At 36.2% G+C, this 144179-nt stretch overlaps 1 protein-coding gene, 1 long non-coding RNA gene and 1 pseudogene across 3 annotated transcripts; all 3 read right to left on the reverse strand.

The window, feature by feature from the left end:
* Nucleotides 1-2405: 2405 nt before the first annotated feature.
* LOC140524337 (bromodomain testis-specific protein-like) lies at nucleotides 2406-42174 on the reverse strand (annotated as a pseudogene).
* Nucleotides 42175-51373: 9199 nt separating this feature from the next.
* On the reverse strand, nucleotides 51374-109568 carry LOC140522472 (uncharacterized). The gene is made up of 23 exons (XM_072637905.1): nucleotides 109339-109568; nucleotides 108653-108767; nucleotides 108271-108501; nucleotides 106685-106791; nucleotides 102752-102889; nucleotides 101690-101820; nucleotides 93859-93987; nucleotides 93775-93803; nucleotides 93609-93690; nucleotides 93460-93504; nucleotides 91292-91341; nucleotides 90458-90596; nucleotides 88311-88524; nucleotides 86590-86770; nucleotides 84833-84976; nucleotides 82296-82517; nucleotides 79087-79236; nucleotides 71996-72145; nucleotides 67545-68351; nucleotides 64882-65031; nucleotides 60626-61423; nucleotides 57958-58107; nucleotides 51374-51490 (listed from the first exon to the last, which is right to left on the reverse strand). The coding sequence occupies exons 1-23, from the start codon at nucleotides 109566-109568 to the stop codon at nucleotides 51374-51376; spliced, it is 4509 nt and encodes a 1502-aa protein (XP_072494006.1).
* A 29026-nt stretch (nucleotides 109569-138594) lies between these two features.
* LOC140524338 (uncharacterized) lies at nucleotides 138595-140153 on the reverse strand. Of its 2 annotated transcripts, none has more exons than XR_011973670.1 (2): nucleotides 140106-140153; nucleotides 138595-138786 (listed from the first exon to the last, which is right to left on the reverse strand). It is a non-coding gene; the product is annotated as an uncharacterized lncRNA (long non-coding RNA). The 2 variants fall into 2 exon arrangements; XR_011973671.1 differs by having other exon boundaries at nucleotides 138595-138789.
* Nucleotides 140154-144179: the final 4026 nt, after the last annotated feature.

The raw sequence follows: 144179 nt of genomic DNA on the forward strand, positions 1-144179 counted from the left end.
CCTCAAAAATTCTGTTTTTGACCACATTGGCTTAAATTTCACTTACTTTATCACGTATGATGGGTACTAGGTTGAAAATATGTTTCGAAGAACATCGCTATTATCCACTTCCATACTTTTTGGTTGGCATAATGATGAATAGCACACATAACTACATACAAATATGAGAAAGCAACCAAGAATGGAGAAATCTATTTGATGGTAATAAAGTGAACACTTTAGGAAAATTTCACTACAATGTTATTCTACGCTTAACTTTGCCTTCATTGTAATAATTTCCAATAATAATAATAGTGACAATACAATAATTATGTCCTGAATATGTATTTTGTCATTGAGGGCTCTGGGAAATTGAAAATGTGTTTAAAAAAATCAGACTAGAAAAACTCAAAATGCTTTAGTCCAAATGTCACCTTGCAACAATTTTAATTTTAGCTTAACTTTCAACTCATGGCAAAGTCCACAAATAAATCTTTAGTTTTCTTCTTCTTCTTCTTCTTCTTCTTCTTCTTCTTCTTCTTCTTCTTCTTCTTCTTCTTCTTCTACTACTACTACTACTACTACTAGTACTACTGCTAATACTCGTACTCCTGCTACTAGAATTACTGCTACCACGACTCTTACAACTACTCCTACTACTTTTACTACTACAATAATAAAATTACTTCTACTGCTAACATGCTGAGAAAAGGAATCCTTTCAAAAATACCAAAGTATAAGTAATCCCTGTCTTCTAGGAACATTTTTCTAGTTGAGTTACAAAGACTTAGAAAAAAGAAATGATAGTTTGATAACAGATGTGAACACCATAATGAATATACAGTTAAATCCTAAATTATGTGATATCTGATAACATGTGGAATTCAGGAGATAAAGAAAGCAAGAGAGGTGAAAAGTCCAAAAAGGAGCATGGCAATACATTCGGTCAAAAGTCTCTTGAAGTTGAAGAGTAGAGTAGGAGTAGTTGTTGTAGTAGTAGTAGAGGTAGTAGTGGTAGTAGTAGTAGCAGCAGCAGCAGCAGCAGTAGTACTAGTAGTAGTGGTAGCATCAGTAGTAGCATTAGTATTAGTAGTAGTAGTTTTCAGAAAATTTATAATGTTGGTGAAAAAAGAGAAACATCATACTGAACATACTTTTCATTAACCAGGTACAAATTACCGATTGCGTAATTTGATTTTAGTTTTCTTTATTTCCTTCTGTATTTTTTTCTGATTTTCATTATCCATTCGATAAAATTGCTGTGAAACTGCGGTCTGCAATTGATATTTGAGGGAAAGACGAAATTTTGTTGCAGGTATCTGACTTTAGACTGATAGAAATATGTCCAAATAATTTCTGTTAAAGATTTCATAAATCAATATTAGCTTCCAGAATCTGCAATTTTGGACACTGTGCAAGAATAAGTGCCAAAGCAATAAAAAAATGGAGATAAATGAAAAAATTCTAGGGAAGCACAATTAAAAAATAAGATTAATAACACAAAAAACTTAATGCTACATGCATAAACATAATCCTTTTGAACAGAATTTACTGTCCTCAATTTTCCAGAAAAGTGGTGGTTCATGTTAGGAATTTCACTAAAAATATGATACAATCTTTAGTGTTTCAAAAATTAGTTCAGAGCAGTCTGAGTTGCAACTACTCAGACCATTCAGCATGTTTACATTCTTGTAAAACATATAATGGTAATATGCTCTAGTATCTCAAAAGAGATGTCTGATTTGAATTGTGATATTATTCCTAGCATGACATTGTAGAATTTTTCTTAAGTTTTAGCATTTCAAATAATTTATTCCAGTGCAGTATTAAAATGGAACATTAGGAATATTGTTAGAACAATAAATTTATCAGTATTTCTGCATTAATGATTTCCCCTATCAATATTTATTGTCAAAATTTCATGCAGTACATAATTTCTTTCAGCAAAGTGAGCCATCTAGCCTAAAAGATGATTTTAAAATTTTATTTGTATAATTTTATTTTCATTTTATTTTTATATTTAAGATTATTTTCATTTGTTTATTTAATTACCTGTATTTTATTACACTAATTTATTACATTCATATTAAATAAGAGACTATTGTGTCATTATTTTCTTATCATATGTCATATTATTGATTCTCATGCTCCTTTCTTACATAGCAGAATTTTTACAATAAAGTTAAAAATGTCTGCCTGCCGAAAATTTAAATTCCTTAATTAATTTGATCAAAATTAGTTTAACTTCCATTTCTGAAAGTTAAATGCTTCTCAAATACATTATTTAAAGACCTACCTCTGCTCAGCTTTCTCATTTTCATATTTACATATTTGCTCTTTAAATTGGTTACATTCACTGATTTAACCATTTTTTTCTCTCTTCTATCACAAGAACTTCCTTTTTAGTATCAGCATAAACTCTATTGAAGAGATCAAGAAACTGTACCTGGGCAAGACTCAATAGCTTTTCTTGAAGGATGACTGTCTTTTGGGTGTCTTCAAGCTGTAGCTGAAGTGACATAGTTTCACACTGAATTTGGGCACGTATTTCTTGGATAGAGTCGTTTTTGACAGTATGTATTTTTGCGTATTTTTCCCAAATTATTTACTTATTTTTAATCTTCAACATGCATTTCCACAAGATTGTGAGTTTTAAATTTTCTCCCTATCTCTCCCCTCTCCCACCCCAAAACAGCGTACATTCTCATGACCCCTTCTCCCAGTCTCCCCTCCCTCTGTCACACCCCTTCTTTCCCATATCTCTATATTCTCTCTTTTCCAGTAGGGCAAGATACATTTCTATACCCCATATAAATTTCTACACCCCATTACCTGTATTTCTTATTCCCAGTTATGTGAAAAAACAATTCACAAGAGTCATTTCTGAAACTCCTCAAAACTGATTGCTTGTAATTACTTCCTCCTCCCATTTACCCTCCCTTCTCTCATCTCCCAAACCCTACTTATCCCTTTCCCCCATACTTTCCTGTAGTGTAAGATAAATTTTCATGCCAAACTGAGTTTGCATGTTCTTCGCTCTTTAAATCATACATGATGAGAGCAAGCTTCATTTTTTCCCTCTCACCTCTGCCTTACCATAAGTTTGTTTACATATCATCTCTTCCTATTTAAGTCAATCTCTGCCCTCTCTCCCTCTCTCTCCCCCTCTCTCCATATATACGTATATACTTACATATATATATATATATATATATATATATATATATATATATATATATATATATATATATATATATACATATATGTGTGTGTGTGTGTGTGTATAACCCCTTCAACTACCAAATACTGAGAAAAGTTTCAAAAGTTACAAATATTATCATTCCATGTAGGAATGTAAATATTTCAGGTTAGTATATAGCTTATGATTTCTCTTCACTGTTTACCTTTTTATGCTTCTCTTGTTTCTTGTGCTTGAAAGTCTGATTTTCCATTCAGCTCTGGTCTTTTCGTCAAGAATGCTTGAAAGTCCTCGATTTCATTGAATGACCCTTTTTTTTCTCTTAAAGTATTATATTTAGTTTCGCATCCTAGGTGATCTTTCGGTTTAGTCCTATTTCCTTTGACATCTGCAATATCATATTGCAAGCACCTTGATCCCGTAATGTAGAAGCTTCCAGATCCCGTGTTGTCCTCATTGTGTTGCTGCAATACTCAAATTGATTCTTTCTGGATGCTTGAAATATTTTCTCTTTGACCTGGGATCTCTGGAATTTGCCTACAATATTCCTAGGTGGTTTTTTTTTCAAATCACTTTCAGGAAGTGATTGGTGGATTCGTTCAGTATTTATTTTGCCCACTGGTTCCACAATATCAGGGCAAGTTTCCTTGATAATTTCATGAAAGGTGATGTCTAGGCTCTATTTTTGATCATGGCTTTCAGGTAGTTCCTTAATTTTTAAGTTGTCTCTCCTGGACCTGTTTTCCAGGTCAGTTGATTTTCCAGTGAGATATTTCACATTATCTTCTTTACTTTTCATTGTTTTGGTGGTGTTTTGTAATTTTTTGGTTTCTCATAAAGTCATTAGCTTCCATCTGCTCCTTTCTGATTTTTCAAAGACTATTTTCTTCAGTGAGATTTGGAACCTCCTTTTCCATTTCACTAATTGTGCTCTTTAAAGCATTCTTCTCCTCATTGGCTTTTTGGGCTGCTTTAGCCATTTGAGGTAGTCTATTTTTAAAGGTGCTAAATTTTTCAGTATTTTTTTGGTTGTCTTTTTGCAAGCTGTTGACTCGTTTTTCATGATATTCTTGCATTACTCTCATAACACTTCCCAATTTTCGTCACCTATCTTAGCTGATTTTGAAAATCATTTTTGACCTCTTATATGGCCTGAGACCACTGCATATGTATTTTAGAGGTTTAGGATGTAGAAGACTTGACTTCCCTTGATGTTATGCATTATTCTTCCTCATCCAAAGAATGGAAGAAATACCCGTTCACAAAGAAAATAGTCTTTTATACTGATGTTTTTTCCCTTGTTTGAACTTTTCCCCAGCCAGTTTCTTGACTTTTGAATCCTTAATCAAGAGAAGGGTATACTCTAGGTACATGTAAGTTCTCAGTGCCTGCGAGGTGGCAAAAACAAGGGGGAGGGATTGATTCCTCTCCTGGCCTCTGATCAGGTCTTGAGCAGTATTCCCTCTACAGAGACTCCACCAACTCCACCACACCAGCTACCACTCCTTCTCACCCCAAGGTCCCCACTCAGGATTGAGATCCACATCAGTTTCTCAATTCACCCAGGGGTTTAGGCCAGGGCTCCAACAATGGAAGATGCAGCTGCCTGGGTCCTGCATTAGACTGTTGCATTCCCTTCTCACCCAAATGAAAGAGCTTTCTCACTGACCTTTGAAGCTGTCTTTGGCATTTGTGAGTTGAGGAATATGGGACATGCAGCTGCTGCTGGTGCTTTCTTGAGGCCTGCTCCAGTCTTGTCCCTGTCACTGTGCCACCTATTCTGTGGTTCACTCTGCACAGCATGACAGACCTTTTCTGTGTACTTGCAGGCTGCTCTGGGCTGGAAATCTCTTTCAATCTGACATTTTGTGGCTTGTGCTGCTCTAGAATTTGTTTAGATTTAATTTTTACACGTATCTAATGGGCTGTGGGAGGAGAGTGCTAGAGGTGCGTGCTTCTACTCCATCATCTTGACCATGCCCCTTTGACAACACATTTGATCGGTTCATTCTTTTCCTGTTCTATTGTGTTTTCAAATTCCTTTGCCTTCTGTTTTTCATGGTGCAATTCTCTCTGTATGATTTCTCAAATGGATGTCTTTTTTCTGAGGGAATCATGTACATGGTACACCACTTTTTCTAACCTACTGGTGATGTTCACCTTTAGAGAGCTCTTAAGAAAGGAAACCACGGTTTTCTCTTAGGCTAGAAAAGTCATGACTTAGTTTGTGTTGTAAACGAAGCTATTCTTCACGTTGTCCCTGAAAGGAATTTTCAAGAGCTCTCTCTGATGTCCCATTTGGCTCATGAGCATGAACAGCAAAAATCAGAAGGGAACAGTATGATGCAATTTCTTTCTCTAGACTGCTGTCCTTCCCTTTGCATTGTTTAATTTAGAGTTCAGCACTGCATTCCCAGTTGTCAGAACTTTTATTTTTTCCACCCTAGTGGAATATGAATTTTATTAATGCTTCTTTAATCAGTTGTAATTCCTTTTGAAGTTCATCATTCTTTACTTTTAAAACTTCAGTGTCTTCTATATATTGATTTTATTTTTCCTGATCCTTAATCATTTCTGTGTCTACATCCACTTTGAACGTGGCAAATTCATCCTGTATGATTCCATTTTTATCCAAAAGATATTTTTCTTTTTCATTCCTAACAGGAACCTAAACATAATAAACAGAAAATATGTTACTCAAGATCAATTCATGTATTGTGAGTTTTGCTTAGAAATTCAAAATCAACCCCAGGAGGCCAAGAAGGATAGTGTTTTCAGTAAACTGAGGATGTTTCATCTATTTCACATTTCTGTCAGACTCAATTTTCCTAAAGAGCAGGTCTTAAAAGTGCTTCATCAGTCAGAAAATATGGACTGTAATTTTAAGCCCACAAAGCTGTCTGCTTTCGGTATATTTGATTTCTTTTGCTCTATCCATTCTATCCCACACGGATTAGTCACGGTGTTACAATAAAAGTAACAAAACCTAATTATTTATGTGGGCCTTCTAAGGTTTTTCAAAAGTACTTTCAAAACATCATGTCACCTACAACTTGGATGACCCTTATGAGACACATATTTGTAGTCATCCTCCCCATTTTGCTGATGAGAATTTATGAATGAAATATCCCACACCAGAGACAACGTTTTGTAGGCTTGCTTTCCATGAGGAACCTGATGATAGTCACAGTCACTATAAAGTGACATGCCTTTAGCAACCCTTTATTACTGTGATAAGCTGATGGAGATTTCACATTTTCAAACGTTTTATTAAGCTATCGTCCCTGTTTTCGTCAACTGTTAATATCTCTGGAACATTACCAGTCTATGAGAGTCTTGTACAAGTTCACATACTTGAAGGTGGGAAGGAAAGATTGGGATGGAAAGCAAGGCAAATGGACCTGGCAGTACAAATCACACGTTGCTGTTGCATGCAACAAATACTCCATAAAGAGAACAGTTCTGGTCTTTCAAGGAACAGGTGTGCCACCTACACAGAGAGATGGAAAAGGGACACTAACCTGAATGGGAATCGCTGCTATTAGAAGATGTCGAGTTGCTGCTGCTGCTACCCCAGGGTGAGGAGCTGCTGCCACCGCCGTCGCTGCTGCTGCTGTTCTGGCTCAACCTTGTGCCCGCCCCCCGCGTGGCCTTGGACACTTGTGTTTTCACAGTGTGACATTTCCTGGGTCTCTTTCTCAGACACACCATAACGTATTTTTCTACTTCTCTCAGGACTGATGCTTTTGGTGTTTCAAAATCAATTTCTATCTTGTCAGGATTAGAATTCAGTAAAGATGATTCTCCTGACACTATTATGTGGACGACTCACACAAGTTTATCTCTGCGGCGTTTGTTGATAGCCAAGCTTAACTGCCTTTTCTCATCATAGTTCCTAGGCTTAGCATTATCTTCCTCCCCAGATTTATTGCCAACATTTGTTCCTTGAATTGTTTGGCAGGCAATTTTTCAGCTCTTTCTGTAGTTATTTGCTTATTTTTTTCCCTCTGACTTTCATCTTTCTTGATACATTTCTTTGTTTCTTTCTGCTTCTGTCTTTTAGATCTTTCATTCTTTTTCTTCAACTTATGGTAAGGTACTTTAGACAGAACTTGCACGTGTTGATGAATACATTTAAGTTGCTCCTGAAGTTTTGCACTCGCTCATCAGGAGACTCTCCAAAAGAGTTGTCTTCAAAGGAAGCACCACTGCTACTTTCTCTACAGAATGCTTTGGTGACATCCGTTTCTATATAGCACATAGACATTCTTGCAATGGGTTCATCTGTGATCTTGGAAACTGAATCTCAAAAACATCTGAAGTGTTGTTGCCATCACTACCACCTCAAGATCTGGTAGGTTATACTTGGAGCAATTCATAAACATTAACTGAACATCTGCAGCAAATTCACGTGCATCCTTACATTTCTGGTTATACCTTTTTCTTTAGTTGTGCCAAGGTCCATTGGATTTTTGACAACATCATTGTACTTATGGAGTTCTAGAGCAACAGGCTTATGGAAAGGTCAAGTATATGCTACCTTGTCCTTTGAAAACATTTCTTCAAGAATTTCATTACGGTATTTTAATTACTCAGTTAATTTAACATGTTCCCAACTCTATATTTTTGCTGAGAATCTGGTATGATATTCTTCCCTACTTTTTCTATTACAAGTGGTATTTTAGCAGATTTGTGCTCAACCAGGCTTGATGAAGATTCGCTACTTGATGTATCTATCCACGTTATACAGGTTGTAGTATCTGCTTTCCTTTTCACACCCCTTTTAACTTATGTTACAGTTGTGTGTTATAGCGTGGTGGAGCGGCTTTAGCAATGTGCAATGCAGAAAGTAATGTCTCAGGACATACTGGAGATGGAATCACTTGCTGTTTAGCTACCTTTTCTGATGCCCTAGGGAATGGTTTTTCTTTCATAGTGGAAACTCCTAAAGATTGTTGAGTACCTTTTCATTTTCTTTTCCTTTCCACCTGCCACTAGTTGTTCTGAAGGCATTTGAGACAGTTTTTGCAGAAACAGTTTCTCTAAGACTTGTGTCATTAGAACAATGTCATCACCTGGCTTGCAAAACAATTGCAAAACAATATTTTCAAGTCTTCTATACATTCTGAGGCTTCCGCATATTATTTATGTTCCAAGAGCTTTAGGAGGCTGTAATAATCTGGGAGAGTGAGCTTGGCCGCATCCACAGTCTGCTGGAAGGGTAAAGAGAAACTGTGCTGCCATAGAGCCTTCAGGACAACCTTCTGCAATTACTGCAGTTGGTTTGTGAGGAGGCCAGTCTTTCTGGCATTTATGTACTCTGGTGGAAGGGGGTTGGCAATAGCCATCTGTTGGCTTGACAGAGACATTCTGAACAGCTTTTTCCTGATGGAGTGTTGTCTTCCATATATTTGTATCGCCACTCACCCATCGGTGTTACTGCTCACTCGAAATGGTGACCAGCCTGAGTCATTTTGGAAGTAGTAGCTTCTATTTCTTTGTTCATTCATGGAGGTTTATTCAGAATTCCATCTTGCAAAGAACTGACACTCAGACCCTGCCTTTGTCTTTGAGTGTCATTTTGCTCTTCTTCAACCTGGGGAGAACAATATTGTAAAGTTTTTCATCACTTTTTTCTTCAGAATTCTGCAGAGACATTTTAACTTTAACTGGAATATAGAATGTGAAAAAGGATGGAAAAGAGATAAAAATTCTAAGAAAAGGAGGCTACTGAAAACGAAAGGGAATAAGGATATCATTTCAAAATTGTAAGGGACCCTCAACAACTATTCAGTCCAATTCATATCCATTGCTAGGTGTGTAACAGAAGTGCAGTTTACTCTTTTAGAACTATAGATTGTGAAAGCAGAAAGGGATACTAGCGATGAGTCAGCACATCATGGAATAAATGAGGAATCAGAGGCCTGAAACAGGAAGCCATTTGTTGAAAATCATCTGGATGGCAATGGACTGAGCTAGGACTCAAAATCTGGTAAAAGTCACACTCAGACGCAGATTTTGAACAAATTTGTGTATGTACACATGCATATTTTTCTGTGTACATATATATACATATATATATATATATATATATATACAGGAACAGATATACATATATATATATACATATATATATATATATATATATACAGGAACAGATATACATATATACACATATGCTTATATATATGCATGTGTGTATAGATATATACAGATATATACATATATACATATATAATGTAGGTACTTGGCAATTGTACTTCCAGCAGAGGTACTAACTTAGCAAATTTATACGGAATATTATTGGTGTTGGGAACCCAGTAATGGATCAACACCACCTGCGCGAATCTCCAACTATAGTGATCTCTCCTTTATATAAATACTTACAGGTATAGCATTTATTTAATACTTCTTTAAGTTCTACCTTGTATAATAAATGAAATTCCTCTATTTTGTATTGGCTTCCCAGTGAGATTGAAAATTCTTCAAGGCAACAGGCCATGTCTTACACCAAGTCTTTGTAACCTGTTCAGAACCTATCATAGTACTATTCACATAATTAACAGTCACTGGTTGATGAAATAAGTTTTGTTCAAGAAAGTAACTATCATTTCACTGAAGTCTTACATAGTGAACACTTTCATCATCAGGAAAATTAGACAAGAAATGGTGCCACTTTCCCCTGAATGTGAATTAAATGACCAATTTCATGTTGTCAGAGATGGACTCTAAATTGTTGCTTCCTTGCTATACCTTCGAGAGCTCAGTCCATGCCTACTTTCTCGACTGCAGCCTGAAACCAAAAGCATTTGAAGGTGAATATTTTCACCTATGTGTTCCAAAAGGAATGTGAGGGAAATGAAGACGACCTGTGATAGGGGAGTTAGTACAGAAACAAAAATATTTCATTCCAGTACTGATCTCTGAAACCAAGAAAAATTTCTCAAGCATACAAATGCAAAATAGAAGAATTTTTTTAAGAAGTAAATTGGATCTCACAATAATTTCTTAGTTAATACAGATATACTTATATCAACCAGGTTGAGAGAACTCTTCTGCAATATTAGGAGGTGCTTATCAAAATGTGGCAGGCAGTAATAATTTCTATATAATTCACAGCTGTTTTATCTTTCTTTAGCACAGAAACTAATATTTAATAACTGTCTAATATGTGCCAAGTATAAAGGCCATAAAGTTAGGAGATTTACAATTATTATCTCCTTTAATTCTCACAAACTTCCTGGGAGGTAGGTGCAATCATATTCCCCATTTTATGGTTGTGGAAACTGAAAAAGATTAAGTGACTTGCCTAGGATTGCACGGATAGCACCTGAGACCATATATGAGGGCAGATCTTTGTAAGTCTAGGTCCAAATTTCTATACAAAATTCCCCCAATGTATCTCTGCAAACTCTCACCATCCAAAGTTCTATTTTTGACTGCTTTGGCATAGATTTTGCTTAGTTTTCCACGTATGATGGGTACTAGGTTGAAACTGTGTTTTGAAGGTTATCAGAAATATCTATTTCTATACTTTTGGGCTGGTATCATGATAAATAGCCTACTACATAATGACACGTAACTGTGGGAAAGCAACTGATTATGGAGAAAGGTATTTGATAGTAATAAAGGGAGCAGGTTGTGAGAATTTGACTGCCATGCTATTCTATGATTAACTTCACATTCATCGTAACAATTTCTAATACTAAAAATGTTGAGAATGAAATAATTTTATACTGAATTTCTATTTTGCCACTGGGTCTCTGGGAAATTGAAAATGCATAAAAAATAAGACTAGAAAAACAAAAAATGCCAACTATTGCCTTAGAACAAATTTAATGTTACGTAAACTTTCAATTCATGGTAAAATCAACAAATAAACATTTACTTTCCTTGTTCTTCCTCTTCTACTACTCGTGCTACTACTGCTAGAACAACTACTACAACTTCTTGTACTACTACAGTAATAACACTTACTTATACTGCCAACACTTTGGGAAAAGGAAGCTCTATTGAGTAAATGAAGAATAAATAATTCTTGTCCTCAAGGAACCACAATCTAGTTGGAAAAGAAAGACTTAGAATCAGGACATGATAATTTGTTAACAGATGTGAACACCATAAGGCAATCAGTATAAAGTTAACCACTAAATTATGGTTTGTCCAAATCTAAGTGGAATTCAGGAGATTAGGAATTCAATAGGTATGAAAAGTTCAAAAAGCGTTATGGCAAAAGAATCATACTTTTGTAATTCAAAGTCACCTTGAAGTGAAGAGTAGATAGGTTTTGGATAGGTATACTAAGTAGGGAAGTGTTACTGAGTGAGAAGAAGAGGGTGATGAAGGTATGGAGCTGGAAATCAGCATGGTGAGGTCAGTTTGATTAAGGTACAAGATAATAATGAGATTCTCCACCTAATTACTTTCATTCTCAATGGCATTTTGCATGTGTAATTTATATATTTACAAATTTTGACGAAATGACATTTTGCTTTTATTCAAGGAGTAGTTCGAAGAGAAGGAGAGAAATAATTTCTACTTCACAGTGCTGTTTGGGGGAATAAATCAGGAAATAAATGTAAAGGTCCTTCTAAATATGAAGTATGATAGAAATGATTTACTTATTATTGGCAGTTGGAAAAATACCTGATTCTTTGTGTAAGGCTAGATAAACAAAATTGTCAAATACATAAACAGTGAATGCTATGAAATGATTAAATATTGGGTGGGGCCAGGATGGAGGAGTAGGAAGATCCATATACTTTAGCACTTCCCCCACAGCCCACAAAATAACGGTAAAAAGGTCTCTCCACAAAGTGTAGAGCAACAGAAGCCCCAGAGCAACAGAGCGAAAGAGGTTTCCAGTCAAAGGCAACCTGCAGGCTTACAGGAAAGGTCTATCTTACAGGAAAGGTCTCTCTCATAGGACCCTGAGCAGAGCAGAGCTCAACCCTGGCCATGTGGCACTGGGAGGAAGAGGACCTGAACAGACCTCTGGGAAGAGCTCCTAACAGGGAGGATCCCACTTACTTCAACCCACAAGCAACACAGAAATCACCCAAAGTCAATGGGGGAGCGATTTCCCAGCTGGGGAGAGATAAAGGGATTTCTTCAGCAATAGCCCAAAGTGATGGCAGAGGCCAGGAGCAGACACGGGAAGCCACAGAGGGTGGGAAGTAACCTGGGTCCATTGTTCAAGAAGCTCAACTGAAAGCCTCTGGCAGTAGGGAGCAGCTGATCTAAACGTCATTCCTGAGTGATAGTAAATGGCTGTGAAAGTGCCCCAAAAAGGGAACAAATGTAAGACCATCAAAGGTTACATTCTTGGTGACCAGCTGTCTCCTCCCATCCTTTCAGACAAGAAAGAACAAGACTTACTGTCACAGGAAGTTAAGACCTCTGCCTCCAGGGCCTCCAAACTGAACTTAAAGTAGACTCAGGCAATGGAAAAACTCGAAAAGCAAGGTAGCACCTGGTTCAAAGACAATCACAAAAATGCTGAGGAAAATAAAACCTTTGTAAAGAGACTGACTCGATTGGAAAAAGAGGTCCAAAAAGCCAGGGAGGAGAAGGAGGCAATAAAAAGTTGAATTAGGCAAAAGAAGGAGAAGGTTCAAAAGCTCAGTGAGCAAAACAGTTCTCTGAAACAGAGAACTGAGTTCAGGGAAACGAATGAGTGTAAGATAAACCGAGCAGTTAGAAAACAAACAAAAAAGAGTTTGAAAAAATACAAGATAATTTGAAACACCTCAATGGAAACACAAATGACCTGGAAAATAGATCCTGGGAAGACGATATAAAAATTATGGGACAACTTGAAAGCCATGATCAAAAAAGGAGCCTAGACATTATCTTCCATGAAATTATTGAGGAAAACAGTGCTGATATTCTAGAACGAGAGGCCAAAATAAACATTGAAAGAATCCACTTACCACCTCCAGAAAAACACCCGAGAAGAGAAACTCCTAGGAATATCGTGGCCAAATTTCAGAGTTCCAAGGTCAAGTAGGAAATTCAGCAATCAGCTAGAAAGAAAGAATTCGAGTGTTGTGGAAATACAATCAGGATAACACAGGATGTGTTAGCTTCATCATTAAGGGATGGAAGGGCTAGGGAAAGCATATTCAAGAAGTCAAAGGAAATGCGATTAAAACCAGGAATGAGCTACCCAGCAAAACTGAGTACAATACTTCAGGAGAACAAATGGTCATTCAGTGATATAGAGGACTTTGCAGCATTCATGTTGAAAAGACTTGACTTGTATAGAAAATTTGACTTTCAGACACAAAAATCAGGAGAAGCTTGAAAAGATAAACAGGAAAGAAAAGTCATAGAAAACTTTCTAAAGCTGAACTGTATATCTTCCTACTTTGAAAGAAAATATTTATAACTCTTGAGACTATTCTCAGTGTTTGGGTAGGTGGAAGGATTGTATACACATGCACACACACACACACACACACATTGACAAAGAGTACAGGCTGTGTTGAATCAGAAGAGAGGATATCTACAAAAAATATATATAAAAAACCTAAAGTGTGAGGGAGTAAAATACTGGGAGGAGAAAGGGAGAAATGCAATGGGACAGGCTATAACTCATAAAGAGATAAAGAAAAATCTTGTTCAATGGAGGAGAAAAGGGAGAAGAGGACAGGGGGTAAGTGATGCTACTCTCTCTACATTCATCTAAAGGAGGAAATTAAATGCTCACTCAATTTGGTATAAAAGTCTCTATTATACTAGAGGAATGTAGGGGAGGAGACAACAAAGGGGTGAGGGGAATGATAGAAGTGAGGGCAAATGGAAGAAGGGAATAACTAGATATAAACACTTTTGGGAAGGAGGAAGGTTAAATGAAGGAATAAATCATAACGGGGAATAGAACAGGATACAGGGAAATATACTTAGTATCAGAAAACATGATCATTACAGAAGTCTTCTTCAAAACGACCTGTATTTAGTCTGTATTACATTATTTGCCTTCTCAAGGGGAGGAGTAGGGAGGAAGGGAGGGAGAGAAAGAGTGAGGGAGGGAAGGAAGGTTGAATTCAAAGCAGTAGAAAGGAATGCTGATAATTATTATTGCATATAACCCATAAACAAGTAACACAGGTAGTGAGGTACAGAAATTTATCTTGCCCTAAAAAATAAGACAGAAGATGGGGAAAAGGGAAGGGTGTGGTGTGATGGAAGGGAGAGCTCATCGAGTGAAGGGGTAATCAGAATGCAGGGAATTAGTTCGTGTGGGGACGGGAGAGATAGGGAGAATAATTGGACATGTTACAAAGTGATGTTAAAGCACTTAACATTAAAACAATTGACAGAATTAATTACTGAGACTACATCAGAGACATCGTTAGATTGGGGAAATGAATTTTGTTCTAAACCTCCTAGAGTCAGGTAACCTGGGGTAAAATTGGCATTGATGGAAAGGTTAAGGTTTGATTGGTAAATTTGTTTTTATGATTATTATTTAAGTGGAAACTAAAACAGGTATAGAACGGCATGGAAGTCACTTAAGACTTCTCTCAAAAGATGTGCCTTAGCCAATGTGAAATTATAGTCATAACTGAAACCGTGGTCATTGCAACTTGCTATTGGAAGATGCTATGAGACTACTAAGTGACTGTTCTTCTGAATCTAACTCCATATATGGATAGCAAAATAGTAATCTGAGCCTCCAATCCATGATGCCATTAAACCTGTATAGGAATTGAAAAAGGTGATCTCATGGGAAGGGTGGGAGAGCGGCTGTACAGCCTGGGCTGAGGTAGGATTCTCCTGACTCAATTTCCCCACTGATATCTATCAGACTCGAAGCCTCAGTGAATGCAAGTTGACAATCTATTCCTGCCTGAAACTGACAGGAATTTGGGGAGATTTGTTTTTCGCTGCAATGTCCTAACACTTAGTGGCAATTTCCTCAAGTCAAAAGGGTGGTAAGCCTAATACGAGATCAATTAAATTATAGCTTGTTGGTAGGGGAACATCCAAGGTCAAGTCTAAAATTAAGCTATTAGGCTTAGGAGTTTAGAACAACAACAGTAAGCTAAGGTCGTCTACTTCTTAGTAGGAATGTGGAGACAATTAGAACAAGGGCTTTCATAAGCATACATAGTTATCATTACTATCTCAGTTGAATACCGCTAAAAAAAATTACATTGTGGTCTACATTGTGAACACTTTAAAAGAGACATCACCCGACCAAAGGTGGGAATTGTTTTATGTGATATGAAATATGTTACAAATGAAAAATAAAAAAAAATATTAAATATCAATTTAATTTAATATATTAAAATTCAAGTGTACAGGTGATGGAGTTTTTATGTCTGGCTTTATGTGAGTGTAAATGACAGGCATAGTGTTCAGAAAATTTATAATATTGATGAAATAAAGGAAATAGCACCCTCAACACACTTTCCATTAACCAGTGAGAAATTACAGATTTTATGCATACATACATTACTTTTCCTTTGATCTAATTTCTTCTGTAGTTTTTTCTTATTTTCAAAATCAGTTCGATAAAATGATGCAACTTGTGAAACTACTGTCATGGACTGATATCACAAAGAATCAGCAAGTTCTTCTTGAAGCTTTCTTACTGTAACCTGAGTGAAATATTTCCAAATTATTTCTGTTCATGATTCCATGACATGATATTAGCTCATAAAAAAACGAATACACTTTTAAAATGAACAGAAATTAATATTTTCTCATTCAACTTAACTTCATTTATATATTCATAATTACCATAGATTTAGAGCTAGAGATATCTTAAGGACTATTTAATACAAGCACCTCATTTTGCCAACATGAAAACTGAAGGCCAAAAAAGTTAATTGAATTACTCACGGTCCTAAAGGCAGTCATTGAGAGAGAAAAGGATTGGAACTTGGCTCCTGAGACTACAAAGCTCAATTAACTATACAACTTCACCTCCACTCAGCATGGATCAAATGCTGTCTTCTTCTTGCTCAGTGTACTCCCCATTAAGCAATGCATTCAACCTGATTTCCCCATTACCTCTTTCAGAGAAAAATTAAAAGACCTCCAAAGTTACCTAGGGACTAAACCCTTTTATCTGAAATTGACATGGAAGGGGATGTAATGGAGTGGGTATAATCAATAGTTTTTATATTTGATAGAAACATTAGGGGTTTCCCCTTCCCTTTTTCAGAAACGTGAACTACTTTCTTTCTCTGCTCCTGCCTTTACAATGAAGAAGACATGCATAAGAAAGGGATGAATTTTCGTTCCTCTCGGAGTTTCACCTGGAGAATGAACATAGGCGCTGATATCCTTATCAGGCTTAGTAAAAGGACTTGACAAGTATGTTTTAGTTTGCTCGCAGCCAAAACCGCAACATATATCGTTGTTAACTACCTTTCACATGTTCAACTCTCTTTGCCAAGCCTTCAAAGCAATTCTCTTATCCATTAGAATAGGAATTACACGTCTGGCTGTAGCCAATGGGCAGAGAAAATGGAAACAATAAAAATAGGGTAGTTTTCCACTTATGTATACACAGTATATTGCAAGGTCAGTGTTTCTACATACATAAGTATATTCATTCATATGCACATATCCATATGTCCAAATATGCACAGAAATACACAGTCACAAATGCATAGAGAGATATGCTACAAAATATCATCTTCACTTCACCATACAGCAAAGTATATGAATGCACCAATGAGTAAGAGAAAATGAAACCAAAAAATAAAAGGAACCAAATCTTTTTTATCTCTTATTAGATAATATTAAGTGCCTTGTAACACTAAATTTAAATAACGTCTAGTAAATTTTTGAAGGAAGGAGAAAGCAGAAAGATGGCAATAAAAACTTGTGAAAATAAAACTGACCTAATTAACTGAATTCATACAAGTAAACTGAATTGTAGTATGGAAGGACTGGATTCAAATTCATGACCATATATACTAAAAATAAAATTTAAAAATTTTTTTATGACGTGTTTCCCCATTGAATTGATGATGAATCAGAGAGAATGAGAACTGCTTGTAGATTGTAAGGGGCAATGCATATTCAACAAATAAAAGGCAATGATTCCAGAAACTGCAATTTTGGACACTGAGCAAGGATAGTTATTAAAACAATAAAAAATACTGAGATAAAAAAAAAATTAGTAGGGACGCCCAAACAATTAAAAAGTAAGATTAGTGAGGACACCTCAGGGGCTGAATCTGCAATTGCAACAGTGAGGCCTCAGACCCCTTGGCCCACAGGCACCAAAGGTCAGTGACGGGGTTCAATCAGCAGGCCAGGAAGGGAGACGGCTTTCCCATAGCTCTGACAGCAGGCAGTGGCCACAGATCTTGCACAGCAGCCCCTATGGAAGCTCCCTTGTTGGAGCGTAAAAACCCCTGGGGCCATTGAAGAGCTGAGTCTTGCCTCTGCCCTGGGTGGAGGCCCTGGGCTAGCTGCTCTTTGCCTCACACTGAATGATGGCCCTGCCATCCAGCCTATCTGAAAATCAGCCCCAAGTGCTGACTTGGGAACTCGAGGCCAAGTGCCAGTGGAGAGGTATCTGCTAAGATTCTTGGCATAGAAATCCCTCTCTGCATCCAGACCAGGACACGCTTGATTGTGCCACTTTGGAGGAAGTGAAATCTCACAGATTCCCGGAGAATACCCTACTCTTGACAAAGGACCCAAAAGTCAAGTAACTGGTTGGGAAAATGCCCAAAAAAGGGAAAAAAAATAAGACTGTAGCAGGTTACTTTCTTGGTGAGCAGATATCTCCTCTCATACATTTGGATGAGGAAAAGCAATGCTTACCGTCAGATAAAGACGTAAAAGTCAAGGCTTCTGTATCCCAAACAACCAAAATAAATTTTCAATGGGCTCAGGACATGGAAAAGCTCAAAAAGGAATATGAAAATCAAGTTAAAGAGGTGGAGGAAAACCTGGGAAGAGAGATGAGAGAGATGCAAGAAAAGCATGAAAAGCAGGCCAACACCTTGCTAAAGGAGACCCAAAAAAATGCTGAACAAAATAACACCTTCAAAAATAGCCTAAGTTAATTGGCAAAAGAGTTTCAAAACGTCAATGAGGTGAAGAACGCTTTAAAAAGCAGAATTACCTAAATGGAAAAGGAGGTCCAAAAGCTCACTGAAGAAAATAGTTCTTTAAAAATTAGAATGGAACAGATGGAGGCTAATGACTTTATAAGAAAACAAGGAATCACAAAACAAAACCAAAAGAATGAAAATATGGAAGATAATGTGAAATATCTCATGGGAAAAACAACTGACTTGGAAAAGAGATCCAGGGGAGACAATTTAAAAATTTTGGGATTACCTGAAAGCCATGATCATAAAAAGAGCCTAGACATCATCTCTCATGAAATTTTCAAGGAAAACTGCCCTGAGATTCCAGAACCAGAGGGCAAAATAAATATTGAAAGAATCCACGGATCACCACCTGAAAGAGATCCAAAAAGAGAAACTCCTAGGAACATTGTGGCCAAATTTCAGAGTTCCCAGGTCAAGGAGAAAATATTTCAAGCAGCTGGAAAGAAACAATTCAAGTACTGGGGAAATACAATCAGGATTACAGAAGATCTAGCAGCTTCTACATTAAGGGATCGAAGGTCATGGAATGTGATTATCCAGAAGTCAAAGAATCCAGGACTAAAACCAAGAATCACCTACCCAGCAAAACTGAGTATATTAGTTCAGGGGAAAAAATGGTCTTTCAATGAAATCGAGGACTTTCAAGTACACTTGATGAAAAGACCAGAGCTGAAAAAAAAATTTGACTTTCAAACACAAGAACGAAGAGAAGCATGATAAGGTAAACAGCAAAGAGAAGTCATATGGGAGTTACTAAAGTTGAAATGTTTACATTCCTACATGGAAAGACAATATTTATAGCTCTGCAAACTTTTCAGTATCTGAGTAGTTGGTAAGATTACACACCCACAGACACACACACACACACACACACACAGCACAGAGTAAATTGAAGAGGATGGGATCATATCTTTAAAAAAAATGGAATTAAGCGGTGAGAGAGAAATACATTGGGAGGAGAAAGGGAGAAATGGAATGGGGAAAATTATCTCTCATACAAGAGGCAAGCAAAAGACTTTTCAGTGGAGGGAAAAAGAGGGGAGGTGAGAGAAAAACATGAAGCTTACTCTCATCAATCCGACTAAAGGAAGGAATATAATGCACACTCATTTTGGTATGAAAACTGATCTTCAACACAGGAAAGAGGGGGACAAGGAGATAAGCAGGGTGGGGGGGATGATGGAAGGGAGAGCATTGGGAGGAGGGAGCAATTTGAAGTCAACACTCTTGGGGAGGGACAGCATCCAAAGAGAGAATAGAAGCAATGGCGGGCAGGATAGGATGGAGGGAAATATAGTTAGTGTTACACAACACGACCATTATGGAAGTCATTTGCAAACTTACACAGACATGGCCTATATTGAATTGCTTGTTTCCCAAAGGGAATGGGTGAGGAGGGAGGGATGAAGAGAAGTTGGAAGTCAAAGTTTAGGAACAACTCTCAAGTATTGTTCTTACTACTAGGAAATAAGAAATACTACTAATGGGGTATAGCAAGTTATTTGGCCCTACAGTTCAAAAGAGAAGATCGGGACAAGGGAAGGGAGGGATGTTAGAAGAGAGGGCAGATCGGTAATAGGGGCAATTAGAGTGCTTGGTGTTTTGGGGTGGGGCAGGGGAGAAATGAGGAGAAAATTTGGAACCCAAAATTTTGTGAAAATGAATGTTAAAAGCTAAATAAATAAATTTTTTTTAAAAATCCCCCCAAAAGTAAATATGTACTGGTTGACTTTGCAGCTGCAAAAAACAAAAAATAATAAGCTTAGTAACAGAAAATATTAATGCTTAGTGCATAATTATATTCGTTTTAATAGAAATACTGTCCTAAATTTTAAAGGAAAGTAGAGACTAGTCATTGGAATTCCACTAAAAATATGATTCGTTCTTCAAAGTTTCTAAAATTAGTTCAAAGGAGTATGAATAAAAACTCGTCAGACTGATGAACATTTTAAAATTCTTATGAAAAGGGTAATGCTAATACTCACCAGTATCTCAAGGGAGATATGTGATTTTAATTGCTACATTATTCCTAGCAAAATTTTGTAGGATTCTTCAGAAGTTTTAGCATTTCCAATAATTTATTCCATTTCGTTAGGAAAATGGAATATTTGGAAAGGAATTAGAATAATCAATTTATCAATATCTATGCACAAGAGATTACGCTATCTATACTAATGAAAAGAAAATTTCATTGACTATACAATTTCTTTAAGCAAAGTGAGTCATCTTATCTAAAAGATGATATTGACACTTTATTTTTTAATATTATTTTTATGCTTACATATTTTTATTTTTTTTATTTCTACATAAATATTTTCTTTATGAAAATTTATTTTTATTTCATAAAAATTTTAATTTTATATATTAAGTATTTACTTTTATTAACTTTATTACCTGTATTTTACTGTATTACATTTCATTACTATTATTAAATTCACACTTACTTGTGCATTCTTATGGTATTATTTTATCATTCTATTGTTTCTCGTTCTTCTTTCTTACATTTCAAAATTTTGACAATAATAGTTAATAATATTGGGTGCCTGCTGAAAATTCAAATGCTTAAATTATCTTCATCAAAACAATTTTGACTTTGATTTCAAAAAGTTAAATGTTTACCCAAGCTGAATATTTAAAACCCTACCTCGCTTTCAGCTTTCGCATTTTCATATGTACACATTTGCTCTCTTAAGTACATACATTCACTGGTCAACACTTTATTTCTCTATTCTACCGTAAGAACTTGATTTTCAGCGTCAGCACAAACTTTATTCAAGAGATCAATGAACAGTACCTGGGAATCACTCAAGAAATTTTCTTTAGTCATGGTTTTCTTTTGGGTGTCTTCAAGCTGTTGCTGAAACAACATATTTTCACTCTGGATTTCTGCTAATCTTTCTTGGATAGATTCCCATTTGATAACGTATTTGTTCAGTTTCCCCTTTTTCAGTTGATTTGTGTGTTGAAGTGCCTTTTCTTCTGTTGGGCAAGGTTTAATTCTCTCTGTATGCTTTTCAAATGAGTATCTTTTCCCTGAGGCAATCGTGCACCAGACAGCTCATGCTGTAAACTACTGGTTTTTCTTTCAGCTTTAGACAGCTCATGAGGAAGGACACCATTGTTCTCTCTTAAGCTAGGCGTGTCATGATAGCTTGTATTGTAAACAAAGCCACTCATCTCATTCTCCCTGAAAGGAATGTTCGTGGGCTAGTTTGATGGCTGACTTTGCTCATGATCGAGAACAGCAGAAATCACATGGGAACTACATGATGCAATTACCCTCTCTAGTCTGTCTCTGCTTTGCATTGTCCAATTTAAAGTTCAGCACTGCATTTTCAGTCGTCAGATCATGTACTTTTCCACTGCACTGGAATGTAATTTTTCTTAAGACTTCTTCATTCAGTTGTAATTCTTTTGAAGCTCCACAATCTTTTATTTTCAAACTTTTATATCTTCCATACAATGACATTCTTTTTCTTCATCCTTAATTATTACTGTGTCTAGTTCGAGTTTGAGGTTGGCAACTTCGTCGTGTAGGATTAGATTTTTATGCAACAGACATTTTTTTCTTTCTCATTGCCATTAGGAATCTAAATATAACAAACAGAAAAAATTATTACTCAAAAAAAATTATGTATTCTGATTTTCTTTAGTAATTCAAAATAAATGCTAAGATATCAAGAAGCAGAGTTTCCTCAGAAAAAATTAAATTAAGGGAGTTTCACCTATTTCACATTTCTGTCAGACTCAGTTTTCATAAAGAACAGGTCTTAAAAGTGCTTCATCAATCAGAAGATATGAAGTGAACGTCTAGTCCCACGAAGCTGCCTTTCAGCATATTTTATTTCCTTTGCTGTATCCATTCTATTCCAAACTGCTTAGTCAAAGCGCTACAATAAAAATAAAAATATTTAATATTTACACATTGCCTTTTTTATATATTAAATTATTTTTTTGTTTTCTGTGTTCTACAGTCACTTCCATATAGGTTAGATGTTTTCCCTTTCCTCCTCCTCCATCACCTCTCTCTACACACTCTCTCCCTGATTCTGTGTACAATCTTATATAGGTTCTACACGTACATTCCTATTAAACACATTTTCCTGTTTGTCACGTTGCAGAGAACAATTAAAATGAATGGGAGAAACCATAAAACAAAACGTAATCCAAAGGAAAATGGTCTGCTTCATTCTGTGATCCAGTTCAGTATTTCTGTCTCAGGATGTGCAAGGCGTTTTGCCTCTAAAGGCCATTCAGAATTTTTTAGGTACTTGCATGGCAATGAATTACTAAGTGTACCAGAAAAATTCGTGGCACACTGTGGTTTTTTCTGTGTACAGAGTTTTCCTGGTTCTGCTCGTATCACTAATCATCACTTCTAATAAATCCTTTCAGGCCTGTGTGAAGTCTTCATGCCACATTGCCTTTTAAGGTATTTTAGAAAGTTCTTCCAATATATTATCACGGCTAAAATTTGCAACACACTTATGAAGGAAATATTTATATTATTCTCCCCATTTTACACATCAGGATTTACGGTAGGACACATTACTGAATAACCTGCCCATTGTCACACTCAGTACGTAGTAGTAGCAGTGTTTCAAACCACATCTCTTCAAACTCCAAATCAAAGATGCTGTTGGAATAGCTAATTCCTCTTAGGAGCTGAAGACAAGCATTTGTCCTACGTTTAGAATCATTGTCTTGTTACAATTATATTATCTCCAGAACAATGAAGTGATAAGTCATAAATTTCTTAGTAGAAGTCCTCAGAAAATTCTCTTTGCTGATAGCTGTAACGTTTTCACAGCAACACTGATTTAAAACTTTTAGAAGTTGTTAAGTCAAAACCTCTCATTTTCGGGATGGAAAAAGTGAGATCTGCAGTGCGGTCTCCTCGTGATGGTAACCTACCCTTCACCATCATATTTTAAAAGAATGATGAAAGCATTACTGAGGCCAAAGTGTAAAAAGTGCATATTGCACTCCTATCATAGTAAAACTGGTCCAGGATCATTGTTCCCCATTCAGGACTGGTGGAAAGAGTTATATCAAAAAGCTTATTAGCTCCATTCTGTGACATCCTTTCTGGGAGTCTAGCAGGAGGGTATGAGGAGGTTTCAGCTGAGTTAAAACCAGCACTCCAAGGCACCGTTAAGCAAGGATTACTGGGGGCCACCAACACAAATGATTTCCTTCAAACAACTTTTGAAGAAAATATGAAAATGCAAAATTGTAAATTTAGAATTTGATGAATATGTATTACTATCATGGTGAGCAATATTGAATTAGAACGAATGTAGGAATTCAGGTCACAGATAAAGCCAGAGGTCAGGAATCTAAGAAAAGTTTTTCTGCGGCAAATATTTTTTTACTTCTCTTTCATGGAACATGAATGAGACAACAAAGTGAAATACAGCAAATTAATAATATGTGTGTGTGTATATACATATATATGTATATATATATGTATATATATTATATTATTATATTACATATTATATATTATTATATATTATTGCTCTATTTATATGTATTTGGTCTCTCTCTCTCTACATATATAAATAGTAACCCTTAATCTCTCTCGTGAAAAGTACAAAGAGATGAATCACTTAATCAAGGAATAAAAATGGTTTGTTTTGGAGGTGTCACTTTCTACCTCTTTGCATTCCTTTCTCCCACTAATTTAGGGGTTAATGACACTGATGATCTCCTCCTTTTCTCTGACCAGAAAAGGCAAAGGCATTACTGAAATCCAGGAATTTTTTGAGTTGAAGTAGAGTTGGGTCTCAGGAATGGCCATTGAAGGAAAAAGGAAAAAGGAACAACCAAACTTAACAAACAGCGTGTGCGGATTTTGATAACCAGCCATGTCCCGACTTGTGTGCTGTAGACAGATGGACGGGACTGAGGATGACAAATATGTCCCAAAATGAAGAAGCACGATCCTGATTTTTAAAATACGGACTTAGGTTGGAAAGTGATCAAAGTGAATACCTCAGAAATCTCAGTGATTTGGGAAGAAGCTACTTCTTTTTCTTTCTGCTTCCAAGAGGATTATTCACAATTCCACCTTGTTCAACTCTGGCTTTCAGCTCCAGAAAAAAGTCTCTTTGAGATGAGCTCTTCTTCGTCCTGGGGACAACAATTTCAGAAAATTTTTAATCATCCTTTTTCCTTCCAAAGTCAGCAACAACATTTGACCTTCAACTGGAATATAGAATGTGAAAAAGCAAGGAAAATAGCTTTATAGATTCAAAGAAATGCAGGCTACCGAAAATGAAAAGCCAAAATATTATAGCACTTCAAAGATGGAAAGCAACCTCAGTCAGTAACCAAGGCAAGCCTTATCAATTCTTAGGGACCTAACTCTTACAAGCCTCAACCTGAAGTCTTCACAGGTGGGGGTGGCCACCACGTCTCAAGTGAGCGCATTCTGTTTCAAGATGTTTCTGTTGGTTAACAATTTTTTCCTGACATTCACCCTAAAAATGTACATTTTGGAAACTCTGATCCATTGCTCCGAGCTCTGATCCTCAGTCTGAAGCACAGAATGCTTCATCTTTCTTCAAAATGACTGTCCTTCAAAATCCTGAAGACATAAGAATCAATATCTTTAGTTCCTTTAACAGATCTTCACAAGTCATGGACCCCCAGGGTCTTCCTGTTAGGCATCGTTCTTACTATTTATCATAATTCTGTGAGAGTCACAAATGAATTAATCAGGATAAGTAAATCTATTCACTTCAGAGTACACAGGGATTTTCACCTTGTCTGTTTTGAAAGCTATGCTTCTCTGAATAGGATGCAAAATTACACTAGCTTTTGGGTTCTCAGATAACAGTACTAACTCAGCTTCAGTTTAGAACTGACTAAGATTAACATCTTCTCAGACAAAATGCTGTCCAATTCTATTTCTTCCAATTTATGCATATGAAACTATTTTGTATTTAATTATATAATTTTGTATTCATTCTTACTGAATTTCATGTGATTAACAGGTTCCATCCAGTGCTCTGACTTATGAAGACTTTGCCTTTCCCCCATGTAGAAAGACTTGAATAATTTTACGTAAATCAATAAGAAAATAAGTAAAAGATAAAGATCCTAGAGAACAACGAACTATTCTGAAATAGTGAGGGATGTATACTAAAGTGTAATGTAAGAAAGAGCAAAACGGAATGATCTTGAAATTTCATTCGCCAAGAATTTTCAGGTAAGGAAATACTCTCTGCAAAAAGAGAGGATTTCTCTGGAACTTACATTCTTATGGAAGGTGAGGAGAGATCAGTGGTGTCAAATAGATTCCCCCAGGACTGAGTTTTGTGGAGAAATTCGGGCCAATTTCAGACCTCTGGCTCACAGTCAGGTAAGATGAACTCTGTGTCAACATTTGAAACCAGATCTTTCTGGACTTGAGGCTTATTGTATTCATTACATCATGCTGATTCTGTATTGGGAGAAATACTTCACAAAGTATCAATTCCATTGTACTTTTCCATGGCCTTTTAGACTGTAATTTTACATTCAAACGCTACTATACAGGAATTTTTTTTTGTTTTATATTTATGTGTGCATATTTACAAATGATTGAACATAACTCATTTATTTAAGACATTGTTTATTTTATGTCTTGTTTAGGATGAGGTAGCTTGGTAAACTGCGTTGCCTGTTGTATTTCCCATTTACACGGAAAAACAATTTTATAACATTTGTTTTCAAAACTTTGTGTTCCAAGTTCTCTCCCTTCCTCCCTCCCCACCCACCTTTATTGAGAATTCAAGCAATTCAATATATGTTAGACATTTGAAGTCATACTAAATAGTTCCAAAATAATCATATTGTGAAAGAGTAGCTATATTTCCCTCCATCCAATCACACTTGCCATTTATTCTCGTCTCTCATTTCACCCTGTTCCTCCTTCAAAGTGTTTGCTTTGGATTACCCCCTCCCCCAAACTTCTTCCCTTCTGTCAATCCCCCCCTCTTATGCCCTTCCCCTTACTTTCCTGTACGGTAAGATAGATGTCCATACCCAAGAGAGTGTGGATGTTATTCCTTCCTTAAGCTAATTCTGATGATGGTAAGGTTGACTCTCTCACTCTCACCTCCCTCCTCTTCCCTTCCATCGTAAAAGCGTTCTCTTACCACTTTTGTGTGAGATAAATTACTCCATTCCACCTGTCCCTTTCTCCTCCTCCCGGTACATTCCTCTCTCAACTTTTATATTACATTTCAATACCATCCTTTGATATTCAGCTCACCCAGTGCCCGCCAGCTATCATAATGAGACAAGTCTCATGAGTTACAAATATTTTTCCATGTAGGAATGTTAACAGTTTCATTTTAATAAGTTATTTATGATATCTCTTTCCTACTTTCCTTTCCATGCTTTTCTTAAGTCTTGTATTTGCAAGATTCTTATTCTGTGGAGCTCTGTTTTACTCAAATATGTATTAAATTCCTCTGCATCATTGAATATAATTTTCCCCCACTCAATTTTGATAGGTAAGTAAGTCTCAGTTTTAATCCTTGCTACTTTGACCTCTAGAATATATTCCAACTTCTCTGACTTTTGTTAATACCCAGGCGCCCAATTCTTATGTTATCGGGATTGTTGTTCCACAATATTTGGATGATTTCTTTCTGGCTGCTTCCAATATTTTATCCTTGACCTGGGAACTCTGGAAGTTGGCTATGACATTCTGGGAGTTTTCCTTTTCATATCTCTTCCAGGAGATGATAGGTGCCTGCTTTCAATTTCTATTTTATCCTCTGTTTCTAGAATATCTAGAATATCAGTTCTCCTTTAGAACTTCTAGAAATATGGATGTAGAGACTCATTTTATATTATGTCTTTAAAGTAGTCGAAGAATTTTTCAATTATCCCTCCTGCATCTATTTTTCCAGGTCAGATGCCTTTTCAGTTAGATATTTCAGATTATATTCTGTTTTATATTCTTTTGGTTTTGCTTAGTAATTTCTTGATTTCTGATACACTCGTTAGCTTCGATTTGCTCCATTCTAATTTTAAGGAATCACTTATTCAACGAACTCTTGAATTTCCTTTCAAATTTGGATGATTCTGCTTTTTAAGGCATTCTTCTCCTCATTGATTTTTTCCACCTCTTTTGCCATTTCGTCTAGTCCATTTCTTTTTAACACGTTATTTCCTTCAAGATGCTTTTGGTCTCGTTTAAGAAATTTTTGACTCCTATTTTGCGTATGATTCTTTTTGCCTTACTTTCCTTTCTCTTCCCAGTTTCCCTCTATTTCTCTTATGTGATTTTCAAAATCCTTTCTGAGCTCTTCTATGACCTGAGACCAATTTATACTTGTGTGATATAAAAATCGTATCCCTTTCTTATGATTAAAGAGACTATAATACTCACCTCCCTATTTCCAGGAAACCCATAAGTATTCTTAACAAAAAGAGATGGAAATAGTGACTTTTAAATTCCATTTTCCCTGATTCAAATGATTTGCTACTGTTCTCAGTTCAAGGTCCAGAATTCTGAGAAAGCATTGAAGTTTCTGTTGAGTTCCACTTTTTTACATCATCATTCTTTTTTCCTTAACTGATGTCTAATATTTTCAAATAGCATTTCTGCAGTCACTTGCTTCATTTCCTCTTGTTTCAGAATAAACCTAGGTAAAAATTGCCTTTTTTCAATGACAGTTCAGTGGAAGGAAGTAATAAATGCCATTTGAATATACTCATCTGGATGTCTAAAGGAAAAAGAACGTTCATTTCAGGGGAACTAAATCCATGTAGGGAACTCATTGTCAAGAAACTCCCTCTATTGATGCAGAGTGGTCCGTGCTCTGCCCTTTGAAGTTTACCTTTTTGAATTACCTGTGGCACTGAGAATTTATTGGTCTGCACAGGCCCACAAAGTCAGGACATGTCAGAAATTGATGGGGTGCTTGACTGGATGTGATTGGACTCCAATTCCAAAATCACATTTCTCTTCAAAGATAACATTTGTTCTTAGCCTCAAAACACTATTTCAGGCAGTTCCTCCCCAGTCCAAGGACACGGCCTGCCCCAGCAACAACTATTTTCTCATTTACTGATACCATAGCAAGCTCCAACTATAGAATTCATGAGTTTAAACAGCTGTATGCTGGCTGACCTGGTTGTGTACTTCATCATGACATTTACTACTCACTGACCAATCATATGTGTCTTAGACTTGCATATAAGTACACTCCCTTTCATTTATCTTCTCCAGCAAGATATTCATGAGAGCAGGACGGTATTCCTTAGTCAGTCCTGCGGTCAGTGGTCAGTCCTGACCACTAGCTGACTTAGTGATGTTTCAGGCCTAAAATCATACCTCCATGGAGTGGCCCTTATTCGTTTCCAGACGAATGCTGGGTAAAATACCTCCACAGTAGCAAAACTACATGTTCCTTTAAGAGCCTATTTGGCCCATGTTTTACTATAGAAAATGCTCTAGAAACATTACCTGTACACAGATGAGGTTGCAGGTGCCCTAAGGACCCTTGCCTGCTGAAAAATGTAAATCTTTACTTTGAGTTCAAAAATGCTTGAGTCCTTGCATTCATTCGAAGGGAACTGCCGCTTGTACTATGATCTTGGGAACGGTCTCACTGTCCCCCCTTCTAGCCTTCATCAAAATCAGTGAGGAACACATTTTTTATCCAGGCTACTCGAGGCCATTATACTTCTATCAAAAATGGGTCATATTCTTATTTGTGTACAACTTCTTTTTTGTATTCAATGAAAAGAAATTCCATACATTCTATTTAGCTAGAACAACAGATTTTTTTCATTATTCCTGAGTTTTGACACATTGGGATGACTGGAGAAAAGTGTAGAGGGGGACGTATATAAAATTCTACCCATTTTCCCATTATTATTGATTATTCAGAGTTGATTTTTTTTACTTCATTTTGAAAAATAAAACACAAATAATTCTGCTACAATTTTCAAATTTTACTAAAAATGCATCTCTTCCTGATATCCCTAGAGTACAAATGAAAAAGTAAGGCTCAAAAATAATACTGCTTTAATGACGTAGTCCTTTTGCCCTTCTAACCTGAAATCCTCTGTCACCTTTCTTCAACAGTAAGAAAAATGCTTCCAAGGCTTTATTTAAAATCTCGAGTCTCATACCTGAGGCAACGGAGTTCTCTGTTCCATTCTGCTTTTTGGTGCTTGAACCCAGATATCCTTTGCCCTGTTTCTGGTAATTCCATGAATCTTGGTTTATAAACTCTTAACTTTTCTGGTGAGTAGTGGGCAATTCCTTTTTCACGTTGTATTGATCAGTCCTATCCAAGAACAGCATCCTCAAGTTTCACAAGTTTAATAAGATGTATACAGACAAAAACACAAAATGAAAGTACGAGTATTTTAAAATCTGCAAGACAGTAGCAGTATTCCCAGAACTGAAATACTCTTGCAATGGCAAAATAATATTCACGCATAAATCCGGAGAATATATCAAAATATTACTTTGTCAAAAAAATCACATTGCATATCAGAATAACCTATTTGTCTATGAGCATTGAAGAAAATGAAAAAAGATCCCTGAGGGATAAATTACTTAACAGAAAAAAACATGAAAGCTCAGAATTCTTCACAGTATGAGAAAAATATGTGTGGAAAGAAAATATTCTGATGTGTACTCTGGATGGGACAAATAAGATTAATATAATAGATGATATACCTAATATCTATATATTTCAAATATACTGAATGATTTTATAAGTATCATAAATGCGTTTTATTTTACAAAGTTGTGTGGAAACACGGCTTCTCCTTTAGAGATGTATAATACCAAAAACCATGCAAGATTCATATGGTAATATCAATCTTCATTTATTCATTGGCCAGACTTCTAGTACCTTGAAACAAATATAGCTGAAACAGCAAAGCGAAAAATTCTTCAGAGTATTAAGCAAAAGAGCTGCCCCTTTGCTCTTCAGAGAGGCATGGAGCCAAATTGTTACCTAACCCAGAGGTAGTAACGTGTGTTATGTCAAGTTACAGACTCAACAGATTTGAATATTTGGTTTCCCTTGGTAACTTTCAATTCTTCATGTATTTCAGTGTTTAGCAAAACTGAGGCAACAAGAAAAACTCGGTTGCTAGATGGAGCCACACTGATTGTAGCAGGAAGTGAAGCTGACGGTAAGAGAAATGATAAGCTGAAACATTCAAAACAAAAGAAGAAGCTGTGCACAGAGAAGTCAAAGGACATGTTAATACTCACACAATTGGTATGTGTATAAGGCAGAATCTGAACCTAGCCATTTCTGGTATGGTGTCCAGTACACTGTACTATATGTCATGTTGACAGAAGAATTACAAAAATTAGGCAGAACACTGACAAGATTGTTGACATTTTGGGCCATTTTATGGAAGATTTCAGTAATTTAACCATTGTTTTCATGAAAGAGATCACTGCCTGACATCTTGATACTTGAAGTCAAGTCAATCTCTTCAATGGTTCTCCTTTCACCAACCAAGCAAATAAAATTAATGCACCTTACCCTACCATGAAATATTAATAACACACATTATATAATACAACAGTTAGAGGCTTACAAGATACATCCTCCAAAAAAAAAATGCTGTGAAGTATGATATTTTCTTGATTAAGAAATTGAAGCTTCAAGGTTAAATGACTTGGCAACAGACAAAATCTAGGCCCTCGGGTAATTTATAATCCCCTAAGTTTCCATATTTAATTCTCACTGCTAAATAATGTCCAGAAAAACTCGATTTTTCGCTGTCACTTTTCTGCCTTTTTACTCAGTTTCCATAGTTCAAAGGTTCATTTCACCTCCGTATACTCCCAGGATCTATAGCTACTGAATTCATACCTATCCTTTAAAACTCAACTCACATGCTACCTTCACACAGAGGTTATTTTTTCTTGAAAGTTAGTGTTCTTTCCCCCACTGAAACTCGCAGAGCATTATGACTGTGCTTCTCATGCATATGTGTATATACACAAATATACATTTGTATGAATATATATATATAAATACATATATAGGACATGTGTACACATATATCTACTTATGTACACATGCACTTATATTTATATGAATATACATATCGGTATTCGAGTTACTTAGGTAGGGTATAGCCTCTATTAGATTGCATATTCAGTGAGATAACTTATACAAACTTTGTCTATTTAGCACAAAATAGGTACTTAATACTTCTTTTTGAACTGACACAAGTAGAAGATGGCTGAAAAATTTATGACCCTGCAATCAACACAATCCCTTTTGCCTTGGCCAAGGCCTTTCAGTGATTGGCTTGCCTCTATTTTGCTGTGAATGAATGGGATAGGATTGCAGTAGTATCTTCTTGTATACACGCACATCCTTGATTTCTGTTTAGTAGTTATTATGTTTCGAAATTTTAAACTGTACTTACCTTTGCAATCGACACTAAGCTGGTCAATCAATAACAAAATATTCTTACACTTTAAGGGAGATAAATCTTCATCCTTTATCTTTGTCTCAGAGGACTAAGTGAGGTCATCCCAGTCATTTGCACAGCACTTTGTCCTGTAAAATAGGTAACAGTAGGGGAAAATTCAAAAAAAATCAGAAAACTTTAAAAAGATAACAGTGGCTAACATTTCTCTCACACATGAAGGTTTTCATAACAGTTTATATACATTATCTTGTGGCATCCTCACAGCCATTTTGTGAGACAAGCATTACTCAAACTCATTTCTCAGTTGTTAGGTGGCTTGTCCAGCACCACAGAGTTAGCTAGGATTCCAAGGACGGATTTTAATGTGAGTAGAAGATAAGGTAGTTCAAAGTTTAATCTAAATTCTTGATGATGAACCTTTTAACTTTCAATGTGCATTACAAATCTAAAATGCAAATAACAGTTTATAGAGTTTATGTATTCTCATTTCAGATATTATAACATGACCTTTATACTAGGCTCGAAAAGTGAAAATAAAGGACAATGACGTATGAAGGTGATATAAACACCAAACTATCCAATATATGTTTAATTTCTGGGTTTTTAAAATTTCTCCTATCTTCATTGAATTTGGCATCCTTTCAGGTTATTTTTATGTAGTGTCTCCCCTCATTTTCCCCGTCTAAATATTAGAGTTATTTACAGTCACACCTCAAATCCATTTATCTGACTGTGGCCCTAAAACTCTACTCAAACTGCTTACCCCAAGGTTGCCAATGGTATCTTCACTGCTAAATCCGATTGCACTTTTTGAAGTCTTTCTCTTTCATCATCTGACCTAGCACCACAGCCTTGGTAATGAGGTTGACACAGGCACTGACTGACCTAACTCAGTGTTTGGGAGGGTCCGAAGAATATTATGGGAGAGAAACGGTATTATACTCTTGTACGCCTCTGAAACCTGGACACTATAGCAGGTCCATGCCGGGGAACGGAATCTCTTCTATTTGAATGGTATTAGGATGATTCTGAAGATTATCTAGAAGGCCAAAGATCCAGACTGAGGTCTTTTCTAGATATTGAACTTTCAGGCCTTCAAACTCTCCAACTCTGATGGGCTGGTTATATGGTTGGAATGAAAAACTTACGCTTGCAAAAAAGACTCTTTTATGAAGAACTCACCAAGGGCAAGCATTCACACGGTGGTTAGAAGAAGCAATGCAAGGACATTCTCATGGTCTCTCTTAAGAACTCTGGAATTCATTATGTGACATCGGAGACACTGGCACAGGACTGCTCATCATGGGGTGCCCACATCACAAAAGTTGTTGTGCTCTGTGAACAAATCTGAATTGAGATAGCTCAAAGGAAACACAGGATACCCAAATTTGTTCACAAATACTCACAAGGACCATTTATGCCTAAAGTGAGGTAGACCATTGCCTATCGGAACCGGTATCATCAGCCACAGTCAGACACACTGAATCTGGACTCAAGCACAAGGACATACATACTGGAAGCATTTTCAGGTTGAGGAAGGATACACTGGAATTGTTATTGGCAACTGGAAGATGGGTTTAATTTCCAGGAGAGAGGGATAGCTTATGCTACTGGATGTGATCAAAGTTGGTCCGTATGTGTACATTCTTGTGGGGATCAATCAAATCCTGGCAATAAGGTGATGATTGTTTTTGTTGAGAAACGAATAAAAAAGTCTCTAGGTAGCTCAGACCAGATGGGGAAAGACACTCGGGTTCAATCTGTATCAGTTTTAGGGAACCTGGGCTAGAGTCTAGACCAATGAATTCAGGGATCCCTGGGATAATTGAACATTTACATATAATCATTTTCATTTCTATTTAACATTTGTTCAGTATTTCCCTTTCTGAAAATTTCAGGGAAAAAAATGGCTGTTAGGTCAAAGTTTGGTAAACCTTGGGATGGATTACATTATCATATATGTAGTAGTAGGTACTCTGTAACATGAATTGATAGGGTTTTTATTTAGTATGCCTTTAAAAGAAACCAATAAATCAATTTATTGGGAAATGATTATCAGGGAGATGAGCAAAATCCAGGAAAGCTTCCCGGACTTTACACCTGTGGAAGTTTCTGAAGGAAGACAGAGATTTCAACGGATGGCCTGAATGGATACAGAGCAGGACAAAATACAGAGTAACTGAGAGAGCAGTTTGGCTTAAAAATGAGAGTGAAGACGAGCAGGATGAATTAAGACTGGTCAGAGTCCTACTGTCAAGGGTCCTAGAAGGCAGAGCTCCTTCATCTCCTGAACATTTGCTGGAAGGTGTGTTTTTCTGCTGGGCATTGGAAATATTTTTTTAACTTTGTGCATTATCCTATGCACACCACTTTTGAATATCCTTAGACTACATATCAAGATAGCAACATGCCAAGAAAAGGAGGCAAAAGGTGCAAAGAAGGGTGAGAGCAAAAAGCATGATCTATTCTTGAATAAATGAATTTAGGGAGGGAAAACATATGTCTGGGTAAAAGTCAGTAATAAGAACTCCCAGAATAGACTGAGGCCTTCATACCCTCCCTCATACTTTATGAAAGTAAGGGAATTCTTTGTTTCTTTTTCTTCCTGATTCCAATGAACTCATTTCCTACTATCTATATTTCTGACTTCCTATTGCCTACATTTTTCTTCAGTCACTGTTTGCTGTCATCAGCCTATGGAATCTCTTGTCCAAAGTTACAAGAGTGTGAACATTAACAGCCTTTCGAAAGCAGATACATAAGATTGTTTTTTAAAGATGAAGGTTATTACTCATTTTCTTCAGTTTGTGTTTTATCTGATGGACACAGTGAATAAAGAACCAGAGGTTTCGGGATCAGGGGATGAGAGAGACCAGGGAGTAAGCATCAGAGTGAAGACTTGAATTCAGGTCCTCTGCTTCTACAGCCAAGGAAACGTTTCTCCAATGGACCACACTTCATTCCTGTCTACTTAGTTAACATTGAAAAAAAAATTGGTTTACTCATTTGTATTAACGAATATAATCTCTACACTTGACACCGAGTTCCCAATGGTGTCATGGGTTTGTGAGTTAAGGATTTGTTCAGAATCAACATCGAAAAGTTCAAGAGCAATCTGATAAGCTCAAGTATTATTTCCTTAGTGTCTCTGCCTCAGCTTACCTGTATAATTTGTTTGACAATAATTGTCTCATTTTTAAATCTTCAGAAGAAAGCTGGGTATGTTTCTCTCTCTCTCTCCCTCAGTACCGTCTTGATATGAGTTTGTCATTCCTGAGAGTTTGGATTCCAGATCTCTTATTGGTTGCTCCATGTGGTTCCTGAGATAAGCATTCTTATTTTCTAGTTTATAATTATAAATATTTATAATTTATTTTCTCTTCATTGTTCTAACTTGTCTGTCTCTGTTGAGTCTAAAGCAAACGGAAAACAAAGAATGAAATTAAGGAGAAACTGCCCAGTTGTATCGTGGAAATTAACAGATGTCTACTTCTTAGCTTTCATTTTAATTTCAGTCAGGGATTCAGAGACCGATTCTGAATTTCTAAAAATAGATTCGAACTTTGAAAGTACTGATCATAAAGTTCATCTGAATTGAATTTTAGCTAAAAGCAACAACAGCCCTATTTCTACAGGAAGTTAGTCATTAGTTTGCACTTTGGTACTTACTCTGGTGCTAGTATTAGGATCATTACAAAAAACATGTATAATTCCAAAAGTTGTCTTCAACTCCAGAATCTCTCAGAATGTTTAATGTGGGCGTAGAACCGGGAAAAATATCCTAAAATTTCATTTACATTGAAATATTTCACAATCAGAGTGGTGGTAAATGAAGTTACCTGTAGGAATGTATGGAGTTTCTTTGGTTTTTCATCAATTTCCAGCCATGCTCGTTCATCAAGATCATGTTTCTATTCTGTGCCATTTAGCTGCATTTTAGCATAGGAATTTCCACATGATGTCTAATAGTAACGACGTCTTCTTCCAGGTGTTTGCTGTCTGCTTCCAACTGGTCACATTTCTTTTGCAAGATTGTCATGAAAAAAACCTCGTCTTGAAGATTTTGATTTATTGATCCCAAGTGTTTTAAAAATGAAAATGCTGCTTCCAATTGTTGTGTAAGGTATTTAATCTGTATAAAATAACATTATCAAATTACACCAGTTCAATTTAGGTCTTTCAAACTAAAGACTAATTTTGAACTGATAACATTAAATTATTTGGAATTCAGTTGTAATTAAATGCATCATTCTCTACGTATTATAGCTACAAATTGTATTTCTTGAAATGATTATTTAGGTAAAGTGACAAATCAAAAACAAAATTAAGACTGAAATGACAAACCAAGAATTTCTTTGATTCATTCTGATACTCTGTGCAATCCATATTTTGCACTTGATCCCATATTGTCTTCTGTGATCTCTCATTTTCTCATGCATCTTTTTTTCAGCCCTTAATACAGTGAGCAGATATCAAAGAAATTCATATTCGAAGGAGATTAATAAATTCTTCCTCAGGTATGCCAGGTCTAAGGCAGCAAGACATCTCAAAAGGAATTTGGAAAGACATGAAATTTCCTTTCTCATTCTAATGAGAACACTGATTCTATGTTCAGAAACTTCAGTGAGAAAGTAATTACATTTATAGCCATTTGAAGGCCACATGGTAGGATTTTGGGTTACAGAGCCAGGGAAAACCAGAGAGGTCTTTCTCAACACTCAGGTGACAGTACCCAGGGACAGCACATCGTTTCTCAGAGCTTCTGTTGTCAAATGGCCCTCTTCCTGCTCCCCATGTGCTTTAAGAGAATAAACCAACAAGCTAAACAGGACTCGATCATTATTCCTTCAGACCCAGGGGTTAGAGGACAGACTGAAATAAGTGATCAATAAAAAAATATGCCACCACTGCCTTCCAGAGGACCAATCCTCAATAAATGTTAAGAAGTTAATTCTTTATGGTAAATATTGATGAGAACTGCAAGACAGAAGATATCATCTATCAACATTGATGAGAGTTAAGATATGTTTCCAAGGAGTCACTTGACATAGAAAAAAAGAGTATTACTATTAGTTAGCATTTAAATACCACTTTAAGCATTATCAGTGGGAACACATTTGAACACTTGTTTTTCAAAACCTCTCTAGGAGTTTCCCCCAACTCCTGCTGGGAGTTGGGAAAATGTCTCAATATTACCAAACACTAGAATCCTTACAAATTAAGAAATCGTTCAAGATGATTTAGTCAACTTATTGTTCCTCAAGTTCGGGAAAATCCTTGCTTCCCTAAAACAGAAGACTTGAGGCTTATTGTATTCATTACATCATGCTGATTCTGTATTGGGAGAAATACTTCACAAAGTACCAATTCCATTGTACTTTTCCATGGCCTTTTAGACTGTAATTTTACATTCAAATGATACTAGACGGGAATTTTTTTGTTTGTTTTATATTTATGTGTACTTATTTACAAATGATTGAACATAACTTATTTATTTAAGACATTATTTATTTTATGTCTTGTTTAGGATGAAGTAGCTTGGTAAACTGCATTGCCTGTTGTATTTCCCATTTCCATGTAAAAACAATTTTATAACATTTGTTTTCAAAACTTTGAGTTCCAAGTTCTCTCCCTTCCTCCCTCCCCACCCACCTTTATTGAGAATTCAAGCAATTCAATATATGTTATACATTTGAAGTCATACTAAATACTTCCAAAATAATCATATTGTGAAAGAATAACTATATTTGCCTCCATCCAATCACACTTCCCATTTATTCTCGTCTCTCATTTCACCCTGTTCCTCCTTCAAAGTGTTTGCTTTGGATTACCCCCTCCCCCAAACTTCTTCCCTTCTGTCAATCCCCCCCTCTTATGCCCTTCCCCTTACTTTCCTGTACGGTAAGATAGATGTCCATACCCAAGAGAGTGTGGATGTTATTCCTTCCTTAAGCTAATTCTGATGATGGTAAGGTTGACTCTCTCACTCTCACCTCCCTCCTCTTCCCGTCCACTGTAAAAGCGTTCTCTTACCACTTTTGTGTGAGATAAATTGCTCCCTTCCACCTGTCCCTTGTTCCTTTCTCCTCCTCCCGGTACATTCCTCTTTCAACTTTTATATTACTTTTCAATACCATCCTTTGATATTCAACTCACCCAGTGCCCGCCAACTATCATAATGAGAAAAGTCTCATGAGTTACAAATTTTTTTCCATATAGTAATGTTAACAGTTTCATTTTAATAAGTTATTTATGATATCTCTTTCCTACTTTCCTTTCCATGCTTTTCTTAAGTCTTGTATTTGTAAGATTCTTTTTCTGTTGAGCTCTGTTTTACTCAAATATGTATTAAATTCCTCTGCATCATTGAATATAATTTTCCCCCACTCAGTTTTGATAGGTAAGTAAGTCTCAGTTTTAATCCTTGCTACTTTGACCTCTAGAATATATTCCAAGTTCTCTGACTTTTATATTGCCCAAGCGCCCAATTCTTGTGGTACTGGGATTGTTGTTCCACAATATTTGGATGATTTCTTTCTGGCTGCTTTTTATCCTTGACCTGGGACCTCTGGAACTTGGCTATGGCATTCTGGGAGGTTTCCTTTTCGTATCTCTTCCGGGAGATGATAGGTGCCTGCTTTCAATTTCTATGTTATCCTCTGTTTCTAGAATATCTAGAATATCAGTTCTCCTTTAGAACTTTTAGAAATATGATGTAGAGACTCTTGTTATATCATGTCTTTGAAGTAGTCGAAGATTTTTTCAATTATTCCTCCTGCATCTATTTTCCAGGTCAGATGTTTTTCGGTTAGATATTTCAGATTATTTTGTGTTTTATATTCTTTTGGTTTTGCTTCGTCATTTCTTCATTTCTGATACACTCTTTATCTTCTGTTTGCTCCATTCTAATTTTAAGGACTCACTTACTCAACGAACTTTCGAGTTTCCTTTAAAATTTGGGTGATTCTGCTTTTTAAGGCATTCTTCTCCTCATTGATTTTTTCCACCTCTTTTGCCCTTTGGTCTAGTCCACTTTTTTAACACGTTATTTCCTTCAAGATATTTTTGGTCTCGTTTATGAACTTGTTGACTCCTATTTTGCCTATGATTTTTTTTGCCTTACTCTCTTTTCTCTTCCAAATTTCCCTCTATTTCTCTTATGTGATTTTCAAAATCCTTTCTGAGCTCTTCTATGACCTGGGACCAATTTAGATTTATGTGATATAAAAATCATAGCCCTTTCTTAAGATTAAAAAGACTATAATACTCACCTCCCTATTCCAGGCAACCCATACATATTCTTAACAAAAAGAGATGGAAATCGTGTCTTTTAAATTTCATTTTCCCTGATTCAAATGATTTGCTACTGTTCTCAGTTCAAGGTCCAGAATTCTGAGAAAGCATTGAAGTTTCTGTTGAGCTCCACTTTTTTACATCATCATTCTTTTTTCCTTAACTGATGTCTAATATTTTCAAATAGCATTTCTGCAGTCACTTGCTTCACTTCCTCTTGTTTCAGAGTAAACCTAGGTGAAAATTGCCTTTTTTCAATGACAGTTCAGTGGAAGGAAGTAATAAATGCCATTTGAATATACTCATCTGGATGTCTAAAAGAAAAAGAATGTTCATTTCAGCTGAACTAAATCCATGTAGGGAACTCATTGTCAAGAAACTCCCTCTATTGATGCAGAGTGGTCCGTGCTCTACCCTTTGAAGCTTACCTTTTCGTATTACCTGTGGCACTGAGAATTTGTTGGCCTGCACAGGCCCACAAAGTCAGGACATGTTAGAAATTGATGGGGTGCTTGGGTGCATGTGATTGGACTCCTATTCTAAAATCACATTTCTCTTCAAAGATAACATTTGTTGTTAGCCTCAAAACCCTATCTCAGGCAGTTTCTCCCCAGTCCAAGAACACAGCCTGCCCCAGCAACCACTATTTTCTCATTTACTGATACAGTAGCAAGTTCCAACTAGAGAATTCATGAGTTTAAACAGCTGTATGCTGGCTGACCTGTTTGTGTACTTGATCATAATGACATTCACTACTCACTGACCAATCATATGTATCTTAGACTTCGATATAAGTACACTCCCTTTCATTTATCTCCTCCAACAAGATATTCATGAGATCAGGACGGTATTCCTTAGTCAGTCCTGTGGCCAGTGGTCAGTCCTGACCACTAGTTGACTTAGTGAGGTTTCAGGCCTAAAATTGTACCTCCATGGAGTGGCCCTTATTCGTTTCCAGACGAATGTTGGGTAAAATACTTCCCCAGTAGCAAAACTACATGTTCCTTTAAGAACTAACCATTCCATAATCCCACCTTGAATCATCTAGTTAGCCTATTTGACACATGTTTTACTATAGAAAATCCTCTAGAAACATTACCTGTACACAGATAAGGTTGCAGGTGCCCTAAGGACCCTTGTCCGCTGAAAAATGTAAATCTTTACTTTGAGTTCAGAAATGCTTGAGTCTTTGCATTCATTCGAAGTGAACTGCCCCTTGTACTATGATCTTGGCAAGGGTCTCACTGCCCCCCTTCTAGCCTTCATCAAAATCAGTGAGGAACCCATTTTTTATCCAGGCTACTTTAGGGCATTATAGTTCTATGAAAAATGGGTCATATTCTTATTTGTGTACAACTTCTTTTTTGTATTCAATGAAAAGGAATTCCATAAATTCTATATAGCTAGAACAACAGACTTTTTTCATTATTCCTGAGTTTTGATGCATTGGGATGACTCTGGAGAAATGTGTAGAAGGGCATGTACATAAAATTCTATCCATTTTCCCATCACTATTGATTATTCAGAGTTGACTTTTTTACTTCATTTTGAAAAATAAAACACAAATAATTGTGCTACCATTTTCAAATTTCACTCAAAATACATCTCTTCCTTACATCCCTAGAGTGCAAATGAATAAGTAAGGCTCAACAATAATACTGTTTTAATGACGTAGTCCTTTTGCCTTTCTAATCTCAAATCCCCTGTCACATTTCTTCAACAGTAAGAAAAATGCTTCCAAGGCTTTCTTTAAAATCGCGAGTTTCATACCTAAGGCCATGGAGTTCTCTGTTCCATTCTGCTTTTTGGTGTACGAACTCACATATCCTTTGTCCTGTTTCTGGCCATTCTTCCTGTAGTCCACGAATCTTGCTTTGTAAACTCTTAACTTTTCTGGTGAGTAGTGGGCAATGCCTTTTTTCACGTTGTAGTGATCAGTCCTATCCAGGAACAGCATCCTCAGGTTTCACAAGTTTAATAAGATGTATACAGACAAAAACACAAAATAAAAATATGAGTATTTTAAAATCTGCAAGACAGTAGCAGTATTCCCAGAACTGAAATGCTCTTGCAATGGCAAAATAATATGAAAGCATAAATCCGGAGAATATAACAAAATATTACTTGGTCAAAAACTTCACATTGTGTATCAGAATAACCTATTTTTCTGTGAGCATTGAAGAAAATGATAAAAGATCACTAAGGGATAAATTACTTAATAGAAAAAAATATATGAAAACTCAGAATTCTTCACATTATGAGAAAAATATATGTGGAAAGTAAATATTCTGATGTGGACTCTGGATGGGACAAATAAGATTAATATAATGGATGCTATACCTAATATCTATATATTTCAAATATACTGAATGATTTTATAAGTATCATAAATGCGTTTTATTTTACAAAGTTCTGTGGAAACACGGCTTCTCCTTTAGAGATTTATAATAGCAAAAACCGTTCAAGATTCACATGGTAATATCAATCTTCGTTTATTCATTGGCCAGACTTCTAGTAACTTGAAACAAATATAGCTGAAACAGCAGAGGAAAGTGAAAAATTCTTTATAGTATTAAGCAAAATAGCTGCCCCTTTACTCTTCAGAGAGGTATGGAGCCAAATTGTTACCTAACCCAGAGGTAGTAACGTGTGTTATGTCAAGTTACAGATTCAACAGATTTGAATATTGGGTTTCCCTTGGTAACTTTCAATTCTTCGTATATTTCAGTGTTTAGCAAAACTGAGGCAACAAGACAAAACTCGCTTGCTAGATGGAGCCACACTGATTGTAGCAGGAAGTGAAGCTGACGGTAAGAGAAATGATAAGCTGAAAGATTCAAAACAAAGGAAGAAGCTGTGGCACAGAGAAGTCAAAAGGCATGTTAATACTCACACAATTGGTATGTGTATAAGGCAGAATCTGAACCTAGCCATTTCTGGTATGGTGTCCAGTACACTGTACTATATGTCATGTTGACAGAAGAATTACAAAAATTAGGCAGAACACTGACAAGATTGTTGACATTTTGGGCCGTTTTATGGAAGATTTTAGTAATTTAACCATTCTTTTCATGAAAGAGATCACTGCCTGATCTCTTGATACTTGAAGTCAAGTCAATCTCTTCAATGGTTCTCCTTTCACCAACCAAGCAAATAAAATTAATGCACCTTATCCTACCATGAAGTATTAATAATACACATTATATAATATAGCACTTAGAGGCTTACAAGATACATTCCACCCCCCAAAAAATCCTGTGAACTATGGTATTTTCTTGATTAAGAAACTGAAGCTCCAAGTTTAAGTGACTTGGCAACAGAAAAAATCTCGGCCCTCGGCAAATTTGTAATCCCCTAAGTTTCCATATTTAATTCTCACTGCTAAATACTGTCCAGAAAAACTCGATTTTTCGCTGTCACTTTTCTGCCTTTTTACTCAGTTTCCATAGTTCAAAGGTTCATTTCACCTCCCTATACTCCCATGATCTATAGCTATCCTTTAAAACTCAACTCACATGCTACCTTCACACACAGGTTATTTTTTCTTGAAAGTTAGTGTTCTTTCCCCCACTGAAGCTCACAGAGCATTATGACGGTGCATTTCATACATATGCGTATATATACAAATATGCATTTGTATGACTATTTATATATATAAATACATATATATGTATTTATATACGTGTATATACATGTGTACACATATATCTACTTAGGTACACATGCACTTATATTTATATGAATATACATATCAGTATTCGAGTTACCTAGGTAGGGTATATCCCCTATTAGATTGCACACTCAGTGAGATAACTTATACAAACTTTGTGTATTCAGCACAAAATAGGTACTTAGTAATTGTTTTTGAACTGACACAAGTAGAAGATGGCTGAAAAATTTATGACCCTGCAATCAACACAATCCCTTTCCCCTTGGCCAAGGCCTGTCAGTGATTGGCTTTCCTCTATTTTGTTGTGAATGAATGGCATAAGGTTGCAATGGTCTCTTCTTGTATACACGCACGTCCTCGATTTCTGTTTAACAGTTATTATGTTTGGAAATTTTAAACTGTACTTACCTTTGCAATCACTACTGAGCTGTTCAACCAATAACAAAATATTCTTACAGTTTAAGGGAGATAAATCGTCATCCTCTTTATTTGTCTCAGAGGACTAAGTGACGTCCTCCCAATCATTTGCACACCACTTTGTCCTGTAAAATAAGTAACAGTAGGGGAAAATTCAAAAAAAAAATCAGAAATCTTTAAAATAATAACGGTGGCTAACATTTCTCTCACACATGAGGGTTTTCACAACACTTTATATACATCATCTTGTGGCATCCTCACAACCATTTTGTGAGACAAACATTACTCAAACTCATTTCACAGATGTTAGGTGGCTTGTCCAGCACCACAGAGTTAGCTAGGATTCCAAGGACGGATTTTAATGTGAGTAGAATATAAGGTAGTTCAAAGTTTACTCTAAATTCTTCATGATTAACCTTTTAACTTTCGATATGCATTAAAAATCTAAAATGCAAATAACAATTTATAGAGTTTATGTATTCTCATTTCAGATATTATAACATGACCTTTATACTAGGCTCAAAAAGTGCAAATTAAGGACAATGATGTATGAAAGGTGATATAAACACCACACTATCCAATATATGTTTAATTTCTGGGTTTTTAAAATTTCTCCTATCTTCATTGAATTTGGCATCCCTTCAGGATATTTTTATGTAGTGTCTCCCCTCCTTTTCCCTGTCTAAATATTAGAGTTATTTACAGTCACTCCTCAAACCCATTTATCTGACTGTGACCCTAAAACTCTACTCAAACTGCTTACTCCAAGGTTGCCAATGGTATCTTCACTGCTAAATCTGATCACACTTTTTGAAGTCTTTTTCTTTCATCACCTTACCTAGCATCACAGCCTTGGTAATGAGGCTGACACAGGCACTGACTGACCTAACTCAGTGTTTAGGAGGGTCCAAAGAATATTATGGAAGAGAAACTGTATTATACTGTTGTATGCCTGTGAAACCTGGACACTATAGCAGGTCCATGGCGGGAAACGGAATCTCTTCCATTTGAATGGTATTAGGAAGATTCTGAAGATTATCTAGAAGGACAAGGTACCAGACTGAGGTCTTTTCTAGATATTGAATGTTCAGGCCTTCAAACTCTCCAACTCTGATGGGCTGGTCACATGGTTTGAATGAAAAACTTACGCTTGCAAAAAAGACTCTTTTTTGAAGGACTCACAAAGGACAAGCATTCACACGGTGGTTAGAAGAAGCAATGCAAGGACACTCTCATGGTCTCTCTTAAGAACTTTGAAATTCATTATGTGACATCGGAGACACTGGCACAGGACTGCTCATCATGGGGTGACCACATCATAAAAGGTGTTGTGCTCTGTGAACAAATCTGAATTGAGATAGCTCAAAGGAAACACAGGATACCCAAATTTGTTCACAACTACTCACAAGGACCATTTCTGCCTAAAGTGAGGTAGACCATTGCTAGTCGGAACTGGTATCATCAGCCACAGTCAGACACACTGAATCTGGACTCAAGCACAATGATGTCATTTTGGTCTGCTTTGAGAACAGAGGACATACATACTGGAAGCATTTTCAGGTTGAGGAAGGATACACTGGAATTGTTATTGGCAACTGGAAGACGGGTTTAATTTCCAGGAGAGAGGGATAGCTTATGCTACTGGATGTGATCAAAGTTGGTCCCTATATGTACATTCTTGTGGGGATCAATCAAATCCTGGCAATAAGGTGCTGATTGTTTTTGCTGAGAAGTGAATAAAAAAGTCTCTAGGTAACTCAGACCAGATGGAGAAAGGTTCTCGGGTTCAATCTGTATCAGTTTTAGGGAATCTGGGCTAGAGTCTAGACCAATGAATTCAGGGATCCCTGGGATAATTGAACACTTACATATAATCATTGTCATTTCTATTTAATATTGGTCCACTCTTTCCCTTTATGAATAGTTCAGAAAAAAATGGCTGTTACGTCAAAGTTTGGCAAACTTTGGGATGGATTACATTATCATGCATGTAGTAGTAGGTACTCTGTTACATTAATTGATAGAGTTTTTATTTAGTATGCCTTTAAAAGAAACAAATAAATCAATTTATTGGGAAATGATTATCAGGGAGATGAGCAAAATCCAGGAAAGCTTCCTGGAATTTACACCTGTGAAAGTGTCTGAAGGAAGAGAGAGATTTCAACAGATAGCCCGAATGGATACAGAGCAGGACAAAATACAGAGTAAGTGGTAGAGCAGTTTGGCTGAAAAATGAGAGTGAAGACGAGCAGGATGAATTAAGACTGGTCAGAGTCCTACTGTCAAGGGTCCTAGAAGGCAGCGCTCCTTCATCTCCTGAACATTTCCTGGAAGGTGTGTTTTTCTGCTGGGTATTGGAAATATTTTTTTTGACTTTGTACATTACCCTATGCCCACCACATTTGAATATCCTTAGACTACATATCAAGATAGCAACACGCCAAGAAAAGGAGGCAAAAGGTGCAAAGAAGGGTGAGAGCAAAAAGCATAACCTATTCTTGAATAAATGAATTTAGGGAGGGAAAACATATGTCTGGGTAAAACTCAGTAATAAGAACTCCCAGTATAGACTGAGGCCTTCATACCCTCCCTCAAACTTTATGAAAGTAAGAGAGTTCTTTGTTTCTTTTTCTTCCTGATTCCAATGAACTCATTTCCTACTATCTGTATTTCTGACTTCCTATTGCCTACATTTTTCTTCAGTCACTGTTTGCTGTCAAGAGTCTGAACATTAACAGCCTTTCGAAAGCAGATACATAAGATTGTTTTTTAAAGATGAAGGTTATTACTCATTTTCTTCAGTTTGTGTTTTGTCTGATAGACACAGCGAATAAATAACCAGAGGTTTCAGGATCAGGGAATGAGAGAGACCAGGGACTAAGCATCACAGGCAAAATTTGAATTCAGGTCCTCTGCTTCTACAGCCAAGCCAACGTTTCTCCAATGGACCACACTTCATTCCTGTCTACCTAGTTAACTTTGAAAAAAAATGGTTTACTCATTTCTATTAATGAATATAATGTCTACTCTTGATACCGAGTTCCCAATGGAGTCATGGATTTGTGACTTAAGGATTTGTTAAAAATCATCATCGAAAAGCTCAAGAGCAATCTGATAAGTTCAAGTATTATTTCTCTGCCTCGGCTTACCTGTATAATTTGTTTGACAATAATTGTCTCATTTTTAAATCTTCAAAAGAAAGCTGGGCATATTTCTGTCTCTCTCTCCCTCAGTACCGTCTTGAAATGAGTTTGTCATTCTTGAGAGTTGGGATTCCAGTTCTCTTATTGGTTGCTCCATTTGGTTCCTTAGATCAGCATTCTTATTTTCTAATTTGTAATTATAAATATTTCTAATTTATTTTCTCTTCATTGTTCTAACTTGTCTGTCTCTGCTGAGTCTAAACCAAACGGAAAACAAAGAATGAAATTAATGAGAAACTGCCCAGTTTTATCGTGGAAATTAACAGATGTCTTCTTCTTAGCTTTCACTTTAATTTCAGTCAGAGATCCAGAGACCGATTCTGAATTTCTAAAAATACATTCGAACTTTGAAAGTATTGATCATAAAGTTCATCTGAATTAAATTTTAACTAAAAGCAACAACAGCCCTATTTCTACAGGAAGTCAGTCATTAGTTTGCACTCTGGTACTTACTCTGGTGCTAGTATTAGGATCATTACAAAAAACATGTATAATTCCAAAAGTTGTCTTCAACTCCAGAATCTCCGGGAATGCTTACTTTGGGTGTAGAACCGGGAAAAATATCCTAAAATTTCATTTACATTGAAATATTTTACAATCATAGTCGTGGTAAATGAAGTTACCTGGAGGAATGTATGGAGTTCCTTTGGTTTTTCATCAGTTTCCAGCCATGCTCGTTCATCAAGATCATGTTTTTATTCTGTGCCATTTAGCTGCATTTTAGCTTAAGAATTTCCAGATGATGTCTAATAGCAACAACTTCTTCTTCCAGGTGTTTGCTGTCTGCTTCCAACTGGTCACATTTCTTCTGCAAGGTTTTCGTGAAAAAAAACCTCTTCTTGAAGATTTTGATTAATTGATGCCAAGTGTTTATAAAATGAAAATGCTGCTTCCAATTGCTGTGTAAGGTATTTAATCTGTATAAAAGAACATTATCAAGTTACACCAATTCAATTTAGGTCTTTCAAACTAAAGACTAATTTTAAACTGATAACATTAAATTATTTTTAATTCAGTTGTAATTAAATGCATCATTCTCTACATATTACAGCTACAAATTGTATTTCCTGAAATGATTATTCAGGTAAAGTGACAAATCAAAAACAAAATTAAGACTGAAATGATAAACCAAGAATTTCTTTGATTAGCTCTGATACTCTGTGTAATCCACATTTCATATTTCATCCCATATTTTCTTCTGTGATCTCTAATTTTCTCATGCATCTTTTTTCCAGCTCTTAATACAGTGCGCAGATATCAATAAAATTCATACTCGAAGGAGATCAATAAATTCTTCACTTATGCCAGGCCTAAGGCATCAAGACATCTCAAAAGGAATTTGGAAAGACATGCAATTTCCTTTCTCATTCTAATGAGAACACTGATTCTATGTTCAGAAACTTCACTGAGAAAGCAAATACATTTATAGCCATTTGAAGGCGACATGGTAGGATTTTGGGTTACAGAGCCAGAGAAAAGCAGAGAGGTCTTTCTCAAAACTCAGGTGACAGTACCCAGGGACATCACATTGTTTCTCAGAGAGTCTGTTGTGAAATGGCCGTCTTCCTGCTCCCCAAGTGCTTTAAGGGAATAAACCAACACGCTAAACAGGACTCGGTCGTTATTCCTTCAGACCCAGGGGTTAGAGGACAGAATGAAATAAGTGATCAATAAAACATATGCTACCACTGCCTTCCAGAGGACCAATCCTCAATAAATGTTCAGAAGTTAATTCTTTATGATAAATATTGATGAGAACTGCAAGACAAGAGATATCATCTACGAACATTAATGAGAGTTAAGATAAAATGTTTCTAAGGAGTCACTTGACATAGAAAAAAAGAGTATTACTATTAGTTAGCATTTAAATAGCACTTTAAGCATTATCAGTGGGATCACATTTGAACACTTGTTTTTCAAAACCTTGCTAGGAATTTCCCCCAACTCCTGCTGGGAGTTGGGGAAATGGCTCAATATTACCAAATACTAGAATCCTTACAAATTAAGAAATAGTTCAAGATGAATTACTCAACTTATTATTCCTCAAGTTCGAGAAAATCTTTGCTTCCCTAAAACAGAAGAGCAATGTATAGGCCATACTGCAAGGAAGTCGGTTTCACCCACGTCCTGGTGGAATGATATGAAAATCTTCTAAGTATTCCACTCCTTTCTCCTCTTAAAACAACTCAAGTCCTGTTTTCACTTTTAAATCTTTTAACTCAATTACCTTGTATTATGAAGGTTCTTAATCAGCGGTAATCACCGTGCAATCAAATTGCTTTCGTTGTTGTTTTTTTTGTGGGGGGAGGGTGTTTTTGCCATTTTAAAAGCTCTTAAAGAGCGAGTGCTTTTCAAATTGTTTCTGCTTAGTAGTCATCTTTTTGGGGGAGATATGATTTGGATCTTTAGAAATCCAGAAGAAGTGTCAGAAGAAGTTCAGAAGTTCTAAGAGATCCTGCAATCAGTGCCCCTAAAAGACTTTCTATCATGTGTTTCTTCAAATAGCTTATCTCCCTCTGGTAGCACTCTGATTGCTGGAAAGTTTTTCTTGAGGTCCAATCTAAATTTGTGTCTTTGCACACTTCCATTGATGAGTAGAACAAGTCTAATATTTCTCTCACCTGAGAAAGCTTTTTAATCCTTGAGAAGTACCATTAACACAATATATTTAAATACATTCTATTTGATATAAGTTCCAAGACGGCAGAAGAGGAAAACCTTCTAGCATATAAATCTAGAAAGAAAGTTAGTAGAGCCCAGAATTTTCAGGGAGATTATCAAGTCCCAAGCTTGTTTACTGAGTTGCTAAGAACAGCAAGAGGAGACTAGGCCTGAAATAGTAATTGTTGTCTTCCTAGCATGGGGAAGATGTAAATCTCAAGGACATTGGTGTTCAATGGCCTGGTGCATATTGTAACTATTTCAAAAGGTATATCAAGGGAAGTCATTTGACACAATTCAATATTCAGAATTACCTGATTTTTTAAAGCATTAATTTCTCTATCCATTTCAGAATGAGTTCACTTCACTCCCACCCTGGTCAACAACATCTCCATTTTCATATTCTTTTAATGCCGTCATGGCTGTTTGCAACGCGTTGAAACATCTGTGACAATGAACAGAATAATTAAGTCAATGTCTTCATAGCTTACATATTATACATTTCAAAAGGGTAATTTTTGAACCACTACCTTAAATTATCCTCAATCATAGAGAAGAAAATAAATATAAAAAGAGTTCTTGTCATTACTCAACACATCTGACGATATTTTGGGAAATAAAACCAGAGAAACAGTAGCCTCACCAATGATTTCATCTCTCTTTCAAAAGATATATATTCGTCATCAGCTCTACATTAATGTCACTTCATTTTAGAACACTGCCCACATGATTTCTCGTTATGCTGTCATATTTGTAGAACGAAGGATGCCTTCCAAATAATATAATACAACAATTAAAGGATAAGGAAATTCATTTTGAATAAAAAAAGTTTTACAGTGCTGTGTTGTTTCTTCGTTATTTTCATTGTCGATCCATGTAAATTGGCTGGGCAAGTGTTTAAAGGTCCTAGGCTACAAAACACAAATGATCTCATTTAATGCTATTGGAATACCAAGTTGTTTTAGTGGATGGAATTACAGGTAGTCTCTAACTTGAAAAATCAGATGGATCTCAAACGCTCCTTTGCAAACTGACTTTGTGGAACAGGGGAGGCATTTCTCCCTCCCACTCAGAGGTAGTACTCTTAAAAGCAGTTCAATAAAAGCCCCGCAAAAACTAATTCTATCATAACACTGCTAAATTAAAGTCCTGGAAAATGCAGGACCATTTGGAGATTCTCCTCTCCCACTAATACGGCAACCTCTCTCCTGTGGTAAGAAGATCTGATACCTCAGCGGTGATAACTTCTTGCCACATTCAATTAGAAGTCATCCACTGGAATTCAGTTACAATGCAATTTGAAAGCATTAAATGCTTACCTTTCAAAAGTGTGACAGAATACAGAATTTAGACAGACTATGGTCGATGCTCTCATCCAAGTGGGATATGAAATAAATGTGCAGATAATGACAATATACAACCACGTGTAAGAGCTTTAGGGGAGTGTAATCGAAATTTCAATGTCAACTCTGATGGGGAAGGTCATTCATTACCAAAAACAGAGATCAGAGTAGGCCTCAGTGAGGAACTGCATTTGGGTGAGGATGAGTGTAGATACCATGGGTAAATATCACAGGCACAGGACAGATTTGGGAAAGCCCAAGGCATGTTTTGAAGCACAGAGAATAGTCCAGTTGAACAGGAGTGTAAAGTATAGAAGACAGAATAATATAATTGAAGAGAGAAAAGGCACGCTGCTGGCACATCGTGAAGAGCCTTATATCCCAGGTCAAGAAATGCTGTGGGGTCTAGCTCAAAAGTCATATACTTAACTTAGTTTGGCTGATCCCACAAAATTAGAAGATGCCTTTTACTCCTTCAGTCTCTGACTGCATTTCATTTCGACCATTCTAAAGCACTTAATACATTCTCATTTGCACAGCTTATTTGGGTCCCTACATTACCTCTTTGAATAGCCTACAATCACTCACTGTCAAAGCAGGGACTGCACATTAGTAATGGACCCCTGTCACTCCAGGACCAGCACAGTATTTTATATAGAATGGATGTTTGATAATACTTTTTGACTGAATGACAATTGAACAAATTAGATAAATAATGAAGGAAATAAATTAGGACAGAAAACATAGAAATTTACCTTAGAGAAGCATTTGTGTCCAGAAATAGTATACAGAACAAGCGACTGTCAAATGCTGTATAGTATCATTCCACCAAACATACTTTAAGGTACAGGTGCTATGCAGCATTTTACTATAGCTTCAGAGATGCAGGACACAAGGTATATTTGTCAGCGGTAGGTTAGTGAAGAAAATGAAAATAAAAAAAAAAAACCCCTTTGTTCACTTAGAATCATCCATGGTGGAATTCTTTAAGTGTTAATATACAAAATGAATTTGTACTCAGTATTTAACAAAAGAGTGAAATCCTTGCTTACTTAATGTTTCCTTTGAAAGGCCTGCCAAAAGGGGTCTTACCGATTTAAATCTTCCTCTAATTCATCATTTCTCTTCATTTGTCGTTCTAGAGAATCTTCCAGACATTGCTTCCACTCATTGAGTCTCGTGAATTTTTCCCTTTCAATACGAAGCTTTAAAAAAATTTTACAATGAAAAATATCACAATTGAACTGGCATTTCTCAAAGGGATTCTCTTCATTAACTCTAGCTGCAACTGTAAATATCAATTTAAGCATAGATTGTTAAACCAAAACAAATATGGAAAGATTTGAAAATGATTGATCTTCCTTGACATGACATACCTTTCCTGTGATTTCACTACAAACTATTTCTTTTCTTTTGAAATTTAAATCAATGAAAGTTCTGATTTGATTCAATATAGGTATTACTTTTACTGACAATATTCATAAATTTAGAAATGATTGAAATGAATAGGAATGAATAGAAAGTGGGCCAAGTTTCCCAACACACCACACCTTGGAGGAACATTGGCCTTTCCTATTTCTCTAGAGCCCATGATAATTATCCGTTCAGCTCCACTTCCCCTTTGCGTTGGCACACCTGACCCATGTTCCACACATTCCTATGTTGAAATGACAATGCATGTCTTTGTAAGTAAGGGTGTAAAACAGTTCTGCTAATCTCTTTGTACTGAAATAAGAGAGATGCAACGTGAGTAAATTGACGTTTTCTTTTTCTCCTTGAGTGGTTATCTGTTGTTCCCGATTATGAGCCAGGTGCTCTTTACTCTCTTGCAAAGAAAGACAGAAGCCTGCTCATTGTGGTGAATACTGCATGATTGTATTGTAGACTCACTCCTATTTCTCCTCTTTGCTTCCACATTTCTCCAATGAATTTTTACCACAGCTGCAATTTCTTCACTTCCTATTTCCATTTCATTCATCTATTTATCTGTAACTCTTCCCTTATTTATTTTCTATTTATCTGTGACTTAATTGGTATAGGAAATGCCCAGTCATAACGTTTATAACGTATCAGTACAAAGAGGTCCTGCCCTCAACCGACGTCTCAGAATCTGCAACTCTCAGAGTTTTACTGAATAACTTAGGGCACCAAAATTATGCAAAACTGGCCCAGGATCATGAAGCCATTTGTGTCAACATTGGGATTTCAACCTATGCATACGTCTGAGGCAAGATCTCTATTCCTAAAACATAGTGCCTTTCTTCATTGCCATAAAATCAGTTATTCCCTCCTTACTAGTCTACTACAACTGCATTCTCAAGAGGTAGAAGTCATACTGGTATCCAAAAACTTTTCTTCTTAGTCTCTGACTTCACTGAAACATAGATCCTCTTTCTCTTCTGTGATTGGTAATTTATTTTCCCTATAAATTATCCTTTCACCCTGTTTCTCTTTCCTCTTCTATCTCATGGAGACCCCTTTGGTCCTGGATCATGACTTCAAGCCGAGGATCAAAGAGTGAGGGAGGTGAGCATTTAATCCCACCTTCTCATTTTACAAAGGAGGAAGCAATCACACTGGTGTTAAATCAGTTGCATACAGTTTAATTAAAAACAAAAGGGCTACAGAGTCTTTCTGTTCTAATTTTGCCCGCACACCAATCTTTCCTACAAAATGCTAAGCCAAGTACTATCAAACATCGTTGAGATCATGTTACTGCCATGTACAGGAACTTCTATGGGCTATCAGATTGAGGCTTAAATTCTCCGTCTTCTTTTCTCTTATATCTCACTTCATCACATTTTTCCAACTTTTAATTCTAATTGCTTTACGGCTCCCCTCCTCACACTCCTATGCTTTTCGTATTTTCCTATCGCTCCCTATCCTACTAATCCATCACTTTCTTAGCCTATTGGACTCCATTGCTCTCCTGTACTGCTGATCCCTTCCCAAATCTCGAAGGCAACTCAAAGTTCTCACTTTTCTTCAATGCTTTCCTTACTATTTTGCTTCAATGAACCTTGCCTTCACTACATTCTTTGAGATTTTTGTCTGCAGCATTGAGTGAGTATGCTATTCGGGTTAATGCCTACATTGAGAATCACCTCTCATTTTAGTTCTTTATTATTTCAGTGTCTACTGGTGATATATTGTATAGGGACCTAGCAGGAATTCACTAAATATTTTCAGGATAATCAACTGCACTATACTCATTTAGAACTATAAGCAGAGCAAAAATGGACAAGTCATGAGTTAGTACAGATTTTTTTATAAATGAAGAATCCAAGGTTTGAGAGAGAAAAACATTCATAAAAACAAGTTGTATGCCAAGAGGCTGAGCCAGGACGCAAAATTTTTAAAGTTCACCCTCCTATATATGCTATCAATAATTCATATACATATGAACAGATGTATAGATGTGTGTACGCATATATAAAATTCAGATATTCTGCAATTTTTCTTCCACTAGAGTTGCTACCTCAGCAAATTTGCTCTGGGAACTTCTTGTACTGAGAACAGGACTGGATAATACCATCTGCTCTAACCTCCACCTATAGTGATCTCTCCTTTTCATAAATGCTTACATGTTTACCATGCACTTAGTAGTTGTTTATATGCTACATTGTATTAAACATGAAATTCCTCTATTTGGCATTGGAATGCTAGAGAGACTGAAAATTCTTCAAGGAGAGAGTGCATGTCTTACACATAGCTTTTGCTACCTGCTCAGAACCTCTCATAGTGGAATTCACATATGGATTTTCACTAGTTGATGAGGTAAATTTTGAACAAGGAAGAAATTGTAATTTGACTAATTTTTACAGAGCGAAAACTTGGATGATCTGGGAAATTAGATTAGAAATGGGTGCTAGTTTGCACTGAATACCAATTACATGAGGTAATTCGTACTGACAAAGAGGGACTCTGACTTTTTTCTTCCTTACTTTACCTTCAAGGTCTCAGTCCACACCTAGTTTCTGGACTGCAGCCTGAAACTAAAAGGTTTGGAAGGGTAATATTTCAATCGATGTGTTCCACAAACAATGTGAGCGAAATGAAGACAATGAGGGATAGGGGAGTTAATTGGGAAAAAAAAAGTTGTTTCACTCTCGTACTGCGTTCTGAAACCTAGAAAAATGTCTCAAGGGTCAAATGCCAGAGTAAAGAAGTTTTTCTAAGAATGAGATTGGACCTTGTAATAATGTCATAGCTAAGGGAAGTATACGGAAATTAACGAGTTCAAAATAAGGCTTTTGAAAAATTAGGAGGTAGATATGAAAATTGGGGAGGCAGTGGTTATTTGTATGAAAATGACAATGGTCTTTTGTTTTCAGTGTAGAGAAACTAGCATTTAGTCGGTGTCTAACGTGTGCAAGGAACAAAGGCCATAAAGTTGAGTGATTTGCAATTATCATCTCATTTGATTCTCACAACAACCCTGGGAGGTAGGTGCTATTATCAACCCCATTTCATGTTTGAGAATACTGAAAAGATTAAGTGACTTGCCTAAGATCACACCAAGAGCATCTGAGGCTATATCTGTAATCAGATCTTTCTCAGCCCAGGCTCAAGATTTTATCCATAATTGCTGCCAATCCCCTTCAAGTTGAGAAACATCTCATCATACAAAATTCTCTTTTTGATCACTTTGGCTTAGATTTCCCTTGCTTTACCACTTATGATGGGTACTAATTTGAAAATATGTTTGAGGAATGTCAGAAATATCCACTTCTATACTTTTTGGCAGGCATAATGATGAATAGCACACACAACTAGATATAAATATGGGAAAGCAAATGAAAAAGGAGAAAGGCACTTGACCTAATAATGGAAACCCGTTAGGGGAATTTGATTGTGTTGGTATTCTATGCGTAACCTCCCCTTCATTTTAATAATTTCTAATAATAATAACAACAATATTTTTTTTTTACTGAATTTATATGTGGCCATTGGAGGCTCTGGGAAACCGAAAATATATAAAAAACCAGAATAGACAAACTCAAGGTGCTTTCGTCCAAATATCACCTTGAGCCAATTTTCATTTTAACTCCATTTTCAACCTAGGCAAAGCCAAGAAATGAATATAGAGTTTTGTCCTTCTTGTTTTTCCACTAGTAATACTACTATTATTACCAGTACCACTACTACTTCTACTAGAAGTACTACTACCAAATCTATTACAACTACTACTACTACTTTTGCTACTACAATAATAACAATTACTCTACTGCCAACATCCTGGGAAAAGGAATTTCTATGGAAAATAAGGAAGCATGAATACTCCCTGTCCTCAAGGAACTCCATTATAATTGGGTAAAAAACAATGAGATAAAGCAATTGATAGTTTGATAAGAAATGCGATCACCATAGGACAATCTATCTGTAATTAAATACCAGATTTTGTGGTATCAGATGAAAAGTGGATTTGAGGAGATTCAGGAATCAACAGGGGTGAAAAGCCCAAAAAGCATTATGAGAAAAGAATCATACTTTTGTAATTCAAAAACATCTTGAATGTGAAGAGTAGAAAGGTTTTGAATAGGTAGCACAGATGAGGAAGTGTAACTAAACAAGAAGAGTAACTAAACAAGATGGAGGTATGGAGGTGGAAATCCACAGGGTGAGATCAGATTGATTAAGTTAGGGAATATTAATGAAAGCATCCATCTAATTACTTCAACTCCAATTTATCCTTTCCATGTACAATTTCTATATGTACAAAATGTGAAGAAATAACATTTTCTTGTTATTCAAGGAGGAGTTTGAACAGAAAGAAACAAAGAATTTGTACTTGACAGTGCTGTTTGGGGGATTAAATGAGAAAATGAAGGTCAAGGTGTTTCTAAAAATCAAGTATGATAGGAATGATTGAGCTATTATTGGTCCTGGGACAAACACCTCACTCTTTGCATAAGGACAGATAAACCAAATGGTCAACCACAGAAAGAGTGAATATAAGTATTAAAATTTACGTGTACAGATTGTGGAAGTTGGAGGAGTAATTCTAAGTCAACGGAAATTACAGACACAGTGTTCAGAAAATTGACAAAACTGGTAAAATGAGAAAGCAGCAATTCCCCAAACCACTTGGTAGTAGCTAAGAAAGAGAAGGGTAGAGAAGTGGAATGGGCTAGGTACTCAAGAGATAGCAGGCAATGAATATAGCAGTCTCTGGGTTGATAAACTCAAGGACCCCTACCTTCTGGGATAAGAACTCACTGTTCGAGAAAATTGCGGGGAAAACTGGATAACAATGTGGTGGAAACTAAGCATAGACCAATTCATGACACCATGCACAAGAATGAATGGGTACATGATCTAGGGATAAAGATTGATATCATGGACAAAGTGAAGGAGGAAGGAATAGTGTATTTATCAGATTTATGGAGAAGGGAAGAGTTTTTGACTAAAGAAAAGACAGTAAGCATTATGAAGGGAAAGGTGAATAATTGTGATTGCACTAAACTGAAAAGTTTTTGCACAACTAGACCCAATGCAATCAGGATTCAGAGGGATGTAGTACATTGGGAAAGAATTTTGACAGTTAATGTTGGGGACAAAGGCCTCATTTCTAGAGTATATAGAGAACTGAGTCAAATGTACCAGAATACAAGTCATTCCCCAATTAATAAATGGTAAAAGGATATGAACAAACAATTTTCAGAGGAAGAAATTAAAGATACCTATAATCATAGAAGAAATGCTCTCAACCACTTTTGATTAGAGATGCAAATCAAAACAACTCTGAGGTACCACAACACACCTATTAGATTGGCAAACATGACAGAACAGGAAAATAATAAATGTTGGCGAGGATGTGGGAGAGTTGGAACACTAATTCATTGTTTGTGGAGCTGTGAGTTCATCCACCCATTCTGGACAGCGCTTTGGAACTGTGCCGAAAGGGCTACAAAAATGTGCATACCCCTTCACCCAGCAATATACAGCAATATGACTGTATCCCCAAGAGATAATAAAAATGAGAAAGGACCCCACATGTACAAAAATATTTACAGCATCACTCTTTGTAGTGGCCAAAAACTGGAAATCAAGGGGATGCCCATCAATTGAGGAATGGCTGAAGACATTATGGTATCTGAATGTAATGGAATACTATTGCGCTATAAGAAATGATGAGCAAGATGACTTCAGAGAAGCCTGAAAATATTTTTACATGGTTTGATGCTGAGCAAGAGGAGCAGCACCAGGAGAACTTTGTGCACAGCAACCACCAAAGTGTGCAAGAGCTTTTTCTGGTAGACTTCGATATTCAAAAAAAAAAAAAAATTCCCAATGATGCCCTAAGGCAAAATGCTTTCCACATGCAGGGAAAGAACTATGGAATTCAATCGCAGAATTTAACAGATCATTTCTGTGTGTGTGTGAGTGTGTGTGTGTGTGTGTTATATTTTGGTTTGTTATATGATTTCTCCCATCTATTTAATTCCTCTACACAGCATGACTACAGTGAAAATGTACTCAGTAGGAATGTATATGTAGATTCTATATAGAATTGTATGGCTCTTGGGGAGGGAAAAAAATCTAAGTTTTGTCGTAGTGATTGGAGAATATTAAAACTAAATATATTGCTTAAAAATGTGAAATGTCACACTGAATATACTTTCCACTCATTTGTTTCCAGAACAAATTACTGATCTTTTTGCATACGTACTTGACTTTTGGTTTCATCTACTTCCTTCTGTAGTTTTTCCTTATCTTCATAATCAATTTCCTTAAATGATGTGACTTGTTGTGAAACTCCTGTCAGGGACTGATAATTGCAGGAAACAGGTGGCTCTCGCTGAAGATTTCTTACTCTAGCCTGATAGAAATATGTCCAAATTACTAATATTACAGATTTCATAAAGCAACATTAGCTCGTATAAAATAAATATAATTTTAAAATTCAAATCAAAAGTCTATATAATTTTGCATACAACTTAATTTCTTCAGTATGTTCATAATTATCAAAGATTGAAAGACAGAAATCTCTTAGGGATTAAGGAAACAACCTCATTTTGCAGGTGAGAAAAACTAAACTCCAAAGAGGTTAAATGAGTAACCAAGGTCCTAAAGGTAGACGTTTAGAAAGAAAAAGATTAAAACTTGGCTCCTGAGACAGCAAAGTTGTTTAGATCATATCACTCAACTTCCATTTAGCATGGAGCAAATGAGATCTTTCTACTCCCTCAGAATACTCCTCAGAAATCAGTACAGTCAGCCTGCTTTCCCCATTACGTCTTAATTGACAAGAATGACACCACCTCCAAAGCTATCTAGGCACTAAAACATTTTACGTGAAATTCCCACGCAAAGTAAAGGAAAGAGGAGGGAAGAACGTACACTTTCTTATGCTTGGTAGAAAATGTAAAGGTTTCCCATTCCATTTTTCGGAAAAGTTGACTACCTTATTTCTGTGTGCCAGTCCGTAGAAGAAAGACATCTACAAGAAAAGGTTTTGCTTTCTTTCCTCTCATGGTTTACGCTGGAGAATGAACATAGGCACTGATATGCTTGTCAGGCTTGGTAAAAGCACTTAACATGCCCAAAGTCAAAATGTCAACAACAAATATGGGAGCTAGGTATTATTCACATCTTCAACAGTCTTGCTAAGCCTTCAAGGAAGTTGCTTTCTCTGTTCAGATAAGAGTTACACTCCTGGTTTCAGTCAATGGAGAAGAAACAGGAAACTATGGAAAATATGCTAGTTCTACACGCTATGTGTACATAGCATGTTAGAAGTACAGAGTTTTGGACATACAGACGTATTCATCCGTTCACATATATGTATATGGAGATATCCACACAGAAAAACATAACTGTATGTGTATAGAATGATATACTGCAACAATTCTTCTCCTCTTTCACTACAGAGCAAGGGGAATTATTACATAAATTATGAAAACCAAATGAAGCCAAAAATCAAAAGAAGCCAAATGTTTTTTTCTAATTAGACAAGATGAAGTACTTTGTAAAAGTCAATTTTAGTAGAGTCACGCCAAATTTTTTGAAGAAAACATAAGGCTAAGAGAAGACAATGTAAAGTTCAGAAAGTAAAATTGGCTCAATTCACTGAATTTCTACAAGTAAACTGTACTCTATTATGGAATGACTAGATAAAATTTTAAATTTTTTAGATGAAATCATTACCCAGGACAATACGTGGTAGAATCGACCCTCACTGCATATATGAAAAATCACAGATAATGTGATCTGCTATTAGACTGTATAAATTATTCATATTAAGGAACTAAAAGGAGTGATTCCAGAACCGGCAACTTTGGAAACTGAGCAAGACTTGTTAGTCCAACCACAAAAAAAAAAATAAAAAAAGAGATGAAAAAATAGTGGAGTACAATTAAAAAATAAGATTAGTAACTGAAAAATTAAAGCTTAATGAAGAATCATAATGTTTCTGAATAGAAGCACTGTCCTAAATTTCAAAGAAAAGTAGTGGCTCGACTACGGAATTTCACTACAAATAGAATCCAATCGTTAATGTTTCAAAAATTAGTTCAAAAGTGTCTAAATTGAAACTAGTTAGACAGATGAGTATGTTTAAATTTTAATGAAACTCGTAAAGGGCATATTGCACAGTTATCTCAAAAGAGATTTTATACTTCAACTGTAATATTGTTCCTAGCATTATGTTGGAAGACTTTTCTTAAATTGCAGCATTTGAAAAAATTTGTGATATTTCAGTATTCAAATGGAATAATAGAAAAATTAATGAAATAAAAATTTATCTTTATTTGGATACTAGAGATTTCCTATACAAATATTTATTAAGCCAAATGTCATGGACTGCATGATTTCTTGAAGCAAAATGTGTCGTTACCTAAAAGAAGAATTTGTAAATTATTTTTATACTTTTAGCTTTTATATTATTATTTTTATGTTTAAAATTGCTTTCGATTGTTTGCTTTATTACTTATATTGTATTACAGTACATGTTATTTTCATTTTTATATTCATTTGATCTTAAAAATTATTATATTACTTGTTCTATTTATCATATCATGGATTCTCACTCTCAATTCTTATATATCAGAATTTGTACAATGAAAGATAATAGCATCACCAGCCTGTCGAATATTCAAATTCCTAAGATATCTTGATAAAAATTAAATTGAATTTCATTTCAAAACGACTAAAACTTATCCAAGCAAAATACTTCAAAAGCGAACCCTCTTGCGGCCTTCTCATTTTCATATTTCCACGTTTGCTCTCTGAAGTGGTTCCATTCACACATTAACTAATACTTTATTGCTCTCTTCTACTATAAGAGCTTGTTTATCAATATCAGCATAAACTTTATTGAAGAGATCAATAAATTGCACCTGGGCATCACTCATTTGCTTTTCTTGAATTATGATTTTCTTCTGTGTGTCTTCAAGCTCTTGCTGCAGCACCATATTTTCACTCTGGATTTTGCCTAATCTTTCTTGGAGAGATTCATTTTCCAAACTATATCTCTTGACTTTTTCCTTTAACACTTGATTTGGTTCTTCAAGTTCCTCTGCCTTCTGTTCAGCATGCTTCAGTTCTCTCTGTGTGTTTTCTAAAATGTATGTCTTCTCTCTGAGGGATTCATGGACATGGTCTAGCTCATTTTCTAAACTCTTGGCTCTACTTGCAGTCTTAGAGAGTTTTTCAGAAAGGACACCGTTATCCTCTCTTAGACTACACAAGTCATGGTTTAGTTTGTCCTTTAAATGAAGCCACTCATCTCTTTTACCCTCAAAGGAATCCTCAAGGGCTAATTTTGATAACTCATATTTGCCAACGATTTTAATCAACCTGGACGCGTATGATGCCCCATCGTCCTCTAGTTTCTCAATGTTTTGTTCTGCATTCTGCAGTTTAGAGTTCAGCATGGCATTCTGAGCTTTCAGAACGATTATTCGTCGACGGCACTGAAATCCGATTTTTCTTAACGCTTCTTTATTTAATTGTAATTTCTGTTGAAGCTCTTCAATCTTTTCTTTCAACGCTTCAGTTTCTTCTGTGTGGTGCTTTCTGGTGCGCTTATCCTTACTTTTTACTGTGTGTAATTCCATTTGGTGCATGGCAACTTCATACTGTATGATTTCCTTTTTTTTCTGCAGGTATTTTTCCTTTTCGTTCCTAAGAGGAACCTAAAGATAAGAAAAAGAAAAAAATGTTATTCAAAATAAAATTATAAATTCTGATATTTCCATAAAAATTCAAAATAAACGCCAAAGGTCCAAGAAGCATAGTGTCTTCAGAGGAAAAGTTAACTGAGGGAGTTTCACCTATTTCCCATTCTGTTAATTTGCGCAAAGAACAGGACTTAAAACTGCATCATAAATCGAAGATTTGGAACGCGTTTTTGGACCGACAAAGCTGTCTTTCTTTCAGTATATTTGATTTCCTTTTCTCCATACATTTTATCTCACACTGCTGATTCTATTTCAGACATTTCAAGGTCTCTGGAAAGTACTTTCAATACATGATCTCACCTACAATTTGCACAACCTTTATGAGGGAAATACTTATATTTATTTGTATTGCTAAGTGTGGAAAAGAAGTGCAGTTCACGAATTTGAAACTATAGATTATTAGAGCAAAAGGGGACACTACTGATGAGTTAGTACATCATTTTATAATTCAAGAACCAGAAGCCTAACGACAGAAAACCATTTGCTGAAAGTCGTGTGGATGGCAATGGACTGAAGCAGAACACAAAATCTTGGAAAAGTCCCCCTTAGATTGACAGTTTTACCAGATTTCAGACATATAATTATATGAACACACACATGTGTGTGTAATTCCATATGTGTACATGTATAATTTTGTGTGTACATATACACATCCACACAGGAACAGATATATCAATATAAATAAATATATAAATGTACATACATACGTATAAATATATATACATATATATATATACATATATATGTATAATACGTAGGTATTCAGCAATTGTTCTTCCACTAGGGCTGCTAACTCAACCAATTTGCATCGAGTAATGTTCTCATTAATAAAAACATGAATGGATTAATACCATCTGCTCTAATTTCCACCTGTACTGATATCTTCTTTCATAAATACTTACAGGAATATCGTTCACTTAGTAGTTGTTTAAATTCTACTTTTTGCTACAAATGAACTTTCTCTCTTTTGTATTGACTTCCCAGAGAGAGTGAAAATTCTTCAAGAAGACAGTGCGTGTCTCACACACAGTCTTCGTATACTTCTCAGGGTCTATCACAGTGTTGTTCACATAATTATTATTCACTAATTGATGAAATAACATTTGAACAAGGGAGAAACTGTAATTTCACTGAAATCTTCCATAGTGAAAACTTGCGCGATCAGGGAAATTAGACAAGACATAGTGCCAGTTTGGCCAGAATGCCAATTAATTGACCTACCTCTTCCTACCAAAGATGGATTCTAAATTACTGCTTCCTTGCTGTAACTTCCAGGAGTCAGTTCACACCTAGTTTCTTGACTGCATCCTGATGCAAAAAGCTTTTGACGGTTAATATTTTAATCCAGGTCTTCCAGAAAGAAGGTGAGGGAAAGGAAGACAAGGAGTGATAGGGGAGCTACTTGGGAAACAAAACTTATTTCATTCCAGTGCTGATTTCTGACACCTTGAAAAATTTCTCAAGAATACAAATTCAAAAGAAAAGTAATTTTCAGAAGAATGAGACTGGAACTCATAATAGTTTCTTAACTAAGCCAAGTCTACTGAAATTAGCCAGGTTAAGAAAAGTCTTTTGCAATATTTGGAGATGCTTATCAAAATTTGGGATGTAGTATTATTTGTATAAAATGGACAATGATCTTTATGTCCTTGGAGCAGGGAAACTAATATTTCTTAAGTATCTAATACGTGCCAAGAACAAAGGCCATAACCTTAAGAGATTTACAATCATTATCTCATTTGATTCTTCCAACAACACTGAGAAGTATGTGCTATTATAATCCCCATTTTGTGGCTAAGGAAAGGGAGAAGAATTAAGTGACTTGCCTAGGATCACACAGATAGAATCTGTGGACACATTTGAAGTCAAATCTTTCTAACCCCAGACGCAAATTTCTATCCCTAATTCCCCCAACATACGTCTAAGTGGAGAAATATCCCATCATCAAAAGTTCTTTTTTTGCCTGCTTTGGAAGAGATACGTACTTACTATGCAATTTATGATGACGACTAGGGTGAAATTTGTTTTGAAGAGTATCCGAAATACCTCTTACTATAGATTGTGCCTTCTACAATGATGAATCCATACCTAAATACTTGGAAATGTGGGAAAGCAACTGACAATGGAGAAAGGTATTTGCTAGCATTAAAGGGAACAGGTTAGAAGAATTTGACTGTCATGCTATTGTACGCTTAACTGTACCTTCATTTAAAAAATTTCTGAGAATAATACGAGCAACTGAAAAATAATTTTGTTTTCAATTTCTACTTTGCTCTTTGTGGTCTGGAGAATTCAAAATTTATAAAAATCAGACTAGAACATCTTCAAGTATTTTAGTCCAACCATTTTCAACTGCTGGCAAAATCAACAAATAAACATTTAGTTTCCTTGTTCCTGTTTTCCTACTACTAGGACTACTACTACAAGTACTCCTATCACTAGAACTAATAGTACTGGAACTACAACTAGTACTACTTGTACTACAACAATCATAACAATTGCCTCTACTGACAGTGTGCTTTGAAAGCAAAGTTCTACCGAGAAAGAATGAAGTATCCATTGTTCTGTCCTCAAGAAACTTTATTACAGTTGGGCAAAAAACAGTTAGAAAAGGGAAGTGATAGTTTGTCAACAGATGTGAAAACCATAAAGCAATAAATGCTCACTTACATACCCAATTCGGTATTAGGTAATTAGGTGGTATCAGATGAAAAGCGGATTTCAGGAGATTCAGAAATCCTTAGGGGTGAAAAGTCCCAATGGCATTATGGCAAAAATATCGTGCGTTTGGAATGCACAAGCCTGTTGGAGATGAAGAGTAGATAGGTTTTTGATGGGGAGTGCAGATGAGAACGTGTAACTGAGCAAGAAGTGAAGAAGGTATGGAGCTAGATATGCACATGGTGAGATCTGATTGCTGAAGTTAGAAGATATTAATGAAATCATCCATCTCATTACTTTAATTCTCAATTGTATTTTGCAGGTACAATTTACATATTTAGGAATTGTGAAGAAACAACCTTTTCCTGTTATTCAAGGAGAAGTTTCAATGGAAGTATACAAATAATTTTTACTTCACAGCATTGTTTGGGGATTAAATGAGAAAATGATGGTAAAGGTCTTTCTAAACATAAAGAATCATAGAAATGATTTAGGCATTATGGGTCCTTGGAAAAACACTCATTCTTTGTGTAAGGACAGATAAACCAAATTGTCAACGACATCATGAGTGAATATTAGTATTGAAATTCATGTGCACAAATTGTGGCGGTTGTAGGTCTAACTTTAATTCAACTTAAATGACAGACAGAGCGTTCAGAAAATTTATACTGTTGACGAGCAAAAGGGAAATGTCACACTGCACACAATTTCCATTCATCAGGAACAAATTATTGATCTTTTTGCATACATACTTTACTTTTGGTTTCGTCTACTTGCTTCAGTAGTTTTTCCTTCTCTTCATAATTCCTTCGATAAAATGATGTAACTTGTTGTGAAACTATTCTCATGGATTGATAGTTGCCGGAAACAGGAACTTCTCGCTGAAGATGTCTTTCTCTGGCCTGATAGATATGTGTTCAAATTATTTCTATTGCTGATTTCAGAAAGCAATATTAGCTCATATAAAATAAATATAGTTTCAAAATTCAAATCAAAAGTCATTATAGTTCTGCATGCAATTTAATTTCATCAGCATATTCATAATTTTCATAGATTTGAGATATAAATATCTTAGATGGTATTTAACAAAATTCCCGCATGTGGCACATGAGAAAAACGAAACTCCAAAGAGGTTAGTTGAGTTACCCAAGGTCCTAACGTTAGTCGTTTCTAGGGAAAAAGATTGACACTTGGCTCCTGACACAAGAAAGCTCTTTTGATTATTCTACTCAACCTTCATTTAGCATGGATCAAATGCGCACTTTCCACTTGCTCAGTATAATCCTGAGATATCAGAACATTCAGCCTGGTGTCCCCATTGACTCCTTTTTGAGAATAATTACAGCCCCTCAAAAGCTATCTAGGGACTGAAATATTATAGGTGAAATTCACATGGAAAATACTGGAATGAGGGGGGAGGAATGTATACTTTTTTGTACTTGATAGACACATTAATCGTTTCCCATTCCTTTTTTCAGAGAAATTAACTGCCTCATTTCTATGCACCAACATTTAGAAAGAGGAGGACATCTACAAGAAACGTTTGAATTTTCCTTCCTCTCATTGTTTAACTGGGGAGAAGGAACGTAGGTACCGGTACGCATGTCAGGCTTGGTAAAAGCGTTTGATATGAATGATTTGTTTTGCTCAAAGCCAAAATGAAAACAACAAATATGGTCACTAGGCACTGTTCACATCTTCAAGAGTCTTTGCTAAGCCTTCAAAGAATTCCTGTTCCTGTTCAGATAGGAATTACACTCCTGGTTTCAGTCAATCGACAAAAAAAAGGAAACTATGAAAGAATATGCTAGTTCTCCCACTAATCTATACACAGCACGTTGCAAGTTCAGCGATTTGTACATACAGACGTATTCATCCATTCTCATATGTGTATGTGTACATATACACGCAAGATGCAAAGTCATGTGTGTATAGACTGATACACTGCAAAAATTCATCTCTAATTTCATCATAGTGCAACGCAAATTATTGCATAAGTTATGAATACCAAATGAAGCAAAAATCAAAAGAGATCAAAATTTTTTCTCTAATTAGGCACGATGAAGGAATTTGTGAAACTAACTGTAACTAAAGTCTGGGAAGTTATTTTGAAGAAAACATAAGGCTAAAAGGAGACAATGTAAAGTTGAGACAGTAAAATGGGCACAATGTACTGAATTCCCATAAGGTTACTAAATTCTGCTTTGGAAGGATAAGATAAAATTTTCAACTTTTTTAGATGAATTATTTCCCAGTACAATATATGGTATAATGGACACTCATTGTATATATGAAAAATCACAGAAAATGAGAGCTGGTATTAGACTGTGTAAAGTTATTCTTATTCAACAACTAAACGGCCGTGATTCCAGAACTTGCAATTTTGCACATCGAGCAAGAATTATTCGTAAAACAATAAAAAAATACTGACATTAAAATATTACTAGTGAAGCACAATTAAGAAATAAGATTATTAACCCAAAAAGTTAACGTTTAATGCAGAAAAATGATCTTTTGGAATAGAATTGCTGTCCTCACTTGGAAAGAAAAATAGTGTCTAGACTAAGGAATTTCACTACAAATATAATCCAGTTGTTAATGCATCAAAAGGTAGTTGAGAGGAGTCTGAATTGAAACTAATCATATTGTGGAATATGTTTAAATGCTAATGAGATGTCTAATGGGAATATTCCACAGAATCAAACAAGAAATTTTACCTTTCAACTGTTATATAATTCCTAGCATTTTTGTGTAAGATCTCACTTCAACTTCAGCATTTGAAATAATTTATTCCATTTAAGAGTTCAAATGGGATATTAGGAAAATTATTAAAATGGAAAAAATTATCTGCATTTATGAGGCAGCGATTTCCCCTACAAATATTTATGAAACCAAAATGTCATGGACTCTGAGTCTTCTTAAGGTAAAAAGCATTTTTTTATTTTTATTTTTATTTCGTTTTTATGTTATTATTTTTATGTATCACATTATTTTCATTTCTTAATTTCATTGCTTACTTTTTATTACAGTATGTTTAATTATTATTGCATTCATATTATCTTAAAAATCATGACATTACTTGTTCTATTTATCATATTATGGATTCTCATTCTCAATTCTTACATATCAGCATTTCCCCAATGAAAGTTGATAACCTCACCAGCCTGTTGAGAATTCAAATTCCTAAATTATCTTGATTAAAATTACTTTGACTTTCATTTCAAAAAGCTATATCGTTATCCAAGTATGACATTTAATGACCGAACCCTCTTTCAGCCTTCTCAATTTCATATTTACACATTTGTTCTCCTAAGTGGTTACATTCACTGACTAACACTTTCTTGCTGTCTTCTACTAGAAGAACTTGTTTTTCACTATCAGTATAAAGTTTGTTGAAGAGATCAATAAACTGTACCTGAGCATCACTCAGTTGCTTTTCTTTCATCGTGACTTTCTTCTGTGTGTCTTCAAGCGCTTGCTGAAGCACCATATTTTCACTCTGGATTTGACGTAACCTTTCTTGGAGAGATTCATTTTCCAAACTACATCTGTTGAGTTTTTCCTTTAACACTCGATTTGTTTCTTCAAGTTCCTTTGCCTTCTCTTCAGCATGGTTCAGTTCTCTCTGTGTGTTTTCTACAATATATGTCTTTTCTCTGAGGGATTCATGAACATGGTCTAGCTCATTTTCTAAACTCTTGGCTCCACTTTCAGCCTGAGAGAGTTCTTCAGAAAGGAAAGCATGGTTCTCTCTTAAACTAGACAAGTCACTGTTTAACTTGTCCTGTACATGAAGCCACTCATCTCTTGCTTCCTGAAAGGAATGTTCAAGGGCTAGTTTGGACGCCTCACTTTGCTTATAATCGTCAATAACAGACATCAGACGAGACCTATATGATTCAATTTCGCTCTCTAGTCTCTCTGTGTTTTCTTTTGCATTCTCCAATTGAGAGTTCAGCGCTGCATTCTCAGCTTTCAGAACCTTTACTTGGCCACTGTATTGAAATCGGATTTTTCTTAATGCTTCTCTATTCCACTGTAATTCCTGTTGAAGCTCCTCATTCTTCTCTTTCAAAGCTTCAGTTTCTTCTCTGTGGTGCTTTCTGGTTTGCTGATTCTTAATTTTTACTGTTTTTAATTCCACTTTGTGCATGGCAACTTCATACTGTATGATGTCCTTTTTCTCCTGCAAATATTTTTCCTTTACATTCCTAACAGGAACCTAAACATAAGGAAAAGAAAAGAAAATGTTATTCAAAATAAAATGACTTATTCGGATATTTCCTTAAAAATTCAAAGGAAACGCCAAGGGGCCAAGAAGCATAGTGTATTTAAAGAAAAAGTTAACTGAGGGACTTTCACCTCTTTCCCATTTCTATCAATTTGCTGAAAGAATACGGCTGAAAACTGCTTCATCAACCAGAAGATTTGGACACCATTTTTGAACTCACAAAGCTGTCTGTCTTTCAGTAGATTTGGTTTCCTTTTCTCCATACATTCTGTCTCACACTGATGATTCTATCTGAGACATGTCAAGGTTTTTGGAAAGGACTTTCAGTACATCATCTCACCTAAAATTTGCACCACCCTTGTGAGGGAAATATTTATATTCCTTCATATTGCTAATTGTGTAACAGAAGTGCACTTCACGCACGTAAAACTATAGATTGTTCGAGCAATAATGGACACTACTGATGAGTTAGTACTTCATTTTACAAATCAAGAACCAGAAGCCTAAAGACAGAAAATCATTTGTCGAAAGCCAACTGGATGGCAATGACTGAAGCAGAACACAAAATCTTGGAAAAGTCACCCTTAGATGCAGAGTTTTAGCAAACTTCAGACACATATTTGTAAAAACACACACATATATGTGCATGTATCAACGTATGTGTACATGTATATTTTTGTGTGTGCATATACACATGCACACAGGAACAAATATATCAATATAAATAAATATATAAATATAAATGTACATGTTAATATAGATAGATACATATATAGATATATAGATAGATAGATAGATAGATAGATAGATGATAGATAGATAGATAGATAGATAGATAGATGATAGATAGATAGATAGATAGATGATAGATAGATAGATAGATAGATAGATAGATAGATAGATAGATAGATAGATAGACAGACAGACAGATAGACAGATAGATAGATACATATAGATATACAATAGGTAGGTTTTCAGCAATTGTTCTTCCAGTAGGGCTGCTAACTCAACCAAATTGCATCAAGTAATGTTTGCATTAGGAAAAACATGAATGGATTACTACCATCTGCTCTAACGTGCAACTTTAGTGATATCTCCCTTTTGTAAATGCTTACTGGAAAATCGCTCACTTCGTAGTTGTTTAAATTCTACCGTTTGTTATAAATGAAGTTTCTCTATTTTGTGTTAACTTCCACAGAGAGTGAAAATTCTTCAAGGAGACAGTGCACGTCTGACACACAGTCTTTTATCCTGCTCAGGATCTATCACAGTGTTGTTCACATAGACAGTATTCACTAGTTGATGAAATAACGTTTGAACAAGGAAGAAACTGTAATTTCACTAAATTCTTACATACTGAAAACTTACACGATCAGGGAAATTACACAAGAAATGGTGCCAGTTTGGCCAGAATGCCAATAAAATGACCTACTTCTTGCTGCCAACGATGGACTCTAAGTTACTGCTTGCTTGGTATACCTTCCAGGAGTCAGTTCACACCTCGTTTCTTGACTGCAACCTGAAGCCAAAAGCTTATGAAGGTTCATATTTTAATCCAAGTCTTTCAGAAAGAAGTTGAGAGAAATGAAGACAAGAAGTGATAGGGGCGTTACTTGGGAAACAGAACTTATTTCATTCCAGTGCTCATTTCTGACACCTTGAAAAATTTCTCAAGCATGGACATTGAAAAGAAAAGTCATTTTCAGAAGAATGAGATTGGAATTCATAATAGTTTCTTAACTAAGCTGAGTACACTGAAATTGGCCAGGTTAAGAAAACTCTTTTGCAATATTAGGAGATGATTATCCAAATGTGGGAGGCAGTATTATTTATATATAGTGGACGTTGGTCTTTATGCTTTTGGAGCAGGGAAACTAGCATTTCCTAAGTGTCCAATATGTGCCAACAATAAAGGCCATAAACATAAGAGATTTACAATAATGATCTCATTTGATTCTCACAACAACCCTGAGAAGTATGTACTAGTATTATCCCCATTTTGTGGCTGAGGAAACTGAGAAAAACTAAGTGACTTGCCTAGGATCACACAGACAGAATCTCCGGACACATTTGAAGTCAGATTTTTCTAACCCCAGACCCAAATTTCTATCGCTAATTCCCCCAACATACGTCTAAGTGGAGAAATATCTCATCATCCAAAGTTCTTTTTTAACCTGCTTTGGCAGAGTTACTTACTTACTTTTCAAGTTATGGTGACTACCAGGGTGAAATTGCGGTTGGAAGAATCTCAGAAATCTCCCTTACTATACTTTGTGCCTTCCACCATGATGAATAGCATGCAGAAATACATGGAAATGTGGGAAAGCAACTGACAATGGAGAAGGCTATTTGATAGTATTAAAGGGAAGGGGCTAGAAGAATTTAACTGTCATGCTATTGTACGCTTAACTGCACTTTCATTTTAATAATTTCGAAGAATGATCACAGAAACTACAATACTTTCGTATTGAATTTCTACTTTTGGCGTCTGGGAAATTGAAACTTTATATAAAATCAGACTACAGAAACTCAAAGTACTCTAGCCCAACCATTACCTTAGAACAAATTTAATTTTAGGTAAACTTGCAACTCCTGGCAAAATCAACAGAAAACATTGAGTTTCCTTGTTCCTGTTTTTCTACTGCTAGTGCTACCACTACAAGTACTACTATCACTAGAACTACTAGTACTAGAACTACTACTAGTACTACTTGTACTGAAAAAATAATAACAATTACTTCTCATGACAGCATGCTTTGAAAACAACGTTCTATCAAAAATAACGTAGTCTAAATGATCACTGTCCTCAAGGAAATCTATGATAGTTGGGCAAACAAGAGGTAGAACACGGAAGTAATAGTTTGTTAACAGATGTGAACAGCATAAAGCAATAAATACCCAATGAGGTCATATCAAATGAAAAGTGGATTTCAGGAGATTCAGAAATCCATATGGGTGATAAGTCCCAATGGCCTTATGGCAAACGAATCATGCTTTTGGAAGGCACAAGCATGCTGGAGGTAAAGAATCGATAGGTTTTTGACGGGTAGTGCAGATGAGGACGTGTAACTGTGTGTAAGCCAGAAGAAGAGTGTGAAGAAGGTATGGAGCCAGAAATCTACATGGTGAGATCAGATCGATGAAGTTAGAGGATATTAATGAAATCATCCATCTCATTACTTGAATTCTCAATTGCATTTTGCAGGTACAACTTACATATTTACAAATTGTGAAGAGACAACCTTTTCCTGTTGTTCAAGGAGAAGTTTCAATGTAAGTAAACAAGTAATTTCTACTTCACAGTATTGCTTCGGGATTAAAAGAGAAAATAATGGTAAAGGTCTTTCTAAACAGAAGGAATCATAGAAATGATTTAGGCATTATGGGTCCTTGGGAAAACACCTCACTCTTTCTGTAAAGACAGATAAACCAAATTGTCAAGGACATCATGAGTGAATATTTGTATTGAAATTCGTGTGCACACATTGTGGAGTTTGTAGGTCTAATTTAATTCGACTTAATTGACAGACAGAGCGTTCAGAAAATTTATACTGTTGACGAGAAAAAGCGAAATGTCACACTGCACACAATTTCCATTCATCAGGAACAAATTATTGATCTTTTTGCATACATACTTTATTTTTGGTTTCATCTACTTGCTTCGGTAGTTTTTCCTTCTCTTCATAATTCCTTCGATAAAATGATGTAACTTGTTGCGAAACTATTCTCATGGCTTGGTAGTTGCCAGAAACAGGAACTTCTCGCTGAAGATTTCTTTCTCTGGCCTGAGAGATATATGTCCAAATTATTTCTATTGCTGATTTCAGAAAGCAGAATTAGCTCATATGAAATAAATATCATGTCAAAATTCACATCAAAAGTCATTATAGTTCTGCATGCAATTTAATTTCATCAACATATTCATAATTTTCATAGATTTGCGGTATTAATATCTTAGATGTTATTTAACAAAATTCAATCATGTTGCACATGAGAAAAACGAAACTCCAAAGAGGTTAGTTGAGTTACCCAAGCTCCTAACGTTAGTCGTTTCTAGGGACAAAGATTGACACTTGGCTCCTGACACGAGAAAGCTCTTTTGATTATTCTACTCAACCTTCATTTAGCATGGGTCAAATGAAATCTTTCTACTTGCTCAAACATTCAGCCTGATTTCCCATTGCCTGTTTTTTGAGCATAATTGTATCACCTCAAAAGTTATCTAGGGACTAAAATATTATAGGTGAGACTCACATGGAAGGGAATGGAATGAGCGGGGAGGAATGGATACTTTTTTGTACTTGATAGCCACATTAATGGTTTCCCATTCCGTTTTTCAGAAAAGTTAACTGCCTCATTTCTATGCACCAACCTTTAGAATGAAGAGGACATCTACAAGAAACGTTTGAATTTTCCTTCCTCTCATTGTTTAACTCGGGGGAAGGAACGTAGGTACTGGTACGCATGTCAGGCTTGGTAAAAGCGCTTCACATGAATGATGTGCTTTGCTCAAAGCCACAATGAGAAGAACACATATGGTCACTAGCTGCTGTTCCCATCTTCAAGAGTCTTTGCTAAGCCTTCAAAGAATTCCTTTTCCTGTTCTGATAGGAATTACACGCCTGGTTTCAGTCCATCGGCAAAAAAAAAGGAAACTGCGGAAAACATGCTAGCTCTCCCGCTTATGCATATATAGCACATTACAAAATCAGAGTTTTGTACCTGCAGACGTATTCATTCATTCACATATGTGTATAAGCAAATATACACACAGAGATACAAAGTCGTGTGTTTATGGACTGTTATACTGCAGAAATTCATCTCTGCTTTCATCGTAGTGCCAGGCAAGTTATTGCATAAATTATGAATACCAAATGAAGCCCCAAATCAAAAGAAATCAAAATGTTTTCTCCTATTAGACAAGTTGAAATACTTTGTGAAACTAAATTTAACTAAAGTCTGGTAAGTTGTTTTGAAGAAAACGTAAGGCTAAAAGAAGACAATGTAAAGTTGAGAAAGTAAAATGGGCGCAATTCACTGAATTCTTACATGTTAACTAAATTCTACCATTGAATGACAAGATAAAATTTTCATATTTTTTAGATGAAATTATTACCCAGTACAATATATGGTACAATGGACGCTCATTGTATATATGACAAATCACAGAAAATGAGAGCTGCTATTAGACTGTGTAAAGCTGTTCTTACTCAACAACTAAAAGGCAGTGATACCAGAACTTGCAATTTTGCACACCGAGCAAGAATTATTAGTAAAACAATAAAAAGTACTGAGATTAAAAAAAAATTGGTAGTGAAGCACAATAAAAAATAATATTAGTAACCCCAAAATTAACTTCTTTTTGAATAGAATTACCGTCCTAAATTGAAAAGAAAAGGAGTGTCTAGACTCTGGATTTTCACTACAACTATCATTCTCTCGTTAGCGTTGCAAAGAGTAGTTCAGAGGAATCTGAATTGAAACTCGTCAGAATGTTGAGCATGTTTAAATGTTAATGAGATGTCTAATGGGAATATTCCAGAGTATCTCAAAAGAAATGTTATCTTTCAACTGTTATATTATTCCTAGAATTTTTTGGTAAGACTTCTCTTAAACTTCAGCGTTGGAATTAATTTATTCCATTTCAATATTCAAATAGAATATTAGGAAAATTAATAATATAAAAAATTATTTGTGTTTATACACTAGCGATTTCCCTTACAAATATTTATGAAACCAAAATGTCATGGCCTCTAGAATTTCTTCAATCAAAATGAGTCATCTTATCTACAAAAGCATTTTCTAATTTTAGTTTTATTTGGTTTTTAAATTATTATTTTATATGTCACATTATTTTCATTTAAGTTAATTACTTATATTTTATTACAGGATATTTACTTATTATTGCAATCATATTATCTTCAAAATCATGATATTACTTCTTCTATTTATCATATTATGGATTCTCATTCTCAATTCTTACATATCAGCATTTCCACAATGAAAGTTGATAACCTCACCAGCCTGTTGAAAATTCAAATTCCTAAATTATTTTGATTACAATTACTTTGACTTTCATTTCAAAAAGCTTTATCTTTGTCCAAGTATGACATTTAATGACCCAATCCTCTTTCAGCCTTCTCAATTTCATATTTACACATTTCTTCTCCAAAGTGGTTACATTCACTGACTAACACTTTCTTGCTCTCCTCTACTAGAAGAACTTGTTTTTCACTATCAGCATAAAGTTTTTTGAAGAGATCAATAAACTGTACCTGGGCATCACGCAGTTGCTTTTCTTGAATCGTGACTTTCTTCTGTGTGTCTTCAAGCGCTTGCTGAAGCACCATATTTTCACTCTGGATTTGCCCTAATCTTTCTTGGAGAGATTCATTTTCCAAACTACATCTGTTGAGTTTTTCCTTCAACACTCGATTTGTTTCTTCAAGTTCCTTTGCCTTCTCTTCAGCATGGTTCAGTTCTCTCTGTGTGTTTTCTACAATATATGTCTTTTCTCTGAGGGATTCATGGACATGGCCTAGCTCATTTTCTAAACTCTTGGCTCCACTTTCAGCCTGAGAGAGTTCTTCAGAAAGGAAAGCATGGTTCTCTCTTAAACTAGACAAGTCACTGTTTAACTTGTCCTGTACATGAAGCCACTCATCTCTTGCTTCCTGAAAGGAATGTTCAAGGGCTAGTTTGGACGCCTCACTTTGCTCATAATCGTCAATAACAGACATCAGACGAGACCTGTATGATTCAATTTCGCTCTCTAGTCTCTCTGTGTTTTCTTTTGCATTCTCCAATTGAGAGTTCAGCGCTGCATTCTCAGCTTTCAGAACCTTTACTTGGCCACTGTATTGAAATCGGATTTTTCTTAATGCTTCTCTATTCCATTTTAATTCCTGTTGAAGCTCCTCATTCTTCTCTTTCAAAGCTTCAGTTTCTTCTCTGTGGTGCTTTCTGGTTCGCTGATCCTTAATTTTTACTGTTTTTAATTCCACTTTGTGCATGGCAACTTCATACTGGATGATTTCCTTTTTCTCCTGCAAGTATTTTTCCTTTACATTCCTAACAGGAACCTAAACATAAGAAAAAGAAAAGAAAGTGTTATTCAAAATAAAATGACTTATTCTGATATTTCCTTCAAAATTCAAAGGAAACGCCAAGGGGCCAAGAAGCATAGTGTATTTAGAGAAAAAGTTCACTGAGGGACTTTCACCTCTTTCCAATTTCTATCAATTTGCTGAAAGAATACGACTGAAACTGCTTCATCAACCAGAAGATTTGGGCACCATTTTTGAACTCACAAAGCTGTCTGTCTTTCAGTAGATTTGGTTTCCTTTTCTCCATACATTCTGTCTCACACTGATGATTCTATCTGAGACATGTCAAGGTTTTTGGAAAGGACTTTCAGTACATTATCTCACCTAAAATTTGCACCACCCTTGTGAGGGAAATATTTATATTCCTTCATATTGCTAATTGTGTAACAGAAGTGCACTTCACGCACGTAAAACTATAGACTGTTCGAGCAATAATGGACACTACTGATGAGTTAGTACTTCATTTTACAAATCAAGAACCAGAAGCCTAAAGACAGAAAATCATTTGTCGAAAGCCATCTGGATGGCAATGGACTGAAGCAGAACACAAAATCTTGGAAAAGTCATCCTTAGATGCAGAGTTTTAACAAACTTCAGACACATATTTGTAAAAACACACACATATATGTGCATGTATCAACGTATGTGTACGTGTATATTTTTGTGTGTGCATATACACATGCACACAGGAACAAATATATCAATATAAATAAATATATAAATATAAATGTACATGTTAATATAGATAGATACATATATAGATATATAGATAGATAGATAGATAGATAGATAGATAGATAGATGATAGATAGATAGATAGATAGATAGATGATAGATAGATAGATAGATAGATGATAGATAGATAGATAGATAGATAGATAGATAGATAGATAGATAGATAGACAGACAGACAGATAGACAGATAGATAGATACATATAGATATACAATAGGTAGGTTTTCAGCAATTGTTCTTCCAGTAGGGCTGCTAACTCAACCAAATTGCATCAAGTAATGTTTGCATTAGGAAAAACATGAATGGATTACTACCATCTGCTCTAACGTGCAACTTTAGTGATATCTCCCTTTTGTAAATGCTTACTGGAAAATCGCTCACTTCGTAGTTGTTTAAATTCTACCGTTTGTTATAAATGAAGTTTCTCTATTTTGTGTTAACTTCCACAGAGAGTGAAAATTCTTCAAGGAGACAGTGCACGTCTGACACACAGTCTTTTATCCTGCTCAGGATCTATCACAGTGTTGTTCACATAGACAGTATTCACTAGTTGATGAAATAACGTTTGAACAAGGAAGAAACTGTAATTTCACTAAATTCTTACATACTGAAAACTTACACGATCAGGGAAATTACACAAGAAATGGTGCCAGTTTGGCCAGAATGCCAATAAAATGACCTACTTCTTGCTGCCAACGATGGACTCTAAGTTACTGCTTGCTTGGTATACCTTCCAGGAGTCAGTTCACACCTCGTTTCTTGACTGCAACCTGAAGCCAAAAGCTTATGAAGGTTCATATTTTAATCCAAGTCTTTCAGAAAGAAGTTGAGAGAAATGAAGACAAGAAGTGATAGCGGCGTTACTTGGGAAACAGAACTTATTTCATTCCAGTGCTCATTTCTGACACCTTGAAAAATTTCTCAAGCATGGACATTGAAAAGAAAAGTCATTTTCAGAAGAATGAGATTGGAATTCATAATAGTTTCTTAACTAAGCTGAGTACACTGAAATTGGCCAGGTTAAGAAAACTCTTTTGCAATATTAGGAGATGATTATCCAAATGTGGGAGGCAGTATTATTTATATATAGTGGACGTTGGTCTTTATGCTTTTGGAGCAGGGAAACTAGCATTTCCTAAGTGTCCAATATGTGCCAACAATAAAGGCCATAAACATAAGAGATTTACAATAATGATCTCATTTGATTCTCACAACAACCCTGAGAAGTATGTACTAGTATTATCCCCATTTTGTGGCTGAGGAAACTGAGAAAAACTAAGTGACTTGCCTAGGATCACACAGACAGAATCTCCGGACACATTTGAAGTCAGATTTTTCTAACCCCAGACCCAAATTTCTATCGCTAATTCCCCCAACATACGTCTAAGTGGAGAAATATCTCATCATCCAAAGTTCTTTTTTAACCTGCTTTGGCAGAGTTACTTACTTACTTTTCAAGTTATGGTGACTACCAGGGTGAAATTGCGGTTGGAAGAATCTCAGAAATCTCCCTTACTATACTTTGTGCCTTCCACCATGATGAATAGCATGCAGAAATACATGGAAATGTGGGAAAGCAACTGACAATGGAGAAGGCTATTTGATAGTATTAAAGGGAAGGGGCTAGAAGAATTTAACTGTCATGCTATTGTACGCTTAACTGCACTTTCATTTTAATAATTTCGAAGAATGATCACAGAAACTACAATACTTTCGTATTGAATTTCTACTTTTGGCGTCTGGGAAATTGAAACTTTATATAAAATCAGACTACAGAAACTCAAAGTACTCTAGCCCAACCATTACCTTAGAACAAATTTAATTTTAGGTAAACTTGCAACTCCTGGCAAAATCAACAGAAAACATTGAGTTTCCTTGTTCCTGTTTTTCTACTGCTAGTGCTACCACTACAAGTACTACTATCACTAGAACTACTAGTACTAGAACTACTACTAGTACTACTTGTACTGAAAAAATAATAACAATTACTTCTCATGACAGCATGCTTTGAAAACAACGTTCTATCAAAAATAACGTAGTCTAAATGATCACTGTCCTCAAGGAAATCTATGATAGTTGGGCAAACAAGAGGTAGAACACGGAAGTAATAGTTTGTTAACAGATGTGAACAGCATAAAGCAATAAATACCCAATGAGGTCATATCAAATGAAAAGTGGATTTCAGGAGATTCAGAAATCCATATGGGTGAAAAGTCCCAATGGCCTTATGGCAAACGAATCATGCTTTTGGAAGGCACAAGCATGCTGGAGGTAAAGAATCGATAGGTTTTTGACGGGTAGTGCAGATGAGGACGTGTAACTGTGTGTAAGCCAGAAGAAGAGTGTGAAGAAGGTATGGAGCCAGAAATCTACATGGTGAGATCAGATCGATGAAGTTAGAGGATATTAATGAAATCATCCATCTCATTACTTGAATTCTCAATTGCATTTTGCAGGTACAATTTACATATTTACAAATTGTGAAGAGACAACCTTTTCCTGTTGTTCAAGGAGAAGTTTCAATGTAAGTAAACAAGTAATTTCTACTTCACAGTATTGCTTCGGGATTAAAAGAGAAAATAATGGTAAAGGTCTTTCTAAACAGAAGGAATCATAGAAATGATTTAGGCATTATGGGTCCTTGGGAAAACACCTCACTCTTTCTGTAAAGACAGATAAACCAAATTGTCAAGGACATCATGAGTGAATATTTGTATTGAAATTCGTGTGCACACATTGTGGAGTTTGTAGGTCTAATTTAATTCGACTTAATTGACAGACAGAGCGTTCAGAAAATTTATACTGTTGACGAGAAAAAGCGAAATGTCACACTGCACACAATTTCCATTCATCAGGAACAAATTATTGATCTTTTTGCATACATACTTTATTTTTGGTTTCATCTACTTGCTTCGGTAGTTTTTCCTTCTCTTCATAATTCCTTCGATAAAATGATGTAACTTGTTGCGAAACTATTCTCATGGCTTGGTAGTTGCCAGAAACAGGAACTTCTCGCTGAAGATTTCTTTCTCTGGCCTGAGAGATATATGTCCAAATTATTTCTATTGCTGATTTCAGAAAGCAGAATTAGCTCATATGAAATAAATATCATGTCAAAATTCACATCAAAAGTCATTATAGTTCTGCATGCAATTTAATTTCATCAACATATTCATAATTTTCATAGATTTGCGGTATTAATATCTTAGATGTTATTTAACAAAATTCAATCATGTTGCACATGAGAAAAACGAAACTCCAAAGAGGTTAGTTGAGTTACCCAAGCTCCTAACGTTAGTCGTTTCTAGGGACAAAGATTGACACTTGGCTCCTGACACGAGAAAGCTCTTTTGATTATTCTACTCAACCTTCATTTAGCATGGGTCAAATGAAATCTTTCTACTTGCTCAAACATTCAGCCTGATTTCCCATTGCCTGTTTTTTGAGCATAATTGTATCACCTCAAAAGTTATCTAGGGACTAAAATATTATAGGTGAGACTCACATGGAAGGGAATGGAATGAGCGGGGAGGAATGGATACTTTTTTGTACTTGATAGCCACATTAATGGTTTCCCATTCCGTTTTTCAGAAAAGTTAACTGCCTCATTTCTATGCACCAACCTTTAGAATGAAGAGGACATCTACAAGAAACGTTTGAATTTTCCTTCCTCTCATTGTTTAACTCGGGGGAAGGAACGTAGGTACTGGTACGCATGTCAGGCTTGGTAAAAGCGCTTCACATGAATGATGTGCTTTGCTCAAAGCCACAATGAGAAGAACACATATGGTCACTAGCTGCTGTTCCCATCTTCAAGAGTCTTTGCTAAGCCTTCAAAGAATTCCTTTTCCTGTTCTGATAGGAATTACACGCCTGGTTTCAGTCCATCGGCAAAAAAAAAGGAAACTGCGGAAAACATGCTAGCTCTCCCGCTTATGCATATATAGCACATTACAAAATCAGAGTTTTGTACCTGCAGACGTATTCATTCATTCACATATGTGTATAAGCAAATATACACACAGAGATACAAAGTCGTGTGTTTATGGACTGTTATACTGCAGAAATTCATCTCTGCTTTCATCGTAGTGCCAGGCAAGTTATTGCATAAATTATGAATACCAAATGAAGCCCCAAATCAAAAGAAATCAAAATGTTTTCTCCTATTAGACAAGTTGAAATACTTTGTGAAACTAAATTTAACTAAAGTCTGGTAAGTTGTTTTGAAGAAAACGTAAGGCTAAAAGAAGACAATGTAAAGTTGAGAAAGTAAAATGGGCGCAATTCACTGAATTCTTACATGTTAACTAAATTCTACCATTGAATGACAAGATAAAATTTTCATATTTTTTAGATGAAATTATTACCCAGTACAATATATGGTACAATGGACGCTCATTGTATATATGACAAATCACAGAAAATGAGAGCTGCTATTAGACTGTGTAAAGCTGTTCTTACTCAACAACTAAAAGGCAGTGATACCAGAACTTGCAATTTTGCACACCGAGCAAGAATTATTAGTAAAACAATAAAAAGTACAGAGATTAAAAAAAAATTGGTAGTGAAGCACAGTAAAAAATAATATTAGTAACCCCAAAATTAACCTCTTTTTGAATAGAATTACCGTCCTAAATTGAAAAGAAAAGGAGTGTCTAGACTCTGGATTTTCACTACAACTATCATCCTGTCGTTAGCGTTGCAAAGAGTAGTTCAGAGGAATCTGAATTGAAACTCGTCAGAATGTTGAGCATGTTTAAATGTTAATGAGATGTCTAATGGGAATATTCCAGAGTATCTCAAAAGAAATGTTATCTTTCAACTGTTACATTATTCCTAGCATTTTTTGGTAAGACTTCTCTTAAACTTCAGCGTTGGAATTAATTTATTCCATTTCAATATTCAAATAGAATATTAGGAAAATTAATAATATAAAAAATTATTTGTGTTTATACACTAGCGATTTCCCCTACAAATATTTATGAAACCAAAATGTCATGGCCTCTAGAATTTCTTCAATCAAAATGAGTCATCTTATCTACAAAAGCGTTTTCTAATTTTAGTTTTATATAGTTTTTAAATTATTATTTTATATGTCACATTATTTTCATTTAAGTTAATTACTTATATTTTATTACAGGATATTTACTTATTATTGCAATCATATTATCTTCAAAATCACGATATTACTTGTTCTATTTATCATATTATGGATTCTCATTCTCAATTCTTACATATCAGCATTTTCCCAGTGAAAGTTGATAACCTCACCAGCCTGTTGAGAATTCAAATTCCTAAATTATCTTGATTAAAATTACTTTGACTTTCATTTCAAAAAGCTTTATCTTTGTCCAAGACATTTAATGACCGAACCCTCTTTCAGCCTTCTCAATTTCATATCTATACATTTGTTCTCCTAAGTGGTTACATTCACTGACTAACACTTTCTTGCTGTCTTCTACTAGAAGAAGTTGTTTTTCACTATCAGCATAAATTTTGTTGAAGAGATCAATAAACTGTACCTGGGCATCACGCAGTTGCTTTTCTTTCATCGTGACTTTCTTCTGTGTGTCTTCAAGCGCTTGCTGAAGCACCATATTTTCACTCTGGATTTGCCCTAATCTTTCTTGGAGAGATTCATTTTCCAAACTACATCTGCTTAGTTTTTCCTTTAACACTCGATTTGTTTCTTCAAGTTCCTTTGCCTTCTCTTCAGCATGGTTCAGTTCTCTCTGTGTGTTTTCTACAATATATGTCTTTTCTCTGAGGGATTCATAGACATGGCCTAGCTCATTTTCTAAACTCCTGGCTCCACTTTCAGCCTGAGAGAGTTCTTCAGAAAGCAAAGCATGGTTCTCTCTTAAACTAGACAAGTCACTGTATAACTTGTCCTGTACATGAAGCCACTCATCTCTTGCTTCCTGAAAGGAATGTTCAAGGGCTAGCTTGGACGCCTCACTTTGCTCATAATCGTCAATAACAGACATCAGACGAGACCTGTATGATTCAATTTCGCCCTCTAGTCTCTCTGTGTTTTGTTTTGCAGTGTCCAATTTAGAATTCAGCACTGCATTCTCAGCTGTCACAACATTTACTTCTTCACTGTACTGTACTCTGATTGCTGTTAGTATTTCTGCATTCAACTGTAATTTCTGATGAAGATAATCATTCTTTTCCTTTAAAATTTCTATATGGTTTTCTTTGTCTCGATTCTTAATTTTTAGTGTATCTACTTCGAGTTTGAGCATGGCATTTTCATCCTCTAAGATTTGATTTTTGTCGAACAGATATTTTTCTTTCTCATGGCTGTCAGGAATCTAAACATAATAAACAGAAAAAAAGTGCTACTCAAAATAAAGTTATGGATGCTGATTATTCCCTAGCAATTCCAAATAAACGCCAAGGTACCAAGAAGCATACTTTAGTAAAACAAAATTAAAATGAGGGAGTTTGCCCTATTTCACATTTCTCTCAGAGTCAGTTTTCACAAAGAACACATTTTAAAAGTGCTTCATTAATCAAAAGGCATGGAGTGTACTTTTAGGCCTAGAAAGCTTATATTTTATTTCCTTTGCTCTGTCCATTCTATTCCACGCTGATAAGTCATATTGTTAATAGAATTAAAATACTTAATATTTTCAAACTGCCTCTTCTATGTTGAGTTATTTTACTCATTTTCAGTGTTGTGCAATCTCTTCTGTATATCTTAGATTCTTTTCCCTTTCCCCCACCTCCTTTCTTCTTCTCTCTCCACTTACTGCCTTACACGGTGTACGATCTTATAGAGCATCAATATCTTGTCTTATATCTTATCTAGTATCTTGTATCTATACATACATTCCTATTAAGTGCATTTTTACCTTAGTTATACTCCCTAGAAGAATTAAAATGAACGGGGGAAACCATAAAACAAAATGTAACAGAAAAGACAATGCTGTGCTACATTCTGCGATCAAATTTCATAGTTGTTTCTCAGCATGTGGAAGGCATTTTGCTTCAAGAAGCCAAAGGGAATTTTTTAAGTCCTTGCAATGCAACGAGGTACTACATCTACAAGAATATTTCCTCACACACTCTGGTTGTTCCTGCATACAATATTTTCCTGGTGCTGCTCCTGTCACTCATCATCAGTTCACATAAGTCCTTCCAGGCCTCTCTAAAGTCTTCGTGACACATTGCCTTTGGTGGTATTCAGCAAAGTACTTCCCATACATTGTCTCACCTAAGCCTTGCCACACCCTGATGCGGGAAATATTGATATTCTTCTCCCCGTTTTACAGATTAGAACTTAGGTTAGGATACATTATTGAACAACCTGTCCATTATCACACTCAGTAAGTATCAGCAGCAATATCTCAATCCAGGTCTCTTCAGACTCCAAATCTAGCACACTTTTTTCAATAGCTTATTTCCTTTCAGCAGTTGATATTAAGAATTTGTCCTAAATGGAGACTCCTTGCCCTGGTACAATGAACTTCACTCCAGAACAATGAACTCATAAGTCTTATGTTTCTTAGTAGAAGTCTTACGAATAATCGATTTTCTCATGGATGTGTCGCATTTTCATAGCATCATTGATTTAAAACTTTTAGAAGTTATCAAGTTGAAATCTCTCATTTTAGGGAAGGGAAAAGTCAGGCCTAGAATGTGGTCCCCTACTGATGGTAACCTAGTCTTAACCATGACATGTTAAAGAAATGATGAAAGAATTATTGGGGCCAAATAATAAAATATGAGTATTGCACTCCCATCACAACCAAACTCCTCCAGGAGCGTTGGATCCCGTTCAGGACCAGAGAACAGAGTTTTGTCCAATAGCTTAGAAGCTGCATTCTATGATATCTTTTCTAAAAAGCCAGAAGGAGAGCATGAATTGGTCACAGGTGAGTTCAATGAAGCACTCCAGTGTGCAAGCACCAAAGGACTACTAAGGGCCAACAACCCAAATGGTTTACTTCAAACAACTGTTGAAAAACAGAAGAAAATGAAAATTTCTAATTTTGGCATTTGAGAAACTTGTGTTTCTATCATGCTGAGCAATGATGAATGTGAGCGAATGGAGGAATTCATGGCCCGGATAGAGCCTTATGTCAGAAACCTAAGTGAAATTTATTTCTGTGGCAAATACTTTTATTCCTTTTCTTTAATGAAAGATGAGGGAGACAAGAAGGTGAAATAGAGCAATCTATTAACATATATTTCAGAACCCTCACTCTCTTCCCTGAAAAGTACAAGCAGATGATATCGCTTAATCAAGGAAGAAAAATGGTTTGTGTTTGAGGTGTCACCTTCTACCTAGTTGCATTCCTTTCTCTCTCTAAGCTAGGAGTTAGTGACACTGATGTGCTGCCCCTTTCCTATGTCCAGAAAGGAAGAGGCACTGTTGTGCACCAGGAACTTTTTTCAGTAGACGTAAAGTTGGGTCTCGGGAGAGATCATTCAATTAAAAGAAAAAGAAACGGTCAAGCAAGACAAACAGTATTGTGCTGATTTTGGTCACTAGCTGTGTCCTGAACTATCTGTTGCAGACAGATGGACGGGACTGAGGATAACAAAGATGTCCCAAAATGAAGAACCGAAATCTGAACTTTCAAAATATGTAGTTAGATTTGAAAATGACCAAAGTAAATACCTCAGAAGTCTGAGTGATTTTGGAAGCAGTTGTTTTGTTTTCTTTCCGCTTCGAAAGAGGATTGTTCAGAATCCCACTTTGCAAAGCTATAACATTTAGCTCCGGAAAAAGTGGTCCTTGAGTTTCCTTTAGCTCTTCTTCGTCCTGCGGACAAGAAGTTCATAAAATTTTCATCACCATTTTCCTTCAACAGTCAGCAACAACATTTTACCTTTAAATGGAATACAGAATCGGACAAAGCACGGAAACTAACTTTAAAAACTCAAAGAAAAACAGGCTACTGAAAAGGAAAAGCAACAAGAAGGAAAGCATTTCAAAGTTGGAAAGGAACCTCAATCACTCCTCAGGGCGATCCACACCCAGGGTTAAGTCCTTAACTCTTACAAGCCTCAGCTTGAAGTCTTCACAGGTGAGGATAGATACCATATCTCAAGTGAACTCATTCGATTTGTGGATGGTTCTCTTTGTTGGCAAGTTTTTTCTCATTAATCTTAAAAATGTACATTTGTGCAACTCTTATCCATGGCTCTTAGCTCTTATCCTTACACTGAAGCAGAGCAAGCTTCGTCCTTCTTCCACATGACTCTCCTTCAAAAACTTGAACATAAAAGGATCAATAGCTCTATTTTCTTGAACAGATCCTCAAAAGTCATGGTCCCCAAGGGCCTTCCTCATCCTGTTTGCCATTCTGCTTATTAGCGAGCATAATTCTGAGGAAGCCACAAATGAGTTAAACAACATAAGCCTATCTACTTATTCACTTCAGAGTAGAGAGTGCTTTTCACCTTCTCTATTTTGGTAGCTATACTTTTCTGAATAAGATGCAAAATTACGCTAGCTTTTGGGTTCTCAAATAACATCAATAAATCAACTTTAGTTTAGAACTGGCCACGATTCTTATATCTTTTCAGGCAAAATGCTATCTAAACCTATTTCCCCCAACTCATACGTATGAACCTAATTTTGTAACTAATTGTATAATTTGACAGTAATCCTCACTAAATATCATGTTATGAATAGGCTCAGTCCAGTACTCTGACTTACTGAGAATTTGCATTTCCTCCATGTAGAAAGTCTGCAATAATTTTAAGTAAATCAACACGTAAATAAGTAAAACATAAAGACCCTAGAGACCAATAAACTCTTCTGAAAGCCTGAAGGATGTGTGCTAAAGTGCAGTGAAAGGAAGAGAAAAAGAGAACGAACTTGCACTTGCATTGCCCAAAGTATTTTCAGATAAGGAGACTCTCTCTAAAAATGGAGAGGAATCCTCTGGAACTTATGTTGCTATCAAAGTTGAGGATAGAGCAGTGGTGTCAAACAGATCCTCCAGTACTGAGTTCTATGGACAGGTCTGGGGGACTTTGAAACCTTTGGCTCAGGGGTAGGTGAGATGAACTCCGTGGCAACATTTGAACCCAGGTTTCTCTGGATATCAGGTTAGTTCTATTCACTACGCCATAGTGATCCTCTACTGTGAGATATACTTTAAAAAGTACTAATTTCACTTTACTCTTTCATGGCTCTTTAGACTGCAATTTTACATTCTAATGCTACTGCATGGGATATATATTTTTTTATATTCATGAGTACATATCTACAAATGATTAGACCCAACTTACTTACACTAGACATAAAAATCCTAGTCCTTTCTCAAGATTAAAAAGAGTATGATGTTCACTTCCCCACTCCCAGGGAACCCACAAGTTTTCTTACCAAGAACAGATGGAAATAGTGACTTTAAAATTCCAATTTACCTGTTTCGAATGATTTGTTTCTGTTCTCAATTCCAGGTCCAGAGTTCTGAGAGGGTATTGAAATTCCTGTCTTAGCTCCACTTTTTCACCACATCGTTCTTTTTTTCTGAACTGGTGACTCATTTTTAGAACTAGCTTTTCTTCAGCGTCTTGCTCAATTTCTTCTTGCTTCCCGGGAACCCTAGAAGAAAATTGTCCTTTTTCAATGACAATGCAGTAGAAATAAGGAAGAAATACCATTGAATATACTCATCTGGATTTCTAAAGGAAAAGAAGATTAATTTATTGGGAACTCGATCTATGTAGAGAACTCCCTGTCAAGGAACTCCCTCTGTTCATGCAGAGTGGTCCGTGCTCTACACTTTTGAGTTGACCTGTTTCTGTTCCCTATTACACTGAGAATAAACGTAACTTGCACAGGCTCACAAAGTCAGGATGTGTCAGAAACTGATGGAGTTCTTGGGTGCCTGTGCTTGGACACAATTCTAAAATCACGTTTCTCTTTCAAAATCGCATTTCTCCCTAGCCTCAAAACATTATCTCAGGCAGTTTCTCCCCAGTGCAAGAAAACAGCCTGTCACAGCAACAACTATTATCTCCTTACCTGATACAATAGCCAGTTACAACCATAGAATTCAGAAGTTTGAACAGCTGTGTGCTGGCTGAACAGTCTGTGAACATGACCAGAACGACATTGACTACTCATTGACCCATCATATGTTTCCTCGATTTAGATATAGGAACACTCCCTTACATTTTTCTTGTCCAACAAGATATTCGTGAGACCAATCTGGCATCCGTTAGTCTGTCCTGACCACTAGTGGACTTAGGGATGTTTCAGTCCTAAAACCGCATCTCTATGCAGTTGCCACTTCTCCTTATGCTATTTCCCTGTGAACTCTGCGTATAATACCTGCCAGGTAGATACCAAAATTACATGTTCCTTTAACAAATAACCTCTGCTTAACCATTGCCTAGTCTCACCTTGAGTCATCTGCTTAGCATATTTGGCACATGTTTTCCTATAGACTATCGTATATAAACTTTACCTGTACCCAGCTAGGGTTGCAGTTTCCCTAAGAACCCTTGCTGCTGAAAAGTGTCAGAAAGCTTTACCTTGATGTCAAAAATGTTTGAGTTTGTGAATTCATTCCAGGTGACCTGCCCGTGGTACTCTGGTCTTTGCGTGGCACTTATTGCCCCTCTGCCAGTTGTCATCAAAATCAGAGGGGAACCCATTTTTTTTATCCAGGCTGCTCCAGGGCATTTTAATTCTATCAAAACTGTATCATATATTCACTTGGATGCTTTTGTTTCTTGTATTCAATGAAGAGAAATTCCATAAATTGTATGGAGCTGGAACAAAAGATTATTTCCAAATTCCCGAGTTCTGATACATTTCAAATTCGCCGGTGAAAAGTGTAGAGGGGGATGCATATGAAATTACATCCATTTTTCCATTACTATTGATTAGTGAAGTGATTTTTTACTTCATGTTGAAAAAAATGAAACACAGCTACTTGTGTTACAGTTTTCAAAATTCACTACAAATGCATCTCTACCTGATATCCACAGAGTAAAAATGAGTAAGTAGGGTTCATTCATAATACTGTTTGAATGAGGTGGTATTTTGGCCTTCCTAACCTCAAATCCTCTATCACATTTCTTCAACGGTAAGAAAAAAGCTTCCAAGGATTTGTTTAAAATCATGAGTTCCATACCTCGTGCTACGGAGTTCTCTTTTCCATTCTGCTTTTTGTTGCTCTAAGTCAGACACCATTTGCCTTGTTTCTGATAATTCTTCCCGCAGTCCACAAATCTTGTTTTCTAAACTCTTCACTTTCCTGATGAGTAATGGACAATGTCCTTTTTTACGTACCACTGATCGATCATATCTAAGTATTGCATCTTCATTTTTCACAAGTTTAATAAAATCTGTACAGAGAAAAACGCAAGTCAATAAAAACATGAGTATTTTAAAATCCGCTGAACCGTAGCAGTATACTTAGAATTCAAATACTCTGGCAATGACAAAATCATATCCACGTATAAATCCTCACATATTGCAAAATAATGCGTTGTCAAAAATTTACATTGAAGATGACAATAACTTATTTCTATGTGTGCACTGTAGGCAATGAAACACAATCTCTAAGTGACAAATTAATTGATATAAAAAAATCTGAAAGCTCAGAATTCTTCACAATGAAAGAAAAATATTTGTGAAAAGGAAGTATTTTGAGGTGTATTCTGGGTGGGACAAATAAGATTCATCCAAGGGATTATATACTTAATATCTACATACTGAAAATATAGTGAATTATTTTAGAAATATAAACATGTTTTGCTTTACATAATTGTATGGAAACACTGTTTCCTCTTTAGAGATTTATAATATCAACAAGTATGTAATATTCACACATTGAAATATCCATCCTCATTTATTCATTGGCGAAACCTCTGGTAACTTGAAACACCAGAGGAAGGTCAAAAATGGTTCTGAGCACTAAAGAAAATAGCTGCCCCTTTATTCTTGAGAGACATATGGAGTCAAATTGAGACCTAATCCAGAGTTAGAAATGTTCGTTATGTCGTTACAGTTTCAACGAACTTGATTATTGGGTTTTCCTTGGGAACTTCCAATTCTTCATATATTCATTCACTGTTGAACTGAAGTGAGGCAACAAGAGAGAACCCAATTGCTGGATGTAGACATACTGGAGTAGAAGCGAAGCTGACACTGAGGGAACTGGTTAGCTCACCGATTCAAAGAAAAGAAGGTACTGAGGCACCGAGAAGTTAAAAGACTTGTTAAGATTCGCACAACTGGAACGTGTTAAAGGCAGAATCTGAACCTAGCTATTCACGGCATCGTGTCCAGTGCACTATCCTATATGCCATGCTGAGAGAAGAATTATAAAAACTAGGCAGAATATTTACAAGATGTTTGATATTTGGGGCCATTTTATGAAAGATTATCATATTTTGACTATTCTTTTCATGAAAGAGTTCACTCCTTGAGATCTTTATACTCGTAGTCAGTTCAGTCTCTTCAATGGTTCTCCTATTACCAACCAATATTACTAACACAGATTATATAATATAGCACTTAGAGGCTTACAAAATACACCTCCTCCAACAACAATCCTGTGAAGTATGACATTTTATACGTTATGAAACTGAAGTTCCACGTTTAAGTGTGTGCACTACAGACAAAATCAAGGCCCTGTGCAAATGTGTAATATCCTAACTTTCCATATTTAATTCTTACAGGTATATATTGTCCAGAAAAACTGGATTTTTCAGTGTCACTTTTTTACCTTTCTACTCAGAGTTTCCATGGTTGAAAATGTTCATTTCATCTCATTATTTTCCCATGATCTCTACCTACTGAATTCATACTCATTCTTTAAAAGTCAACTCAAATGCTACCTTCACACACAGGTTATTTATTTTGTAATGTTGATAGTCTTTCCCCCACTGAACCTCAAACAGCAATATGACTGTGCTTCTCAAACATACATATATATATATATGCATATATATGCACACATATATAGTACATATATACGTATATGTACATATACATATATATATGAATATACATATTAATTTTTGAGTTATCTATGTAGGCTATATTCCGTACTAGATTGCACATTGAATGAGGAAACTTATCTAAACTTTGAATATTTAGCACACAATAGGTACTTAGTGATTCTTTGGTGAAGGCCTGCCAGAGATTAAGCTGACCTCTACTTTGCTATGAGAAAATGGGTTAGGACTTCAGTGGTATCTTCTTGCATACACACACATCTTTGGTTTCTGTTGAACATTGTTATTTTCTTAGGAAATTGTAAAACGTTCGTACCATCACAACCAACACTAAGTTGTTCCATCACTAACAAAACATTCTTATAGTTTAAGGCAGGTAAATCATCACCCTCTGTAGCTGTGTCAGAAGACTGAGTGAGGTCATCACAATTGTTTGCATCCATCTGTACTGTGTCCTGTAAAATACATGACAGCAGGGGAAAATTAAAAAAACAAATATTTAAAGAACAACAATGGCTAAAATTTCTGTCGCACTTTCAGATTTTCACAAAACTTCGTGGCATTCTCACAACCATTTTGTGAGACAAGCAATATTCATAATCATTTTACAAATGTAAGGTGGCTTGTCCAGTATCATAGACTTAGCTAGGAATCCAAGGATGGATTCACAATTAGGTCTTATTGACCCTACCTAGTATGCCACCTAACCCAATTAGAAGCTACATTATTTAGGAATCTTGTGAAAATTATCATATATATATGATATCATGTATGATATCATATAACGTATATAAAATAACGATATATAAGCATATATTATTATATCATATGTATAATATATATAATCACGTCTTCCTGATTATAAACATTCTTCTTTAATATATAGGGAGAAATGAAGTAAATTCCAGCTTTATCATCAAATTTCTAGCATTCACAATGGACATATTTGACTAGGAGACAATTTCTAAAATTATTCATTTTCAGATTAACTATTCCTATTCGTTGTCACTGAAACATGCATTATTTTCTAAAGTTATTGCAAAAAGCATTGAAAAGTAAACCAAGTTATGAAAGTCTTGCAAGCAAACTAGCATGAAAGGCACTTTGCATAATACAAAATATCAGAAATTGGAATATTATTATTACATACCTGTTCCAGGTCACTTTTATCAAAACTTTCTTGACTTTCCTCTGATGATCCTTTAAATTCCAATTATTGGGTTAAATGGGCATTAATGTTTAAGTAACAGGTGATTTTATTCAGAAGCATTTTTCTCATAGAAATGAAACCTCCCCCTCTTATCAGCAGTGGCAATCAGGACAGCTATAAGTTATCCATTGTATTCTCTTTTCAAGAAAGGAATGAATATAAGAAAATTCGATTTCACTAATCATGCATTCATCAAATTATTCTGTAATCTCAATCAACTGCTGCATTTTAAGTAGCTTGTGAGATGTTTATTTTATACCAAATCACAGGAAGCTGTGAGGATTGATTTATGTATTCATTCCAGATGAAATTGTAAAATTTGAAAATTAAAGGTAAACTAATGAACAATGGTCATGTGTGATCATTTTGGTAGTTAGGCCAGGAGTAATCAATCCATTGGGTTACTTGTTTTTCTCAATGATGAAAGAGCAGGAGAGAGGCTTGCTAGCCTTCACGGAATGTGGGGAATATATTATCTGATATCTGCCCTCCTTTTCACTGTCCAAGTAGTAGAGTTATTTATATTCATTTGTCAAACCCTTTTGTCTGCCCTGGATCTAACCTTCTACAGAAACTGCTGATTCCAAGATTAGCAATGGTCTCTAAAGGCTAAATCTGATAGCCTTTATCCTCGTTCTTACTCTTTCTTGACCTTACATGGTCGTGATCACATACTGTTCAAGTTCTATGCTTCATGGATAACCTCCTCTGATGCTATTTGTTAGCAACTCTCATGATTTCTTGAGATAGGGTCAGAACACGTCATAGCAGACTATATTCACATTTTGACAATCTTACTAGACTGACGGAACAGGGTATTATTGTCATTATACTTTGCCTCCCTTTCAGAAAAGCATTTGACAAATTCCTACAAGTCATCTTTCTGGACAGAATAACAAACGCAAGTACAAGAACAGGATAGAGAATTACATAGAAATGGTTGTCAGAATTTCTTGGGAGTTTTTTGGATGATGTGCTTTCTCTGAATCAATAAAATAGCCGTGAGAGACAAAGCAATTTTAGATTTCATCAAAATAGAAATCACGTTCAGAGGAAGGGAGATATAAATCCAGCTGACCCCTGCCTTCGTCAGACCACACCTAAATACTGTTCTGTGTTTTGGGCACCATCTTTTGGGACTGGCTCCTGGATCTCTCAGCCTGTATGTCCTCCTGGAGCTTCAAATTCAACATGAACAAGTCTGAACTCATCATTTTCTTTTCTCTCCATTCCAGCTCTTAAATCTACAGTCTTTAATACTTTTTATCTTTGGTAAACGCATGCCATCTTCTCAGGAATATGGGCCCGTATCTTTGATACTCCTCTCATCCATATATGTATGTGTGTGTATGAAGAAACATACACATGCAAAAGCTGCTAAGTCCCTGTTGATTCTACCTCCATCACATCTGTCATCCTCTCCCTTTTCATCAGTATCAAAGAACCCCCATTTCACGAACTCCTCAACTTTTACCTGGATTTTTGCCATAGCTTACTAAGCAGTCTTCATATTTCTGAATTCTACCTTCTCTGCTTCCTTCTACACAAAGTCATCAAGTAATCTCTTTAAGACCCTGAACTGGCCATTCTCTTGCTCTCAATCCTTCTGTGGTACCTTATTGCTGCAGTTCTCGGGGCTATGAAACCTTTCTTCCACAACCAATACCCTTTCTCCTGATCTCTCACCCCTCAATTTTCCTGGAGCAGTGTAATTCTTCTCCCTTACCTTCCATACTGCTGACATTTTAACACAGTTTGTACGTTGTACCCCTTCAGAGAAAGTAAATTTCTTGAGGCAAAAAAACTGTTTGTTTTTATCTTTCCATCGTCCAATAAAGCAGCAAGAATGTGATATTCACATGATAAATAATCGTTCCTTAATAAATACTAACTTGAATTGCGATAATACATACATAACTCAATTTATGTGGCTTTGGGAAATGTAGAAAGGAGGCAGCAAGTACAAAAATGCCACTTGAAATACGGTACTCATAACACAATAGCAAAAACCTGAAAACTGCAGGGCACATCTCCTATTAGGTGTGATTTTTTGAAAATAAAAATCATTTAATCTCCTACTTGTAAAAAAGGGGAAAATGAGACAATACCGTCAATATCATCTGAGTCATCTAAGTTCCTTTCTTCCACTAAATCTGTAAGATAAGTAGGGAGAAAGGGAAGGAGAAAAGGATATGAATATTTACGTTTTTAAAAATATACTTTCTTTCTTCCTAAATTATAGAATTAGGACACTTACATGACTTTCGTTTTTCCTGAACTCCATTTCCCAGGTTATCATTCGTGTAATAAACATGCTTTTCTGTAGTGGGTTGAATGGACTATGAAACCAATAAGAAGAAGATAGTTATATTGAAAGCTTTGAATAAATATCAGATGTAAATTAACAGTATCATTTTTATTACCTTCACATTTTGATGCCTCTCAAGAGAATCTGAAAGAAAAAGAATGAAAGGTTTATCAACAAGTGTATTTCAGCAATATAATACCATCACAAATTCCCACAAAACGAATAGGCTTGTTGGATCCCAGTATGTGAATTAAAGAATGAAAGCCATAATTTGGTGTACTTCCGGTTATGGCGTTTGCATCACAGCAATTAGAATCAATTATCAGTTCTTGAAATAAAACAAGAATATAGTGTTAACACAACATGCAACGCACATTTCAAATAGACCCTACTTCAAGGGTTTTACATATTTGTATATGGAGCAGTACATAACATGCTCCACAGTGACACATGTAAAGGTGATTCTTTTGAAGGGATGGATACTCAAGATTCCCAGGGGGCTCTTATGAAGTTGATGCTGCAACACAGCATCACATCTTCCAAACAATGGCAGTGATTGATGCAATTATATCACAAGGGACCCCAGTGTGGATGATTCCTTAATTAGTTGTATAATTTGGAAATTCGCGTAATATGTAAGCAGTCACAATAAGGTACTTTCAAACAATGTATAAATGATATTCTTATCTCAGAAATAAAGAGCTAGAATTATGTTTTGAATACATCCACTTCGATGCACACTTGTAGAATAACAGTTAATAATACAGTTTCATTTCTTTCCTTACCAGTGCTGCCTACTGGCATCTTTACACCTCTGGTATCCATTAATTTATCAGTCTTAAAAGGTTTTTCTTTACTCATGACGGAAAGTGCCGTCCACAGCCAGAGAAAGTACTAAGGAGTGTGAATTCAGAGTCAAGCAGACAATTTTCCTTTCGTTTTATTTTCTTTGTCATGGCTCTTCCCATTCACTCCAGTTCTTCTATATAACATGACTAATGTGAAAAAACGTTTGATAGGAAAATACATGTACAGCCTATATCTGATTGCAGAATGTCTTGAGGAGGGGGAAAGGGAAGGAGGGGGAGAAAATGTAAAATTAATGGAAGTGTATGTTCAAAACTATAAAAATATAAAAGCTACTTTTTAAGTTTAGTTTATCCATATAGGAAAGAACGTATATAAAATATTTTTAAGACATGATGGAAAAACTTTTGCCATTTGGAGAGTTATTTCAAGAAAGAAAAATTGTTTTAGTCATCTCCTTTAGTAATTCAAAGTTATTAATATATAAACACCCTTTCCACATATGTATTTTACCATTAATGAAAAAGAAAGCTATGTACATGTTGGAGATATATCTCAGAAATCAAAATTTGAAGCTTTGAAACTATTGTATACTTTTAAAATATCATTTGTTTTCAGTATTCAACAGTCATTTCCATATATCTTAGATTCCCCCCTCCCTGTAACCCCGTATCTCCCCATGTCCATGCTGAGACAGCATACCGTTTGTTATAGATTCTACACTTACATTCCAATTCAATATATTTTCACCTTGGTCATGTTACATAGAAGAGTTAAAACGAATGAGAGAAATCCTAAAACAAATCAAAACAAAATATAAAAGAAAATGATCTGCTTCATTATGTGATGAAATTTCGTAGTTCTTTCCCTGCATGTGGAAGGCATTTTGCCTTAAGAGACCACTGGAAATTATGTAAATCCCTGCATTGCAATGAAGTGCTACGCCTAGCAGAAAAATTCCTCCCATATAGCGGTTGTTGCTGTGTACAAAGGTCTCCTGGTTCTGTTCCTTTCACTCACAATCTTTTCACATTACTATTTCCAGGCCTCTCATTAATCTTCCTGTTCATCATTTCTTATAGCAAAACAGTATTCCATTACATTCCTGTGCCACACTTTATTCAGCTATTCCTTAAATGATATGCATCCCGTAGAGTTTCAGGTTTTGACCACCCAAAGGAGAGCTGCTATAAATATTTTTGTACATTTGGGACTCTTTCTCATTTTTGTGATCTCTTGGGGATACACTGTTAGAAGCGGTAGTTCTAGGTCAAGGACTGTGCACATTTTTTAGCTCTCTGGACATAGTTCCAAAATGTTCTCCAGAATGGTTGGATCAGGTCCCAGCTCCACCCACAAGAGATTAGTGTTCCAACTCTCCCACATCTTCTCCAACATGCATCATCTTCCTATTTTGTCATGTTACCCAACCTGATGGCTGTGATGTGGTATCTCAGAGTTGGTTTGAATTGCATCTCTCTAATCAAAAGTTCTTGAGAGCTTTTTTTTATATCACTCTAGATAGCTTTTATTTCTTCCTCTGAAAACTGCCTATTCATAACCTTTGACCGGTAATGGGCTGGGGATTGACTTCTATTCTTGTACATTTGACTCACTTCTCCATCTACTTTAGAAATGAGGCCTTTATCACAGACGCTAATTGCAAAAATTGTTTCCCAGGTTTCTGCTTTCCTCCTAATCTTCGTTGCATTGGGTTTGGTTGTAGAAAGCTTTTCAGTTTAATGGAATCAACATTTTCCATTTTGAATTTCATAATGCTTTCCACCTCCTGTTTAGTCAAAAATTCTTCCCTTCTTCATAAATCTGAAAAATAGACTATTCCTTGCTCCATTAATTTATTTATAGTATCAATCTTTATTCCTATAGCATGTATCCATTTGGAATTTATTCCTGTGTACGGTTTTGGGCAATGCTCTAACCCTAGTTTCCACCACAATGTTATCCAGTTGTCACAGCAATTATTGTCCAGTAGTGAGTCCTTATCCCAGAAACTGGGTTCCTTGGCTTTCTCGAAGTGTAGATTGCTATATTCTTTGACCACTGCGTCGGAAGGACGTAAGCTATACGACCGGTCTGCCCTTCTGTTTCTTGGCCCGTATCAAGAGGTTTTAATGATTGTTGCTTTATAATGAAATTTGGGATCTGGTAGATCAAGGTCACCTTCCCTGGTATTTCTCTTCATTAGTTCGCTTGATATTCTGGGCCTTTTTCTCTTCCCGACGAATTTTGATCTTATTTTGTCTAGCTATAGAAAATAATTATCTGATAATTTGATTGTTATGGCACTGAATAAGTAAATTAACTTAGGTAGAATTGTCATGTTTTTTTAACATTGGCTTGGCCTAGCCACGAGCAACTAGTGTTTTTCCGCTTACTTAGACCTGTCTTTATTTGTGCAAAAACGGTTTTGTAATTGTATTCAGATAATCCCTGGATTTCTCTTGGCAGGTAGACTCCTAAATATTTTATAGTGTCTAACCTAGCTTTACAAGGAATTGTTCTTTCTATCTCTTGCTCTTGAGCTTTGTTAATAATATATAGAAATGCAGAAGATCTGTTCATTTTGCAACCTGAAACTTTGCCAAGTTGTTTATGATTTATCATTTCAAGTAGTTTTTTACTAGAGCCTCTGGCATTCTCTAAGTATATCATCATATCATTTGCAAAGTGAGATAGCTTAGTTTCTTCTTTGCCTATTCTAATTCCATCCTTTTCTTTTTCTTCTCCTATTGCTACCACTAATATTTCTAGTACCATATTGTATAACATGGGTGATAATGGACATCCTTGTTTCACCCCTGGTCTTCTTGCAAGTACATCTAGCTTATCTCCCTTGCATATGATGCTTGCTGAAGGTTTTCGGTAGATACTACTTATTGTTTTATTATTTTATGGGAAGTTCCATCTACTCCTATGCTCTCCAGTCTTTTCAATAGGAATGGGTGTTGTATATTGTCCAAGGATTTTCTGCATCTTTTGAGATAATCATGTGGTTTCTGTTAGTTTTTGACATGATCAATAATGTTAATAGTTTTCCTAATAATGAACCATTCTTTTCAAGGTAAGTTGCTGTATTTTTTTTTTTGCTAAAATCTTTTTTAAAATTTTTGCACCAATATTCATTAGAGAAATTGGTCCAGGATTTCCTTTTTCTGTTTTGGCCCTTCCTGGTTTAGGTATCACAACGATATTTGCATCATAAAACGACTTTGAGAGGACTCCTTTGCCAATTTTCCCAAATACTCGATATAATATTGGAAGTAACTGTTCCTTAAATGTGTGATAGAATTCACTTGTTAATCCATCCAACCTTGGAGATTTTTTCCTAGGGAGTTCATGGATGGCTTGTTCAATTTCTTTTTTCCGAGACAGGGTTATGTAACTACTCAACTTCCTCTTTTGTTAATCTGGGCAATTCACATTTTTTAAAATAGTCATCCATCTCCTTTAGATTGTCGAATTTATGGGCATACAGTTGGGCAAAGTAATTTCTAGTTAATGTTTTAATTTCCGGCTCATTGTAGGTGACTTCAACCCTTTTCATCTTTGATAGTGTAATTTGCTTTTCTTCTTTGGTTTTGTTTTTTTTTTTATCAAATGGCTCAAAGGTTTCTCAATTTTGTGGTTTTTCATAAAACCAACTTTGAGTTTCATTTATGACTTCAATAGTTTTCTTAATTTCCATTTTATTAATCTCTCTTCTGGTTTTCAGTCTTTCTGATTGGGGATTTACTTGGGGATTTTCAATTTTTTCTTGTTCTGGCTTTTTCACCTGCATGCCCAATTCGTTCATGTCCTTAGAGGAAGAAATTTTACATCTTTAAATTCCTACATCAGCCATTGTCTATTTTGAAATATTAAATGACTTTACTATATATCAGTCCAAAAACGTCTTAAGATGTTGTTTAATATACAAAACTATATAATTACCTTTACTATTCATCAGTCCACAATATATTACTAAATTCAAAGCTTTTTTTTAGCAGGGGTTTCTTGTTTATTAAGTATTTACAATTAGTTTGACAAGAGGAATTGGTTGCATCAATGAACATATGCAAAACTTTTTATTAACTTTGGGAATTTTCAATTATTGATATATATGTATATGTACACGTATACATAGATACACACACATACATAAATATGTATGTATGTATAGTCAAAGTCAGGTCCTCTGGTACGCTGAAATATGGGGCCGTGCTCTAGAGCCCTTCTGGAGGGGAGCACAAAGGTAAATGCATCAAGAAACAGGTACTACTGTGCAAGTTTTTGTATATAGGATTATTGTTGCACCTTTGATTGTGATATTGCCTACGTGGAAATTAATATATCCCTTCACCTTTCAGTGCTCAAGTCAATTCTCTGCCACCCGAAGTTTCACAGAAGGTGCTAACCTGCACTTGCAGAAGGAGATAATTCATGCCAACGGAAATACAAGTCTTGTCTTTATCACCAAAAAGAATTGTGTGATATGGGCTTGTATCCTGAGGCAGACATTTATATAACCCACTCATTAAACTGAAATTCATCTCATTGTTTCCTAAAGCTAAGGACAAGAAGAGAAAAGTAATTAACAAGAGCACTGGATTTCTTAATTCAACACAATACCTGGCAGAGCCAGGACTAGATCACTTAGTCCTAAATCCTGCCTGTCTTATCTAGCTACACTACAGCACTGTCTGACTTGGGAAGGACAACTTTTACTTGTCAGCATTTCCAATTTGTATTACCCATGAAGAGTTGTGCAACAAGATGACATTACTCAATTAAAGTAATGGCTTCATGAAAACAAAACTGAATATCAATCATCAGGGAGAGAGAGAAAAAAGACTTTTGGATTGCAATGTTTTGGGATAATTTGTGACTTTGCTACCATAACCCTGAATTAAAATATCAAAGAAATGAGAATTACTGATTAGGGAATGCTCCACCCCAGAATACAATAATTTGTCAAAATGCCAGAAAACCAGAAAATTTCGAATTTCTCTGACAAATAATTTGGGCTTATTCTCAATTAATGTGAACAAAAGAAAACAAGAAATAATTACAAAGAAGGAAGATGTTGCTTCAGGGAACGAAAAATGACTACCAGGCCCCAGGATCGGAACTCTATCACACTCATACTTCATGATAAGAGCCTGGTTTCCTTTGCCAATATGATTTATAAGAAAATGTGTACGCAAAGGGTTCACTACTAATAAAACTCAAGAAAATATGTCCTCACTTTATTACTACTCTCATCTTCCCCTCAAAACAATGAAGATTTGAGGTTCATGGTCACAGCTCAGTGACTCCTCAAGTTCAAAAAAGTCATCACCAATTTTGTCTAATGCTGCATGAAGCTATGCTGTACTGCCACACTCGTGTATCAGATAACAAATTTTACTAATTCTTGGATGAACATAAATGAGATAGAACAAATAAATGTCTTATGGTACAGAATTTCAAGGAAAGCATACATATTTAATAAAAATATATTTAAAAAAAGAAATTTTTTTCTTCCTATTCCTATCCCTAGTTGTTTGAAGCTTTTAAAATTCTAACCTTACTATGGTTGCGCTTACACTCTGATTTGGGTTTCTATAGAAAATGATTCTGGTTATTATATATTTCATAAAGTCAGTGTCTGCATTCAGATATCTGTCACAAACCTACTTATGAATAGTTCTATCAGTAACAATCCTTTCAGTTTTCCCTATATTTATTTCCGTCTTGTAGACTATAAATTTTCTTGTTTGATGAAATTCATAGACATTCCACCTTCATTGAGTTTCCTAAGTACAATTATTTTTATTACAATTTGATTTGGAATTTCAAAAAATTTGATTAAATTTCTTTCTCTAGATAACATAATAGAAATTGAGGAATACAACTTGACATTTTTAATCTTAAAAGTTCATTCTATTTGCATGTATGTAGCTAGAGATATACTATTTTACAAACGAAGAAAACGAAGAAAAATGAAGTTCATTCATCACCTGACAAGCTATAAGCAAGGAATGTTTTCTGAAAAGGATGTGATTTTAGACTGTACTAGATATACTTAAAATTAAATACTGTTTCTTGTGCCATTGTGATTTCTTATTTCTTTTAAGGAACGATTTACATAGCTCATCTCTTTCAGATCTGTAGTGTAATATGCGCATGATCACACTTTCTTTGGAGCTCTGTTGGCATGAGCAAGGCATCTAAGCTAACTGCTCCTTAGTTTCATCACCATTCAAATGGAAGTAAACAGAATACCCACACTGCTTTTCTCACAAGGTAAAGGGTAAATTGATTTGAAACAGAAAACTCATAAATACGGGATGAAGTTATTATTGCAAGCCCAGGTCATTGAGATTCCCAATGGCCCAGCTGGCAGGATTCAATATTAGGCAACCACTCAGAAAAATCTCTTCTCTTTGAAAGTTTAACGGCCTGAATCAGGAGATTGGAAGTGTTCCTAGGATGATGTTGGAAGTGGGCACATGTGCAAATATCTACCAAAAATCTAGGAACATATATGTATTACCTTGCAAACCTTTGTCCCCTGTTCCCCCTAACTTCTGTGTCTTTTGCATCCTCTTTGGTATCTCTGAAATGAAAGCTTTATGAACATTTAGAAATGTTGGAAACGTTTAAAATGTATCCATTTCCAAAGCTTGGATAAGTGATTTTCATAGACTTCCAAAAAGGAAGAAGGCTTTGCTCTCCAGCTGTTTTACCGTTCTGCCTTTATATGTCCAAATATTAGATGAGCCCATCTGTGTCGGTGTGCCTCTGTGTGTGAACATGCTACAGTTACAGGAGACGTTTACGTACTTATTTTTCCCATGTTTTAGCATCAAAAATAACTAATATCACTACATATAATACATGTGAAATATGTTCAAAATTTTTCACATGATTTCATTAATTACATTTAGAACAATGGAGAAATCTGATAATTGTTATTGTAACTTGCTTAAAGAAATTTTTGGAGAAAGCAGACATTAATAACACAAAATACCTTGAGGCTGTTTTGTTCAGGATAATCAACCTACAAGGATAATTAAGTAAATAACCAAAAATAGACCAATTCCTACCCTTTAAAAGTATAAAATGGAAATAGAACATATATACATATATTTATATACATAAATATTTAATATATATGAAATTAAAGATTGCTCTTTCATTATTTTTTAAAATTAGCTATTTTTTTAATTTGTCACTCTTACCTTCCTGATCGTTGGCAGGTCCAGTCACGGTAAATCTGGAATCAGCAGCCCTTTCCAAACTGCTGATTTGGAGTGAAAGGGGCTGATTAAGTGCCTTCTGTTGTCCATACTGATAAATTAGTTCGTAATGACTATGTACAAAGTAAAAGATAAAACAAAATATTTCTACATCAACCAAGATAAAATTATACGTACCGGGTCTCTGCATACCTTAGACTTTAATAATCAGATTATCAGCAAAATTGTTGTTATTCTTTTGATGAAGTCTGTAGGGTATAGCTAATTATTCAGCCTAAACCTAGTATACATGTACTCAGAGTCACAGTAATAGAGAAGTATAGATTCAGAGCTTTAGATCATCTACTCCAAACACTTTATTTTCTAGATTAAGTAACTGAGTTCCAGAAAAGGTTAACAGTTCTCCAGGGTGATCCATAAAGTGAGAGGCATCATTTTTCCTCAGGTCCTCTGATTCCAATTAGAGCACTCTTTCCCCTGACCAAACTGCCTCATTGTAAATTTTGATGTTGATTATTATATTTATTACTTATTCTCTTTAGCTGTCACTCACTTTCAGGTGTCCAACATATCATGTGGCTTTTCCTAAAACTAACTTTAAATCTACTATAACTGGAGGTATCAGCAAAGATTAAGAAACAAACAGGAAAAAAAAACCGTGTCTTTAAAGCAGACTTTATAAATAAATTTTTGTGAAGTGAACTTTTGGGATGATCAAATACTAAAATGTATGGAAAACATTGGAAAACCTTATAGAACTATAAAAATGGCACCTATCATCCTCGTTATCCTTACTTCTGAAAAATCTGATCTCACATACCCTGACTCTACTTTGTAACTCGTCTCATGCTTATGTCCTCCTGAACTTGGATAACCGAAATTGGCCTTTGGACCAACTTCTTCACAGTGCCTTGAAGTATGCTTGCCAGATGCTTGCCATATTATGCAACTATGAAAGTCCCAGACAGTCTCCTTTGTATAGAGGAGAAATGATTTTAAATGCAATTCCATACAAATTATTAGAATTAAAACGTTGATACTTACATGGAATGACCACTGAAAGCAGCATGTTCCTCAGCTGTCTGTCCAAATGCATCTCGGCAAGAGAGATCAATATCATATTGAAGAAGAAGACTGACTACACCTGTTGGTTTACAACGGGCAGCAATCATCAGGGCTGTTCTAGAATAACAAAGAAACCATCGACATTTCAGAATTTAAAGGAGTCACACGTAATTAGATTTCTCTCGATATGTTGCAACAAGAGGATATCTCATATATGAGGTTATACGCATGTGCAACATGAATACTTCGTGAGGGATGAGTACTTTTTGTGCTTATATGCAGCATGAAAAATGGCAGTTAGGAAAAGAAGGAAAGACAGGATTGAGAGGGGTATTTTTTGTCCTCTTAGAGTTCTAGCAGGAACTGTCCAATTCAAGATTTTCATGACAACAAGAAGGTAGTGCATCAGAGTAACTTGTGTACAAAAGTGAAGAACTTTCAAGGGAGCCTACACCAAGTTTCCACTTGTTTACTAGCCTTGAAAGGAAAGTGGAGGCTCTTTGAAAGTAATGTTTATGGACAAGCTCATGTAACTGAAGAAAGGTTCATCACCAGATAGCTAGGACCATTGGATTTCAGGAAGGCCCATTAACCCATGAAGGCAGTTGATAAAGAGTTAGTGTGATTACAAGCTGCACTAGTAGAGAAAATATCCAAAATCGTGAAAACAGAGATCTTCTGAAGTTCCGAGTTTGTGTTATGTTGAATAATTCACTGTCTTTCTGCCTAAGGCAGTATTGTAGGTATATCAGTAATGTCACGTAGAGGTGTGCTGTTCCTTGATTACTTCGTGATAACTCATGGGGCAGCGAGGTGGTGCAGTGCATAGAGCACGAGTGCAGGAGTCAGGAGGACCTGAGCTCAAATCTCACCTCAGATACTTGACACTCACTAGGTGTGTGACCTTGGCCTAGTCACTTAACCCTAATTGTCTCATCCTGGGTCATCTCCAGTCATCCTGATGAATATCTGGTCACTGGATTCAGATGGTTCTGGAGGAGATGTGAGGCTGGCAACCTGCACAGCCCTCCCTCGCTCAAAATAAAGTCAATTGCAAGTCATGGCAGTATTGCCCTGATGGCATGGTCTTCCTCTGCAAGGAAGGGTGAACACTCACGCAGTGATAACCGATATAATAGGCTAACTCTGTGGAAGGTGGAAGTAGTGTCAAAAATATCCATGTAATGTAAATATATTATATGGGGAAATTATGGATATTTTAAGGTATATTCAAGTGTTAATAAACTCTTTATGGCAGGTAGAAATGTTGATTCTGTTTAAATGTTTTTCTCTGATCCAAAATCTCAATACCAAACATACCAAAAGGAACGAGTACAATATATTTGGGGGTGGCGCGGAATAAAGGATTATGGGAAAGATTGAAACTGATGGAGTTATGAAATATAGTATTAGCTCTTAATATTATCCTATCTTTTAAAATATTAGGTTTGTTTTTTAAAAGATTATTTTTAGTTTTGCGATCCAAGATGATGGAGTAAGCAGTAAATCGCCATAACTCTCCAATATTCACCTCGAAACAACCATAAAATACTGCCCTCAAACAAATCCTGCCACAGCAGAACCATCAAAGGTATAGGGTGAAACAATCTTAGAGCCCCCAAACCTTGGAAGATTGACAGGGAAGTTCTTTCTCACTTAGGTAAAAGGGAGCATACTCCAGGACAGGAAGTATCCCAACAGGGCAGCAGCAAGCCTCATCTCAACAAAGCAATGGTAGATTCGGAGTCCCAGTATAGGGAGTGGGCAGACTCCAGTTCTAAGAACTGACATGCCTCAGAATAGACTCAGCCAAACAGGTAGGGTCTATCCCTACAGGTGATTAAGGAAACAGGCAGCCACCAATGGTTACAATGCCAAGAACTTCAGGGTACATCTAGGGAAACTCAAGAACACTCCACCAGTCGTAGCACATGACAAACATCAGCAGTAGAACTCCGGGACAGCATCAGGTAAGCTGCCAGAACCCTACTATCTGCAGCAGTGCCTTTCATTCCCACTCCCATCCCCCGAGCAAACCACCGTAAAAGAGGGCTCCCACACGAGTCAGCAAAACATTGCAGCACCAGGTAAACAGCCAGGACCTGGAGACCCTGCTACAAAATTCTGAAACAGTGCCCTTTCCACATTGTGAGCAGAGCTCAAATTGAAAAGAAAGGGGAAAAAAAGACGAGCAAAAAGTCATTGGAAAAAATGACCATAGGAAGTTATTGTGGCCACAAAGAATGTGGAGGAAAAAAATTCAGAGAAGGAGAATGACGCCAAAACACGTATAGGCAAAATCGCAAAGCAAAAAGAGAAGTGAGCTCAATCTCAGAGAGAGCTCATGGAAGAGCTCAGAAAGGAAATTAAAATCATATAAGAGAGGTAGAAGGAAAAGTGTGCAAAGAATTGAGCGATGAAAGAGAATTGTGACAATATAAAATACTTGGGAATCTCTCTTCCAATACAAACCAACCAACAATGAACACAATTACAAAACGTTTTTCACTCAAATCAAGTCAGATCTGAATAATCTAAAAAATATCAGTTATTCATTGGTAGGCCAAGTTAATATGATACAAATGACAATTCTACCAAAAGTAATATCTTACTCAGTGCCATACCAATCAAACTACCAAAATTATTGTATAGAAATTAAAAAATAAAATTCATCGGGATGAACAAAAGGTCCAGAATACCAAGGGAATTAATCAAAAATAATACAAGTGAAGGTGGTCTATCTCTACCATATATAAAATTCTATTGTATAAATCGACAATCATCAAAGCCACTTGGGACAGGCTGAGAAACAGAGTGTAGGATTAGTGGAATATGTTTGGTATCAAAGAACCAGGGTCAATGACTACAGTAATCTTCTATATGAGAAATCCAAAGATTCCAGCTTCTGAATTCACTAGTTGACAAAAAATGCTGAGAAAACCGGGGGAAAAAGTCTCATGACAGAAAATGTTATTCACATCCAGAGAAACAATTATGGAGTCTGAATGGAGGTGGAAGCATACTATTTTCTCTCCCTTTTGGTTTTTTGTTTTTTCTGTCTTCAGATTTTCCTCTTTTATTCTGCTACTTCTGTCAAACATGAGCAGTGTAGAAATAGGTTGAATATGATTGTACATGTACAGCCTATATCAGTTTGCATAACATCCTGGGAAAGGGGGAGGCCCAGGAAGAAGAGCAATTTGAACTCAAAATTTGAAAACTGCAAAAAATTGAAAAGTAAAAATAAATAAATTTTAAAAGAATAAAAGAGAGAAAATGTGACAATGTAAGTGCTTCCATCGTCCTCAAATATTAAAAGAACCAGGAGAAGGCTTCAATGCCTTTCTTGGATCCTCTATGTGGAATTTCTGGTATTAGGACAAAAATCCTGTAGCATAAGAAAGTATGGAAGGACTAAAATCTCAGCCAGTGGCATAAATATTCACAGTGATAAGGTCACAGGATCATGAAAGTCAGTCATCTTATTATTGTATTGATTTGTATTTGTCAGTGCACATATCCTTAAGAACAATGAAAGGAAGAAGAAGGAAAAATTACACACATCAATTCTCATGATTGACATGAAGATTATTTCATGTAGAGAATCAATTGCATCACGAGTACACAAAACAGCTATGTGATGATCTTAAGTCATTGAAAATCAAACAATGAAACCTGCGAAAATAAATCACTAATTGATGGTGGATGGCATGCCCACATGAATGGCTTTCTCTGCTGCAGAAGCATAAATAGTAGCCCTTTTCATAATTGATGTTTGTGCACATTGTCACCCTTTCTCAGTGATGAACAATTTCAATTATTGTTGCTCACTAAGAGTTCCCTGATTGAAGTTGTTCTTATTCCTCTAATAACAGTTACCTCTTTTTTTCTTGGAAGCTTTAATTACCGTACCTGTCAAGCCTATCCGATGTATTCACATTTGCTCCATTCTTTAAGAAAAGATCTACCATATCTCGGTTATTTTCTTTAACTGCAAGCAAAAGTGGTGTGCAGCCTTTCTGCAAAATCATATTAAAGATCAAGTTAAGGTATGCAAGAATTGTTTATATGATAGAATTCAGTTGAAGGCATGTTGTGAACATCCTGTGAACTTGCTAATGACATGCTAAGGAAGTAGGCTACAATGGAACTCTGGAATGAGAAGAGCAGGGCATAAATCCAGCTTCTGTTAGTTAATTTCCATGTGACCGTAAGTAAATTATTTCACTTCTTTGGGCCTTAGTTTCCTCACATGTAAAATGAGGGAATGAAGTTAGATAGCCTCTGGGATTGCTTCCAGTTATTAATTTGTGATCAGGACGTAGAAAACCAGGATGTGTAAGAGATTTTCCTAATCTTTTAGGGGTACCTTCCTTTCCTCTGTCTTCATGTCATGATCAATGATCGTCTGCGTGCAGTCACCCTTATTTCCCCAGTACTTGGCCAAGCTACAACTAAGTTCTGGTCAGTTTTCAAGTTGCCTAGTTCTCTTCATCCTTTCCCCTGAAGTGTGTTACAACCAGCCTCAAAACTCAAGAAAATCTTGCCTTAAGGTGGCTGAACCTTGAAGAAAGTCATTCTCTTGATATTTTCCCTCCCTTCACAACCCTCCTAATGTATATTTTGATTTTTATTTTCTTTCTTGAGCAGCAGTGACGAAGAGTCAAACCTTTTCTTAAAAATCAGGAGATACTCAATAAGTCTACAAAGGAAACGGCATAGTGTGTAGGAAATAGAAAAAAAAACACACCTACATACACTTAAGAATTTGTTCTTGTAAAATGTCTGTCTGCAGTTTTATGCTGAACAAATTTTTAAGAGAATATTTTTTAAAACATTATGACATTTCTTCTTGACCAATTAACATTGTACTATCATAGGTAAATGTTTATATGTAAAGTATTGCAGACAGATATTTGATGGAACCTTTGAATTCTGGGTACCAGACCTAATATAGCATGCAAAGAAAATTCTAGAGAGACAGATGTGGTGGACTGAATGGAGAGCCAAACTCAAAATCAGTGAAACAGAGATTCAAGGCCTGCTGCTGAGACACTTAGAGTGGCTAGGTGAGCTTGGGAAGTCACTTCACATTTCACCATTACAAACCATTCCCTAAGTCACGTTTTCATAACTTTTTGTGTGTGTGTGTGTCATGCACCCCTTTCCAGAATAATGCTTTTAAATACCTAAAATACAGAGAATGCAAAGGAAGCCAATAACATTGAAAGAACTATAAAATAAATGGTGATTTTTTTTTGAAATTAATGGATCCCAGGTTAACAACCCTACTCGAAGATTAAATCTTAGAACAGGCCCTGGTCCAAAGCAGTCGAGGGAAGTTCCTCATTAAGAGTTCCGTTGTGAATGGAGTCTCCTCCCCGTTTTGCCTGGCCATCAGAAAATTCCCAAGGCCAATGAACTTTGAGTAGAGATGGATTTTAAGATACTTGCATTAAAGAAATGCTTCCAAGAATATAATGTGCATTGGAAAATACCTGATTTACACATTTGATCTCAGAAAATATTTTCTCACACAAGAGGTAGACTTCTACCTTGTTTTTTGCTTCCATGTCTATTGTATGTCTAAGCAGCTTTGCTGCTATGGCTGTGTTAAGTCCAGAGGCAGCATAGTGAAGTGCAGTGTTGTCATGGGTATCCATCAGAGCAGGGTCTGCACCATAATCCAGCAGGATCCTTGCACACTCCTCCTGCTGACACTGTACTGCCTGTGAATGGAATGTAGAGAAAGAGACAATCAATACTCTAAAAAGTATTTAGTATACTAAAACATCATTAGTGATATTTAAATAATTTAGTAAAGCACATTTTCTTACTCCAAACGCATTCTATAGACCAGCAAGGTTAACTAGGGCATACCTTCATTAAAGATGTCTGATAGTGCTTGTCACGCAGGTTTATTTTGCATTTTCTCTCTACTAAGAGAGACACAACATCTGGATGGCCATTTGCAGAAGCCAGGTGTAGAGGTGTGCTATGAAAATGAGAGCTAAGTCAATGCTTGGTAATTACGAAAATCAAAATTGTACTCTTGTTAGGTACTATACTTGTAACATAAAATGCATTATTGTTACTCCGCCTGAAATCGAAATCGCTGCCCAAATAAATATAAGTGGCCACCCTTCTCACCCGAGGACATCTACAATGTGCATTAGTTCTTCTGACCGGATATGATGAACAAAAACGTCTGGGAAATAAATAGCAGACTCAGAAGAACATTTCACTGGAAGAGAGCAGCATTTGCTCCCACCACGTCACTGAGAAAGAGTAAGTCAGCTGGAAGCAGACTACAAGTAAAAGGAAGGAGTTTCCCCTCCATTAAAAATGGGCAGGCAGGAGGGTCAGGGGTCACCAGCACTCAGAACTTGGGATCCAATCTCCAGGAGGCAGAGCCTGCGCCTGCTCTGGCCCAGGTGCTCAAAGGACAAGTTTTCCAAGGATTAGCCAAGGCACATGCAGACTCGTGGAGGGAGGGTGGAGGAGGGGGTGTCTTACACTGTTCCTGGGGGGGGCCATCCCTTCTCTCACCCCCAGCGCCCTCTCACCGCTTCTCTTTATCCAGATCGTCCACGTGTGCCTGGCCCAGCAGCAGCAGGTGCTGCACCCTGGCCACATCCCCGAAGGAGGCAGCTTTATGGATCTTCCCGAGGTCCTTCATTCTGATGACATAACCGGCACCTGGGACCAAGGGTCGGACCTCGCTGTCTCTCCTGGGAGAGGAGGAGCCAGATGGAGACCGCTCTCTCCTTCTCAAGATTTTGAAAATCTTCCTCATCCTGAGGGCGGGCTTCAGAGATGGTCTGGAGAACTCACTTGGAGACCCTCAGCCTTCTCCGGGAGCTCGCTTACTCTCCAAAACACTTCGATAGTCAGAGACTCCAAGGAAACTGCGTCCAAACAGGGCAACAGTTAGAAAGGAATCGATCCTGGAGATGCTTGGAGCCCTAGCAACGCCTCGAGGGAGACCGAAGTGCGCGTGAGCTTGACAGACGCTCAAGGCATGCGCACGCGCCCAACGGGAAAGATTAAGCCTGCACGAGTGCTCACGTGCCAGGTCCATTAACTCTCTGCTGGAAGGCTCCAAAGGTCATGATCGCGAGGGTGGCTGGGCCCAAGGCTGGCTGCTTCCCCTGCTAGAGGTTCTGCCGGGTCTCGCGCTGGGACAGGATGCATAGGGGCGGGGCTGTGAAGGGGTGGAGGAGACCTAATGGGAAAGCTGGAGCAGCTGGATTCAGAGGACTTGGATTCGAATGTCGAACTCCGGACTGGCTCTGTTGTTTCACTTGGGAAAGCACCTCCTCTCCCAGCCTCAGTTTCTGCGTCTGTAAAAGGAAGAGGTGATTCTCCATAGCCCGCCAAGGGTCTACAAGGCTTTAAGAATTCGTTGACGCCCCGACTGAAAACGAGTAGCATGTTACTACTCTGATGTCTGGTAGCCTAGGTTCCTCTTTGCTCTCATTCTTCCTTTTCCCTTCTGACCTTCAGGAGAGGAGGGCAATGATTCCTCAGGGACAGGCTGCCTGGCACGGGGAGGGTGGAGCTGGCCTTAGACAGGAAGCCCTGGGTTCAAGCCTAGCTTCTGCAAAATTATCATTGCCCTAGATATGTCCTAAGTAAGGGTAGGGGAAGAGTGGGTTGCAGCAGTTTCTTGGAAAAAGTGATGTTCGTTTTAGCTGATCATAAGAAAGGCTACGGTAATAGAATAATACAGTTTAAATCTCGCAAGTTAACAGTTCCATTCACCTCTGGGCTGCAGGGTCCCCGTCCACAAGACTATGATAATAATGGGGGCTACATATTAAGAGGAATATTGATAAGTTAAGAGTTGTGATTATGGTTTGTCCTTCCTTCTGATAGAGGACCTTGACCTCAGTAAGAAGACAACATGACTTATACTTCAACTGGATTGGAGGGAGGGCTGTGCAAAGCCACCAGCTTGATTTTCTCCTCTGGAGCCATCTGAGTCCACTGGCTACATATCGATCAGCATGACTGGAGATGACCCAGCGTGTGCCGAGGAAACTTGTTCGTTTGAAATAAATGTCTTTTCAAATTCTCACTTTGAGTGAGGCAATGCCAGTTCAGTGAAGAAGCCTGTTTAAAAGGTAAATCAAAGGATATCTACTTTAATGGAAATTAAAAAAAAAAATTCAACTCTCTTCTCTCCTGAAGAGAAACAATTATTATTTACATTCACTCTGAAGCCAGGATGGCCAAAAAATACTCATTAAGTGGTACTTCGTCAGCGACCTATAGTTCACTTAATCAGAGGCAGAGTGAATTGAGTTGAAGGCATTATCGTTAAGAAGCGAATCCAACCAGTAAATGTCCGGTAACTATGTAGGTTTGAGTCATGAAATCTCACCTTTCTTTGGGCAGAACCCCCTACAGGAAAGAGGTGATACCCTATGTCGGGGAGAAAAAGAGGAGAGAGGACAGGACGAGCTGAGTAGCCCAACTAGAACTGCTCAGCTGGGTCCCTATTGAGCTAAAGTGAGCTACTCACAGGCTTTGGTATCTCCTTTATTCTTGAGGAGCAATAGAACTTGAAGAAGATGATGACACGGCTTACCACTGAATTGGATTTCAATAAGGAATGGCTGTGCAAAGTCACCAGCTTCACTTTCTCCTCCAGAACCACCAGGGTTCTTTGGCCATATATGAATCAGGATGACTGGAGAAGGCTGAACTCAATTCAGAGACAAGTGATATGGATGAACTAAGAATGAATAAGACAGTTGAGGGACGGCATGATGTCTAATTTCAGATCCGTGAAGAGCTGCTGTGCTGACTTGGGTATCTCTAGAACAGATTGGTCAAATCAGTGATGAAAGGTGCCTAGTTGTGACTTTTATAAGAAAAATGAAAATTTATGGCAATGGAATGGATTGGTTGTGAGACAAGTTCCTTCAGGAGACACTGTCTGACTATGGGTGACTACTACAGACACAATTCTTACATTGACTGCAAGGTTGGACTCTGGAATTTATAATGTCTCTTCCGACAGGGATATTTTCATTCTCTGTATTTGTTTGTATCGTCCTGTTGCAGACTTCCATTAGAATAGATCATGAAAGCTGCCTTGATTTTGAAGGTACATATAATGCAGAGCAGATTGGCGATCTTTATTGATGTTACCTCAGGAAGTACTTGCAAAGGGGAATACAACCAGCTATGACCACATGGTCTTTGGCTTTTCCCCTTTTTTTCCTCTGCAGCTTTCCATTCATGATGTGAAATTTGTACTCTGCACTACTAACATTCATTCTGTTCATTCAGGTCCATGATCACTGGACTTCTGAATACAACAATAACGGATACTCACAAGATGATGTCCTTTTCTCCTCCTCCTCCTCCTCTCCCTTCTCCTTTGCCTCCTTCTACTCCTCCTCCTCCTCCTTTTTCTCCTTTTTGTTCTTCTCTATCTTCTTCTTCTTCTTCTTCTTCTTCTTCTTCTTCTTCTTCTTCTTTTTCTGTTTCTTCTACTTCTTTTCCCCTTTTCTTATCCCTCTCCCTCTTCCTTTACCTTTAACTTTTTCGCTCACTTTCCCTTTCCCTCTCTCTCTCTCCTCCCCCTCCTTCTTCTCTTTGCTCTCCTCCTTTTTATTCTCCTCCTTCGGTAATGGTAATTTAAATGTAAACATCTTTCCCATTCCTTAATATGATCTGCTGAGGTCACATTCTTCTTTGTCTCCTCCTCCTCCTCCACCTCCTCTTCCACTTCCTTCTCCTAGTCATCAAAAATATCCACCCATCACTTCCTAAAAGAGATCTCAAATTTGAAACTGCAAGGAACATTGTAGTCAAATTCCAGAATTATCAGGTGAATGAGAACATACTGCATGCATTCAGAAAGAAGCAGTTCAAATACCATGGAATTACAGTCAGGATCACGAAGGTCCTTGGAACTTCTACATTAAAAGGTCAGAGGCTGTGGGATATGCTATTCTGTAAGGCAAAGAAGGTTGGACTATATCCAAGGGTCAGGTACCCAGCAAAAATGAGGGTGATCTTTCAGTAAAGGAGATGGATATTAAATGAAAGAAGGGACTTCCAGATCTTCCTGATGAAAGGGCAGAGATTGATGGGAAATTTGACCTTCAAATACAAGACTCAAGGGAAGTATGAAAAAATAAACAAGAAAAACACATTTTAAAAAAATATCAGCTTATTCAATAAGAGAAAACTGTTGACATACCTATGTGGGACAACAATACTCTTCACAATCTTGACCATTTTATCTTTATTCTGACATTTAAAAATCTTGAAAATTTTATCTTTATAATGACATAGACAGAGGCTGTGGGTATAAACTAACAGATGTGACAAAAAAAGGAATTAAGTATCACAAAAAGATTGCAATGGGAGAAGGGCAAAGGAGGACGCAGAAAACTGTAAATTACTCCACTTAAGGAGACACAAAAATATATGACTGTAAAGGGAAAGAATGGAGGGAGATGAGCATTGTTTTTACTTTGCTCTCATTAGATATGATTCAAGAAAGGAAGAACATACTCAGTTAAGTATGGAACCTAACTAGGCTCAGAAGCAGTAAGAAGAGGAAGGGGAAAGAAAAAGGACGGGGTCTTTAGAAGGGAAGGAAGACAAAGGGAGCACCTCTGCCCTTTCTGAGAATCAGAAAGGGGCAGCTCATCAGTGTCACTAATACCTACAGGGAGGAAGGAATGCAACCAATAGAAGGTGATATCTCAAACAAATTTCTTTCCTTCCTTCATTAATTGATTTCATCCGTTTCTGCTTTCATAGGCAGAGGGAAAGAGTGATAAAATGCATGATAATAATTTGATCGATTTCACGATGTTGTCTCACACATGTTCCATGAAAGAGAAGGAACATAAGGATTTGTAACAGGAATAACTTTCAGTTAGATTTCTAAAATAAGGCTCCTTCCATTACAATGATTCAGTAATTGACATTCATCATTGCTCTGTATGATAAAAAATCAAGTTCCTCAAATGCCAGATTTAGGATTTTGCATTTCTTTTATCCAAAATCGATTGGAAGTAAATCATTTAGCAAGTAAATCATTTAGCCCTTAGTAGTCCTTTGCCGCCTGGGTACTGGAGTGCTCCCTATTCATGCTCTCCTCGTGACTTTATAGAAGGAATCTCATAGAATGGATCTTCTAAGCATTTTGAGATAGCTTTTCCACCTATCCTGAATGGGGCCCAGTTTGCTTGAACTGATGGCACTGCAACATCAAATTTTTATACTTTGAACTCAATAATTCTTCCACTATTCTTTTGAAATTTGATGGTAAAGGAAGTTTAGGTTACAATCTACTGACCACACTGCGGGTCTCACTTTTCCCATCCTTAAAAGAGATGTTCAGACTAGAAAACTTCTAAAAGTTTTAAATCAATGATAAAATGAAAATGCTACAGTTCTCCCAGAAAAGAGCTGTTTCTCAAGACGTGTATTAGGAAAGTTTAAGACAGTCATCATTTCATTGGTTTGCAGCTAAGATGATTGTACCAGAATAATGACTCTAAATATAGGACAAATTCTTATCTTCAACACCTAAGAGGAAAATAACTTTTGCAAAAGAGTGTTAGACTTCGAGTATGAAGAGCCCTAGATTGAAATACTGCTACTAAAACCTACTGAGTGTGATGATTGGAGGGGGGGGGGGGTTATTTCACAAGTTCTCCTCACCTAAGTTCTATTCTGTAAAATGAATTGAACAATATGAATATTGCCCTCATAAGTGTGTTGCCAGTCTTAAGTGAGATAATGCAATGAAAGTCATTTGCACAGAACCCTACTATGCCTGTGCAAATAGTAGGTATTGTTACTTTTGTCATTACTGTAGGATGAATCAGTGTGGTGTCCCATCGATAGAGCAAAGGAAATGAAATATGCTGAAAGGCAGACAGTTTTACAGGCCTAAAAATCCAACCCACATCTTCAGATTGATGAAGCACCTTGAAGACCTATTCTTTGGGAAACCTGAGTCTGACCGAAATGTGAAATACGTGCAACTCCCTCGATTTACTTTTTCTCCGTATGCTTCTTGGCCCCTTGGAGTTTGTTTTGAATTACTAAGGAAAACTCAGAATATACAATTTAATCTTGAATAGCATTTTTTCCCCTTTTAATTGTATTCAGGTCCCGAATGATAGTAATGAAAAAGAAAAATATCTGCTGGACAAAATTGGAACCCTACAGTACAAAGTTGCTATGCTCAAACTGGAGCTAAATACAGTAAAAATTAAAGATCATGCAAAAGAAAATCAAGATCCAGAAGAAACTGAGGTTTGAAAAGAAAAGAAATATGGGCTTCAAGAGGAATTACAACTGAATGAAGGAGCAGTAACAAAAATCATATCCCAGTAGAGTGGACAAGTAAATGTTCGGACAGCTGAGAATGTAGTGTTGAACACTAAGGTAGAGAATGCAACAAAGAAAAATAGGAAAGGCTTGAGACAGAAATGAAATCATAGCACCCCTTCTACTATTGAGGTCATGAACAAAGTGAGACATCGAAACTAGCCTTTGGACATACCTTTCAGGGAGAAAGAGATGAGTGACTTCATTTACAGGACAAACTAAACTATAACTTGTCTAGGTTAGGGAAAGGCAATTGTGTCCTTTGTCAAGAGCTCTCTACACCTAAAAGTAAAGGCAACAGTGTAAAAAAATGAGCTGTACCATGTACATGACTACCTTAGAGAAACGATAGCCATTTTGGAAAGCACACAGAGAGAAGTAAAACAGGCCCAACATAACGCAAAGAAACTTGAACACACAAAGCAAGTGTAAAAAGAAAAACTGAACAAATATATTGTCAAACATAAATCTATCCAAGAAAGATTAGCTTACATCTGGAGTGAAAATATATTACTTCAACAACAGCTTGAAGATACGCAAAACAAAGGCATCATTCAAGAAAAGGTATGGAGTGATGACCAGGTAGAATGTATTGATGTCTTCAGCAAAGTTCGTGTTGATACTGAAAAACAAATTTTTATGGTAGAAGAGAGAAATAAAGAGGTAATCAGTGAATATAATCCCTTAAGAGAACAAATGTGCAAATATGAAAATGGGAAAGCAGAAAAAGAGATAGCTCCTTATTTGTCATAGTTTGATAAGCATTTTCTTTTTAAAATGAAAATCAAAGTAATTTTGATCAAGATAAAAGAAGATTTGAATTTTCAGTCTGCAGATGATACTACCTTTCATGGAAAAAATACTGATATGTAGGAAAGGAGAATGAGAAACAATAATACGATGAATATGCTACTAAAATAATAATGTAGCACTGTGTAATAAAATATGAACCGAATCATTATAAGAAAAAAATAATTAAACAGAATGTAATAGAATATAGATATTTAAATAACTAAATGGAAATAATTTCAAATATGAAACTGATAGAATACAAATAAAATTAAAAAGAAAAGTATGAAAATAAAATTTAAAAATCATCTTTCAAATAAGATGACTCTTTTTGATAATGAAATTATGTAGCCCATGAAATGTGGCTTTCATAAATACACGTAGGGTTAATCCCTTGTGCATAAATACTGATGAATTGATGTCTCTAATAATATGCCTACTTTTCCATTTTAATTCTGCCATGGAATAAATTACATGAAATGCTATACCTGAAGAAAATCCTGAAAAATTATGCTAGCAATTATGGAATAATTGAAATGGTACATCTGAATATTGATTGTGTGGAATAATATAGTTACACTTTTCATAATTACTTGAAAATATTTATCAGTCGATCTATGTTTAATTCCAAACACTTGGAAATAATTTTAGAAATATTAATCCCTGGATCATATTTTTAATGTTATTCCAAATGCTGTCCACTATGTCCCTTTAAAATTTTGGACGGTGATGCTGTTCAAAGATATTATGATTCTGCATTAAGGATAAGTATTTTTTCTACATTAATATTTCCAATTAAAAAATGTTCTTTGCATTGCCACTCCATATTTTTATCTCACTATTTTTTCTCTGTTTTACTAACACTTCTTGCTAAATGCACACAATTGTAGTTTCTTGAATGATTGCCTTTTATTTTTTGAAGATGGTTAGTCTTTTGTGGTATGATAGCAGTTCTTATTATTTGAGATTTCTTCGCACATGCAGTGGGAGGCCAGACTACAACAAATTGTGCTGGGTAAAAAAAATTTCGTATAATAATATATATATTTAATTTTAATATATACGATCATGTGATTGAATCTCATGATTTCATGCTAGAACTTAATTTGTTTTTAGGCATTCAATTCATTATGCCAATTTTTCCTTTCACAATTTTATATTGGCTTCCTTTAGTTTATGTTTCCTTTCTAAAACTTCCTAGACTTTAGTTAAATTTTTTTTTACATGATACTTAATTTTATCTAATGATGGAAAAATATTAATTTCTTTTGCTTTTCAGTTTTATTTGCTATTAATAATATGTACAATAATTTATTCTATAGTGAAATAAATAGGATTTTATAGCATATCTGTATATATCTATAAAAATACAACTGTGTATTTGTGTTGTGTGTAAATACACACACGTATGTATGCAGTTTTGCTACATTAGGGCATGAAATGAAATGAAATGATTTCCCTTTACTTAAGTGGTGGAATTAACATATTTTCCCCTTTTTCTGCCTATTGACTGCAGCCAAGAGCGTACTTCCTATTCTAGCAGAAAAAGGAATTGAATTGTATGTTTGCCAAGGACAGTTCAAGATGTGAATGATAGCGAATGATCTTTTTTTCTGTTTTTCTTTTCTTTTTTCTTTTTTTTTTCTTTTGGCTTCCAGAAATCCAAATCAATCTGTTCATGTGTTTTTACCAAGCTTGACTAGCGTATCAGTGCACATGTTCATCCTTCAGGGAAAACTATGGGAGTAAAGAAAACGCAATTTTTACAATAGATGTCCTTATTCAAATAAAGTACTCTACTTTTTTGAAAAATGGAAAGAGGAAACCCTAAAGTTTCTATGTAGAATAGGAACCTATAAATTCTTCCTTTCCATTGCCCCATCTTCCTTGTGAATTGCACTAAAACAAATTTTAGCCCCTAGGTGGCCTTGGAGGTGTTGTAAATCTCAGAAAGTGGTAATGGGGAAATAGGGCTGAATGCATGACTTTATGAGGAGTATACCGAGAATGTAGGAAGATAGCCTTTGATGCATGCTGAATGAAGGATGGGTGGTATAGTCAAAAGAGCTGTGTAATCTCAGGAGCCAAATTGCACTTCATTTCTCTATTAATTGCAACCGTTATGGCCGTGCGTAACTCATTTGGCCTCTGTGGTGTAGCTTTTCTCATCTGCAAAATGAGGTGGTTGTATTCACTAGTCCCTGAGAATATTTCTAGTTCTAAATCTACCAAAAGTGTGAATACATTAATGAAATTATGTTGCATGTCATAATATTTATATCTGTTAATTTTTAAGGTTTATTCTTCTTATATAAGCTGATATGAATTTATGAACTAATTAATAGAAACAATGCGAACATATTTCTATTAGGTTACAGTAAGAAAGCTTCAACTAGAACTTACTCATTCAAAAATCATCCAGGACAGAAGCTTAACTAGAGGGTAAATCACTTTTTGGAAATAATTTGGGAGATATGAAACAAAACTGCAGAAGGAAATACATCAAAATAAATGCAACGTATGTATTCAAAAAGTCAATAGTTGCTCATTGATTAATGGAAAGTGTTTTCAATGTAACTTCAGTTTTTACCATTATTATCTGAACACTGCGTCTGTCGTTCAAATGGACATAAAACAAGATTGATAAACTCCACCATTTCTACTCTTCAATTGGGATAATTATATTCACTCTTTAGGTGTTTGACAGTTTTGTTTTTCTATCCTTATGCAAAGAATGAGGTGGTTTTCCAAGTAACAGTACTGACTAAGTCATTTCCATCACTTTATATTTGGAAATTCCTTAATCTTTATTTTCTCATTTAATCCCCATAACAGTTCTGTGAAGTGGAAGTTGCTTACTTCTAATCAAACCACTTGAATAAGAGAAAAATGATATTTCTTCATAATTTGTAAATATATAACTTGTGCATGCCAACGGACATTGAGAATTAAATTAATTAGATGAATAATCTTATTAATATTCTCTAATTTATTCGTAATGATCTCACCGTGTTGCTTTGCATCTCCACAACTTCAGTCATGCTCTTCTTCTTGCTTAATTATACTTCCCCATTTCTGCTACCTATCCATAATCTATCTGTTCCTCAGCACCCTGATGCACGAATACCTCTTTCACCTCCAAGATCCTTTTGAATTCCAAAAGAATGATTCTTTTGCTACATGTCTTTTTGGACTTTTCAGTCCTATTGATTTCACAGTCTTCTGAATTCCACTTTTCATCTCATACCACATGATTTCCTATTTAACTGTATACTGATAGCCTTATGTTGTTCCTGTTATCAAACTACCATTCTGTGTGCCTAAGGCTTGTTTCCTCAACTAGACTGTAATTCCTTCAGGACATGGATTGTTTATAAAACGTCATCTTCCATAGAATTTGTTTTTCACAGCTTGTTGGAAACAAAAGTCATGGTCATTATTGTAGTAGTAGTGGTGGTAGTGGCATTAGCAGTAGTAGTCATCTTCATAGTGGTAGAAGAAGAAGAAGCTAAGTAAATGTTTATTTCTTGACTTTACCCTGAGTTGAAAGTTTAGCTAACATTAAAATTGTTCCAAGGTCATTTGTGGACTGTATTTGGAATAGTCCACTTTGAGTCTTTCTAGTCTCATTTTTTATTAGTTCCCAATTCCCTAGAGTCTCCCCAGTGGCAAAATAGAACTTCAATAAAAAATGTTTTACTGTTACTATTAATGGCACTACTACAAGTACTACTACTACAACCACCACCAATACTACCACTACTACTTCTACTACTATTACTAGAACTACTAGTACTAGTACTGCTACTACTACTACTACTACTACTACTACTACTACTACTACTACTACTACTACTACTACTAAAATTATTATAATAAAGGCTAAGGAAAGCATAGAAGAGTTTCACAGTCAAGTTCCCTAAAATGTTCCCTTTGTTATTGCAAAATACATTTCTCTATTATCAGTTGTGTCTCACATTTTTGTGCTTTTAAATGTAATATATTCATCATTACACCAGCCAAAAATTACAGAAATATATATACTTGGTATCCTTCAAAACCTATTTTCAGTCTTGTACCCATTTTCAATGGTAAAGTAATAGAAATCTATGCCAGCACACTGAAAAATAAAATTTTCGACGACGAGGTTGTTCTCTGCTTGGAGGTACGTTGCTGGAATTATGGATAGAATGTTGGCCTGGGGTTAGAATGACCTGAAAAATATTTCTAAGTCTCAGAAATCAATACTGGAATAAAATATGTTTTGTTTCCCAATTAACTCCCCTACCACCCATTCCTTTTATTACCGTCGCATTCTTTTTGGGACACATTGATTAAAATATTAGCCTTCCAAAACTTTTGTCTTTAGGCTGCAATTGGGAAGGTACGTGTGAACTGAGCAGTAGAAGGTATAGCAAGGAAGCACTAAGTTAGAGTCCATCTTTGGCATTATGACTTAACTCACATGATTGCCTTCCAGGGAAAACTGGCATCATTTCTTCCCTGTCTAATTTCCCTGACTATGCTGGCAACTAAGTTTTTACTACATAAGAATTAATCCAAATTACTGTTTCCTCCTTTTTCAACACTTCATCAAATAGTGAATGCCGGTTATGTGAGTTAAACTATGGTTAATTCTGACCAGGTTACAAATACTATGTGTAAGACATGTCCTCTTTCCTTGTAGAATATGCACTTTCACTGGGAAGCCAATGCAGAATAGTGGAAGTTCATTTATAATACAAGGTAAGATATAAAGAACTACTCACTGAATGGTATATATGTAAATATTTATAAAAAGGAGAGACCACTATAGTCGGGGGTTAGAGCAGGTGGTAGTTAAGCCAGTCCTGTTCTTCCCTACACAAAAAATGGTCAATGAAAATTTGCAAAGTTAGCAATTCTACTGCAAGAACAGTTGCCAAATAGCTACATTTACTGTGTAGTATATATTTGCATGCATAATATCTATTGATACGATACATATATACTAAGAAATACCTGCACTTGAAGGTGACTTTTCCAACATCCCCAGGCTTGGCTCAGCCCCTTGCTGGCCATATGAGTTTTCACAAAGGGTTTTCTGTCTTCAGGCCTTGGTTTCCTCATTTTCAAAATGTTCTAATTGACTTTTCATGTTAGGGACTGTCTATATTTACATCCACTAAAGGAACATTATAAATGCAGCTTTGCAGTCTAATAACATTAAATGATATCATTTGTATTGTGTGGAGTAGGACCTTCAAATACTTCGCTAGCTCCTTTATCCAGATATGCAACTAAAATTACAAAGACACAAAAACACATCAGTGTAAAACGTTTTTCAAAAGAAATTTACTTACGTTTTAGATTTTGGATTATATTGGTGGAAGCTATCTGGCTTTCTACAAATATTAAAACATAACCAAAACTCATTTGGGGAATATTTTACAATGAAGTTATATTAATGAAGAGCTGATCTTGAATATGCATCTCTTGCAATAGGGATGAAAAGATAAGTTAGGCTACTGTTTCTCTGCTTTTGTTTTTTAAGAAAATGTTGTTGGATGACATCAAGAATTCTTTTTAGATTTATTTCCTTCTCTGTGATTCAAAATAGTTTAAGGCACTTGGTCAAAATTAATACTTTTTAATTATATAATATTTGAGCTATAAAGAGTTTGACTCAACTATCCTGTTCATTCACACAGATTAAAAAAAATACTTTTGGAAACAAGTAAAAAGAAATCTGGAGAATCTGAAAAAGGAGATTTTCTTGACAAGGGGGAAGTGGAGCAAGTATAATCTGAAAGGGATAGACAAATTAATAGGTTGAAAAATAAGGTATTCCATAACATAGAAGAATGTGAAATATCTTCTCTTTATATTCCTCTTGAAGTAGTTAGAACATGTAGCATGTCATTGGAGAGCTACATCCTTGAGATTTACATCTTCCCCATGACTGGAAAGCAATACTTTCTGTTTAAGTCCTAGTCACATGTTTCTTGCTCCTCTTAGGAACTCAGTAGATAAGTTGGGGAATTTATATTTACATGAATCTTCTAGGCTCCAGTGACTTTCTATCTAGATTTGTATGTTACAAATTTTTCACCTTCTGCCATTATAAAATTCATGTCCAATAAAATGTATCTAAATATAGTGTGTTAAAAGCACCTATCAAGGATTTTCAAATTGTCACGTCTGAGAAATATCAAGCTTGTTTTGCTCATCAGTGGAAACTGCAAAGACACAAATTTTGATTTCACGTATAGACAAATTTTCTAACAATTGGAGTCTTCCCAAAAGGAGATAGACTGTTTGAAGAAAGCAAATGATGGAAAGCCTTTCATGTGCAGTCTTGCCAGGGCCTCTTAGAAATTCTGAGCTCCCTCTCATTCTCCGTTTCTCTAATCCTGAAGATAAAAAAATATCCCCGACAAGGAGGACTGAATCATAAACTATTTGAAAACTATTTGAAAAGAGATTTGAAAATTACCAAAAATAGGTGAAACAAAATTTGATTGCAAGATGATTACCGCTAATATTAAGAAACTTCACAATACAACATAGAGTTAAAAGTGAAGGACTTTCTCTATGAAAAAAGGGCTCGAGTTGGTTTAAGGGAAGGAAAGACTCTAGTAGTCTAAAGATTTTCATTTCATTCCTCCAGTAAGTGGGTGAAAACCTTTTTAGTGCACTATGTCCTCTGCATCGCTTTTCTATTTTAAGGAATCAAAGACCTTCCCCCAGCATGAAGAATAAGAAATTGACTCATTCATCTTAAACTCTTTCTTTTCCTCTTCTTCTTTGTCTAATTTTGTTTGCTTTCAGTGTTGTACAGTCATATCCATATAACTTAGATTGTTGTTTTCCTCTTCCCTCCTGCTCCTTTCCCCATGGGTTCATCAAGCAATAGATTGCTACATTCCTTGACTTTGTGTCTTGTGTATCTAACTTATTCCCCTGATCTAAGATTCTATTTCTTAGCCAAGTGGTTTTCATAATTATTGCTTTATTTTATAATTTGAGATCTGGCAGAGATAGGCCACCTTCCCGAGCATTTCTTTTCATTACTTCCCTTGATATTCTAGACCATTTGTGCTTCCAAATGAATTTGGATATTATTTATTCTATTTCTAGAAGATATTTATCTTGTGTTTGGTATGGCACTTAATAAGCAAATTAATTTAGGTTGAATTGTCATTTTTTAAATATTTTATCTGATTTAAACTTGATCTGATTATTTGGTGTCATGGGTAGAAGGGAGGAAAATCAAGGAGGGAGAAAAGTTTGGAACATAAAATTTTACAATAATGACTGTTGAGAACTATACATGTAATTGGAAAGAATACTACTAAGAGTAATAATGAAAACATTAGAAGACTATTTGAATGTGAGTTACTAGTTTTATTAAGAAAGAGAATGAAATACCAGAGAATTAATAATTAAACAACTAAAATGTGACTACATTTTGTTCATTTGTACATTTGTTCAACATCAAATCATCTTAACCACATATGTAGAAATATGCCAATTGCATTTTGTTGAGTATTCTTTTGCTGTGGTCAATCAAATATTAGAATCATAAAGCTTGAGGTATAAGAGATTTCAGAGGACATCTCAACCAACGCCATTATTTGAGATATGAGAAAAATGCAGGTGAGGAATGTCAACTGACTCTCCACATTCATACTAGAAATATGAGGCGTGGGATTTGAATCCAAATGATCTGACTTCAATCTGTGGGGTTTTTTCCCCATTAAAGAGTGCCTGCTTCTCTTAAGTTAAAGCATTAAGTATAATAGAATATTTTCCAACTCCTGGACATGTAGGCCTCGGTCTTCAGTCTTTCTCTGAACAGAATGTGTTATCAGTGGTCATGTGGCTCTCAGATTCAGAGTAGAAGCCGAATGCTCAGGTTTTATAACAGCTTTTACATTTTTCATAGACTAATTTTCCATGTGTGCGAAGAATATTTTCAAAGAATTGTCAGAAAGAAAAAAAAAAAGAATGCATCTTTCCTCCTTACATGATACATAAAGCTTTCAATGGTCCTGGAAAGCTTTGGTAACAGGATAGGGACGCTGGGGAAGGGATTTTACATCTTCTGAAAAATTGATCAAAAAATCATTCTTTAGACAGGGTGGGAAGGTACATATATGGGAAGAGATTGTAAAGTCAAACGACTTATTTAAAAACATCTAGGTCAGCCTAATGTCCGCTTTATTATCAATTGTTATATGTCCCTTTAGCTTGCGTAGATTGTTATTTCAAATAGGTTAGATATATTTTCATTTTTTCTGCAGTGGAGGATAGTGGCATTTATGATCTAACGATTAACAAATTCTGAGATAAAATTTTGCATGTCCTTAAGGAGACAAGTGATAGGAGTGTTTAAAATGATAAAATGAACAATTAAAGGGCATTTGTTTGTCATGCTGTAGACTCGTATTTCTGTGATATAAAATCGTTATGAGGAATAGGGACAATATCTGTAAGGGTAAGAACTGTACGGAGAAGTGTAATACAACTGAAAACACAGGAAGGAGGCAGTTTATGAAGTTATTGAAAAATCAAGTAAAGGATTTTGTATTTGATCTCAGAGCTAAAAACGAGCCAGTGGAATTTATTGTGTAGAGAAATGAAATGATTAGAAGATTTGGAATTAGGAAGACCACTTTGTCTGCAGAATAGGATATGGACTTGAAACAGGTAGTGACTGGAGGCCAGTAGATCCATTAAGAAGGTTCCTGAATAGTCCAAGAGCCAGTTAATGAGGGTCTGTATGACGATGATGGGATATATACAAGAGATGATGTTTAAGGTAGAAACAAGACTCGGTAAGAGATCTGATATGTGGTATGAATGCAAAGAAACAGTCCAAGTGATGCCAAGGTTATAAGCCTCAGCGACTGGAAAACTTTACCTAGTGTAATATAGTTCCTACAATAAGGTCCAAAAAAGAAAAGAAACTCCCTCAATCAGTAAAAGTTTCTCCTCCTTGACGAAGGTAATATAAGTTTGGAATGCAAGATCCTTTTAAGGTTATTAGTACAACGAACTCATAGATAGTACAAAAAAATTCATGACAAATGCTTGAGAAATTTGAATGAATCCCTTCGTGACGTCAGAAAGGGGAAAAATAACTCTGATGCAGGATAGATCTTTTATGTCCAAGGAATTTCAAAGTGTTTTTTTAAGTAACGCATTAGCTTTTTAAGAAAAACAGATATTGCACTTTGGATATGAAGAATTACTTTAGAACTGTTGAAATTTTTATTACAACTCAAAGGTTCTTAATCTGTATTGTAAGAGTCTACGTTAATGTTCAAAAGGCTAACAATGTGCTATATTTCAAAAGGCATTGGTTATGAAGGTCGCAATGGAATCTGCAGAGCTAATCAAGTATAAGTCATTTACAAAGACATCCAGAGAGACGAAGTGACTAAAGTTACATAGCTGGTCAAAGTTCCAATTTCCTATGCAATCATTTTTCTCTTACACCTATACCTCTTGCTCATCAAAATGTTTAAGATGTGTCATCCTATTATGATTAATCATAGAGAGCAACAAAAATAAAGAAATGAGATAGGAGTTTTAGTAATTCCTGAATTTTTTACAGTAAATCGCAGATTCTTCAATGTAACAACTTCTGAATTCCTAACATTCCTATTAATCTGAACCTCCTCTCCCACAGCTACTCTTTCCCCTCCACCCTTACCCTTGTTGTAAGCTTAAGGAGAAAAACGGTTAGGAGCTTTTTTTTTTCCACTGGAGCAGCGATGAAAGGAGTGGTATCAGATATTGCAGTCTGCCGAGATGAGGAGACAGACTTCTCTTTTCATTTTCTGTTTTTCCCCATACTTGCCATCACTAGTTCCATTATGGGTACAAAATTAGAAAGTTTATTTGATTTGGGCATTGATCGTCTAGTAGTCTCAGTGAGTGGATCAAACATTGCTAAGAAAAGAGTTACAAGACACTAGTGTACATATATTCTGTTAGACTGTATTGCATTGCATTGCAATATATTATAGTTATTTTTATATTTTGTTATGTTACATCACGTTACATCACATCAAATGACATCACATTACATCATCACATGATATATTATGTCATATTTTATGATATCTTTTTATTATATCATATATTATAATTGTATTATGCCATGTTATATGGTATCACATTAAATCACATGGTACTTATAATATCTCATTAACTTATTATATTTACTATCTCCTCCCATTTATTCAGCACCTCAAAATGCTATTATTTACAAAGTTCACTCCTCAGAACAACTCAGTTAGATAATATATAGAAGTGGATGTAGTAGACAATAAGGAAATATGCAGGAGAGAGTGAGGAAATATGAAAATTCTACTCTGAAGAATTTAACAAGATTCACCACTGTCGCACGGGATAACGGCAGTGATAAACTGGAAAAGGGGAAATGTAACACAAACTACGTGCGAAAATATACCTAAGAATCAAGAACTCAAAGTGACCACTCAAAAGTCTAACACCTATATAACATGAATATTTTCCTTAGTCGAGTAGGGAGACAACAAATATAGTGAACATTCATATACTCACTCACACACACACACACACACACACACACACTCAGAGACATACACACACATGGAGACATTGATACCTTATAAGAAAGGAAATCATGGGTTACTGTCATAATAATTACTTAATAATGAATTATCTCTATGTGGTTTAATCATGTTCTTGGTAGAGGCTAATCTTGGTAGAGAAAAGCAGTAGAATTATCTTTGAAGAAAAAAAGGGGATATAGCATGGAATTACATCAGCTGCAACACCAGAAATATCAACATTCAATGTCAAGTATTTTGAAATGGTCAAAAGGAAAGATATAGACCCTCATCTATTTCTTTTTTAAAATCATTTCTTCAATATATTTTGCTTTCTTCCATCACCAGAATTTTTCCTAGTGTCCTTTCCTGTACCTCCAGAGCCATCTCACATAAAAAATAATATTTTCAAAGTAAACTATAACAAAGAGAACAGCTAGGAAAAGTTCAATTTAACAAATAAATCTGGAAACATAACCAATATTCCACACTGATGAACTTCCCACCAGTGTAAATAAGTGAGGTGGGAGTGCCATTTTAACTCTTCCTTGGGAACAGGCTTATTTGTCATTCTACCACATTCACTTTTGATTGTTTTGTGCTTGTGGTTTCATTTACATTACCATAGTCCGAGTATATATTGTTTTCCTGGCTCTGATTTCTTCACTCTGAGTCAGATCATGCAAATGTCTCCATGATTCTTTGTTTTCATGATATTTGCAGTTTATTATAGCACAGATAAATATCTGACTACATTCATGTACCATAATCTGTTTAATTATTCTCCAATTCTTTGGCATCTACTTTCTTTTCGATTCTTTTCTATGACAAAAATTAGTGCAATAAATATTGTTTTGTGGATGAGGACTTGATTCTTGTCAAAGATCCTAATAGTGCAATCTCTGGCTCAGAAAGTATGAATGTCATACCCTCTTTATTTGCACAACTCCAAACTGCTTTCCAAAATGATTGAACTACTTTGCTGCTCTACCGGCACTATGCCTCTGTGCTTACCTTCTTACAATCCCATACCTTGCTTTCTAAGAGTAGCTTGATGCTTTATGAAGGCAAAATTCTTACCACAAGGAGAATGTCCGGAAACTTCATTTTCTTGCCAGTCAGAGATGGCCAGGGAAGGGAAGGGCAACATAGAGTTAGACTACAAGCCCAACTGTAAGAGTTCGTAGAAAGTTAACCAATCAACAAAAGTTTCATAAGCATTTACTATATGCTAGTCACTGTGCTTAGGGCCAAAGAACATAAGATGACAAACAACATAAATTCACAAAACAGTGAGGATGAAAAGCAGTAGGGGGAAAAGTTAGTGTGGAGTTCTTAGGGTTCTAAGTCGATTCATAAGTTACAGTGGATGAACAATATAGAGACGTGAAATGGAGCAGGTCTGAACATTTTTTCTGATTAGTGGTGATAACGGAACTACAACATTTGAATTCTACCTCTTCTATGCCCTATTTAGAATGTGAGGAAATGGCAACAGCAGTTGAACAGATAAAACTAGGAAGAACACTTGGATCTAACCAACATATCCAGAAGAATTGCATAACGATAAAATTTACAATCAATTAAATGAGTACAACAAACTTTTGATGGAACTGAGGAATATGTTTTCAAGGTATCTGAAAGGAGGAAAGAGTTCAGAAGGAGGGAGAGGCTCCTTTCCTTTTTAAAATGTGACTCAAAAATACAGCAGCAATTAAGCCTCACACACAGTCCTCATCATGATAAACCATAGGAATGGACTGTGCTTGCATACAAGGTATCCTGGATGGATGCATCATAAGGGAAGAAAAGGTTTTCAGAGGTTGTTATCAAGGAGACCATACCTTCTTAAATGGACGTGTTTGGATATCTTTGTTAATTTGTAAAAGTCCTTGACTCAGAAAAAACGTTTAATCTTCTCCTGAAACATGATATCCCCAATCCTATGCTAAAATCATACAAAATTCTGTAACAGAGGCAACCAGTCGTTTAACAGAGGACAAAACACAGACATATTTGCTTCCTTTATTTATCTTTTTCTTGAAGGATGTCCTTTGAAGATTGAAAATGAAAGGATCCCAATCTATTCAATGAAATTAAACAAAAGTATTTTAAAAAAAATATGTAATTTATTTATTTTTCAGTTCTCAACATATAATTCCACAAGAATTTGAATTAAAAATTTTCTCCCCCCTCTCCCCAGCCCCTACTCCAGGACAGCATGCACCCCATTCACCCCTTCCTCCAGTCTCTCCTGCCTTCTAGTACCCACCTTCTTCATTCCATTCCCCTTCACCTCTATTTTCCTGTAAGGAAAAATAGATTTCTGTAATTCTTTGCCTCTACATCTTCATTTCCACTTGCATGCTAAAGCAATATTTAACATTTAGTATTAAAATTTTGAGTTTCATATTCTCTCCCGCCCTCTCCACCCATCTCGATTGAGATAACAAGCAATTCAAAGTAGGTCATATATGTCTAACAGTGCAGGGCACTTCCAGATAGTTTGGTTTTAAAAGACTTACCACATTACTCTCTGTCTTATCCTGCCCTCCACTTATTCCATTCTCTCCCTTGACCTATCTTGCCACAATAGTGTTTGCTTCTGATTATCCCTTTCCCAAATTTGCTGTCCCTTATATTATCTTCCCTCTCCTATGCCCTTTCCCTTTGCCTTCCTGTAGGGGAAAACAGATTTACACAGGCAGTTGAGTGTATGTTATTCGCCCGCTCTAGCCATATCCCATGACAGTAAGGCTCACTTATTTCCCTTCATCCCCCAACCCTCGTCTCCTCCGTTGTAAAAGCCTTTCCTTCTATTTTTCATATGAGATGATTTCCTACATTCCACCTCTCCCTTGCTCTTACTCATAATACATACCCTTCAATAGTAAGTTTCATCTTTTTAGGTATTCTCGCTTCATATTCAGGTCATCCTGTTTCCTCTGTCTATATTGTTTGTGTGTATACATATATACACGTATGTATACAAATATATACGTATATATATATACATATATATATATATACACAGACACATATATACTGAGACACACATAGGCATATATAATATACATATTTACATACCCATATATATCTGCATCTACTCACAGACATATGGAATTATATACATATAGTATATATGTATATGTATGTATATATACACACACATACATATACATATACTACCTCTAACTGCCCTAATAATGTAAAAGGTCTCAGGAATTGTAAATAACAACTTTCCACGTAGGAAGGTAAGCAACTCAGATTTAATGTGTTCTTTAAGACTTGGCTTTCTTGTTTATTTTTTCATATTTCTCTTGATTCTTGTATTTGAGAGTCAAATTTTCTATTCACCTCTGGTCTTTTCTTTTTTACAAATTCTTATTTCTGAGCATTCATTTCCACAAGATTTTGAGTTCCACATTCTCTCCCCGTCTCTCCCCTCCCCCATCCCAAAACACCCTGCATTCTGATTGCCCCTTCCCTCATTCTGCCTTCCCTTCTATTACACCCCTACCTTCCCTTGTTCCCATCTTGTTTGTTTTATGATGGGACAAGATAGATTTCTATACCCCATTGCCTCTATTTCTTATACCCCAGTTGGGTGCAAAGCAATTCTGAAAATTCTTTCCTCAAACGTTGAATTTCAGCTTCTCTCCTTTCCTCCTTCCCCACTCATACCTATTCAGAAGTCAAGCATTTCAATATAGGCTCTATTAGCAGGCTTTTGCCAAAGACTTCTATGATAATCGTGCTGTGAAAAACTAACTATATTTCCCTCCATCCTATCCTGCCCCGTATTTATTCCTGTTTTCTCTTTAGATTTTTGTCCCTCCCCTAATGTGTTTACCTCCAATTACTCCCTCATCCCATTTGCCTTCCCACACCCCAGGTATCCCTTTCTCCCCTATTTTCCTGTAGCGTAAGATAGATATTTATAGGAAATTGAGTGTGCATGTTATTCTATCCTTAAGCCAAATGTGATGACAGTAAGCTTCACTTTTTCCCTCCCACCTCACCCCTTTTGCACTCCATTGAGAAAGCTTTTTCTTTCCTCTTTAATAGGAGATCATTTTTCCCCTTTCATTTGTCCCTTTCGCCTCCCAATATATTCCTCTCACCTCTTAGTTTTAATTTTTACTTATCATTACTTCCTATTCAACATACCCTAAGCCCTCTCTCTCTCTGTCTCTCTCTCTCTCTGTCTCTCTCTCTCTCTCTCTGTCTCTCTCTCCCTCTCTCTCTCTCTCTCTCTCTCTCTCTCTCTCTCTCTCTCTCTCTCTCTCTCTCTCCCTCCCTCCCTCTCCCTCTCTCCCTATCTGCACGTGTGTGTGTGTGTGTGTGTACTTCCATCAACTAGCCAAATACTGAGAAAAGTTTCAAGAGTTAGGAATATTATCTTTCTATATAGGAATGTCAACATTTCAACTCTAGTAAGTCCCTTATGGTTTCTCTTTCATGTTTACCTTTTCATGCTTCTTCGATTCTTGTCTTTGAAAGTCCAATTTTCTATTCAACTCTGGGGTTTTCATCGTGAATGCTTGAAAGTTTTCTATTTCATTGAATGCCCGCTTTTCCCTCTGAAGTGTTCTACTCAATATTGCTGGGTAGGTGATTCTTGGTTTGAATCCCAGGTCCTTTGACCTCTGCAATATCATATTGCAACTCCCCAGTCCCGTAATGTAGAAACTGTTAGATGTTCTGCTTTCCTGATTGTATTTGCACCATACTGGAATTTTTTCTTTCTGGCTGGGTGCTGTATTTTCTCCTTGACCTAGGAGTTCTGGAATTTGGCTGCAATATTCCTAAGAGCTTTTCTTTTTGGATCTCTTTCAGGAGGTGAAATTTTTACCTTCTGCTTCGAGAATATCGGGGCAATTTTCTGAGATAATTCCATGAGAGATGGTGTCTAGGGTCTTTTTTGGGATCACGACTTTCACGTAGTCCCATGATTTTTAAATTGTCTCTCCTGGATCTATTTTCCAGGTCACTTGTTTTTCCAAAGAGATATTTCACATTGTCTTCTATTTTTTCATTCTTTGGGGTTTTTTACTGATTATTTTATTTGCTTTCAGTGTTGTCCAATCACTTCCCATTATCTTAGATTTTTTTCAGCATCCTCGTCCTCATTGTCTCCTCTCTCCCTACTCCATCGCAAAGACAGCAAGCGGTATTAAAGAGCCTATACAATACATTCCTATTGAATGCAATTTCACCTCCGTCGTGTTGTATAGAAGACTTAAAATGAGTGGGAAAAACCATAAAACCAAACCAAAGGTAACACACAAAAAATGGTTTGCTTCATGCTGTGATGTATCCCACAGTTCTTTCTTTGGACGTGAAAGGCATTTTGCCTCCAAAGTCCATTGGGAATTGTTGAAGTCCTTGCATTGCTTTGCAGGACGAAGTCTACCAGAAAAATTCCTCACACACTGTGGTTGTACACACACACTGTGTACAAAGTTCTCCTGGTTCTCCTCCTTTCACTCAGCATCAGTACCTGTAAGACTTTCCTGGCCTCTCTGAAGTCTTCCTGTTCATCATTTCTTATAGCAGAAGAGCATTCCCTTACATTCATATATCACATCTTGGTCAGCCATTCCCCAAATGATGGGCATCCCCTTGATTTCCAGTGTTTGCACATCATAAATAGAGCTGCTTTAAATATTTTTATACGTGGGAGACCCTTTCCTATATTGCTGTATCAAAGGGTATGAACATTTTTGTAGCCCTTTGGGCATCGTTCTAAATGACTCTCTAGGATGACTGGATCAGATCACAGGTCCACCAACAATGAATTAATGTTCCAACTCTCCTACATCGTTTCCCACAATTATCATCTTCGTGTTGTCTCATGTGAGCTTATCTTATAAGTGTGATATGGCACCTCCAAGTTTTTTATTATTTGCATCGCTCTAATCAGTATTGATTTACAGAACTGGTTCATGTGACTACAAGTAGCTTTAATTTCTTACTCTAAAATGTGCCTATCCCTATCCTTTGACCACATACCAGGTGGGAAATGACTTGTATTCTTGTCCACTTGACTCAGTTCTCTCTATATAGTAGAAACTAGACCTTTTACACAGACCCCAGTGGCAAAACTTCTTTCCCAGTTTCCTGTTTTCCTCCTAATCTAGGTTGAATTGGATTTGATTCTGCAAAAACTTTTCAAGCTAATATAATCGAATTTATCCGTTGTGCACTTCATAATGTTCTCTCTCTCTTCAGTCAAAAATTTCTCCATTCTCCATAAAATGGACAAATACAGTATTACTTGCTCCTCTAATTTCTTTATAGTATCAATCTTTATACCGAGATCATTTGGACTTTATTCTTGTGTAGGTATCAGGTTTTGATCTCTGTCCAGTTTCTGCCACACTGCTATCCAGTTTCGCCAGCAATTTTTGTCGAACAGTGGGTTCTTTTCCCAGAAGCTGGAATCTTCGGCTTTCTCGAACAATAGATTGGGACATTCATTGTCTATTGTGTCTTGTGTACCTATATTTTTCCCCTGGTCGGGTCTACTCCTCTGTGTCTTAGCCAGTAGCAAATGGCTTTGATGAATGCTGCTTTGTAATACAATTTGAGATCTGGAAGTACGACCCCACTCCACTCGCATTTTTTAAATTAAGTCATTTGATTTTCTGGACCTTTTGTTCTTCCAGATGAATTATGATTCTTTCTCTATATTTTGTAGCTCTCGAAAATAGTTATCTGGTAGTTTGATAGGTATTGCACTAAAGAAATAATGTAATTTCAGTTGAATTGTCATTTTATTATATTGACTCAGCCTACCCATGAGCAACGGATGCTTTAATACCTACTGAGATCTGACTTTACTTGTGTAAAAAGTGTTTTGTCAATGTGTTCATATAGCCCCTGGTTTTCTTCTGACAGGTAGAATCCCAGGTATATTACAGTGAATACTGTAGCTTTCAGTGGGAGAAGGTAGAGAAGTAGGAACTCAAAGTTTGAGGAACGTATTTTGTAGAATTGTTTTTGCATACAACTGGGAAAAAGGAAATAAAGGGAAGATAATGGAGTACAGAAATTTATTTTGCCCTACAAGACAAGGGAGAGGACGGGGACAAGGGAATGTAGGGGTATGATAGAAGGGAGGGTATATTGGTTGAAGGGGTAGTGAGGATGTTCAGTGTTTTAAGGTGGGGTTGGGAAGACATGGGGAGTAAATTTGGAACTCAAAATTTTGTGGAAATAAATGTTGAAAACTAAAAATAGATAAACACTTGAAATCAACGAATGAATCAGTGAATGAATAAAAGCTGTAGCTTACCTGACCCTGAGGTGGCTGTTGTGAGAAAGCAGAGGCTAGATGAAATCATTCAAGATTTCCCAGGACTTACCAGAGAGCTAGCTGCCTTAAGTGTGTGGGAGGAGTGGTCTGGCCACAGAAGATCTCCTCTGTTGAACTAGAGCATAGGAACACTCTGTGGTTGGTGAACGTGTCTGCACTACTGTCTTCCCTAGTCCCCTAGGATTCTGAGGCATGTATAGATTCCTGGTGTTGGTTTGCGGACTCCAACGCACTGGGGTTTCACATTTCTTCCTTGTTCGCTGAAGTTCTTGATAATTTCTTAGAAGATAATTGTCCAGGTCCTTTTTTGCACCATGGCTTTCTGTTAGACCAAGAATTCTTGCATTTTCTCTCCTGGATATTTTTTCCAGGTTAGTTCCAGAACACCTACAGTACTGGTCCCCTTCAGCCTCAGCAAGGGGGACCACGCAGCCCTTTGAGATTTTCTGAACCTCACAGGCTAAGAGACTGTTTTCCACTTTGGCTGATCCCACTGTTCCAGGATTTGTCCTGGGGAATTATTTAAAGGGTTTTTCAAAGATCAGCAAGGGGAAGGGCAGAGCATTGAACAATCACTCCTGCATCTTGGCTCCCAGAAGTTCAAGTAGATAACTTACAGACTTTGGATCTGTGGGCTGAGAGTCACAGGAGTGACTGCTGCTGTTACCAAGGGTCCTGTACATCTATGTCCCTCACTTACACAGGACTCCTTTCCTGGGCTGATATGTTGGAGAATTCGCATACCTTCTTCAGTTTCAGTCCAGCCAGGTGCTCCACTATGGTGTGTTCTGTGCTGATGCAGCATGTGCACTCCACGCTCCCCCAGCCCCATGTTAGAGATTCTTCCCATCGAAATTCCAGACCGTCCTGGGTTGGAAATCTGCCACACTCCATCTCACAGTGGATTCTGCCACTCTCAGATTGATTCAGGGTAATTGTAACAGGGCAGCAGAGTCAAGATAGTAGAGTGAAAGGAACGACTCACCTAAGCTCTTGGCAAAACTCCTTCGGATACCTCTGAAGGCAGAATCTGACCAAATTTTGGAGGTGTGCGATCCAGTGAGAGACAGACTGTGGGGGATTCAGAGCCCAGGACAGACTGGAAGGTCCACGGGAAGGATCGGTTCTGCGGAGGTCAACCCACAGCACACAGTGCAGTGTGGCCAGCAGAGTGGAGTGGAGGGGCCCCGGGAAACCTGATAGCAGCAGGCAGAATGGGCTTAGCTGCAGCCATGTTTGGGAGGCCATCAAAGCCAAGCCAGTGAGAGCTACTGAGTGCCAGATATCAGCAAAGCAGCTCCTGAGAGTTTCAGCCCTCAGATCAAACAAGGTGAACCTACTTGAACTCCTGGGAACGAGGATGGCAGAGTGATCAGTAAGTGCTTTCTCCTCCCACCCTGATGACTGTGAAAGAACCATAAAATATTTCCCCATAAAAATCCTGAGTCAGCGGGAACAGCAAAGGGGGCAAATAGTCTCCTAACACCTGAGGCTAGGAATATAGCTAAAGGGGATTTCTCCTACTGTGGCAGAGGCAAACCAGAAGGTCAGAGGACCCAGGGCAGAGAAAAGTCGCACTGGGGCCCAGCCGAGCCTCAGCACCGTGAGAGGGGCTCCAGAAGGGGTGGGAACTCAGACTAGCATCTAGGAGTGTCTTAGCACTCCAGGAGAAAATGGGAAGACAATAGGGCAGCTGTAATCACCATCCCCTGAGCTTACTTTTGTCTCAGTGCAAATGAGGAGATCTCCTGTGACGAGACCACACCTCCCCATACTTAAGGAGCTAACCTCAGGGCTGATATGGGATACACAAAGCAAAAACTTGCTCTTAGTTTTTTCACAAGTCAGCTCAACACCAAGTTGCACAGCTTCTAACTGAAAGCATTAGAAGCCACAACACACAATCAATATCATGAACAAGAAAAAGCAGAAGGGCAAAAACCATAGAATCTTTCTATGGGAATAAGGACCAAAGCACAAATATCAAAGAGGTCAGTACTGGGGCTGTACTTCCTTCTGAAACTTCAGAATGGTCTAGAAACAGCTCACATGCACAAACAACTCTCCTGGAACACCTGAAGAAAGAAATAGAAGAAAAACTGACCAATGATTTTAAAATGATAAAAAAAGAATTCACTGATGAGAACATCTCCTTGAAAAGAAAAATCGAAAAAATGGAAAAGGAATACAAAATTAACTGAAGAAAATAACTCTCTAAAAGGAAAAGTTAGTCAAATGGAAAAGGAAGAACAAAACCAAACTGGGAAACTTTGGCAAATGGAAAAGCAAGTACAAAAATTAACTGGAAAAAATCACTCCTTCAAAGGAAAAATTGGACAGATGGAAAAGGAGATGCCAAAGTAAACTGAAGAAAACAATTCCATAAACATTACAATTGGGCCACTAGAAACCAATTAATCAAGGAGACAGCAAGAAGCAGTCAAACAAAATCTAAAGAATGAAAAGATAGAAGAAAATGTAAACTATCTACCCAGAAAAACAACTGACCTGGAAAATAGATCCAGGAGAGACAATTTAAGAATTCTTGGCCTGCCAGAGAGCCATGATGAAAAAAAGAGTCTGGACAATATCTTCCAAGAAATCATCAAGGAAAACTGCCAGAAGTGCTAGATGCAGAGGGCAAAATATTCATCGAAAGAATCCACCGTTCCCCTCCCGAAAGGGATCCCAAACTCAAAACCCCAAGAAATATCGTGGCCATATTCCACAACTATCAAGCGAAGGAGAAAATACTACAGGCAGCTAGAAAGAAACAATTCAAATATGAAGGAGCTACAGTCGGGATCACACAGGACCCTGCAGCTTCTACAATAAAAGATCGACGGAATTGGAACCCAATATTCCTTGAAGCAAAGAAGCAGGGATTACAACCAAGGATCAACTACCCAGCACACTTCAGCATAACATTTTAGGCAAAGAGACCACCATTCAACGAAGTGAAGGATTTCCAGACCTTCCTGACAAAAACACCCGAAAGTAATAGACGATTTGATATTCAAATGCAGGTCTCAAGAGAAGCAGAAAAAGGTAAACGGGGGGGGGACTTGTTACTCAATTTGGGCAAACTGCTTACCTCCATATGAGGAAAGATGATATCTGTTAATCTTGAGAATTGTGCATCTATTATGTAATATCAAAGGGATATATGCAGAGGGAACGGGCATAAAGTAAATGATGTCATGTTAAAAATATGATTGAAGTATGCCCAAAGGTTTCTAAGAGGAGATGTGAAAAGGAGGAAGTAGAAAATGGTAAATTACATCACAGGAAGAAGTACAAAAGTATAGTAGAGGGAAAGAGGGGAGGGTGATGAGCATTGTTTGAGAGGTACTCTCATCTGATTTGTTTCAAGCAGGGAACAATAACCTTAATTAGATAATCCTACCTAGCTCCAGAGGCAGTAGGAGGGGAAGGGGGAAGAAAAGGGAGGGAAGATAAAAGGGAGGAAAGAAGCAGTAAGGGTAAAGGAGAGTAAAAGGGAGTGGGGTCAAAAGAAGGAAGGGAAGGCTGCAGGAGGACGTGGTGAAAAGTCAAATTTATTCAGATTCTCCTTTTGGAGATATCTGAAGGAATTTCTGGTACAGCATAGGTGAGTACACGCTCTCCCTCTCCCATCTTGCACAACAGCCCCCTCAGATTCTATTAAAAAGCAGCAATCATCCAACCCACTTGGTACTGGCTAAGACATAGTTGGTTGGGCATAGGTTAGGTACACAAGAGACATTAATCAATGCTTATAGGATCCTATTGTTTGAGAAACCCAAGGATTCCAGCTTCTGGGATACAAACTCACTGTGTGCCAAACCTGCTGGGAAAACTGGAAAATAGCATGGCAGAAACTGGGCATAGTTTCGAGCATATGCTCGAAAAAAAAAGTCCAAATGGTTCACGATCAAGCTATAAAGACTGATACTATATAAAAATATCAGGGAGCAAGGAATAGATTATTTCTCAGTTGAAGGAGAATGGGGACATTTATGACCAAATAAAAGATAGAGAATATTATGAAATGCAAAATGCATAATATTGATTACACTACATTTAAAAAATTTTGCTCAAACATAGCCAATGCACCCAAATTAGGAGGGAAGCAAAAAACTGGGATTTTTATGAATATTGGCTGGAGAAAGGCCTCATTTCTAAAATATATAGAAAACTCATTCAAGTTCAGAAGAATACAAGGCCTTCCCCAACTGATAAACAGTCAAACGATATGAACAGGTACTTTTTAGAGGAAGTAATTAACGTTACGTATGGTGACAGGAAAAATGTCCTAAATCATTCTTGGTTAGAGATATGAAAATCAACACAACACGAAGTTAGCTCTCGGTTGATGCACTAAGATGTTAGCAATCAGCAGCAGGAACTCACATATGTCGAACCAGTGTTCTCCAGTACACAAAACGGAAGGAAAAATACATCTGAAAGTAAGCTTGTCTTCTTTTTTAATTAAAAAATGACAACTAGTTTAGCAATTGTATCTGAATAAGAAGTAAACCTGTCTTACCTATTATCTCTTAAATAGAAATTACATTATAACGTTCAACGATAGGTAATTAAAGTGTTCTAGCCAATTTAGTGGTCTCTAGAATTCCTGCAACAACTAACAATTTGAGGGACACTGTTAAAAATATAGTGAAATAAACGTTTTTAATAAAGGATTGTACAAACATATTTTCATACATATACACATGGTGCATATTAAAACAAGACACAACATATTTTCGAAGTCAAGATTTGTTCACTTTTGTATATTTAATGGAAAAGCAGTAAACATTGTTAAACATAGTTCATTTGATACATAAACATTATTTCTTCCTCTAAGCGTATTTCCGGATGCTGATTCATCTTTGGCATTCTCAAGGATTTTTTAGTCTGTTGTCTCCTGGAGAAGTCCGTCAAGGTTTGAAATCAAAGTTTATCAGTAGCTGCTGGGAAAGCAAAGAAGGAAAATCTATTGACCTTATATATATGTACGTCTATATGTGTGTATGTATACACATACCACATGTAGGTATGTGTGTAATTCTTTACTTTTACTTGGGACAAAGGATTCATTATAGGAAGGAATTCTGTGTGTGAGAAGCATGAAAATTGTCACTGGTCCAACTGAGCCTAAGAGTGTCCTGAGCCCTTTGAAGTGAAGGAAGTTGGTCATGGTGTCATAGGCAGCATGTATCTTATCATAGGGATGAGTTGAACTCAAGCTCTTGGGGAAGTCATCTACCATACAAGGTGTTTTAAAGTTCAAACACAAGGCTTTCAATGTTTCAAGTGCTATAATAAAGTTCCTCTTTTTATTACCCTTAAGATGTGTGTTGATTTGATTTTAGCAAATTGTTACTATGATCTTCCTTTTAAATTTTTGCCGTAGAAATCACTATATACATAACAATCAGAATGATGTTCATAAAAACTTCTTTACTTATGCTCATATTAAGCTTTACTTCCTACTTAAGAATGCTGATATTTGCTTTTGAGTTCACCACACAATCAATCATGCCAATAATTTGATTTGCCTATTTCAAGAAAATAAGAACCACAATAGCAGTTTGCGGCAACTTCTTTGTATCTTTTGGTTAAACTGATAACCAGGGCGTCAATAAAAATTTTGCTTTGATTTTCAGTACTGTTGGTCATGGGAAAAAGAGTGTCAATTGAGGTACTAACAATTATATTGATATTTGTAAACGGTTTTTCAATCCTGGCATTCTTAGTACCGTTTGCCCCCTCTCTCTTCACCCTCATGAAATCATCGTAGAATCACAGGATTAAACAGAATAATAGAATCTCAGGATTGAATATGACTTCAATAGCTTTCTAATCCAGACAGTCCTTGATCCTCTATCATCCTGAGGGCATTCGCCCAATGTGACTCATTTCTCGTTTGAAGATCAGAAGGTGCTACCGAGAACTCAGCACTATTCTTTCTTCTGTTTCATGGGATATGGTGGCCAAAGATTCATTACTTACTGACCAGGCTTCGGCATGTCAGTCTCTCTGTAATTGACCAGGCTTCTCTTCTGGAAACAGACACAAGAGGGCTTGTGCCACCTTTCTAGCTTATTGGAAAGAAGCTGCTAAATCTTGCACTTCACCTGCAAAGAAGAATCCCTGGTTGCTTCAACGTGATGAAGAAGAGGGATGTGGAAATGAAACAGCACCTCTGTGGAAGTTTTTCACCATATTTAAAAATCAGGTATAGTATCTAATTATAACATTTTATTTGTGACCAATTAGGACATACCTTCATTGAATTCCCTAGTTATATTTTCTTCCAACTCCTGTCACATCTGAAGTCAAATGAAAAGACAAGTCAGAACAGTGAGGTAAATGAGGAAAGGGGAAGTCAAGATAATACACAGAACTCAAAAAATCTTATAAAGAATGCAGACATCCAAAGAAATGACTAATAAAATTAAGACCTCAGTATATTTGATTTTAGACATTCAAAAGAAAAGCTATTGATGTAATAAATTGATATTATTATGAACACAATCATGAATTTCTGACGATTAAATACAAAGAGACATGTGAACATTTTTAGCACAGTAGTCATGTCTCAGGTTGGCAATACAATTTTCGTCTGTGTTAAGCAAATTGTGCCCTCTTTATTTCCATTGGATCAATATAACATTTTTCGTTAAAAAGAAAATCAATTTCATATTCTATGCTTAAAATACTTAATTTCAAACATTAAAATTGTCTTCATTAAGTTTCAGTATAAACAGAAAATGACCCGTAAGTGGTCCTTAACAGAAAAGAAAATTCCTGGAAATGATGAAATACAATACACTATCGCCAAGGAAGGGCAGAGAGTACTAAATGAAAGCCGCTCCTGCATTGTCTGTTACATTCGAATTATTTATTTATCCAGGCAGACACTGATTTCATTTGAATTTCAAAATACATGCTTTCTCCTTGTGCAGATTTTAGAAACCACGCTAAGATAAATTCTACTTCCATCTTTAACTTGTAAAGAAGGAAGGAAAGATTGTTTCCTCATTCATTACTTCAATTCTTAAAACCACTTCATAGATACAGAAAGAGAAGATGAAATGGGAAATCACTGTTGATAACGATTAAAATGGTATAGTTTCCCTTTCAGGAGACAAATGAAATAGTTTGAATAGTATAGATAGATATGAGGTCAATCTTACAACATACACATACACCATTATTTGGACATTTTGTTTGTATTGAGTGTGACCTGGTGTGGAGTATGCCGACTTCTCATGTACTATAATTTTGTGCCTCCACTCTTAAGGCCACTCTCGTAATTAGTTTTTGCGTTCTGTATTCTGCAAATGTGAAGTTCAAGACGGGTTTGTGGGAATTATTTCGTGTTTACCTAAGTAATGATAATGTTTGTTGCCTACGTAAGGGTCAAGGATGCCCTTCGCGCTGAACATAAGGTGAATGTAAGGTTAATGGTACATGGGGGAAGAATTCAAGACCTCCCCATCCATTAATGGGCCTCAGACATGTTTTGCTAATTTCTAACGAGGCACAGAGTCACAATAGTCTTGCCCTTCAGCCCTGAAAAGAGTATCTATGCTTTGACGTGAGGGTTTATTTTGGGCCTTAGTATTTGGACTCTTAATAATCACTCTGAAGGCAGGAGTGTCCATACTCTGACTACTTCTTAAAGAGGCCTATTCAATGAATGAGCAAGGAGTCACCCTAAGGGAATACCTGTATAGCCATTGGCCTAAAAGTGCCAAGGTCTCCCATTGCATCTGTGGTCATCTCCAGGCTTCCTGAGGAATATCACTTCACTAGATTCAGATGGCTCTGGGGACGAAGTGATTCTATTGACGTTGCACAGCCCTCCCTCACTCAGAACAAATTCAAGTGTCATCAGTTCTTTGATGGGAAGGTGTTCTTCGGGGATGAAGAACAAACACATGTACGTGTCCATGGAGAAAAATATTTATAGCAGCTCTCTTTGTGGTGGCCCAAAACTGGAAATCAAGGCGATGACCATCAATTGGGGAACAGCTGAATAAACTGTGGTATTTAACTGTAATGGAATGTGAATATACTATAAGAAATGATAAAGAGGAAGACTTTGAGAGACCTGGAGAAACTTGTATGAAATGATGCTGAGTGAAAGGAGCAGAACCATCAGTCCTTTTCACACAGCACCAACCACAATGTGTGAGAAATCTTTCTAGTAGACGTAGTCCTTCATTGCAATGCAAGGACTTAAAAAATTCAGAATGGTCTCTTAAGGTAAAACGCCTTATACATGCAGACAAAGAACTACGGAACTGGATCACAGAATGAAGCAGAACATTTTCTTTTGTATTATGTTTTCTTTTGTTTGATGATTTCTCCCATTCGTTTTAATTCTTCTAAGGAACATGAATAAGGTGAAAATGAATTGAGTAGGAATGTATGTATAGACCCCATATGAAATTGTATGTTTTCTCATGGAGGGCGGGTGCAGATAGGAGGAAGGGGGGGAAGGGACGAGAAAAAAATCTAAGATATATGGAAGTGATTGTAGAACACTGGAAACACATAAAATAATAATTAAAAAAGAAAAAATGTTATTCCATCTTCTATCTCCAAGATGTTCCAAAGACTTTCTCCCATGCCAGCATATAATCCCACCTTCCCTGGGTCTTCAGAATACCCAGTATCATTTGAAAGCTCAGTTCAAGTGCGTCCAAGTCCTATTTTCATTCCGAGTTCATTTGCCCACCGTGCAAAACAAATGACCTTGTAGGTAGTGTGTATATGCTTCGTACTTACTTAGATAAAAGCATAAATGGCTTTTAGTCCTTCTCAAAGGCATCCCTCCTTCCACACAGTGGAGATGGGTTGACAATCATAGTTTAAGTCATTTTATGAATATTAACTCAACCGTTGGTAATTTCAGTGTACGATGACTGAGAAATTGCTCTGTTATTGCTAAAAATCCTTAACACACTTAATGAAGTCACCACAATAAGGGAGAAGACAAAATAAAATTCTAGTGAAACTGAAAGATAGCTTAGAAGGATCGATCATTGTTGGTTTCACTACGTGCTCCAAAGCAACAAGATCCATCTTTCCACATAATTGGCCATCACATACAGCAATGATTACGACAAGTCTTTATAAAAAGACCACCATGAAGATAATTGTTACCTCCATGCCAGTAATGTGTTGAATAGAGCAAAGAAGAGACCTTCTGTGAGAAATAAAGAGGTGTTTATTCAAATCATAACTTCTTTTGATGTTTAGTGACTTCAGAACAAAGATGGAAAAAAAGGGGATTCTAGAAGGTATGCTGAAAAACATAACTCACGTTTGAGAAATGAAAGAGAACAAAGGCTTTTACGATGATTTAGAATATTTCTCTGTCTGCATGTCTCTTCTGATGATTTTTTTCCAGAAGAATTTGAAGGTAACTACCCAAAGCAAAAGAAAACCACACACAAAGAAGAAATGAAATTGGTTATTATGAGAGAAGAAAAGATTGATTCCTGGAAATGACATCAGAACCAGCTGACTACAATCTGAATATAGACTAGTTGTTGTTTTTTTAATGGCAAAAATAAACTTCTATTCATAAGGCAATTATATGGTGATATAGATGCCCCAGCATCTATGGTGGTCCAAGCCATGAACAGAGAGCAAGTAAGACCATTGAGTAATATTGAGTACACCCATTTTCATGGATATAGTTGCAGAGAACAGAAGGGTGAAACAAATTGTTGATTAAGGAGCTGCAGAAGTAAGAACACATGTATAGATCTTATACCACATGGTTCAATGAAATAAAATGAAGTGAAGGTGAGCTGATTGGCAAAGGGAAGGAGTGATTATAATTCCTATCTATGTACAAGTAAAACAAAGTGGTCAACTATGGCTTAATAAGGAGACTTTCTCATGCAATATTTTCTTAAAAATTGCAAAACTATCTGTTTTCAAAATGAACGTTTTAATTAAAACTTCACGATGAAGACATGTTTATTAACTTTTATTCATGTTTCATTATATCAAAATCACTCAGAAGATTACTAGACACTGACCCAAAATGCTTAATCATTTGATCTTCCCTGAGTGATTAACACATTCAGTACATATATTTTTAAGGCATTTTAGTAGTGTCTTTAAAAAAAATGAAACATTTGCTGTATTGAATGTTGACTGCATTACATTTATCATGTTGGCTCTGGGAGGTCCTTAGAATTAGGCACGTTTTATAAAGGGAGAGAAAGATGCCATAGATATGCAATATCTTTTAAGTTTCTAAACTTAGTTGAAGAAAATACGCATACATATAGGATATTTACTAATATACTATTTTACTATTTTACTATTAGTA

Source organism: Notamacropus eugenii, chromosome 2 (assembly GCF_028372415.1).
Source record: "Notamacropus eugenii isolate mMacEug1 chromosome 2, mMacEug1.pri_v2, whole genome shotgun sequence".
NCBI lineage: Eukaryota > Metazoa > Chordata > Mammalia > Diprotodontia > Macropodidae > Notamacropus > Notamacropus eugenii.

Coding starts and splice junctions, on each gene's coding strand:
- LOC140522472 (XM_072637905.1), bottom strand. CDS start 109,568: ATGAGGAAGATTTTCAAAATCTTGAGAAGGAGAGAGCGGTCTCCATCT. Junction 102,890..106,684: donor ACATCGGATAGGCTTGACAG/GTACGGTAATTA, acceptor TTGTTATTCTAG/AACAGCCCTGATGATTGCTG. Junction 91,342..93,459: donor TGACTCAGATGATATTGACG/GTATTGTCTCAT, acceptor TGGAATTTAAAG/GATCATCAGAGGAAAGTCAA.